This window comes from Trichomycterus rosablanca, chromosome 19, assembly GCF_030014385.1.
Source record: "Trichomycterus rosablanca isolate fTriRos1 chromosome 19, fTriRos1.hap1, whole genome shotgun sequence".
Lineage (NCBI taxonomy): Eukaryota > Metazoa > Chordata > Actinopteri > Siluriformes > Trichomycteridae > Trichomycterus > Trichomycterus rosablanca.
Genome location: NC_086006.1, coordinates 3,174,755 through 3,318,933, shown reverse-complemented (window position 1 = coordinate 3,318,933; position 144,179 = coordinate 3,174,755). Strand labels below are relative to the sequence as shown.

The 144,179-nt window shown below is 40.1% G+C and overlaps 3 protein-coding genes and 2 long non-coding RNA genes across 6 annotated transcripts in view; 3 read left to right on the top strand and 2 right to left on the bottom strand.

The window, feature by feature from the left end:
* Window positions 1-8,115, bottom strand: part of rnd1b (Rho family GTPase 1b) — a 13,650-nt gene extending 5,535 nt beyond the window's left edge. Inside the window, exons 1-2 of the mRNA XM_063015311.1 lie at window positions 7,996-8,115; window positions 7,055-7,142 (exon numbers count right to left, since the gene is read on the bottom strand). Of these exons, the coding sequence (XP_062871381.1) occupies window positions 7,055-7,142; window positions 7,996-8,115 (208 nt within the window). The remainder of the gene's footprint in view (window positions 1-7,054; window positions 7,143-7,995) is intronic.
* A 12,038-nt stretch (window positions 8,116-20,153) lies between these two features.
* LOC134333972 (uncharacterized) lies at window positions 20,154-22,319 on the top strand. 2 transcript variants are annotated; one of them, XR_010015434.1, is made up of 3 exons: window positions 20,154-20,448; window positions 20,609-20,740; window positions 22,092-22,319. It is a non-coding gene; the product is annotated as an uncharacterized LOC134333972 (long non-coding RNA). The 2 variants fall into 2 exon arrangements; XR_010015435.1 differs by having other exon boundaries at window positions 20,539-20,740.
* A 7,521-nt stretch (window positions 22,320-29,840) lies between these two features.
* Window positions 29,841-40,712, bottom strand: cacnb3b (calcium channel, voltage-dependent, beta 3b). The gene is made up of 14 exons (XM_063016009.1): window positions 40,560-40,712; window positions 35,510-35,629; window positions 35,244-35,366; window positions 34,199-34,320; window positions 34,012-34,064; window positions 33,839-33,858; window positions 32,645-32,725; window positions 31,864-31,922; window positions 31,670-31,770; window positions 31,420-31,571; window positions 31,242-31,337; window positions 30,992-31,162; window positions 30,505-30,551; window positions 29,841-30,357 (listed from the first exon to the last, which is right to left on the bottom strand). Exons 1-13 carry the CDS (start codon window positions 40,710-40,712, stop codon window positions 30,522-30,524), a joined length of 1,281 nt encoding a protein of 426 aa, XP_062872079.1. The 3' UTR covers window positions 29,841-30,357; window positions 30,505-30,521.
* Window positions 40,713-41,482: 770 nt separating this feature from the next.
* On the top strand, window positions 41,483-47,881 carry LOC134333798 (uncharacterized). The gene is made up of 3 exons (XR_010015415.1): window positions 41,483-41,700; window positions 47,474-47,574; window positions 47,688-47,881. It is a non-coding gene; the product is annotated as an uncharacterized LOC134333798 (long non-coding RNA).
* Window positions 47,882-73,864: 25,983 nt separating this feature from the next.
* On the top strand, window positions 73,865-137,045 carry adcy6b (adenylate cyclase 6b). Its single transcript, XM_063015929.1, has 23 exons — window positions 73,865-73,990; window positions 78,082-78,297; window positions 80,974-81,826; window positions 117,916-118,065; window positions 120,422-120,543; window positions 122,726-122,837; window positions 124,044-124,171; window positions 124,650-124,808; window positions 124,959-125,100; window positions 125,178-125,306; window positions 125,978-126,006; window positions 126,688-126,835; window positions 126,950-127,047; window positions 127,409-127,496; window positions 127,635-127,751; window positions 128,980-129,138; window positions 131,203-131,378; window positions 131,461-131,487; window positions 132,146-132,278; window positions 133,215-133,478; window positions 135,114-135,318; window positions 135,498-135,622; window positions 136,081-137,045. Exons 3-23 carry the CDS (start codon window positions 80,975-80,977, stop codon window positions 136,207-136,209), a joined length of 3,492 nt encoding a protein of 1,163 aa, XP_062871999.1. The 5' UTR covers window positions 73,865-73,990; window positions 78,082-78,297; window position 80,974; the 3' UTR covers window positions 136,210-137,045.
* The last annotated feature ends 7,134 nt before the right edge of the window (window positions 137,046-144,179 follow it).

Below are 144,179 nucleotides of genomic sequence, written 5' to 3'. Positions count from 1 at the left end.
TAATACACGTTTTTAAAAGCACCACAAATCAGCTGATGAGTTTAATTAAGGAAATTAAAAGCAATGCTTGTGCAGAATAAGGGTTGAGAGCTACTGGACTAGTAAAACAGTTAAAGTATTTTAGTATTCCGTAATCAAACAGGCTGTTTATATGTCAAGAAATCTGCATCACACCTGTGAAGCTCTTATATAGCGATCCGTTTCTCATAGTTAAGTCACAACATTGCTGCTCCTGGTGTGAGGATGCATTCAATCGCCCTGATGCTGAAGCACCAATCAATAGACATGCAGACCTGTGATACAGAGGATTTATTTTTAATTAAAGTTGACAAATTACACATCAGGACAGCTGGCAAAGGACACGTCTGACCCACGTGCACTGGAATAATAATGAACTAGAAGCACAGACAATGCTATAAAAGACAATGAGGAAAACAAAGACAGGGGGCGCTATGATGGGACGAAGAGGTAAATGTTCTTTAAATGTTAACACATCATGTAGTTTGAGATCTTGAAGAATGGGTAATAACTGCTTCACCACCAACGATTTCTGGTGTGTTTCTTAGATTAAAAAATATGAAAAAAATAATAACCATGTCTGGACAGAATTTCTCTGCATATTCACCAGGTATTTGCCCGTTTTGGCCATGTGAGATCCAAAGGCAAACCTTTAGAGGACTGGCATGTTGTCGGCAAACCAGAGCTCCACTGCTATTCAGCAACAATGCATTTATTAGATATTAAATAACTGAATTCCTTAATCCTTGCTACATTATATTACGGTTGCATGGTGTGGTGGAAATACCTCAGAGACTGAGAGTTTTATTCTTGTCTGCAGAGAAGGATCACACTGAGAACGTCTTACATAGAAACTCAGTGAATGTGATAAGAAAGAAAAGAAAATAATCAGCCTTTATACTCCCATCAGTGACTTTGTAGGACAGTGGAAGATTCGACCAGTAGAGATTTCTTAACTAGTACACAGAGGTTTCTTAGCTTGTACATAGGAACTGGTCTAAATCATGCACACCACTTTCCAGTAACATTCCATTGTAGCAGTATTCTTGGAATATTGGAATATCACTACTGGCAAACATGCCCTAAGCAGATTAAGTATTAATACTTCCAATGTAAATGGACATTTTCTCCATTGGGTGGAGTGGTCCACAGATCTGTAAAGGTCAGCTCATGTGATGGGTATGTAAAGGCCTTCAACCGTTCCCAGGAAGAACCTTGTGAGGAACAGATGGACAGAGTGGGCCGCGTTCTCTTTTTGTGTGATGCTTAGCCAATTGCCAAGCCTTATCACAGCACACTCCATCTGCTTAACCCTTTCAGTCACTGCTGCCGTTCTTCTGGTTAATGAGGTCAGACTGGATCCGGGACCTTGTACTTCAACCGAGTTGCTTGTAATGCTGATGTAAGATGGACTGGATTTGTAAAAGAAAATGCAATGGCGATTGGATTCAATTGGGAATTTGTAATTGAACGATTATGGTCCCCATTGGCTATTTGATGTTATCTGCTCATATTTCCAGTAAGCATTTAACCTTACTTTAGGTCCAAGTACTCCCTTGATCGACTACTAGAAGCTACAGCAAACACTATACTTCCACTATACCACACTCCCTTTACCTCACTGATAATCAGTAGTCTGTGCTGCCAGTAACAAACCAGCCATTGACTCCTGACTCTTGATTTTCACCAGATTATGCACTGTTCTAAATAAACCACACTAAGGTGTAAAATATTGGTGTAAAAGCACCTGTAAGTTCCTGTTCATTAATGTGAGGTGATTTGACTTTCTAGCTCTGAATTCATTCCTCCACGGATGCAGATAGGAATATTACAGATTAATCAGTTAACCAATAACTGTCATAAAAGTCATTGTTGGGTAAATTCTGTGTGTTAAAAAGGTCAGTCATTATACTTTTATTCAAAGTGACTTACAGTTGTGGCAGTATACAGTGCAAGCAATTGAGGATTAAGTGCCTTGCTCAAGGGCCCAACAGTGGTGAGGCTTGAACCGGCAACCTTCTGATTACTGGACCAGTACCTTAACCTTAACAGGCTACAGCTGCCTGTTACAGGTGATAAAGTGTTTCATGTTAGGATTAGTTCCAACAGTGTCCAGTCTAGTCCAGCTGGTCTGTGTGATTGAGTAAAATGGTTTGTTTTTTTTTAAGAAAGGAAGTTTGGAAGCCTGGTCTTGGTCTATCTAATCAGGAGTCATTGTTTGGTAAATTCTGTGTGTTAAAAAGGTTGTTTAAATTCAGTTGAGACTTACTATAAATGTGCACACGCCAGTTTACTGTTTCTTAAGTACGCTGCCATTCTAATCCAAGGTAAAAAGTGTTTGGCATTCATATTATGTTTTGTTATATTATTAAATTGTGCCAGGTTTAGGGGTAAAACTGTTTATAAGCTTATAATAACTGCACTTGTCAGGAAAAGCTTTAATACATCGACTGCATGTTTATTAGAGTTTGTAATGAACATTTATCCAAAACAACTTAAGAGTTTCTCCAAAGCACAAAGAGTTAAGAGCCTTGCTCAGGGGTAGGGCTTGAACCAGCGACCTTCTTATTACTGCAACTACCAACTAATGAACTGTTGGAACTGACTACCATTTAAAATCTACATTCTGAATGATGAACTGGTTCTGCTCTCTGTTTATGTTCGTCTTACTGTTCTACATCACGTCTTGTTCACGATGTTAGACTGTTTATCATTAAATAAACTTGTTGATATGAAAATGTGTTTATATTTAAGTAAGATAGGCTACTGCTGCATCCCTATTCAAAACTAACAATTAAAAATATGTAAACTCACATAAAATTACTGGTTGGCAACAGTTCAGATTTCACATCAAGTTGGAAATGCTGGTCAGGAGTCAAACTTAAACACCATTAAGGTCTAAAAAAATCTCTGAATTAATCGACACTGCAGAGGTCAATGCGAGGAAGACAAGGCTGGGAGAGGTCAATGACTATAAAGGATCTGTGTATAAGGGTGAACAGAACAAAATAGTGAGCACATCCCACCCCCCGCATTCCCATTAAAGATAGATGGGAACGAGTCCTGGCGCATTCCTACACGCAACCCCCGCCAGCATGTTCTCTGTCCTCACCAAGATACAGAGTGGCCAGGAATCCTTCAGGGTCCCCATTGAGAATTATACAAAGAAGGCCCCCTCTTGCTAGGACGCAGCTATCCATGACCTGTAGGGCGTTCCTCATTCACGGGGTCGACCGGGAGCCGTTCCTGCTCCTGAGTCAAGCTATCGATGCTTCTATCAGGAAAGAACTCATTAATCTAGTCAAAGCTCCAATGTGCTTATAGGCCGCTCTGCTTGGTCATCGTATGTAATCTTCACCTGCTGCAGCTACCAAGTTCAGATTTGCAGAAATAAGTGGCAATTAACATAATAAATACCTTGTTACAGGTGATAAACTGCTCTATGTTAAAATTAGTTCCAAAAGAGTGTCCAGTCTAGTCCAGTTGGTCTGTGTGATCAGTGTCAAGAGGTCGAATAAGATGTCTGAGATAACCCAGTGAACAGAGCTATCGAGCACCATGAAACGCCAACACAACACAATCACAGCCATCCCAGTGTGGAATGAACTAGTGGTTTAAACCATATTTTGCTAAACAAGGCCAGAAGAGTCATGCCTTTTTCTTAATACATGAGGCAAAATATCCATGTAATGTAAGGAAAATTTTTTAATTCTGCCCTCATCTGTCTGATTTCCTGTTGTGCCCTTTCGCCTCCATGCTCATCCTTTAAAGCTCGCTCTGCCCCTGCACTGGCTCGTCTCCAAACACACCAATCAGTTCAAACAGCGGCTGCCAAGATGATACAGGACACAACCCTGTGGCCACAATTTTATTGACCTTTTTGTTCTAGTGTCTATAAACAAGAAGAAATACCCCCTGCCCCACGTCTGCCTGGTTTCTTCCAGGTACATCAGTTTTCTTCAACGTCCCAAACACTCCAGTAGGTGTGAATTGGTGTGACTAAGCAATGCTTTAGCACTCTGTCCAAAGTGTATGTCTGCCCTGTAGTCAGGGTTTTTTGCACTGGAATAGGACCTGGAACCACTGCAGGCCTGATCAGGATACAGTGGTCACTAAAGGAATGCAACAGTATGAAATGAATCCAAATCAAACCTAATTTCTCAATCAAAGCCACAGTGAAGCTCTGTTATTTTGGATACATGATGGACACATGGACAAGATTATTATTCTTGGAGGAATACAAGAGGAAGAGGATGGGCAGCAACAGAAGACAGAATGTTCTGGATAAACACTGTATACAATAAAGCAACATCTAAATTCCCCCTCACCACATGTAAGCAGCCGGAGCCACTCAGTGCTGATGATGCTAACGCTACGGGTGGAGGATGTTCTACGTAAACATGAGTAACGGGTGCGAGATGCATCACATGCCGGCTCTGAGTATTCAGCCATGATTTCAGCATCACTGACTAACACACACACTCACACAGTTCAGTGTAAATCAGGTCAACAAGCTACAACAAAAAGCCTTTGTGAAGAGACTGACTCAGCAGCCATGCGCTCTTCATGACTATACATAAACACACACTGCAGTGTTACACATGTTTATAATAAAGTTAGGGTTTTATTCCATTCTAATAAAGCATTATTAACCAATGGGATGACAGAAAAAGCAATATGCATTATAAGACTTGACCATAAGTTTGTTGGACATCCCATTTTAAAACCATTGGCATTAATATACAGTTGCTGCCTCTTTGAGGCTATAACAGCATTCCCCTTTCTGGAAAGACTGTACACTATATTTTTAGAGTGTACATGTGGAAATTTGTGTCTATCCATTACAAAAACATGTTTAAGGTTCTTTATTCAAGGTTTACTGGGGTTGAGGCCAGGGCTAAGGGGTTCCTCCAAACAAAACTTTGTGTGTATTGGCATTGTTAGGCTTAAGCAGGAACGAGCCTCCCCCAAAGTTAGAACATAACTGACTTTATATTGTATAATTCTCTGTATACACTGACCAGGCATAACATTATGAGTTGAAGTGAATAACACTGATTATCTCTTCATCACATCTCTTCATATATTAGGCAGCAAGTGAACATTTTATCCTCAAAGTTGATGTTAGAAGCAGGAAAAATGGGCGAGCGTGAGGATCTGAGTGAGTTTGAAGGCCAAAATGTGATGGCTAGATGACTGGGTCAGAGCATCTCCAAAACTGCAGCTCTCGTGGGGTGTTCCCGGTCTGTAGTAGTCAGTATCTATCAAAAGTGCTCCAAGGAAGGAACAGTGGTAAACCGGCGACAGGGTCATGGGCTGCCAAGGCTCATTGATGCACGTGGGGAGCGAAGGCTGGCCCGTGTGGTCCGATCCAGCAGACGAGCTACTGTAGCTCAGATTGCTGAAGAAGTTAATGCTGGTTCTGATAGAAAGGTGTCAGAATACACAGTGCAGCACAGTTACAGGGCTGTTTTGGCAGAAAAAAGGGGACCAACACAATATTAGTAAGGTGGTCATAATGTTATGCCTAATTGGTGTATATTACCTTTAAGTAATGGATGTGTCAAAAACACTAACTTAACAATAAGAAGCAAGTCTACATACTTCTGTCTATATGGTATGCTCAGGGCAGTAATCTTATAATTTAGATCTCTTTAACATTACGTATTAGTTTTTTCTTATTTATTTGTATTATTTTTGTCTTGACTGCAATCTTGTAATTGGATGCGAGTTACCAGCATTCTTTGCTTCAAATATACAGAACACTGAACTGGCTAAAATCTTGCACCACGGTAAATCTAAAAGCAAAATAATGATATAGTTCTTCAGACATTAGCTGAGTCATGGCTAGGACAGATAAATTATTGTCAAGAAACTAGTTTAATTAACTACAATTATCATATCAGTAGACAAAATTGTGATCACGAAAACGCTACACCACTGTATTTTCAGTCCCGATTTAGCAGCAGAACAGATAAAGAAACTGTAACCACCCTTGTCAGCGCACATCAGCATGATATACAGGCAAGGTGCCAACTCGACTGTGAAAAGGAGACCACGGTCCTCAGTAGCTATAGTCTCACATTAACATAGATAACATTGGCATTGTTAAATTCTGTGAAGCAAAACCAGATCATCTGGTTTGCCTAATCAAATTACCATAACTGGTCAGGACTCGTCTCATTTAAATACAGAACGACTGTGTTGCTGTGGGTCTGAAATAGCTGTGATGGTTTAGATGGTTCACCCAGGCTCTAATTAGCCTCTAATAATCAACAAACAAATAAATACATTTATTTGCATGAATGTACATGAATGTAAAGCCGTATTGTGTTGAAATGAGCATTTATACAACAGCAGACTTTAGTGGCCATGTAATCTGACGCTTAAACTCAAAAGACTTAAACTCAAGATGGGCAGTAGCCAAAATGTTGTATTTAGAAAGTACACATATACTGTACATATATATGTCCCTTAAGTATTTTTTAATGATTAAAAATGAGGATAGCTGATGACTTCTACATGTCCATATAAAAAAGCTTGTATACACATCATCATTTAGGCTAAGCCACCAGTATTACAAAAAGTCTAGGACGCTTTGTACAGATCTCAGTAGCACATTATAGATTTTCACAAGTCATTTTGGGACATTTAAACAATTTAAGCAACTTTAAGTCCAATGTTTATTTGCATTAGCACTAATGTGTCTGGATGGTCACATGTCATCCAAGACCCACTAAAACCAGGTTTGTCCTAAATTAGAAGCTGCTGGAACGAGGGTGATACTGTCTGAAAGCTTCTACTTCATAACTGTTATCTTCACTCTCAGAAGAAGATTGTTACTCATCACATGAACCAAATTTTAGAGTAGAGTGATCAAAGATACGATAACAAAAGCTTTGAGCCTTGATTCTCTAACCAGATACCTGAATATAAAATCAAGCAACATCAGCGTATCACCAAATACTGAAGCAACAGCAGAAAACATTTTCTGCTATTTACCACTGCCCTAAAAAGCCAGACTGGCAGATCGTACCTGATGTGTCCCACAAACTCAGCTCCACACGCTGGTCTTCCAGCTCCAGGCATGCTGTGTAGTTCTCAAACACAGTAGGAACATATGTCTGTCGAGACACACATCACACAACCTTATTAGCACTCTATTAATCTCACACAGATGAATACACAGCCATTTCAATCAGGTCTGATTATTATAACAGTTATAGCAATAGCTGCTCATATTGAATAGTACAGCAACACCTACTCACATTGATTAATATTAGCATCTTTATATTGCATGTATTACTATATACAGTGAATGCATTCTTGCACTGATTACTGTTTTAGTGCATTCTCAGTGCTTTTCTTACATTGCTTACTACATCAGCTGCATTCTGTATTGATTACTGCATCGATGCATTGGTTTAGTTTCTGCTGTCTTGTATTGATTACTGTATCAGAATTCCTATACAGTATCAGTGCTTTCTGATAGTACCTCAGTGCATTATCACATTGATTATTATATCAGTATGATCTTATATTAATTGTTGTAGTAATTGCATTTTGTATTGCAATTACAAATTCAATGTTTTTTCATATTATTTGCATAATTTGAAAGTATTCATACTGACTATTATATCAGCTGTCATATTAACAACTAAATCGATGCATTATCATGCTGATTATTAGATTCGAACTTATTGATTATGCATGCATGCTGATCTTAATGTAATGCTAATGAATGAACAAATATATATATATATATATATATATATATATATATATATATATATATATATATATATATATATATATATATATATTCTTGCTGCAAACATAAATTACCTCTTCTGACAGCCACAACTTCTTAAGTCGTAATTTAAAACTGAAATACTTAATAGGACTTTTAATCATTGTTTTAAGTCATTTAAAAGCAGGACTTTATTATAGTAATGAATGAATTAAATGTCACATTACCTCTGGGTAGCAGTCCTTGGCCAGAACCTGCAGCATTGCAGTTTTCCCGCATTGCACATCTCCAACCAGAACCAGTTTACATCTGATCACCAGCGGCTGTGTGTTTCTTCTTTCCTTCATGATTTCAGCTTTTAAGATAAAAATCCGCTGCGTTATGAACTGCACACTGACTTTGATATAAACTGCGCACACGAGTCCTGAACTGCGCTTAACTAATGTGACTGGGTGACGAACTGTGGAGTTTTTATAGTTCACCGCAACAGCCAATCAGATCGCAGGATTCCGTTTCTGTTCGGCAGCAGCCAATAGGATCTCTGCATTCGATTCCCAAGCGCCTTGTGCTTGCCTTGCCTCACTAGCCCAAAATCTGTGGCGACGTCCAAAACCAAAACCGCATTGAGTGAACCGACACATATAAAGTATAAATCTTACATACAGTAAAGAAGGAAAATAGTATATTAAGGATCCTGGAGTGTCCAATGTCCACCGTCAAGCCAGCTTTAATCAGGCTATACTGATAATAATTTTAATAATAATAATAATACATTTTATTTATATAGCGCTTTTCAAGATACTCAAAGACGCTTTACATAAGACAAATAATCAAAACAAATACGTACATACACCATACAAATCATAGTACAAAATCAAAATAGTACATCAACATCAAGAATAATTAAGATAAAAACAAAGAGAGCAGCATAAGACAGTTCATTAAAAATTAGCTAAATTATGAGAGAGAACAACAAATATAGAACAATTTCTTAAAATTAGACAGAAACAGGACAGATTTACATGCAATCAGGAAACTGAAAACTTACAAGTTTTAGGATCTAGGACTTCACATTTCTGTCGTGATCTAAGTATAAAAACTATTAAAAAGAATAGCAAAAATAAAAGCATTTATTTCGTGTTGTTACAAGTTAAATGCCATATTGAATAGATGAGTTTTGAGAAGTGACTTGAATTTGGACAGGTCAGGACAATCTCGTAGGTGTTTGGGGAGAGCATTCCATAAAGATGGAGCAGCTATGGAAAAGGCCCTGTCACCCCAGGTCCGGTGCTTGGTCCTAGAGGGTATGGACAGTAGGTTAGCCTCAGAAGAGCGAAGGCTACGGGAGGGAATGTGCTGATGGAGCAGGTCGGTGAGGTAGGATGGGGCCTGATTATGGAGAGCTTTGTGAGTGAATAGAAGAATTTTGAATTGAATGCGTTGAGCAACGGGAAGCCAATGAAGTTTTTGTAGAACAGGTGTAATATGATCACGGGAGCGAGTATGAGTAAGGAGGCGAGCAGCTGAATTCTGGATATACTGAAGTTTTTTTAGGATTTTGTTAGATGTACCATAAAGGATGCTATTGCAATAATCAATTCTGGATGTAATAAAAGCATGAATCAAGGTTTCGGCGGCAGAAAAGGAGAGTGATGGACGTAGACGTGCTATGTTTTTTAGATGAAAGAAAGCAGTTTTGGTGATGTGATTTACATGGCGGTCAAAAGAGAGGTTGCTATCAAAAATTACACCAAGATTTCGGATGTTAGAAGACGGAGACAAAGTGTCATTATCAATGGTAATTTGAAAATTTTTTGTGGTTTTTGCCAGGGTTGTAGGACCTACGATGATCATATCTGATTTTTCACAGTTTAATTTGAGGAAATTAGCTTTCATCCACAATTTCATTTCAGTGATGCAATTTGTCAGAGTGGAGTGAAGTTCAGTATTAATGGATTTGGAGGAGATGTAAAGCTGAATATCATCAGCATAGCAGTGGAAATGTAAACCATGCCGACGTATGATGTCACCAAGGGGGAGCATATAAAGAATAAACAAAAGGGGACCTAACACTGAGCCTTGGGGAACGCCTTGGGACAGTGGAGCAATGGCAGAACTACAATTGTTGATATTAACAAACTGTTGTCTGTTTACGAGATATGACCTTAACCACAAAAGGGCAGTACCAGTGATGTTGACAGAGGATTCAAGGCGGGACAGAAGAATGGAGTGATTAATGGTGTCAAAAGCTGCAGTAACATCAAGGAGGACGAGAATATTAATTTGTCCAGAGTCTGAGGAAAGAAGAAGGTCATTTGTGACTTTGAGGAGGGCTGACTCAGTGCTGTGCTGGGGGCGGAAACCAGACTGAAATGATTCAAATAGATTATTGGAATTTAGGTGATCTTTGAGCTGTGAGGCAACAACACGTTCCAGTATTTTCGACAGAAATGGAAGATTGGAAATGGGCCGAAAGTTACTCATAATGTTAGAGTCAAGTCCAGGTTTTTTAAGTATGGGAGTAACAGCAGCCAATTTGAGTGATTGAGGGACTGAGCCAGAACTAAGAGAGGAATTGATTATCTCTGTGATAAGTGATGAGATAACTGGAAAACAACCCTTAACAAGTTTTGATGGAGCAGGATCCAAAACACAAGTGGAGCTTCGCATCCCTGTTAAGATCTCAGATAGGTCCAAATGAGACACAGGTGAGAACTGAGACAGAGGCTGGGTAATAAATTGAGATGAGATAGGCGGAGAAACAGAGATGACAGGGGAAACTGTCAGAAAATTGTGGATATTCTCAACTTTTGTTTGAAAAAATGAGAGGTAAGAGTTACACTTGTCAACTGTAAAGGAATTGGTAGTATTGTCAACTGGTTTGAGAAGTTTATTTATTGTGGAAAAGAGAGTCTTAGGATTTGTTGATCCAGCATGTATGAGTTCGGAATAGTAAGTGGATCGGGCTGCCGTAAGAGCGTCTTTGTAATGTTGAAGATAATCAGAATAAATCTGATAATGTACTGTTAGACCGGTTTTCTTATAAAGTCTTTCAAGCTGGCGTTTACGGGATTTCATTTGGTGAAGCTCAATTGTGTACCATGGTGCAGAATGACTAAATGAAACAAATTTGGTTCTCAAAGGAGCCAGCTCATCAAGACATGAGGCGAGTATGTCATTATAGTAATCGACAAGGTCAGATGAAGTACTAGACAGTACAGGACAGACAGACATCTTTTTAACAAGAGAATCTGAGAAAGCAGAGGGAGAGATATATTGAAGATTCCTGAAGGATATTTTACGTTTAGCTCTAGTGATGGGCCTAGTGACCTCAATGTCCATGATGATTGTCAAATGATCAGAGACAGTAAGGTCATGGCTGGACGGCTGATGAACTAGGACACCAGTAGAGCAGACAAGGTCAAGAGTATGACCTTTTTTATGAGTTGGAAAATGTATATGTTGTGTGAAATTAAAACACTGTAACAATTCCAAAAATTCCCTGGCAAATTTACAGTTGTTGTCATCAATATGGATGTTAAAATCACCCATAAGCAGTACAGAGGATGAGAGGGCACTAAGCTGGGTTAAAAAATCTGAAAAGTCAGAGAGAAAGGAAGCGTTTGGCTTTGGCGGACGATAAACTACAGCAGTGACCAGAGGAGTAGGCCCTGACAACTTGAAAGCCAGGTGTTCAAAAGAAAGAGCAGCAGGAAAAGACAAAGTGGTTATTTTAATATCATCCCTATAGACTGCAGCAACACCACCACCTCGCCCTTCCATACGAGGTTCATCAATATACGAGTATCCCATTGGCGTGGTCTGATTTAACGTAAAATAATCCAAGGGTTTATGCCAAGTTTCAGTGAGACAGAAAAAGTCTAGTTCACTGTCAGATATAAATTCACTAAGTACAGTACTTTTTGTGTTGAGTGAACGAACATTAAGCAATGCCATTTTCAAGTGGTATTGTTGTGTAGTTGGCTGTGAGGAACGAGGAAGAGAACGGAGATTTGCTAAGTCCACTCCGCGTTTCCCATCCCACTCCGTGGACAGCGTTGTCATGGAGACTACACCGCTACTGGTGTGCAAGGCAGCAGCGCTCTGATGACGTGTTTGCGGAGCGACAGTGCGCACGGCTGACCAGAAGGATGGAATAGCGTTACCGTTTCGAAGATAAACAAGCTTTCTCCGGGAGCCCCTGTGAATATAACGAGGCCGGCGAAGGAGTCCAAGCTGTTTGATGACTGAAATACACGATGGAGTAGTGCAGTTGTTGAACTTCCTCAGCTGGTCAACGGAATAGTTCAACATCGTGCCGATCCCAGGAAAACTCATCCACCGTTCACCACCGGCCGCAGACGCGATGTACAGTAGAAAGAACAAAAAGTATCAAAAGCACAAATAAAAGTATCAAAAGTAACATAAAAGAAATAGATCCACAAGGTGTGTAAAAAGATGAAAACGAAAAACGATAAAAATACAATAAAATACGGTAAAATACGGTAACGGTAGCGGCAGCCAAATGCGCCAGCGTCCACCATCACCATGGCAACACGCATGAAAACATACTACTATTTTGGGCTTACAAGCTACTCTGTGCAGCATTTAGCTGATCTATCCAAAGAATACTTTAATGACTGAATACAAATTGAGCAGTTCAGCCATGCACCATGGTGGTGATGATTCTTGAACCAGCAACCTTCTGATGACTATTCCAATACCTGTATCACCGAGGTACCACTGCCCAATACTGTCCATTACAATATCCATATAGATAGTCGAGCTTGGGGGCAATGGGTAGCTCAGTGGTTAAGGTACTGGACTAGTACCTAAAATAGGGTTGCCAACTTTCAGAACTGGAAATAAGGAACACCCTGGGCTGGCGGGTTCGGCGTAAGGCATAGGGTTGGGGGTGGGATGGCGGGTGTTTACCTAAACGGGAGCCGGGGGGTAGGTGGTTAGGGTTGCACCTATAAAATGTCTGCAGCATTTCTCTCACATTGATAAAAATACGGAACAAAGCGCGTCCCGTATCAGTTCAATACGGAACACGACGTTTAGTTTCCAAATAAGGAACGATTCCGTATTTTACGGGACGGTTGGCAACCCTTACTTAAAAGGTTGCCAGTTCAAGCCCCACACTTTCCAAGTTGCCACTGTTGGGCCCCTGAGCAAGGCCCTAAACCCTTACTCAAGTTGTATTTAGTTATAATTGTAAGTCACTTTGAATAAAAGTGTCTGCTAAATGCAGAAAATGTAAAGTGCACATTTTAGAGCAGAGGCTTCTTCCTGACAATACAGCCTTTGTGGCCATGGTAAAGTAAAGCTTGCTTAACTGTGGACAGTGTTACCCAAGTTTAGACAGCTTCTAATTCAAGGCAGACCTGGTTTAAGTAAATTAGGCTTCTATCTAATTCAGGAAAAATACACTCTTAGCTTAAGGTTAATGTTGCTGTTTTTAATTGTGCTAGACCAAGGTGAGCAAGATGTTTTTCTGCCAACCAGCACTACCATGACTAAATTTGCCCCAGAACTAGCCCCAGATCTTCATATTGTCAACAATTTAACCATAACAAGTGATCAAAACACCTGTAGACATACAGTGGCTCCGTATTCACCTCTTAAAGAGTGAGGTTAAACAAGCTGTTCTAATTCTCCACCCACTACTTCATGTATTACAGTAAACTGTCTGCACTGGCTACACCTTACATTACAGTAATAACGGTAGTTCTGAAAGTCCGTTGACTCAGTGTGTTATGAAAGATGTTTAGTTACATATCTTACTGTTAAATGTTTTGGCATTAGAAGCACACAATACAGTTTGATAGGTCATAAGTGCAATGAGCCCCCACTGAGCTGTCTAGACTTTCCTGTAAGTGGCCCAACCGCCCACACCCCCACCCCCATGACAGCTTTTGAATGAAGCTAAATTCAATTAATGTTGCAGCAGTGTTTATTTCAGTCCAATACATAAATTTCATTTCCAGTCAATGTGGGACACTGTGTAAAAATCTAATGAAAACTAAAAACTGTAATTTGTTAACTGATAACAGGTGAGGCCATCAAGATTGAGTATAAAAGGGCATCCACCAAAGGCTGAGTCTTTGCAATCAAGCATGGGTCGTGGTTCACCACTTTGTGCCAGACTTCATGAGGGAAAAGATTGCACATAATCTATATCATTTACTACCTACAGTACTCAATATCATGAAAAGATTTGGTGAGTAAAGGGTGAACACTGCTGCTGAGAGTGTGTGACCACTGAGCCCTCAGGCGGTATCATTTGAGAAACCACCATGCTACTGTGACGGACATGATTCAGGAGTACTTTGAAAAATCGTTGTCATTTAACACAGTCCACCGCTGCATCAACAAATGTAACCTGAAACTGTATTATGCAAAGACAAAGCCATATATTAATTTTGAGCATAAACACAGACGAGTTCTCTGGGTCCGTCATCAAGTCATCTAAGAACGGACTAAAAGACAGTGAAAACGTGTTCTGAATCAGACAAAGGCAAACACAGGCTGTCGAGCAGCTGAAGCTTTATACCAAACAAAAACTGAGATGAATTCCATTTTCAAAGCTGCAACAATTAGCGTCCCCAGTTCCCAAACCATTAAAAGAAAATATTCCAACATTTTTAAGTGTGTTGCAGGCATTCATTTCTAACTTTGTTTAACAAATAGAATTTGAAGTTTGTCATTAAAAACATTGGTTGTTTTCTCTTGTCCATTTGTCTGTAAGTTTTTATTGCATCTTTAAAAAGTGTCCAAACCTTTCTGGAAATAGGGTTTGTACATTTAGGGAAACTTTCAGTTAATAGACTGACTAAAAATCCCAAGTGTTTGACCAGCTGAGACTTGTTTTCTGACTAAGTAAAACTTTACGGTAAATACGTGCCCACACACTCAGCTCAAACCACATTCATTTCCTTGTGGTTACAGATATAATTGGACCGACTGTGTTCTATAAACATGAAAAAGTCACTGTGTAGCCTGGACAACAGAATCCATTCTTAATTTCCTTGATTTAATATTATTCTGCACTTATCGGTTAAGACAGACTAATCCAGCAATTTAACAGTTTTGTGGATGGGGTTAAATTTCTCATCATAACATAAATATGGGCTTCCCAAAACAGCATGACTAGCTTTAAATCCTAGGGCATCATCGTATTTATTCATTTATTTATCCATTTATTCATCCATTTATTCAAGCATTTTATTTTAATTAGTTTCTAACCTTTTTATTCTTTTATTTAAATTATTATTAAAGTATTTGTGCCTTTCTGTCCTGTAACTCCTTTATAAAAGATGCTATATAAATAAAGATTATTATTATATTATAACAAACTGCCTGGTCTATAAATCCCTACATAGCCTGGCTTCATGGTACAGTTGCAGTGGAATATTTACACACACTAGTCAAGGACTATTTTTTGGCAGTCTTAAGATTTCAATGGTTTCTGTTATTGTTCTTTGTAATTGAATGACTGGAACACAGTTCCTTGTCAAAATAAAGGCGTTTAGCTCTTTTTACATTTACTGTGGGTTTTCTAAAAATATCCTTTATCCAGAAACGTACACTATATGAACAAAAATATGTGGACACCTGGCATTGTTAAACATCTCTTTCCATAACAATTCACATAAAAATAAGAAAGGCTTTTTACAAGATTTTGGAGTATCTGCTGACATTTGTAACATTTAAACATGTAAAAGAGCATTTTTATAATGATGTTGCTCCAGAGTTGGGCTGGCTTGCAATCAAAATTTTAGTTCATTTTGATGGTGTTTAATGGGGCTAAGAGCTCTGTACAGGTGATTGGATTTCTCTTTACACAAAACTTGTCAATCCATGTCTTAATATATCTCATTTTGCAAGCAAATACATGAGCACAGTTATGCTAGAACCAGAAAGGCCCTTTCCTAATTGTTACCACAGAGTTGGATGCATATAACTGATTTTATGTAATTGCTTTTTAGCACTGAGGCTGAGGCACTTGATCTCTCAAAGTTGTAGGGGTTTTCTAACAATTTTAGTGATAAAATGAATGTTATTATTTTGGTGGTGTAGAGAATAGTTTTGTTGATAGCCCAACATTCTAACCACTAGGCTGTTACTGGTAGTGTTCCTGTCCTGTACCCAGTGTTCAGCTGTGACCCTGAATGGGATACAGCAGTTTCTAAAAATGATGCACCCACTACCAACACTGCTCAGTTTCCTGAGCTCAAACATTTAAATGGCCCAGATCATGATCAACAGTTCTACTCTCTGATGACACTTCAAGGTTACATTTGTATCTTAAACACCCTGGAGAGCCTCTGTGGAGAATTAAGGAGCTCCCTCTTGAGCCGTTCTCTTATTCAATTACTCTCTTAACTGCTATTAGTTGGCCATGTCTACAAACATTACGGGGGACAGTTTGATACCCTGCTGTGTTCAGGACAAAAGACAATGGTGAGGCTATTGGTAGGCAATCCACCATCCAAATTGGCTTCATTTAGCTACAGCTGAACTTGTGAATACACATGAACACAAGCTAGAAAGGGTAAGTAAGAGTGTGATGCCTTTCAACAGATTAGGGTGTCTGAAACGTGTTCTAGCCTTCACACAGGATAAGTTCTGGAGTCACTGTGACCTTGATTAAGATGAATAAATTACCTATAAATCATCAGTCCATGAATAAAACAGTTTGCTCTTGGCTACTGCACTATGCTCCCTGCACTATGCTTCACAGGTGGGATAAGGTTGTCTGGTGGTCTATAATATGTATGAATTTGATGGATAAGAATTTAAGATGCCAAAATATAGTCTTAAATCCAGTACAAATGTTTTTGGTCTTCCATAGTTAGTAACACATTGAGCACTGGTTTTGTCAGAATGTGTTTATGTTACTGTTTAGCTCCTAACCAGTCGAATAATGGATCAGTTATTTAAAACCACTTTTTAAAAAATAAATACATGGGCACAGCTTCAGTGGAATTTTGGTAACATTGATATTTGCTTTGTACAAGCTAATTTCCTGTTAATTTTACTTTCAGTCTTCCATTGTACTTCCTCTAACAGGAGAATGAAGAGATCAGATTTTCCCTTTTCAGGTCTTTTAATGTTTCCTCCTGTCTTTTAGGGTGTTTCCCGTCTATCGTTGCCTTAAGCTTGCCCATTTTAGGTCGTTGCTTTGTGACAACAATTGTTGTTAACAGTGATACATAATTACATTGAAATTAAAATCGGAAGGACAAAAGTTGGCTCAGACATGGACTGTTTGCACCTCAGGTACAGAGCTTACAAAAGGACACATGATATGAGAATTCCCCTGTTCCCTGCATTACAGCATCCAATGCCATCCAGGCCAGGTGGAGTTGAATACTTAACAGCCTCAAGAGACACACACACAATCTGCCACTACAAGGGGGAGGTAGAGGTTGGAATCTACTAGGTGTTTTCCCCATAGCATATACAAAAAATCAGAAATTGCCTTAAATAAGAGCCAACAAAATGTGAGGTACACAATAACAACAAAATAACACTGCTGCTAATCTTACCTGGCAAGTTACATTAGGTACAATACAATTAAATATGTGGTATCTGATATTTAACCAATAGAAAATGCAGTTGTGTTTCTATTGTCAGATGTTCAAGTATTTTTTGTGTGTACAATATTATACATCAATACTACCTACCATGCCACCTTCCTACTTACCTATGTACACTATATGTCCAAAAGTATGTGGACACCCCAGTGTGAGCTAATTTAACATTCTATTTCAAAACATGGCTATGAATAAGGGCTTGGAACCCTTATACTGTGTTTTTGGCAAGAGTCTGTAGAACTTTGTGCACATTCTGTCAAATTGATTCATTTTTATATTGATTTTATACATGTTTGCGTAGCTTAAATAGCTGACCTCAATAATTAGAAGGTATGTCCACATACTTTTGGCCCTATAATATACCTTTTGACATGTAAGCAGTTGCTATAAGACAAAAGCATACAGTGACACCATTGCTACAGCAGATATTTAGATACAAGAACATTGTGGATAAGGGTCACACATGATTATGACCGTCCTTTCCTTTTCCATCTCTTCCTGTTTCCTTGTGAGGGCCAAATCAGACCATTGTATCACATGCCCAGCCGTGCACTGGATGGGGAAGGCAATTGGTAAACAGCTACTGGCATAGTGCATGAAGAATGAGAATGAAAATGAGTAAAAGAGATCCCACTAGTACTCCCTGACCTGGCTTTGACCTCTCACCTGCTCCAGCAGAGTCACAGTAGGGAGTTAATTAGCATGTGCTAATGAGAGTCTGTGCCAGGGTGACATACCGCACAGGGGAAGGGAGGCACATTGGTACATTTGCTTCAGAACAACAAACAAACATGCAAACTCCACACAGAAAGGACTCGGACCGCCCCGCCTGGGGATCGAACCCAAGACCTTCTTGCTGTGTGGCGACAGTGCTACCCACTTACATTTTCAGCATTTAGCAGACGCTTTTATCCAAAGCAACTTACAGTACTTTGACAGTAGACTGTCTAAGCAATTGAGGGTTAAGGGCCTTGCTCAAGGGCCCAACAGTGGCAACCTGGCAGTGGTGGGGCTTGAACCAGTGAGTTTTTGATTACTAGTCCAGTACCTTAACCGCTAGACTACAATTGCCCAATTAGCCATCGTGCCACCCAACATGCTTCAGAATAGATTCACATTTGATTTCATTTATTGGTGAATGATTTGGTTCACAGAATCCTGCAAGACATTGTAGCACCAGTTAGGTTGCTAGTCTGCTAGCTTTCGAACTGTTTGCTAAGTGTGTTTACCTGCCATGAATAAACTGACATTCTGATTAATCTAAATCAAACTTCTTAATGATTTTCAGCAAATTGTGTTGCTAAACGTTCCTCAAATAATCTGTAATCACGTCAGTACACTTCAATAGTATGGCTACACTGCTCTGGCCAACTTCCATTTACCACAGTTATGCTAAAAATGAGTTTAAATGTGTAGTTTGTTAGTTACTTTAAAGGTTAATTGTATTTGAATGTACTTTTAACCTTTTGAATTCATTTTTTGTATATTTAATTTCACTCATTCCTTTATTGTTGTAGTTTTGATTTAGTTAACTAGAATGATCGTTCTTTCCCAAAGTCAGTCATGAAAGTCAACCTAAGATAGACTGCCCCCTGTCTGAGGAATAAGGTATTACAACCTTAACTTAATCTATTGTTTTTTCATAGCACACAATGCAAACAACATCCCAGCTAACAGGGAACGTTCCCACAACTTTCACTAACGTTACGTGAAAGTCCTTCTAATGTTATGAGCAAACGTTCTCACAATAACGTTAATAGAACGTTCTATAAACGTTACGTGACCTTGATAAATATTATGTTCAATGTGTAATGTTATATGAACGTTCTTTTAACGTTTTTTTTTTTTAAACAAAATTTTAAAGGAGTATGTGTGTGATATTCTTTAGACGCATATTAGGAAAAATTATATATATATATATTTACACAGCACATCAGTCTCCATCTACGGACGGTCGGACCGCTCGTTCTGCACATGCGCACATCCACACTTGACTTGAGACCGTTATTTTAACCCACCGTCTCTGCCTCCACACAGAACTTTAAGCGAAATACAAATGTCGTGTTTTCAGTTCTTTTACTCTGAAACATGAGTCTGCCAAAGTACGTGCTTGTGTACTTCTTTGAAGATGAAATTCTTCCACATGTGTTATTGAGTCAGTGCTTATTGAAGGTCAAAAGAATCTGACAAGATCTCACTGACGGCTAAACTGTTGTCGTCAACTTACAGTGAGAAATGAAAAAAAGACGTTCGTCATGCCCTGCTAAGCTTAAACAGTTTATAATAATAATAAACATGAAAAACTATATTATCTCTGAAATGTTATTAAAAATAAGTGGTCATTGTAGAAAGTCGAAAACAATCCAGGTATCAGCATGAAATGTTTTCAAATGAGTAACTGGGGACGTTAGCTAACCGTTAACATTAGCCTTCTCACTGTGCATTTTAAATACTTAGTAATGCTTGTTAAGACTGGTGCAATAGCTTAGTTTATAGTGATGTTATTGTGCTGAACTGCACTATAATAAACTTATGACTTTTAATGATTTTAGGTTAACAGATGATATTACTTAGAAATGAACATAGAGAAGTTTGTAAATGCTTTTAACATCTCTTACAAGACAATTCACCTTTGATGTCATATCTATACACATATCTGTACACATGAATTAAATGTAAATGTTAACCTGCATGTTACACTTAAAATACTGGAGGTCCAAAATTTTCTTTTAAATAATAGGTTATATGTGTGCTTTAAACCACCTAAGCCCACCAACAACCCAGGTAAAACCCTGCATTTGTGCCATTGTGTTTAGTTATTGTAGCATTCTGTTAACTACAGATTTAAAATATGAAATTAAAAACAGTTTTTTTTATTCCAGGAAAATGGCCACATGTCAAGGAGGGCTGCTGAGGTAGAGAGAGTCTCAGTGTATTTGCCTTCATTCACAGCAGCACAAAAGGATGGGTCGCCCATATTCAAGATAGTGGCAACAAGTTTGACATTTAGTACACTGCTCCACAACCAGATTCACAGAACATCAATGTTTTTGTAGCCCATATCCTAAATCAATTGAAGTAAGTGCTAGTTAACTTTTTTATTAAAATATATTGTGTTGAAAATATATTTGTGTAAAAATATATTGTGGAACAACTCGCTTTTTTCAGTTCTGGTGTTGACAATATCTATTCATTCATCCACCTTTGTGCCCACTCGCCCATTTCTGTATGCTTAAAGCCCTGACTGTCAACAAATTTTGTTGGGTGTGTTCACCTGAGCTACTTTGCAAAATAGATGTACTGCAGCCTAAAATAAAGAAGTTAAAGAGAGAGAACATCTGTCTGAGGCAGTGCATTAGTGCAGGTGAAGGTAAGTCATGTTTTTCAGCAATAAATATTTTGTGCACCATAAAAATTAATGCTGAGATCACAAAATATATATTTTGCAATATACTGACTACCCAATGGGCTCAATCAATGCTGTGACCATAAAAGTATTTCTTTTCTTTTTAAAGATCGTTTTTCAGTTGCTGCTACTATTAATAGAGTTTAATTAATAGAGTTTAATACCATACTGCAGCCAGGAGAGTTGTACCAAGAGACTGTAAGAAAAGTGCTCTTCCCAAGTGAAAGATTTAATCTGACCAGTCAAACCAGCTGCTGACTCACAATCAGAGCCATAACAGGCTATAAACAAGTTTATAGTGCCAAGTAAGAGTGGTGATACATTCTTAATAATAAGCAAGAACAACATCTGGTTATATGGACTGTACTCTGCTAGATGTGAACATTTAAATGGAACAGTATTTGGGCTGTGAATGATGACGTTTCTCAAGTCCATAAGATTGAGGAAGCAACCAATAGCTGATCTGTTGCTGCACAGTTTGTGTTAGTCATCCTCTAGTCCTTCATCAGTGCAAAAACAGATTTTTATTCATAACTTCAATAGCATTTAAAGTATTCAGCATATTAATAACTTCAATAGCTTTTAAAATATGTATCAAATTGCTCCAAAACAAGTTGTATTTTATCAAGTGTAACCCACATTACATACTACAATTACAAACTCTTATACTGACACTTTTACCCTTTATTACATAATAAAAACAGATTTTTATTCATAATTTAACAGCATTTCAAGTATTTATCATATTAATAACTTCAATAGCTTTTAAAATATTTATTTGTATTTTGTACAAACTTGTAAATACAAGTTGTATTTTATCAAGTGTAACCCACATACTACAATTAATTGCTTAGTTGGATTATTTAAAATACAAAAACAGAAACAATATTTAAAAACAAAAAGAATATTTAAATAAATATTAAAACACTAGTGTTTTAATATTTATTTAAATATTAAAACACTAGTGTTTTAATATTTAAATAAATATTAAAACACTAGTATGATTTCCCTTCTTAATTTTGTTTAATCCAGCTGGCTGTTTAAATATTTTATGGCATATTAAATACCGCCATGTACCTCATGAAATAATGCTATTTCATGATTTTCACTGTAAAATCACACGAGTAATTCAACCATTAAAAAAGAGCCACAGACACCTCTTGCACATTGAAGACTTAAATTAAATTAAAGACTGCAACATAACTTCTAGGAAGCTGTGTATTTTAGCTGAATGACTTGGTTACAGTGTAAAATGTTTTACATGTACTGATAAATATGCAGAAATACTTAAAAAACCTCTTTGTTTACTTTGCAGGTGGAGAATGCAGAGACGCCCTGAATTACTACCTAACTTTATTTGTTTTTTTCCCCATTTTCCATTTATTTCATTTACATTAGAATTTATATATATATTTTTTTCCATTTTCCATTGATTAATTTAAATCAATTGCTTGATAATAATAATAATAACATATAATAAATACAATATATTCCAACTGATTTTACCTCATATTTACCTCCATTACCTATAATGGATAGAAAAATTGAGGGATTGTTCTTTTTTCATTTCTCGTTGATGCAATTGAATTTGATTGATGATGATAAAACATTTTTTTAAAATAAATATGTTTGCATTGATTTTGCCTCCGTTTATGTCAGTATTATCACATTAATTGTTTGAATTAGACCATCATAGCAAATGTTAGCAGATAGTTTTTTAATGAATGGTAATGTCTGAGGGGGTTGGGGGGTTCAAGACTGTAGTATATTACATTTGTATTTGGTGATATATAACTGTAAGTTAGTTAACGGTTAGAAGGTGGCAGTAAATACTTAATGACTATATAAGATAATGAGGGTAGAATTACTAAGCAAATGCACATGTAACGGGTTGGAAGCTGCTAGTGTGTGTGTGTGCGTGTGTGTGTGTGTGTGTGTGTGTGTGTGTGTGTGTGTGTGTGTGTGTGTGTGTGTGTGTTGCAAATAAATGTGCAGAGTTAAACGGATTCTCTCTGTGCCTGCAATCTCCTTCATCCAATATATCACAGAGGGATTAACATTGTCTTGGATTAACATTATCTGTAGTTATGTTAAAAGTATGTCAAAGTAACATTTCAAACATTTAAAAATGTTCTTTAACTTGTATTAAATGTCTTGAGAATATTAAGAAAACTGACAAAAAACTGACAAAATAACGTTGAAGGAACGTTCTAATAAAACATTCATACAACCAAAATGGAACATTAAGGGAATGTTCAGAGGACCTTATTTAAAATGTTCTTAGAACATTCCAAGACAACGTTCCCAGAACGTTAAATTATGGTTGCAAATAAGGTTTAGGTAACGCTCTATGAACGTTTTCATAACTTTAAAAAAAACCGTTCTGAGAACATCAAGAAAACTGGGCAAAAATAACATTCCAATGCAACGTTCCCACAACCAAAATGGAACGTTTGGGGAACGTTCTCAGAACGTAATTTTGTTAGCTGGGATCAACATGGTGAAGAAAACCAGTAAAACCACAATATACTGTAACTATTTATTGTTTTATTTTACTTTCGAGAGCAGAAAACTGTTCTATACAGTGCTATGTTTGGGTAGTTTTGGTTGAAAGTGTGTTCCAGTGAATATCAATTCAAGTGAATGCATTTTCAGTCAAACATCTTATAAACTATTTTAGAAGAATATACATACATAAATACATACAGTACATACATACATACAAAGTGCATTTCTTGCATTATAAAGCATACATACAAAATAAAAATAAACAAAACAGTGCATTTGTGTAGATTTTCGCCATCTAATTTTCCATCAATGTAATGGTGCGATAGTATCACTATTTCTGCTTGTATTTATATTGCATAATGAATTTAGATCGACAAATAAGTAAAATAAAACTTTCGTTACAAATTCATTTAGTGTCTCAAGACATCAGTTTTACTGTAATTACTAGAAGCCATCTAGCAGGAAGAACAGATTTATTCTGTGCTCTTAGTCACTTGCTTGCAATTGTTGCTTTGCAGACCTCATCTAGTGCTTTATATTATTTCATAACAAGAACAAGCTAGTACAATCAACTTGCATGGTCCCAAACAACATTAGTGCCAGAGATATAAGATATAATAATACATGTGTACTTCTTGCAATAGGAAGAAGTGGATTAATTTCCATTTCTGGTGTGCTTATTTTTATATGGATACATGTGCTTAGATAAATAAAGTATTTGGACTTTAAATGTTAATGCTGCTTAATATACAATGCTGCTAAACATATAAATGAAGAAATGGATGTTGGATAGTGAAATGACTCGAGTATCTTAATGCTGAGTTATCATTAGCCAATATACATTCTGCGTGCAATGTACATTTAAAGCTGCAGTATGTCTTTTCTAATTTAAAGATTAGGAGACAGCTTTGTAAAAATGTGTCATCACTTTTATGTACAGATTACTGAATAGAAGTGTCAAATAAACAGATATTTTAGCAACAATAATCATGCTGTTTGAGTATTTTTACATAAAAAAAAATTAAAAATAAAATTAATTTTATTAAAACAATCTACATACAATCATGTATTAATCCAAGGTATATATAAATGACTTTAATAACCTAAAATAAACAGTACCTTTAATGAACCGAGGTATTAATAGGCCTCATTAAGCAGCTACATTTTAAATCTAGGTGTGAAGATGGTTGTAAATCTTGCACTTGTAACATCCACTGGGAAACTATTCCTAATTTAATAATAATATATATATAAAACACCTTCCACCAACTGAGCTGGGAGTGATCATAGGGATCAACAGAATACCTGCATTGGCTAAACAAAGTGACAGGATGGGCTATTCTGCTTTACAGGATCAGCTAGTCAAAGTTTTTTTTTTTTTTTTTTTTTTTTTTTTTCAAAACAAATAGTGTTACATCTAGCTAACGTTGCAACTGGTCAATCTAGGGTTTATAAAAGCAAATGACAGATTTTAGCATTATGTGGGGTAAGCATATGTACAGTGTATCACAAAAGTGAGTACACCCCTCACATTTCTGCAAATATTTCATTATATCTTTTCATGGGATAACACTATAGACATGAAACTTGGATATAACTTAGAGTAGTCAGTGTACAACTTGTGTAGCAGTGTAGATTTACTGTCTTCTGAAAATAACTCAACACACAGCCATTAATGTCTAAATAGCTGGCAACATAAGTGAGTACACCCCACAGTGAACATGTCCAAATTGTGCCCAAATGTGTCGTTGTCCCTCCCTGGTGTCATGTGTCAAGGTCCCAGGTGTAAATGGGGAGCAGGGCTGTTAAATTTGGTGTTTTGGGTACAATTCTCTCATACTGGCCACTGGATATTCAACATGGCACCTCATGGCAAAGAACTCTCTGAGGATGTGAGAAATAGAATTGTTGCTCTCCACAAAGATGGCCTGGGCTATAAGAAGATTGCTAACACCCTGAAACTGAGCTACAGCATGGTGGCCAAGGTCATACAGCGGTTTTCCAGGACAGGTTCCACTCGGAACAGGCTTCGCCAGGGTCGACCAAAGAAGTTGAGTCCACGTGTTCGGCGTCATATCCAGAGGTTGGCTTTAAAAAATAGACACATGAGTGCTGCCAGCATAGCTGCAGAGGTTGAAGACGTGGGAGGTCAGCCTGTCAGTGCTCAGACCATACGCCGCACACTGCATCAACTCGGTCTGCATGGTCGTCATCCCAGAAGGAAGCTGACGCACAAGAAAGCCCGCAAACAGTTTGCTGAAGACAAGCAGTCCAAGAACATGGATTACTGGAATGCCCTGTGGTCTGACGAGACCAAGATAAACTTGTTTGGCTCAGATGGTGTCCAGCATGTGTGGCGGCGCCCTGGTGAGAAGTACCAAGACACCTGTATCTTGCCTACAGTCAAGCATGGTGGTGGTAGCATCATGGTCTTGGGCTGCATGAGTGTTGCTGGCATTGGGAAGCTGCAGTTCATTGAGGGAAACATGAATTCCAACATGTACTGTGACATTCTGAAACAGAGCATGATCCCCTCCCTTCGAAAACTGGGCCTCATGGCAGTTTTCCAACAGGATAGCGACCCCAAACACAACCTCCAAGATGACAACTGCCTTGCTGAGGAAGCTGAAGGTAAAGGTGATGGACTAAACCCAATTGAGCACCTGTGGCGCATCCTCAAGTGGAAGGTGGAGGAGTTCAAGGTGTCTAACATCCACCAGCTCCGTGATGTCATCATGGAGGAGTGGAAGAGGATTCCAGTAGCAACCTGTGCAGCTCTGGTGAATTCCATGCCCAGGAGGGTTAAGGCAGTGCTGGATAATAATGGTGGTCACACAAAATATTGACACTTTGGGCACAATTTGGACATGTTCACTGTGGGGTGTACTCACTTATGTTGCCAGCCATTTAGACATTAATGGCTGTGTGTTGAGTTATTTTCAGAAGACAGTAAATCTACACTGCTATACAAGTTGTACACTGACTACTCTAAGTTATATCCAAGTTTCATGTCTATAGTGTTGTCCCATGAAAAGATATAATGAAATATTTGCAGAAATGTGAGGGGTGTACTCACTTTTGTGATACACTGTATATGCAGCAAAACAAAACCCCCTTTTCAGAGTTTTCCCCCTCTCTGGCCCGGATATTCAAATTATTTATTTAAACAAATGTAAAAAGTTACACACTGCAGCTTCAATGTCAAATATTTAATGTATTTACACAAGCAGTTTGTACTAATTGGTTCTGGCAGGCGTATTCTATTCATTCTGGGCATCCTGCAAAACCCCTCTAGTGAGTGCAAATACAGCTGCTGTGCATGCTTTACATAAACTATACTACACTATACAGAGTCATCTCATTAACATGTATACTGTGGAATAAATTAGTGTTCGATTTGCAAAATGATTGTCTAGCAAGAAAGATATCCTTCTCAATTATTTCACATATGTTTTGTGTGCATTGTAAATGATTCTTGACATTCTGTACAGAAACAGCAGGCAAGAATGAATAAAACAAGAGAAAACATTGGATGTAAAAGCTGAACTTGGATTCAATACATAAAACAATGGGATTTAGAGAACCCAGTGTAGAAAGTACCTACAGATCCTGTGTATGAACAGTAATGAGAAAAAAAGAAGTGTGAGTTTAACAAATAGATCTGTGGTGTTGGTAATAAACTGGACCTTAGTGGCCAGTGCTTTCTGTGTATCAGTTAAGGTTGGGTGATACATTAAGTATTTAGTCCTGAAAACTGCTTAACTGTCTATTGTTTCCATTTCGTTCCATATTCTTAATAAACATGCAGGATGATGTGTGACATACACCAAAAGAACAGAACAGGACAGAATGCTTAACTCTTAGAGTTGGGGGCTGGAAGTGCTGTTGGTAGTATTTTAGTGGTATGTTTAGGGTCCAGTTGTCTCTTTAGAAAGAAAGCCTAAATGAAAATACTCCACTAACGTTCTCAGCCGGCTGCAACCATACAGGCAAAGTAAATAGAAGATAAGATTAAATTAGATTACACTGAAAAAAAAGTATACACATTTTTCATGTACTGAGGAAATTTGCATCTTTGGTAATCAGATATGTGTTACAGATGTGGTGGCTAGAGGAAAAATACTATAGTATTCTTCTGAACTAGAAATTAGTGTTTATACTATGCTTTCATATTATATTATATTTCATTTGCACTGATACGTTTTAGGTTAAGCAGAGGTTCACAGTAAAGGCTATACATGCTTTTGTAACAGTAAATGGAGATCGTCTGGCCTCAATGTAATATTTACTAGGCTTACCACAAGGTGTCAGTGCACTGTTAGAATCCATGACATACAGTACAGTATCACTATAAAGTTGCTTTAGCATCTATTAGCTCAATCCTGAGTCCTAAATCAATGAAGAAAAACAAAACAAAAACATTACAATCCAAATGAGTAGTATAAGAGAAAACTGAATAGAAGGCAATAAAAGAATATTTATGAATTGTTATAATTACATTTTGACTTTGGTAGAAACGGTAGTAATTCATTACACAAGGTTCATCAGTTCACAAGGTTATATCGAACACAGTCCTGGACAATTTTGTATCTTCAATTCACCTCACTTGCACGTCTTTGGACTGTGGGAGGAAACCGGTGCACCCAGAGGAAACCCACGCAGACACGGGGAGAACATGCAAACTCCACACAGAAAGGACCCGGACCGCCCCACCTGGGGATCGAACCCAGGACCTTCTTGCTGTTGTGCCATTTAAACATCCCAACTGCAGTTTAGCATGTTGAACCTCTTCATATGTAATGTGTTTTGTATTGATTTTACAATTTGAATATAAGTTTAAAATACTTCAGAGGATCAGGTACACAATTATTCTGCTCACTGGCTCATTATTAAAGTTATTCACTCTTAATTCACCTATTAACTATTACTAGTTATGAAGTCTTACTGGGCTACCAACAGCACTTTTATTTTAATTTTATATGACAAGGTGCAGTAATCAGATTTTTTTTAGTTTAAATACGGCACAATCTTGTTTCTGAAAGGCTTTACCTTTTGTGAAGCAAGCTATAAATGTAATATTAGGTTAAGTTGTATTGAAACAGATTGAATTGTAGTGCTAAATGAGCAGATAAAAAGTTCCTAGATGGTTTAGTCCAGAACTAGGTGACAAGAACAGCCATTATTACTGGGCATTTCTTTGGCAAGTCGTGATGGCTAAAAAGAAACACAGGTGCTTAATTATATTCATACTTATAAATAACTGTAGCTATAATTATTATATAAATGCATTACAGCTATAATTAATATACCTTTAAATATGAAAATGCAATAGCTAAATAAATACCTGTATGGGTGTGTATAATAATGATGTGTTAGTGATTATTTGGATTAACCAATCGTGCTGTGCCATTTAAACACATGAATAAATTATACTGAGATAGAAGAGTGGCAATGTTAAGCCAAGTTAGCAATAGGGCAGTAACTGGGAAGTGTGTGTGTGTATGTGTTTACAATGGCAGTGGGTTAAGAGGATGTGAGAGGTGCTCCTCTCTGTGGGAAAGTATGGTGACCCTCTGATGCCAGTGCCAACTTCACCACAGAGAGCAGTGACCGGCTGGCAGAGCTCAACTGACATAAGGCTTCACCCAGGAGCTGGGAAAATCCCTGCGGATCTCATTCCAACTGTCGTTGCAACTACTCACACAAGTGTGTGTTTGTGTTTGTGTACATTTGTGTTTGGTTGTCTTTGAGTAAGTGATGCCAGGGATGGGCAAAATTTTACATTGGAAACTGATCAAAATAAACTAGGAAAAACCGAGATGGAAAAACTAATACAGTGCTTTGTATTTTGAAAATACAGAAATACATTTTGTATGAAATGATTAGTACAGCTGTTGTTGATTGAGGGTTTTGTTAGCACTCTGCTGGATAATAGCTGACACAAGCACAAGCTTTGCCTGTTAGCCCTAATCCAGCACAATGAATACCAAGAAAAAATAGGTTTTCTAATCTATGTTAACTTGACCAGAGTTGTACAAAACTTTGCATGACATTGTGCTGCATAAAATACTGATTTAGATTTCATAGAGCTTAATAATTTAGTAAAGCTTGTTAAATAAAAATGAGGCACATTTTGTACCCAAGATTGGCATGAGCAAATGATGAAAATCATGTGAGTTTAAGACTGTATAGGTTCAGTGTACCCGTTATGCCAGATAATTAAAAAGTTGCGAGAGGCGCAATTTTAGATTAAGAACATTGTGAAATTAAAAACGTGTCAGTCATTGTACATTGTATTGGAGCCAAGAGGGTTAAGATCCAGGATTTAAACCCACAACCTTCCATTCAATAGCCCAAGTCTGACCTTGGGCCGACTAGACTACCACTGTCCCAACTAGGAACGGTAAAGTTACAGTGAATAAAATATCACTTTTAAAATAAAGCAGGTTACTGCATATTGAACAACTAATTACAGAGATGACAGTGGGACATGGGACCCCCTCCCTCAACGTTAAGGTGTTATTACATGATCCTAAATGCACTAGAATCGCATACAAATTATATTACATTTTCACCAGACAAAATATTTTCTGTATTTTAAAAATACAAAAATATAGCACACAAAAGCATTTTAATACAAACTACATTTCAAAATTACAAAATAGTATTGCGCATTTTTAATATTTCGTACGCATGCATTAGAAATACTGCCCATCCCTGTGTGCTTGTATCTCTGATTCTGAGCAGCCAGATGTTGGTTGTGCTGCCAACTACAGTGTTTGTTGAGTGTGTGTGTGTGTCTTGTGCGAGTGCATTGTGCTGCAGCAGAGCGATCCTGAGACGGGCACACGTGGCCGTGCTGGGCGCGGCTCAAGCTGGCGTCCCTCGTGTGCCTGGGATGGTGGAGTTGTTCCTCATCTTCAGAAACCCTCGATTCTCTCTCCTCTTCCCGTCCTCCTCATCGTCAGGGGGCAGCTGCTCCAGTCTGGAACAGAGAGGGGCTGAACCCTGAGAGATGAACTGAGGGAGGATCCAGAACTTTCCACTTCACTCTCACCACCCATAACTGTAACCTGAGAAGAGACTGCAGTCAGTACAGCACAGCGTGGTGGGATGATGATGATGATGCTGCTGCAGTGCTCTGCTCGGTACTCGGTTCCCACCCAGCAACGCTACAGAAATGACTGAAACAAGTAAATGAAATGAAATCCAGGACCTACCCTGATCTTTACAGTGCTCATTCGATTAATTCCTGCGTCTCAGAGAACTGAGAAAGAAAGAACAAGAGATTCTAAGACATCCTGCTAGAATCAGAATCAGCTTTAGCATGTTTACACGTTTCTGGCTGTTGTTAGCTCTCTACTATATACAGAGAATACATTATACAAAACGCTATGCAAACAATGTACAAATATAAAAAAGCTAGTAAAAAAAGCTAGAATTTAACTACAATGCGTTTTTAATATGCACACTTGAAGAGCAAATTCTACAATACATATCTTCAAAAACCACAAATGAGATGAATAAAGATGGTTAATATGCTAAACTATAATAGCTAACCATGAATATCAAATACTTATGTAAAAGGACTCACACACTTTTTACTGTGTTGGTAAGTTTGTGGTTCAGATTGAAACCAGTGCCCATGTAAATGTAGAGTTAGTAATTAGACACAGACACCGTGTGATATTAATTTGAAACACTCACCTGTTGGCTAGAGTTAGCTGAGGGTGGCGTCGCCACCTTTTGCTCCGATGAGGGGTTTGCAGGGGCGGAGCCTGGCAGGTGAGTAGCACGCCAGTAGATGTCCAGGTATTCGGCTAGATGCTCACATGCATCCTCCAGCTGATTCTCATCCAGGATGACATCAAACATTTCCTGATGCGGTACACAGAGCCACAGAGTAAGCTGAAAGTCTAGTGTGTGATAGACGTGTTGCTGACCGTATGAGACTCACCGGCGGGCACTGGACGAGTTTGTCTCCTGCCATCATTTGGACATTTAAGTGTTTGCTTTGAGACTTTCCCCTCGACTTAATGAGTCTTTGGAGAACCTAAAAATAAACATGATTGTTGGGTAACATTAATGAAACATGTTAGCTCATCTCTTATTAACCAATCTCATTTATTTTCTACCTTTGGTGATGACACCTTGACATAGACGATGATTGGAGCGAGGGAAGTCTTTGTTAGCTGTGCAGGGTGGTTAATGGTGTCTGCGTCCAGTACCACCAACTGCAGACTCTTTGCAAGCTCAAATATCCTCTCTATTTCACTTTGGACCTCAGCTAAAATGACAAAAATCAAGCTACTAACATTAGCAACGGTCATGATATATAAATGGATTCACGAGTTGCTAAACTCTCGGTGACAATGCTCCTCTTACCTAAACTCGAGCGCGTGTTGGACCTTTCCATGATGGCCTTCTTATTGAGCACAGATCTTTTAGCTAGAGACAGATCCGCGGTCACTCGTGTGATGGAGATTCTACCAAGCGAAAGGCACAACATTCCAATATATTGGTGTTTGGAGACTTCAGAACAACCAATGAGAGTAAGAAGTGCATGACTTTGTTCTTACCTCCCATCAAACCTGTGTTTCAGGAAGTCGAACAGTGCTTTCTGCATCATATCTGTCACCTACGTGAGGGGCAGGGGGTAGTCATTATATTCCACTCTTAACATTCATTAATTCATTCATTCATTAAACTGGAGAACACGGAAAAGACCCACACAAATATGGGGAGAACATGCAAACTCCACACAGAAATAACCCAGACTGCTCCATCTGGGAATCAAACCCAGGACCTTTTTGCTGTGAGGAGACACAGCGCCACCCCACCCTTAAAATAAGCAAGAAAATTCCTGATGACTAAAATAAACAGGGGCAATTTTATACCCTGTATGCCCCTCTCTGTCCCGAGTATGTTCTTGTCATGTGTCTATTGGTTTTGTGAGGCACCGGACCCACCTTGACCCTGACCTGGGTGAATTAATTAGTAAAATGACTTCTGCAGCTCTTTTATTCATGTATCGTCTGCTTTACCACCACTTTGTCCTGGTCAGGGTCGCAGTAGGTCTGATTTAGTGACAAGTTGCCAGTCCATCACAGGACACACACACACACTGCAATATGTAGTAGCTCAAACGGGCCTGACTGAATGTGTTCTGTCTGTGTAAGGAAACCCACACAGACACAGGGAGAACATGCAAACTCCACATGCAAAGAAAGGACCCCCAAATTGGGGAATCAAACCCAGGACACTGCACCACTGTGCCACCCATGTTACATGTATAGGTGTAAATTTTAAAAAACATTTGTTGTATCCTGATCCTACCCATCAGCAAACGATCCACTGTACCTCATAGCCTTTCAGTGAGGGTCCAACCAGCACCACTGGCCTCATGGAGGGTACCACGTCATAGGGTGGAACATGCTCTGTCTGAAATGATCAAGAACAGATGAAACGTTCTCCTCAGTGCTTTATACATAAATGTGACCTGGATGTGTCTGTTGCATAGATAAAAATCTGCAGACACGCAGAAGGAGGCTGAAATAACCATGAACTGATGCACAAGCATACCATTACACACGTTGGCTGTTACCTATTCACCTGTTTACTTGTGTTACTTGTGCCATAGACAACAAATTAGGAATTATCACCTTAAAAGCGGACTATAAGGTGCTGGGAGGGTAAGGGTTTGAATCTCAGCTCTGCTACTGGCCGGCCAGGCGCCTATACAGGCAATGATTGTCTCGTCCAAGAGTGGGATTTGCCATAGGGGATTCCTTATGACTGCTGCAATTACGACCCCTGCTGGCTGATCGATGAGCACTTGCACAGAGACAGAGAATAATTGGGATCGGTGATTGACTCTCTGTGCGCTATACAGATCTCCATATAAACCTGTCTCATACACATCAAGAGAAGCAGTCGGCTACTGCACACAGGTCGGATGGGGTGTGTGATAGTCTCGGCGCTTCTCGGTCAGTACTGGAGGTCTGCAGCAGCACATTTACATTACATTTTTGTACATTTGGCAGACGCCTCTATACAAAGCGATTTACAGGACTGTGACAGTATATAGTCTAAGCAATTGAGGGTTAAGGGCCTTGCTCAAGGGCCCAACAGCACCAACCTGACAGTGGTGCTGCTTGAACCAGTGACCCTTCTGATTACGAGTCCAGTGCCTTAACCACTAGGCTACAACGTCCCTAGAGGAGCAGTAGAGGAGGTGAGATGCAATCGGGTACTTGGATATGACTTGCGAGGGAAACTGGGAGGGGAAATGAATACAAAAACTGTCAGCCTCTAATCTTACGCCAACGTAAATTTAACTTGACTCTGGACGGCACCACATATGTGCCCACAGCTTCTAATTATTTTTTTGATGTATTGAGGTTATTTTGCTGTTTCTAACACAGGTTTGGTGTCCCTTAAGCGTTCCTCTTATAGACCACGCATTCTTTACTGTCAAGAACAAGTGTGTTAGAGTGTGTGTGTCAGCTGCATTGTGGGGTAGTGCGGTATTACTGCATGTGTTTAAAAACCTACCTGTTTCTGCTTCTGTTTAGCTTTTAGAGGGCAAGAGAAAATATTTTAGAACAATGTGGGCAAAAAAAACAATCGTTACAGGTAATACACAGCTGTTCCACCTCTAAACATGTTATAAAGCATGATGCTTACACACCGCTGTAATATTACACAACTGGTTGAGAAACGGTTACCTGAAGACGGAGGAGTCGATCTCCAGCCTCCTGACTGCGCATTCCCTGCTTTCCTACGCCAGCGTTAGAATGAGAGCACAGACGTGAGTAAATAACGCATCTATACAGCTTACAGTATGATTAAAGCGTACTGGGAGTGGTCATGCTGTATCTTTCAGTCAGTATTGTATAACATGCTAATTCAGACCTCTGTGCAGCTTTCTGCTCCTGTTTGATACGCATAGCCTCCAGTTTAGCCGGGCTCGGGATGAAGCTGATGTCAGCCCCCTCCTTCACCAGCCGCCCGATCCACCAGTCATTATTGTACTTCTGCAAAAACAAACAAACACCAATTATTAAAAAAATTCTATTTATGCATTTCCCTAATTTTTCTCCCAATTTAGTCATATCCAATTACCCAATTTGTAATAACACCTCTACTGCTGCAGACCTCCACTCCTGACCGAGAAGAGCCATGACTAACACACACCTCCGACATGTGTGCAGCATCGACCTTCTTGTTTATACGGGGAGCTGTATCATGAACGGGGAGTCACGCATCGTTCCCTGTACAGCCGCCATTGACCAGCCAGCAAAGGTCATAACAGCAGCAGTTATGAGGAATCCCTACAGCCCCCCTCCCTTTCTCGGATACGCCCGGATGTAGGTGCCTGTCCGGCAGTCAGCAGAGCTGAGATTTGAACTCGCAAGCTCAAGTGCTTTACTGCTGCACCACAGAGCGCCCCAAAAACATCAGTAAAATTGAATTAAATAATAATAAGAAATAACAACAGTAAAATTAATCATGTTTTTAACTTTACTGAATAGCAGTAATTATTAATTTTTTTTATATTGAATTAGTATATATTGATAATTAACTAATAATAATACATATTGTTTATACATAATGAATAATTATTATATATATTTAACTTGTATTCATGGCAATTAATTACAATAATTCTAACATTTACATTTTTCTGCATTTAGCAGACCAAAGCGACTTACATTACTGTGACAGTATATTGTCTAAGCAACTGAAGGTTAGGGGCCTTGCTCAAGGGTCCAACAGTGGCAACCTGCCAGTGGTTGGGCTTGAACCAGCAACCTTTCAATTACTAGTCCAGTAACTTAACCACTAGGCTACAACTGCCTACAAACAAATAATAACGATAACAAATAATATACATTTAAAAAATGGTAATAATTTTAACATTATTATTATTATTATTATTATTATTATTATTAATCACCTCTTTGATATGGAGAAAGTCTTTGGCTTCAAAGTTAATGGCAGCACCCTGGACTGGACAGTCTTCGTCCAGAGCACCACAGTAGCTCACATTGGTTCTGACCGCGAAAGCTACCGGCTTGCTCTGAAACGGAGAACATACAAAAGCTCTGAAAGTGCAACAGTCCTGTATAATGAGTCACCGTTGTGCTGAAGAGAACATCAGGAATCAAATAAGTAGGAAGGAACAGAAGACATAAGAAGCATGAGAAGAAAGTGACGACTCACTTTGGCTCTTTCGAGCTGCAGCACGGCCTGGCGCTCGGCTTCTCGCCGAGACGCCTCCTTATCCTCCTCCAGGGACAGGTCGGAGTCCGAGGGTCTACTCGTGTAGGAATCAGCTGAACCCTGCTCGAGAAAATGAGAAGCAGTGCGAGAGGGGAGAGAATGGAGAGAAGGATTGCAGGGGATATCAAAACAAGAGAAAGAGAGACAGAGAGAATGAAGATTTTTAGATTATCTCATCTTATTTACTTAATTGTTTTTGAACTGCTGTGGTCATGGCACATCAGTCATACTATTTTATTGGCAAAGGCGGGAAACTCCCAGAACAGGTCACCAGTCCACCACAAAGGACACACACACACACACACACACACACGTAGGGCAGTTTCTGGTAGCTCCAATTGGCCTGACCGCATGTCTTTGGTCTTGTAAGAGGAAACCAGAGCATTAAAAAAAAAAACACACAGACTCAGGGAGAACATGCTAACTTTACACAGAAAGGACCCTGGCCACCAAGTCAGGGAATCCAACCATTTATGAGCCAAACTAACAGACTGACTGAAAATACAAAATCAGCGAAACTCGGCGTTGCCACCGGTCGGCTGGGTGCCATCTAGCGGGCAAAATTGGCAGTGCCTGCAGGGAGGGATAACCGGAATATGTGGGCGGGGTCTTCAAACGCTGTGTAAGGACCCTGATTAGCAGATTGAGGTGCCTGTGCAGAGTGCATGGGTGGAAAAGGGTTCCGTTAAGGGCTGCACGCAGGTCGAAGGAGGCGGGAGCAGCAATATACCCACCTCAACTGCAAAATATCGGGGATCCCCAGCAGTGGAAGAAAAATTTACTACACTAAATTGGGAGAAAATGGGAGAAAAATGCATAATTTCATTTTATATATAAAATTAAATCAGAAGAGGCTACAGGCTGATTAGCTCTTAACTGTGCTTCAGTCTCTGTCTTACAGCTTCTCTTCACACATTTATGGAAGGTTTATGGGGGTTTCTGTTTATGATGAATATGAATTCCTTGTGGGTTGTCTTCTCAACCTTGGCAAGAGACCACTGTTCCATATGAAGTCACCAGCTAGAGGCAGTCATGCCCACTAACAAGAAATGCCACAGAAACATGCTACAAAACTAAACTAAATGACATTTGACACCTTTTTACAGCACAAAAAGGCCAAAAATACTTGTAATCTCAAAACGTTCGATAGTAAATGGTTTACCTGATGGACCAATGTGTTAAAGAAAATGAGCTTAAATGTGTGGGTGTGTTTTTAGCCCCTTATTTGTTTCTCTGATGTATACTGGTATAAAAGCTCTAGTGATTTGTGAACCAGAACAGCATCACTCATCAGTCAGGGAGGGTATAAGCACTCTAATGTAATGTATTATTGATGATATACGGTAGTGGGAATGATAATCTGGCGGGATGCTCTCTTTCTCTCTCTCTCTCTCTCTCTCTCTCTCTCTTTAAAAGCTGCAATGACTTGGCACATTCCTTCCAGCTCTTGAGTATTTTCAGTAGAAGTGTTAATTGAGCCTTTACAGAATAATAAAGGTGGGAAATCCTTGCTGTGGTCTTGAGGACAAAAACATGTTGAGTAACCAAATACACAGAAATCTGTAGTTATGTATAAAATCTTTGGGTGTGGCTTAAACCAGTGCCTTTTTGATTACTAGTCCAGTACCTTAACCGATAGGCTACAACTGCCTGTCATGAATTGAACCAAAGTGGAAAACAATAATATACAAAATGACATTGGAGCTGGATGATGTGGCTAAAAAGTCCATATTTAAATACATAATCTTATAATATTTTTAAAGATCAGTTTAATATATTAAATATTGTATATTATTGTCTAAATAATCACACTGCATCCACTATTTCATAAACAATTACCGTGAACAGTCTGTTACAGTATATACATAGTATCAAACAGTAGGAGCTTATACATTCATTCATTTTCTTATCTGTTTATCCAATTAGGGTTGCTGGGGGGGTGCGGTTGGTGCTGGAGCCTATCCCAGCTTTTTCAATGGCCGCAAGTCCATCACGGAGCAGACACACATACACACACATGCACACACACACACACACACACACACACACATACTTATACACACACCCATTCACCTATAGGGCAATTCAGTGTCTCCAATTAACCTGACTGCATGTTTTTGGACTGTGGGAGGAAACCCACGCAGACACGGGGAGAACATGCAAACTCCACACAGAAAGGACCCGGACCGCACCGCCAGGGGATCGAACCCAGGACCTTCTTGCTGTGAGGCGACAGTGCTACCCACCGAGCCACCGTTCCGCCCGGAGCTTATACAGAGTTCACTTTTGTTTTAAAGTTTAAAACATCCTAGCCGGGTGGCTCGTATGTGCTCATATTATTTGATTATTTGTCTAACCTGTCATTTTTCTCACTATAAACACTGATATACTGTATTTTAGAAAAGATGCGGCCAGTTTTCTTTCTGTGTGGAGTTTGCATGTTCTCGCAATGTTGCATGTCGAGTTTCCTACGGGTGCTCCAGTTTCCTCCCACAAGTACAAAGACATACAGTCAGGTTAATTGAAGCAACTAAAATTGTGTGAGTGTGTGTGTGTACCCTGTGATGGACTGGCAATCTGTCTGTTTCCAACCTTTCACCAAGTGAATCAGACCCACTGCAACCCTGACCAGAATAAAGAGGCAGTAAAACAGACGATAATATTTATATGATAAATAAAATACTGAATTAGGCCAGTCTACAGCTGACTTTAGGCTTCGTCTCTTCCACCCCTGGGCAACAAACTCACCCAGATAGGATTGGAATACCTGTATGTGTCTCATGGGCTCAGATAATGCATTACGTTTCATTAAGAGAACATGAATACTCCAGAGCAGCTTGTCACAAGTCAGCGTATCCCGGTTTACCTGTGTGTACTCAGCACTTCCTCTAAACAGACACTCCCGGAAGACCGTGCAGTCTCAGCAGGGCACAAAGGTGCAAGACTCCTCACAAAGCAGCCAGCAGCACCCACATAGCGTTCCTAAATATAGTTCCCTATCTGCTGCAGCTATCTGTGCTCACTTACTGGTGTTCCCTACTCCTCCTTACTGTTCCACTCCTCTTCCTCTTTCTCTCTATGTCTCGTTCTCATCTCGCTTCCTCCTTCCACTGTTTTTATGTCTCTAGACTTCCAAAAATCACCTCATTACTTAATTTGGATGGCGGATATCATTAAAATATCAAAGATAGCTCAGGGCTGCAGGCTCATGGTGTTTCCACTGGTGAAAGAAACAAAGCATAATTAACCACACACACACACACTTTCCAAGATGGCAGATTCTTATGTATGATTAAATAGATCTTCCCCTTAATAAAGATTTTAATTTAAAAGACATTAATCCTCCTCGAGGGGTTCCTTATGTTACACTGATCTTTTACTAGGCAAAATAATGATTAAAATAATAAGTAAATAATAAAAATGTTCTGATCTTAATATGATTCAATGTTCACATCATACACTTTGGGAACATAAACACAAAATCAACCATGACATTAAAACCACCGCCTAACAGGCTGCCAAATTACTCCGAGCCACTGAGACATGGACTCTACAGGACACCTGAGAGATCCTGTGGTATCTCAAGCAGGTCCATCAACTTAGCCTTCAATGAGTTTTAGCCACCTAACAACCTGTCATCTGGCCATAATAATTTGGCCTTTATTTAAGTCACTCAGGTCTTTATGCTGATCATATCTGCTGCATTTAATGATCTGTGCACTACAATTAACTACTGTACCATCAGTCCAACATTTAATACATTCCTGACCGTGACGTGAACAACAACAGTGCCATGCACATGGTGGCCACATCAACGGTGGTCCTAATGTTTTGGCTCTTCGTGTCTTGGAATTCTCAATCATTTTTGTAACTGTTTTCTTTGTAACTAAATGATTGGCTAACTCACAAATCTTTTATTTATTCTTTTCATAAATACGTTTTATACATTATTTATTATGAATTGGTCAAAAAAGGTACACACAGCAGATTATCAGTTTGTAATAATTGTGTGATAAGTTCTATAATGTCTATAATCTGTATTTAGTAGTATGACCTCCTATTCAGGGAAAGGGAGCATAAATGGCTACAACTTCAATGGCTGGGTCAATATAAATAGGGCTAGTTTGACCCTTCCTTTTTAAAAGAGTACAATAAGCAGTTGTATGATAACACAGTCGGGCAGAAAATCCAGATAATTACCTTATGCAGAGAGAAAATTAATGTTAGTGTGGTTTTTGTCCGGGGTGAAAACCTTTAAGCCCATGATGATGTAAAGCTTGCTTAACTGGGGACGTCACTTGTTTCTCAGTGGCTTCTAAATGATGCAGAGCAAAACGTGATTCCACTGTCGGTGTCACGGTGGCTCAGGGGGTAGCACTGTTGCCTGAAAGCAAGAGGGTCCTGGGTTCGATCCCCAGGCGGGGTGGTTCGGGTCCTTTTCTTTGTTTCCTCTGGGAGCTCCAGTTTCCTTCCACAGTCCAAAAACATGCAGTCAGGTTAATTGGAGGTACTGAATTGTCCTATATGTAAATGTGTGTGTGTGCCTTGTGCCCAGTGAAAAACTGAGAGGCTCCAGCACCCCCCCGCGACCCTGATTGGATAAGCAGTTAAGAAAGTGAGTGAGTGAGTGAGTAATTCCTCTGCTTTATCTACTCTGTAAGAGATTCAGAAAATCAAGGTCTATTCCATTATATGGGAACAGAAAAGTCAACAGATTTAGTCAGTCACAACCACTAAGGAGTATTCAGGAGGCCATGCCACAAAGAAAAACAGCATTTTAGACTTGTTGCACACGACCAGATTAATAGGTAGTTTAATAGGTAGATTAACTGTTTATTAATCCAGATGAAATGTATACGCCCTATTAACACATTCAGAATCAGAGTAGAAGTGGGCGAGGTTTGTTTACGAGAATGCCTTTACCTTATAATAGAGACGTGTAATCCTGTTAAGCTCCCTTTAAATTGAAGTCGGGGCTGAGACCACACACCCACGCATTCCGTTTTCCATACGCGTACAGTTTACCGCGCATCAGCCACGACCTTTTTTCGGATGGAACGACGGGCTCAGCAGTTAGCAGTGCAAGAGCGCAATCGATAGTGTAACGTAATCCCTTAAAAGACACACGGCGCAGCAACTTCATCCGCTAAAAGTGCTTCCATAAGTCCTCCATCTCACCCATAATACCATAATACTTCTGCACATCGTGCACATCAGTCAGGCTCATTACAGGCTCGTTACAGCATCATAACTCACGCAGGGAGGAAATGTTCGGCAAACCTCGTTGTAAACCAGTTTTAATAATAACAGGGAACCACCGAGCCATGATTGTTGTTTTGCTAATCCCTCTCTCTCTCTATGACTGAGATGCCATGATAAGAACAAGTTTCCAGTTCAGGACAGAAAGCAGTACACAACACCAGTCGCAAACACTTTCCAGTATGAACACCACTTCTTACATAATGTGTACTTATTTTCCAGAATGTGTGCCCTATTTTTCATTCAGAACGCCTGGATCTTGTGTGTGTTTTTGTTGTTGAACGTTTTTGGCTCATCATAATGTGAAGGCTGAAGAATGAATATTCGCCCACATGCAGCTATAATGGAGCAAAAACTACACACTGTTTAAAGGTGGGGGGTGATATGGCACAATTCAAATATTATAAACATAAGTTCTTGCACACTCATTTTGCACAATTGCACTTTTTTTTTTTACTTTAAATTGCTTTTTGTCTAAGTATTCTACACTTTTTACATTTAAAACACATTTCTGTTCTGTAGTAATATTTTTTGTCCAATTTTGTGTAATTACTAATGTGGCTAAGCAGTCACAAAAGCATTTCCTTGCCAGTTGTACTGTGTTTGGCAATATGTAAGACATTTGTAATAACTCGACACTGCCAGTCGCTGGAGTCTGAGACAGGGGCGGAGCCAGGGGGTGGCCAGTGGTGGCCATGGCCACCATAAATAAATCTTCGGCCACCCCTCCGGCCCCCCCATCACCGCTTTGCCGGTGTTACGGAGAATTCAGTTCCCCCTGTTTCCCCTTTAACGCGCATGTGCAAAAATCATGACGTTTTTTTCAGTCGCTTCGTTGAGCGTCGGTTTATTTGGAATATGTATTTATAGCGGTATGTTCTTTTCACATTTCATGTTGTATGTTAGGTAGTTTGTGATTAAATACATACTTTAAAGTACTGAGTGAACTACTGTCAGAGGTTTTATTGCTCCACCGCAAGTCAGAGGTTTTCACACTGCTGTCTTCAGCCTTGCTGTCAATCAACTAGAATTAACGTGTCAGATTTATTTGTAAATAAATCCTAATACAGGACATGCTCTTATTCACACACTAGTTTAAGGTTATTCATCTCAGCTGCACTACCATTTACTTTCAAGAATAGTTTCATTCATGGTGATCTCTCTCGTTCATTTAAACTTCACAAACTGCATCCATGTGATTTTAAAATTAACAAACAGTATGTAGAACAAGTTTAACCTATAGATCAGTCCATTATACTAACAACACAGGGGGGAACACATTTACCTGGAGACCTGGGGAATATGGTTCCCCACATGTATATCACTGTGTGTGTAATTATAAAACACTACAGTGATGCTGGTGATGTTAACTGTTGTTATTATGTAGAACAAGTTTAACCTATAGATCAATCCATTACACTAACAACACAGGGGGGAACACATTTACCTGGAGACCTGGGGAATATGGTTCCCCACATGTATATCACTGTGTGTGTAATTATAAAACACTACAGTGATGCTGGTGATGTTAACTGTTGTTATTATGTAGAACAAGTTTAACCTATAGATCAATCCATTACACTAACAACACAGGGGGGAACACATTTACCTGGAGAATATGGTTCCCCACATGTATATCACTGTGTGTGTAATTATAAAACACTACAGTGATGCTGGTGATGTATTTAACTGTTGTTATTATGTAGAACAAGTTTAACCCATAGACCAGTCCATTATACTAACAACACAGGGGGGAACACATTTACCTGGAGAATATGGTTCCCCACATGTATATCACTGTGTGTGTAATTATAAAACACTACAGTGATGCTGGTGATGTATTTAACTGTTGTTATTATGTAGAACAAGTTTAACCTATAGACCAGTCCATTATACTAACAACACAGGGGGGAACACATTTACCTGGAGACCTGGAAAAAATGGTTCCCCACATGTATATCACTGTGTGTGTAATTATAAAACACTACAGTGATGCTGGTGATGTATTTAACTGTTGTTATTATGTAGAACAAGTTTAACCTATAGATCAGTCCATTATACTAACAACACAGGGGGGAACAGATTTACCTGGAGACCTGGGGAATATGGTTCCCCACATGTATATCACTGTGTGTGTAATTATAAAACACTACAGTGATGCTGGTGATGTATTTAACTGTTGTTATTATGTAGAACAAGTTTAACCTATAGACCAGTCCATTATACTAACAACACAGGGGGGAACACATTTACCTGGAGACCTGGAAAAAATGGTTCCCCACATGTATATCACTGTGTGTGTAATTATAAAACACTACAGTGATGCTGGTGATGTATTTAACTGTTGTTATTATGTAGAACAAGTTTAACCTATAGATCAGTCCATTATACTAACAACACAGGGGGGGAACACATTTACCTGGAGACCTGGAAAAAATGGTTCCCCACATGTATATCACTGTGTGTGTAATTATAAAACACTACAGTGATGCTGGTGATGTATTTAACTGTTGTTATTATGTAGAACAAGTTTAACCTATAGATCAGTCCATTATACTAACAACACAGGGGGGAACACATTTACCTGGAGACCTGGAAAAAATGGTTCCCCACATGTATATCACTGTGTGTGTAATTATAAAACACTACAGTGATGCTGGTGATGTATTTAACTGTTGTTATTATGTAGAACAAGTTTAACCTATAGATCAGTCCATTACACTAACAACACAGGGGGGAACACATTTACCTGGAGACCTGGGGAATATGGTTCCCCACATGTATATCACTGTGTGTGTAATTATAAAACACTACAGTGATGCTGGTGATGTATTTAACTGTTGTTATTATGTAGAACAAGTTTAACCTATAGATCAGTCCATTACACTAACAACACAGGGGGGAACACATTTACCTGAAGACCTGGAGAATATGGTTCCCCACATGTATATCACTGTGATGATTCTTTTTTTTTTTAATGCAAACTACAGGCACACACACATTTTAAGAACAAAATATCTGTATTAGAAATTAGTGTTAAACTAAATTATGCATATATTACAATTATGCAAATATATAATAAAGAAATCCACCTCAATGCAAATTAAAACTTAAATACATATTTATAGCTTAATAGAAATATATATATTTTTAAACGAAATAAAATAAAATCTGGGATGGTGCCCTGGGATTGACTAGCATCACATCCATAGTGCACTCCTGCCGTACGTCCAGTTTCCCCAGGAACAGTTCTGGATCCTCCACGGCCATGACCAGGATAAAGCAGTTACTAAACAGAAATGAATGATTAATTTACTATCTACTTTATAAATAAACTAAAAGAGCAACATAAAATAAAATACAGCAACAAGCAAACTTTTTAGAAATAACATCCCAGTTAACCTTGGTCTAATCTTCAGTACATGCCGGACAATGAAGGTCTTCCTCTACTGGTGGGTTGCCAACACATGACTGGTGGTACCAAAGAAATAGTAATAATGCCTTAATTTTATTGGCTTTTTCATTGCACCATGCTATTATATACAGTGTATCACAAAAGTGAGTACACCCCTCACATTTCTGCAAATATTTCATTATATCTTTTCATGGGACAACACTATAGACATGAAACTTGGATATAACTTAGAGTAGTCAGTGTACAACTTGTATAGCAGTGTAGATTTACTGTCTTCTGAAAATAACTCAACACACAGCCATTAATGTCTAAATGGCTGGCAACATAAGTGAGTACACCCCACAGTGAACATGTCCAAATTGTGCCCAAAGTGTCAATATTTTATGTGACCACCATTATTATCCAGCACTGCCTTAACCCTCCTGGGCATGGAATTCACCAGAGCTGCACAGGTTGCTACTGGAATCCTCTTCCACTCCTCCATGATGACATCATGGAGCTGGTGGATGTTAGACACCTTGAACTCCTCCACCTTCCACTTGAGGATGCGCCACAGGTGCTCAATTGGGTTTAGTCCATCACCTTTACCTTCAGCTTCCTCAGCAAGGCAGTTGTCATCTTGGAGGTTGTGTTTGGGGTCGTTATCCTGTTGGAAAACTGCCATGAGGCCCAGTTTTCGAAGGGAGGGGATCATGCTCTGTTTCAGAATGTCACAGTACATGTTGGAATTCATGTTTCCCTCAATGAACTGCAGCTCCCCAGTGCCAGCAGCACTCATGCAGCCCAAGACCATGATGCTACCACCACCATGCTTGACTGTAGGCAAGATACAGTTGTCTTAGTACTTCTCACCAGGGCGCCGCCACACATGCTGGACACCATCTGAGCCAAACAAGTTTATCTTGGTCTCATCAGACCACAGGGCATTCCAGTAATCCATGTTCTTGGACTGCTTGTTTTCAGCAAACTGTTTGCGGGCTTTCTTGTGCGTCAGCTTCCTTCTGGGATGACGACCATGCAGACCGAGTTGATGCAGTGTGCGGCGTATGGTCTGAGCACTGACAGGCTGACCTCCCACGTCTTCAACCTCTGCAGCAATGCTGGCAGCACTCATGTGTCTATTTTTTAAAGCCAACCTCTGGATATGACGCCGAACACGTGGACTCAACTTCTTTGGTCGACCCTGGCGAAGCCTGTTCCGAGTGGAACCTGTCCTGGAAAACCGCTGTATGACCTTGGCCACCATGCTGTAGCTCAGTTTCAGGGCTTCTTATAGCCCAGGCCATCTTTGTGAAGAGCAACAATTCTATTTCTCACATCCTCAGAGAGTTCTTTGCCATGAGGTGCCATGTTGAATATCCAGTGGCCAGTATGAGAGAATTGTACCCAAAACACCAAATTTAACAGCCCTGCTCCCCATTTACACCTGGGACCTTGACACATGACACCAGGGAGGGACAACGACACATTTGGGCACAATTTGGACACAATTTAGACATGTTCACTGTGGGGTGTACTCACTTATGTTGCCAGCTATTTAGACATTAATGGCTGTGTGTTGAGTTATTTTCAGAAGACAGTGTATGTACAGTGTATCACAAAAGTGAGTACACCCCTCACATTTCTGCAAATATTTCATTATATCTGTTCATGGGACAACACTATAGACATGAAACTTGGATATAACTTAGAGTAGTCAGTGTACAACTTGTATAGCAGTGTAGATTTACTGTCTTCTGAAAATAACTCAACACACAGCCATTAATGTCTAAATAGCTGGCAACATAAGTGAGTACACCCCACAGTGAACATGTCCAAATTGTGCCCAAATGTGTCGTTGTCCCTCCCTGGTGTCATGTGTCAAGGTCCCAGGTGTAAATGGGGAGCAGGGCTGTTAAATCTGGTGTTTTGGGTACAATTCTCTCATACTGGCCACTGGATATTCAACATGGCACCTCATGGCAAATAACTCTCTGAGGATGTGAGAAATAGAATTGTTGCTCTCCACAAAGATGGCCTGGGCTATAAAAAGATTGCTAACACCCTGAAACTGAGCTACAGCATGGTGGCCAAGGTCTTACAGCGGTTTTCCAGGACAGGTTCCACTCGGAACAGGCTTCGCCAGGGTCGACCAAAGAAGTTGAGTCCACGTGTTCGGCGTCATATCCAGAGGTTGGCTTTAAAAAATAGACACATGAGTGCTGCCAGCATTGCTGCAGAGGTTGAAGACGTGGGAGGTCAGCCTGTCAGTGCTCAGACCATACGCCGCACACTGCATCAACTCGGTCTGCATGGTCGTCATCCCAGAAGGAAGCTGACGCACAAGAAAGCCCGCAAACAGTTTGCTGAAGACAAGCAGTCCAAGAACATGGATTACTGGAATGCCCTGTGGTCTGACGAGACCAAGATAAACTTGTTTGGCTCAGATGGTGTCCAGCATGTGTGGCGGCGCCCTGGTGAGAAGTACCAAGACAACTGTATCTTGCCTACAGTCAAGCATGGTGGTGGTAGCATCATGGTCTTGGGCTGCATGAGTGTTGCTGGCACTGGGGAGCTGCAGTTCATTGAGGGAAACATGAATTCCAACATGTACTGTGACATTCTGAAACAGAGCATGATCCCCTCCCTTCGAAAACTGGGCCTCATGGTAGTTTTCCAACAGGATAACGACCCCAAACACAACCTCCAAGATGACAACTTCCTTGCTGAGGAAGCTGAAGGTAAAGGTGATGGACTAAACCCATTTAGCACCTGTGGCGCATCTTCAAGTGGAAGGTGGAGGAGTTCAAGGTGTCTAACATCCACCAGCTCCGTGATGTCATCATGGAGGAGTGGAAGAGGATTCCAGTAGCAACCTGTGCAGCTCTGGTGAATTCCATGCCCAGGAGGGTTAAGGCAGTGCTGGATAATAATGGTGGTCACACAAAATATTGACACTTTGGGCGCAATTTGGACATGTTCACTGTGGGGTGTACTCACTTATGTTGCCAGCCATTTAGACATTAATGGCTGTGTGTTGAGTTATTTTCAGAAGACAGTAAATCTACACTGCTATACAAGTTGTACACTGACTACTCTAAGTTATATCCAAGTTTTATGTCTATAGTGTTGTCCCATGAAAAGATATAATAAAATATTTGCAGAAATGTGAGGGGTGTACTCACTTTTGTGATACACTGTATGTCCTTGACTTTCCCTCTGGGATTAATAAAGTGATCTATCTATTATAGCCTGTGATGGATGTGACAGATGGTACCACCAGTCATGTGTTGGCAACCCACCAGTAGAGGAAGACCTTCATTGTCCGGCATGTACTGAAGATTAGACCAAGGTTAACTGGGATGTTATTTCTAAAAAGTTTGCTTGTTGCTGTATTTTATTTTATGTTGCTCTTTTAGTTTATTTATAAAGTAGATAGTAAATTAATCATTCATTTCTGTTTAGTAACTGCTTTATCCTGGTCATGGCCGTGGAGGATCCAGAACTGTTCCTGGGGAAACTGGACGTACGGCAGGAGTGCACTATGGATGTGATGCTAGTCAATCCCAGGGCACCATCCCAGATTTTATTTTATTTCGTTTAAAAATATATATATTTCTATTAAGCTATAAATATGTATTTAAGTTTTAATTTGCATTGAGGTGGATTTCTTTATTATATATTTGCATAATTGTAATATATGCATAATTTAGTTTAACACTAATTTCTAATACAGATATTTTGTTCTTAAAATGTGTGTGTGCCTGTAGTTTGCATTAAAAAAAAAAAGAATCATCACAGTGATATACATGTGGGGAACCATATTCTCCAGGTCTTCAGGTAAATGTGTTCCCCCCTGTGTTGTTAGTGTAATGGACTGATCTATAGGTTAAACTTGTTCTACATAATAACAACAGTTAAATACATCACCAGCATCACTGTAGTGTTTTATAATTACACACACAGTGATATACATGTGGGGAACCATATTCCCCAGGTCTCCAGGTAAATGTGTTCCCCCCTGTGTTGTTAGTGTAATGGATTGATCTATAGGTTAAACTTGTTCTACATAATAACAACAGTTAACATCACCAGCATCACTGTAGTGTTTTATAATTACACACACAGTGATATACATGTGGGGAACCATTTTTTCCAGGTCTCCAGGTAAATGTGTTCCCCCCTGTGTTGTTAGTATAATGGACTGATCTATAGGTTAAACTTGTTCTACATAATAACAACAGTTAAATACATCACCAGCATCACTGTAGTGTTTTATAATTACACACACAGTGATATACATGTGGGGAACCATTTTTTCCAGGTCTCCAGGTAAATGTGTTCCCCCCTGTGTTGTTAGTATAATGGACTGATCTATAGGTTAAACTTGTTCTACATAATAACAACAGTTAAATACATCACCAGCATCACTGTAGTGTTTTATAATTACACACACAGTGATATACATGTGGGGAACCATTTTTTCCAGGTCTCCAGGTAAATGTGTTCCCCCCTGTGTTTTTAGTATAATGGACTGATCTATAGGTTAAACTTGTTCTACATAATAACAACAGTTAAATACATCACCAGCATCACTGTAGTGTTTTATAATTACACACACAGTGATATACATGTGGGGAACCATTTTTTCCAGGTCTCCAGGTAAATGTGTTCCCCCCTGTGTTGTTAGTATAATGGACTGATCTATAGGTTAAACTTGTTCTACATAATAACAACAGTTAAATACATCACCAGCATCACTGTAGTGTTTTATAATTACACACACAGTGATATACATGTGGGGAACCATTTTTTCCAGGTCTCCAGGTAAATGTGTTCCCCCCTGTGTTGTTAGTATAATGGACTGATCTATAGGTTAAACTTGTTCTACATAATAACAACAGTTAACATCACCAGCATCACTGTAGTGTTTTATAATTACACACACAGTGATATACATGTGGGGAACCATTTTTTCCAGGTCTCCAGGTAAATGTGTTCCCCCCTGTGTTGTTAGTATAATGGACTGATCTATAGGTTAAACTTGTTCTACATAATAACAACAGTTAAATACATCACCAGCATCACTGTAGTGTTTTATAATTACACACACAGTGATATACATGTGGGGAACCATATTCCCCAGGTCTCCAGGTAAATGTGTTCCCCCCTGTGTTGTTAGTATAATGGACTGATCTATAGGTTAAACTTGTTCTACATAATAACAACAGTTAAATACATCACCAGCATCACTGTAGTGTTTTATAATTACACACACAGTGATATACATGTGGGGAACCATATTCCCCAGGTCTCCAGGTAAATGTGTTCCCCCCTGTGTTGTTAGTATAATGGACTGATCTATAGGTTAAACTTGTTCTACATACTGTTTGTTAATTTTAAAATCACATGGATGCAGTTTGTGAAGTTTAAATGAACGAGAGAGATCACCATGAATGAAACTATTCTTGAAAGTAAATGGTAGTGCAGCTGAGATGAATAACCTTAAACTAGTGTGTGAATAAGAGCATGTCCTGTATTAGGATTTATTTACAAATAAATCTGACACGTTAATTCTAGTTGATTGACAGCAAGGCTGAAGACAGCAGTGTGAAAACCTCTGACTTGCGGTGGAGCAATAAAACCTCTGACAGTAGTTCACTCAGTACTTTAAAGTATGTATTTAATCACAAACTACCTAACATACAACATGAAATGTGAAAAGAACATACCGCTATAAATACATATTCCAAATAAACCGACGCTCAACGAAGCGACTGAAAAAAACGTCATGATTTTTGCACATGCGCGTTAAAGGGGAAACAGGGGGAACTGAATTCTCCGTAACACCGGCAACCTTTTTTGCGGAAGCATTTCTGCACGCAGGTGTCCTCACAGGGACGCAATTCAACAGCGCACCTCAAAGAAGTAGTTCTCCCCCAAAACCGTGCAGTAATACACTCAACATAAATGTCAACCACCAACACAATTACAGAAGTAGTACTACATAGTGCTACTATTACTATTTAGTAGTATTTGTGGCGAGCTACGAATAAAGGCGCAACCGGGCTCTGCGCGTTCCAGTGTTGCCAGATTGGGCGGTTATCCGCCTAATTGGGCGGATTTTGTTGGAAAACAATTTAATAGCAGTTAAATAACACTTCTATTTAAAAGAATATATTCAGTTTTAAGAAGCTCCAGCATTGTAGAAGGCTATTAAAAGTAAAGTCTATTTTCAATGCTGATTTGGCCTAATAGTGTTGGTCAGTCTGTATCATATTGTTGAAAGAAAATTTAAATTTGTTTTCCATGCATTCACACTGGCATGTTCTGGGGTTCAATTGAGTCTCATCATTACACACAAGTTGGCAGCCAAATGATAAAGTATTGCAAAGGAATAGGTTTTGAAATTCTTCCTCATAATGTTAAGGTTATAGGCTATATTTTGGTTTTTCACTAGTCAGGGAAAATGAAGAGAGAAAAAAAGCTTATTATTCTTCGTGATGTAATTCTACATGGCACTCACTGCCTGTATAGGTAAATGAGTGAGTGACCACATACAAAAAGGTATCAGTTTCTGTGCCACCCCTGTGTGAGCAATGGTCTCAGTCTGGCCACCCCTATGAAAATTGTCTGGCTCCGCCACTGGTCTGGGATAGAACCTGGTTCCTTGAGTTGTGTGGGACCACCACTACTACCTGATGCACCACTCTGCAGAGGTGCCTCTCTATCTGCCAATCAGGGTCCTTACACAGCATTTTGAAGACCCCACCCACATACTCCGGCCATCCCGCCCTAACAGAACTGTGTCTGCTGCAGGCACTGTCAATTATGCCCACTAGATGGCGCCCAGTCGACCAGTGGCAATGCCGAGTTTCGAACCGAGGAGTTCAGAATCTCGGTGCTGGTGTGCTAGTGGAATATCCCGCTGGGCCACCTGGGTGCCCCCTTAGATTGTTTAAAAATTGATTACAGAAGAATCAGCAAAGGTGGATGTACATTAATTACTATCAACTTTGCTGTAGAAACCCTTCTAACCCTGTACAACAATTCACACAGATTCTCCAGAGAATTCACAGCCGTTTCTCACATCCCAATCTCCTTAGTAAGATAGATAGATAGATCACTTTATTAATCCCATAAGTCAGTCAAAGTTTGATCCCGACGTGATTTAAACACACAGCCTTCTGATCTGGAGTCAGAGACACTGCCGTTGTGCCATAAGGTCTTTTGTGGGCTATTCTAATAATTATAATTAAATAAATTAAATTAGTGGAATATGCTGCCACTCAACACTATGTATCAGTGGCTCTCCTTAAGCACTGTACACTTTGCATTATAGCGAATTCTAATTAATATGTCTAAGTAACATAATTTAGGGTAGATGGGACGCCTTTACTTGTCATATATCATAGAGAAATTAAATGCAGTTTATGTGTATTCATGTGTTTTTTGGAAGCTGGGGTCAGAATGCAGGGGCAGCCATTGTACAGTTTAAGGGCCCAACAGTGGCTGCATGGCAGAGCTGGGATTCGAACCCGCATTCGTCCAGTTGGAAACCCACAGTTCTACCCACTAAGCTACTACTGTACCCAAACATATAAAGACTGCCAAAATTATTTAAATATAACATCAGTGTGGACGGTTTCAACCTGCCAAACAGTTCCAGCCCTCTGTAACCAATCAGCAGCTTCTGTCATGCCACATTTTGTCCATGATTTTTTACGCAAACCAAGTCAACACAAACAATGCATCTTGCTCTCTCTGCTCTGCTCGGTACAATTTGGTCCCACTGTGGTTTACAAGATTTTTTTGGCTTGAGACACTTAGGTTTGAAAAACCCTGCCTAATACCACCAGAACTGCATCAGCACATTACACTACACCTTAAACTACAGATACTGAGCTTTCACACTAAAGGTAAACTCGGTTATATTCATATACTCATTATAGAAGCATTTTGGTTTTTAATTTAGTGCCACTTGAGGGAAAATGACAAGCATTCAATATTTGTGTTCGGGATTACCTCCGGCTTTTACATACCGCCAGATTCTTTAAAGCTTTTGACAATGTTTTGGACTGTAGACGGTGAAATTCTAATTCATTGATCTTAACCTGTTGGGATATTTGATTGAAGATTTCAAACATAGCAAACCTATACCTGTCTTTGATTGTTAACAACAGCATCACCAGTATTTTTTACATACTACCCCACCATTAAATTGGGGATGTAAATAATGTGCTCAATTAGTTGCAGCCAGTGTTGGGCCCTTGAGGAAAGAGGCACTGTACAATGGCTGACCCTGTGCTCTGAAGCCAGCTTCCAAAATGAGGTGGGATATGTGAAAAAAGAATTCCTGTATATGTATCTATGACAAAAAAAGGAATTCTATTCTATTATATTACTGTTTTAGCTGATGTTTACTAAATAAATATAGTTTTTATTTTGGATCATTGTGATAATTTATGCCTTGATAGTGCAGCCTTGATTCTACCCTGCATTAAACATCCATATTTTTTTCTCACTCTGTAAATCTCCCAAATCCATCTATTATTCATTTTTCATCCAGAATATTTTGTTTCTGCTCGATTTTCGAAGCTACATACAGAATTCTTATAGTTATTCTTTTATACACAGGTTGGCTTGGTAAGTCTGGAAGGTGCTCCTTGTTAAAGAGTGATAAATTGCATTGTGTGGGACTACTCGTGCAGGTAGATGCAAGTGATTTACTTACATGGTTTATAAGGGGTGTAGAGTTTACCAGGCTTATGGGTAGTAAACATGCCATACAAACATACTTAAGCACCTCAAAACACCTTACACACTGTTTCTTACACAACCCAAATATTTATGCTACATTCCTAAATTTCTATTAATAGAATGTATGGGCTCTTCTAACAGTTTCTAGACCCTGAAATCTCAAGTGCACACCTACTGTAATAACACATGGAACCATACAAGAAGCTCACACTCATAATCATACCAAACGTTCCCTACTAAAGAAGATACCCAGCGACAAGGAAAACTTGAATTAGAAGTTATAAAACATCTGCATATCCCAACACCCCACATTTAAGTAAAAAGAACTTGCAATAGCAATACTTAAAACAGATGTTCTTATAATACAACCCCACCAGAGTCCAAGCAACATTCCTCAAACGAACCTGATACATTTGTGAACGATAATGAAGGAGGAGGAAACAGACAGCGTGTAAGAAAGCAATCACAGACATGGAGATGTGAATTGTGAGAACAGAAAGGGCCGTACCTTGGCACTAAGGAGCGCTGCACTAGAATCGGATGCCGACATGCCTCTATAAACAGCCTCTGCCTCGCCTCCATGGCTGAGCGGCCGAGGAAGCTGCAAGCTGATATCTGCTCTCCATGACCGGCAGCGGGAAAAGTGGAGGATCGAAAACGTGAGAAGGTGAAGAGACAAAAGGAGCAGAATCTGTGCCGAGTGAGAGATCTACGCTCTGCGCTTATGGAGAAACTGATGCTGATGCCCGACTGCAGCGAGTTGATCTGAGCACACACACACACACACACACACACACCCTCCCACTGCCGCTGCTTCTGCTGCCTCTGCTCAGTTTCTTCTCACATACGGTCACAAAGCCTCCAACTCATCCCTCACCAAACCGGAGCCCGGTGCTGAAACTGCCCGAGACGTGCCTTTAATTGCTCAGGAAGGTTTGAAGGTTGGGTTTGAAGGTTGGTACAAGATGACGGGTGGGCTGATTAATGAGATGTCAGCTTGTACAGAAGCTAAGAGAGAACCTTTAAAAAGACTTCCTCAAGGGTTCTTTGTAGGACCGTTTCTGCTTGAAGGAACCAAGGAACCCTTCTCTACTGCACATGAATCGTTGCCTTAAAATCAAGATGGAATTCAAGAAGACAGAGGAACAAACAGCTTTTCTGTCAGTGATAGTGGGGGCTAACGCAAGCATCTTTTGAGACGCCTGAATCCTGCCAATGCCAATCCTTAACCCACTCAATTCAACGTCATTTGTTAGATCAACATTCTTAAAGAGAAGTCAAACTATTCTGCCCTGTTCACAACCACCAGACACTTTAATCTGGGCTCTCAACCATAGTGCAGGGATCATTATTCCTATTTGCAGTCTTAGGAGACCACTGTTAAGCTGCCAATGTTGGACCCCTGAGCAAAACCTATAACCCTCAATTTATGGCATAAATGTAAATGTCCTCTTTATATGAAGGATGGTGTTTTGTCTCCTTATCAGCTGTGAGACGTGGCATACACAGCACTTCTTAAACTCAGAAACACACACTAGTCACTGTCAAGCAAAATGTGAGATCTAAGTAGAAAAGAACTGCCAATGTCCAAAAGAAAATAATATATGGGATAAATAATGCTCAGATCTACCTTAATTAAGGATTTAATTTTGTACTTGGTGAGCAAAACTATTGGTGGGGATACCACAAGGTGTCCCTGAATTTATCCTACATACCAGTAGGTGGATCAGTTACTTCAAGTTATTTCTGGGTAGCTTTGAATGTAGATGAATGATCTTGTGACGCCATGTGACTAATGGGTGTCCAGTCCAGGATGAATTCTCCTCTCATGCCAAGTTCTACCGGGGTCGGCTCTGGATTCACCTCTACCCTGACAAACATAATTCACTTACTGAAGGTGAATAATTACGTTTCTGATGTCATATGATGTCAAACATTTGGATTTGATCCTCTTTTACCACATCAGTTGGGCGGCACGGAGGCTTGGTGGGTAGCCCTGTCGCCTCACAGCAAGGGTTTGATTTTCAGGTGGGGCGGTCCGGGTCCTTCCTGTGTGGAGTTTGCATGTTCTCCCTGTGTCTGTGTGGGTTTTCTCCGGGAGCTCTGGTTTCCTCCCACGGTACAAAGACGTGCAAGTGAGGTGAATTGGAGACACTAAATTGTCCATGACTATGTTTGATATTAAAAACTTAAACTGATGAACCTTGTGTAACAAATTACTACCTGTCCTGTCTTGAAAGTGTAAAACATGACGTTAAAATCCTAATAAATAAATAAATTACCACTTCAGTTGACTTACTTAAACACGTGACTGTTGTGACATCACATCATTGGTGAAATTATATTACCACAGGTCACTGATTTCACAGTTTTCGATTTGAGTTCTTCAGAGCGTTCAGCTTTTTTTTGGGTTTCATTTAATAGGGCCACAGCGTCTACAGTAGCCTCAGGACCAGTCCCAGTGAGAACTGTTTCCTCAGCTGAATCGGTCACTGAACAAAGCAGCAACACTCTCAAAAAGAATAATTATTTTAGCAACACCGTGTGCCATGATGCTCCACAAACTCAAGGTGAATCGGCAGCCAGGATCAGCTCAACCTCTCGGTGGGGACGCGTGAAATCCAACTGTGTATTCACATTAGGATCCTTGTTTTTGTGTGGCTCCCTCTGGCAGTACAGACCCTAGTTTAGAGTCCATTATCCTGGCAGCATGTGCTCCCGCTCATTGTGTTCAAGATGCTTGGAAATTTAGGTGCCCTATGCCACAGATTTTAATCCATGTCTCGAAGCCAAGTTTTAGTCATGCTTTTGTTTGTTATTTTCAATAAAACCAGCTTGCCTGAGGACTTTCCGGACCCTTTTAACTCAGAGTGACTGAGTATATTATAGTTAAGCATTTATTTAATAAAGAGGCTAAAATAGCATAAAAAATAAATGCAATAAGTAAAAGGTAAAAGCAAGCAGAGTGCTAGATAGCTACAGAATATTTTAATGGACTAAAAGGAAGGACATTGTGTGATTCCTGTTCTATAAATAACTGTTCCCACTGTCAAATAAAGCTGATTCAATTTGTACTAAGCCAAAATGCCACTCAATGCAAAATGGATATTGTTCAACCTAGTATAGTATATCATAACTGTATAATACATGTGACACCAGAGCCTGGGACGGTCAAAACTATGGTAAAACTTTAAACTGGGCACTAAAGTACCAATACAAACGTTTAATAGTTTGAATTTGTGCCACAATCCTGTCAAATTGCAAGTAAACTACTTAAAGATATGTAGATCTCTTCTATTTAAGTCTCCATGGAAAAGTTCGAAGTTAATTAAGCAAAATCTGCATTATTATGCAGCGAAAGTGGTTATCATGACAAAACTAACACTTGACGTAGACTTGGGTGTTGCCTTGTTTGATTTTCTGATGACTACCCACCTCAATTGAAAACAACGTCATAATCTGCTAGCACACCAGCGCTGAGATTCTGAACTCACGGGTTTGAATCTTGGCTTTGCTACCGGTCGGCTGGGCGCCCTTTAGCAGGCGTAATTGGCTGATGCCTGCAGCAGATAACATTGGCTTCCAGTCTGCTGGGTGGGAAAAACCGGACTAAAGGGTGGGGTTAGCAACCCTGTGGTTGCCCAAGGTGCCTGTACAGAAAGTGGAGGAGCACAGAGATCAGGGTGTGGCTCTCTGTACGCGAAGCCAACCTCACCAAAGTATGGGAGAATAAGAATAACCACTAGCGATGTTGTAGCCTAGTGGTTAAGGTACTAGACAAGTTATCAGAAGGTTGCTGGTTTAAGCCCTACACTGCACGGTTGTTGCTGTTGGGCCCTTAAGCAAGGCTCTTAACTTGCTTAGACTGTATAATGTCACGGAACTGTAAGTCGCTTTGGATAAAGGCGTCTGTTAAATGCCGAAAATGTAATGTTATGTAATGTAACTTATTAGTTTGTAGTTGCATTACCCCACCTTTAGCTTCTTAAAATTAGCATTAAGATGGTTAGCACGATGGCTGGTAGTGTGGCTAACGTAGAGTTTCAGGGTTTGATCCTCACCACTATCTGTGAGGAGCTTTCTTCCCGTAACGTGCCGGTAAATGGATCAGTCAGTCTAAATTGCTTATAGATGAAATTACGTAAAAGACAGAGCGAGTGTGTGTTGCATTGGAATGGTGTTTTTCTGGCCTGGCTCTAGTAATCCAGGCGTGGCACCAGACACACCACAACGATGATCAGGATAAAGTGATTACTTCATTAAGATAAACGAATACATGAACCAGCCATAGTAATGCCACATGATGCTTATTTCCATACCACAACACATTGAATGGTCAAGAAAAGAGGCTGGAAAATGAAGAGAAAATAGCTAGAAATTGGGATCAATCCTGGGCCACAAGCACTTTATTAGGTACACCCATCTGGTACGTACGTTAATTGATTATTATATTAGCTGTTATATTATTATATTAACTGTAGCAGATCCTTTAAGTCCTGTGAGTTGTGTCTCCACGAATCAGACATGGCTGTCCAACAAATCGTACACTTTCAACACTTTCACTGTGGCAGAGATGAAGCTCTAAATGCTCAGTTTCTATTGGTAATCAGCATTGGTAAACTGCATAAAGTTGCTTGGCACAAATCGCCAGCTCTACATCTCTACATTCAATGATTTTATTGGCTACAACCACCATACTGATGAATTCAGTAGGTATACAATTACAAACTGTAGCAGATCATTTAACTCCTGTAAGTTAAGACGTTGTGTCTCCATTCATCAGACATGCGTGTACACTTTCACAGTGGCGGAGCTAAAGCTTCTATCTATCTCTCTATTTCCTCGGCTGCTCCCGTTAGGGGTCGCCGGTGGATCGTGATCCGCATTATTGATTTTGGTTTTTATGCCGGATGTCCTTCCTGACACAACCCTCCCTATTTGTCCGGGCTTGGGACCGGCACTACAATGCACTGGTTTATGCATCCTAGCGGCCAGGTACCTATAGGACAATTCAGTGTCTCCAATTAGCCTGGCTGCATGTTTTGGACTATTTTGGACTGTGAAACTGGAGCACCTGGAGGAAACCCACGCAGACACAGGGAGAACATGCAAACTCCGCACAGAAAGGACCCGGACTGCCCTACCTGGGGATCGAACACAGGACCTTCTTGCTGTGAGGCGACATGGTGGAGATACAGCTTAATTTGCTTATATTTTGTTTTATTGAATTTGTTTTATTAAATTGATTATTTTTTATGTTAATTATTTCCATGCTGTTTAAGGCCTGTAGTTGTACAGTGCCCTTGGATTTCCTGAAAGGCGCTTATAAACAAACTATTATTATTATTATTATAAAGCTCTCAAATCTCAGTTTTTATTGGTAATTGCCATTGGCAATTTGCATAAAGCTCAACTTTACTCAACTTCATTGTCTCGCAGACTCCGCCCACTTTGCATCAGGTAAGGTAAGTCTTTTACCTGCTGGTTGCTGACATTGAACAATAACATGAACAGCATTCAATCTACTTTCTGAATGCTTTTGGAAGGGGGGTAAAACAAAATGGGAAACTAGGAGAAGAGAATTCAGACTCAGGGTGAACACATCTTCTGATCAGTACACAAAGCTGATCCGCATATGAACTCGCCTCGTGCAGGTGAAAAGATGCAGCCGGTACTGCACACGTGTCGGAGGGGAAGCTCCTCAGGTAATTGGTAATTGGATACGACTAGATTAGGGAGAAAAATGCAAAAAATTGCAAAAAAAAGAATGCCATTCGGTCGCTTTGTCGTGTCGCTGTATTCGTCTTACCTATTGAGGGATTTGAACCACTACACAGATGTTTTAGTCGGTTGTTTTACTTCAGGTTCTTCACACAAGAAAAAACGGTGTTTAAATAATCGTTCGAGGTCGTCACACTTATGCTACTGTTAAGGTTGCAAAAAGAGAAGTATTTCTTTAACAAGCCTCATCTCAGATGCAGAAGAGGTTTTGCTAACCCCAGCGCTCCCCTGGTAGGACAGGTTAGAATGAATCAATAGTAGTAAGACAGAGACAGATTGCTCGTACCGTCCTGAGGGGGGACTTTTTCTCCTCACTTCTCTGAAGTTACTCACAGGTCGTTTCCCATAAGCAGCTACTGTTACACGGTCATTCTAAAATAAGCCCTGGTGCACCTTGCATAGATTTGTCACTGTACCCTATAAATCAGCTTCCACCGAGGGATCTCTGCTAATTTTACTTCTATACGGCAGAATAAAGAGAAACAGCATCTTACATTACAGATATATAAAAAAAATCAGAATTAGCACTAATGGTTAATTCTAGAGCGATATCAGACTCTGATTACTGTAAATTATAAAGCCTTTCAGTCTATAGGGGTTTTTAGCTTACAGTTCAACTTGATGGTATAATAATATGCCATAATTTTTAAAAATACTGATAAGTAGCCTCCTGTCTTTAAACTCACTCACTTTCTTAATCGCTTATCCAATCAGGATCGCGGGGTGGTGCTGGAGCCTATCCCAGCTTTTCAATGGGCGCAAGGCACACAGTAACACCCTGGACAGGGCACCAGTCCATCGCAGGGCAGACACACACACACACTCATCCATTCACCTATAGGACAATTCAGTGTCTCCAATTAACCTGGCTGCATGTTTTTGGACTGTGGGAGGAAACCAGAGCTCCCGGAGAAAACCCACGCAGACACGGGGAGAACATGCAAACTCCACACGGAAAGGACCCGGACCGCCCCGTCTGGGGATGAAACCCAGGATCTTCTTGCTGTGAGGCGACAGTGCTACCCACCGAGCCACCGTGCCGCCCTGTCTTTAAACTACTTATTTAAATAAGTACAAAAATTTGTAACTTGTGTTGGACTTCAAAAAAATTCTATAAAAAAGTATATTAATTATTATTATTAATTATAAATGCATAAACACATTATACTGGGAACCTTGTTTCCATGCCCACCTTTGGTTATTGATTAAAAGGCGTGTTCACCTCGAGTCCGAATGGTCTTCTCCTGGTTTCCCGTTTTTTTTAACCCCTTCCAAAAGCATTCAGAAGGTGGATTGGATGCTGTTCATTTTATTGTTCAATGTCAGCAACCAGCAGGTAAAAGACTTAATATATCCTCACCTGATCAGTAAAACTGATTCTGACAAAATGAAAACTAAGCTTCATCTTTGGAAACTTTAATTTGATGCATCAAATTTAATCAAAATAAATTTAATCTGCTCTGATTCTCTTGCACACACACACACACACAGAGGAATAAAGCACTTCACTCAGGCTTTTAGTGCTGTCTTATGCAGTATTTAATTGACCCCATGCAGGAAGTCCAGCTCTTACAAATGCACTCGGCAAATGAGAGGCGCTGGGAGAGTGATCCTACCGCTGCTGCTGCTGTATACACACTGATTTACAGTAACCAACACATTCAAGATTACACACACACACACATACACACACACACACACACACACACACACTCATCTCTCTATATAAACACTAATCTACATAAACACACTGATTTACAGTAACCAACACATTCAAGATCACACACACACACTCATCTATATATCACTGATCTACACAAACACACTGATCTACACAGACACACTGATCTACACAGACACACTGATCTACACAAACACACTGATCTACACAAACACACTGATCTACACAAACACACTGATCTACACAAACTGATTACACACACACACTGATCTACACAAACTGATTACACACACACACACACTGATCTACACAGACACACTAATCTACACAAACACACACTGATCTACACACACTGACTTACGGTAATCAACACATTCAAGATCACACACACACACACATCTCTATATAAAACACTGATCTACACTGTGCTACACAAGCACATGTATCTTTTCAAACACACAACAATCTCAACAGCGTTCACTCAAATATCAGGTTTTTATGCCAGTGTTCGTCTCTGCTCTTCTCAGACCAAAAAAATTTTAAAAAACAAGTCAGTTTTATTACTGTAGGTAGGACATGAAATAACTCCATCTACACTGTTAACGTAACAAAACGTTGAGTCTGTAAATTGTCCTGCAAGTGGTGGTAGCTTAATGTTAGGTTACTGTGAGGCTCAAGCCCCACCACAAACAAGCTGGCACTGTTGGGTCCCTGAGCAAGTCCCTTAAACCTCAGTTGCTCAGACTGTATTTGGTCACAACTGTATGTCTGTTTGGATAAAAGAGTAAATGTAAAAGTCCTGGACATTTCAGTAGTCAGTAATTAGCCTTGGACTTTGTGTCGAATACAAAATCCTTAGGTCTTTAAAGCTAAAATGATCAAAAATTGTTGTTTTCCATAAGACATTAATACAGATCATGTTAGAAACTGCTAATGTAATGTTTTAACCAAACACAGGTGCTAAATAGTGTTGTGAGTTTACAGCAGATCATTTATTCAGGATAAAAATATTAAACCCAAATATTAAAACCAAACCAGCTCTCAAAAATAATTTTGCTTTTTTCAAGTAGCCCAAATAGTTCTTTACCATATCTGTCAAATTCCCAGCAACGCTTATTATAAAATAAATGGTTTTGAACATCCCAGTTTTTTATTCTTGCTCTTTTCATGCTTTTCTGTGGTGAGGTCCATTCAAAATTTATTGTGATGAATATTTAATGAAGTGAGTTTGTTTCAAAACAGCTGTAAAGCAGCAGTGCTGAGTTTAGTAACGTTAGACATCAGGTCATATGGATGTCGATCCTGTAGGAGTAAAGTCAGACTGACCGAGAGACGAAGACGAATGTTTACTTACTCAGTTGGAGGTGAAGAGAAGGTTTTGTCTCTCACTGCTCATCAGTCAGTCATGGTGTGTCTCTCTCCTGTCCTGAGTAGAACTGAAACGCACTGTACCGTACATGCAGGATATATTTGCCTCCCTGCTGCGCTCTCTCTCTCTCTCTCTCTCTGTGTCTCTCTCTCTTATAACATGTGCCATGTCATCAGCAGTCTATTTCTATGCATATTCTCTCCGTCTTGAACATTTTCTCTTCCTCTCTTAAATACAATTATGCCATGGACCTGTGATGGACTGGCAACCTGTCCAAGGGTGTTTCCTACCTTTCAGTCAATGGACCCTCAATAATACCATTTTCAAAATCCCAAACCATTACAAAGACACTTTTAACTAAAATCCTTTGCACACATGTTTCAACAGGATGACTGTGCCTCTGTGCACCAAGCAAAGTCCATTACAACATAGTTTAACAAGTTTAATGTGAAGGAACTCCAGTGGTTGAAAAGAAAATCTACTGTATTCAGATGGTCAGCTGTAACTCAAGGACCTCAGTGGGTAGCACTGCCGCCTCACAGCAAGAAGGTCCTGGGTTTGATCCCCAGGTGGGGCGGTCCGGGTCCTTTCTGTGTGGAGTTTGCATGTTCTCCCCGTGTCCGTGTGGCTCTCCTCCGGGAGCTTCGGTTTCCTCCCACAGACCAAAGACATGCAAGTGAGGTGAAAAATTGTCCATGACTGTGTTTGGGATTAAAACTTGTGAACTGATGAACCTTGTGTAATGAGTAACTACTGTTCCTGTCATGAATGTAACCAAAGTGTAAAACATGACGTTAAAATCCTAATAAACAAACACTGGTCATTAAATGGAAGCTACTTCTGACAGGTGACTGACCACAGTTAAGCAATCTTCACATTGATATGGGACATTAACGCTGCTATGCAGGAAATAAACACCTTAAACTGCCATGTGATCTGCAACAAACCAGCCAGCTGTGTGGATGGTTAAAAGATGTCTGGGCATTACCTAATTAAATCATGTATATTTATAGATCCTGGTATTGTAATAATAGCATGATTGTAAGAATACTCCTATTTTAATATTTAAAACCTATGAATACATTAATTCATGGTTCACATTATATTTAATAAGCACTTTCCAAAATAATAGTTCACTGATACTGCAAACATCAGTTTAATTTTTTCAGATGCACATTAGAAACCAACAGCCCAGCTATCGTCTACATACTGCATACTCAGTATTCACTCTCATTTCAGTTCCTCAGGTACTGGCAGAGCAGGTTTATGTCAGCTGTATTGTACAGATGTATTGGCAGTGTTGTTTGGGAGCAGCTTCTGGGTTGCCAGGTGTCAGATATGCGGAGGATCCCGAGTGCAGCATTTAGTGTTTGGAGGACAACCTGTCCATGCTGAAATCGGACAGAGAAACAGCCTGGGTGCTCTATTACAAGCCAAACTTTTTACTGTCCCTACCAGTATATAAAAATAGACATGATAAAAAGACAGAAGAAGGAAGACATTGTGCTTGAAATATTTAAATTATTGTAATATTTTTTGGGGTGTTACAGTGGCACAGTGGGTAGCACTGTCACCTCACAGCAAGAAGGGACTGGGTTTGAGTCCCCGGTCAGGAGGCCAGGGTCTTTTCTGTGTGGATTTAGCATGTTCTTAGCATGTGTCTGTGTGGGTTTCCTCTGGGTGCTCTGGTTTCCTTCCACAAGCCCAAAGACATGCAATCAGGTTTATTTGAGCTGCTAAATTGACCCTAGGTATGAGTCAATGATACATATATAATTGACTAATTAAAAAATAACCATTTGATGAATCCCTTATTAAACTCGTTCTACACTAGAACAGCATTCAAGTTTTTGAAAGTAAAAAGAGAAAAGAGAGCAAAGATGATTTCTGACTCTGTATAAGTGCATGTGAATTAAACATGAAGAGTTTGAAAGGGAAAAAACCAAACGTTATCAGAGCAGAGAAAAGCTCAGAGGAAGAAAGGATGGATTGTTTGTCTCCTCTGAAGCGTTCAGTGCCAGTGTGTTCCCGGGTCTGTTCACTGGACCAAACTCTACAACATGCATTATACACAAGACCACAGAAAAGACAGAAAGCAAGTCATTTATACAATAAGTTGACTGGGTGGTCAACTCAACACTGGTTGAGTTTAGTTTAAATAAAAATCAAAAACTGAAATCGCACAAAAGTACTTAGCCCATTTATTAATACTTTATTAATACTTTATAGAAGCCTCTTTGGCAGATATAACAGCTGTAAGAATTCTCTGATATGCCTCTACAAGCTTTGCACACCTGGATTTGGGCAGGTTATCCCATTCTTCATGACAGATCCTCTAAAGCTCCACCCAACTAAGTGGCAAGCAATTTTGTCACTGCCATCTTTAGTTATTTAGACTTTAGATGTGGTTTAAGTCTGGGCTTTGACTGGGCCACTCAGGGAAATTCAGAGACATTTTGGGTGTTGAAGGGTGAACCTTGAGGTTTTCCTAAAAGGACGTTCCTGTATTTGGTTGCATTCACCCATCCCTTCTGTTCCAGCACCAAAGAGGTCTCGTCTGACCAGAAAATCCTCATGTTTTCCTCACGTTGCCAGTCCTTTATTTGCCATTTAACAGGCATTACAACTCCAAGTAGGCTCTTATATGTCTTTTAATATCTTGACACTTGCCGTAAAGACCTTATTCTATGATCTCTACCTTTGGAGTTCTTTCAGAGTGACCATTGGGTTCCTTCTTAGCTCCCTGACCAAATCATTTCTTGTATTAAAGCTACTTCCTTAGAAGGGTTTAAAGTTGTGCCAAGCTTCTTCTTAAATTTTAAAATGATTGAGACCAACGTGGTCCTGGGAACACTCCTAGACTTTGATGTTGCTATATATCCCTGTCCTGATCTATGCCTTGTTACAGATTAATCACAGAGATCCAATCGACCAAATCGCAAAAGATGGACTCTAATTCTGGACACATCTGTAGGTGTGCTTGAGTGTTTTGAAAGGCGCCATCAATAAAATAGATTATTATTATTATTATTATTATTTACATCTCAGGGATAAATAAAGCCGTATTAGAATCAGATTCACTTTATTTCACAGAGTATGTTACACATGCAAGAATTTGTCTTGGTGAGTAGACATGACATACTGTATGTACGACATGTAACATACTAAACAGACCAGACAAAAAGACAGACGGTTAACATGTATGCATGCACCTGACCAAAGCAAAGGGCCTGAATACTTTTGTGAATACAAAATAAAAACTTTTATTTTTAATAAATGACTGAGAGATTCTAAAACCTTTATCATTATGGGTGATTAAGTAAAGATAGAACAGTAAAATCTGTTAAAAATCAAATCCACAACACAATAAAATGTGCATAAAGTCAAGGGGTCTGAATACTTTCTGAATCATCTTTACTTTCAGCATTTAGCAGATTCTCTTATCATACAAATGCCTTATATAGTGCTTTAAATAAAACTTTATTTAAAAGAAGTATAGATATGAAAAGAGAGTCTTTATCCTTGTCCTAAATGACCACCTTGTGCCCAGTGTTTCCAGGTGGCGCTCCACCCACCCCAACACTCATCAAAATGAATTAATTATTGACATTTAATAATGAAATAAATATGTTTTAATTGTACAATTGTGTATTTTGTAAAAACAGCAGAGTTGCCTTGACTAATGACCGTCTGAGCTGTGCGTCCTGCTGCAGTACCGTGGTGCTGCTAGGAAAGTGCGGTCAGGTGCAGTGTAATGTGTGTTTCTTTTGTTCTGGCGTATCCCAGGAGAATAAACACCGGGGAGAAAGCACACAGCACAGCAGAAACAGCTGACTCCACACACATGCCAAGCAGCTAGAAACACCTGTAGGTTCACTAATTGTGCTGAGGGCACAGATGGGTTTGCCTGGAAAGTATGACGACGGGTTGATCGAACAAAATAAAAGGTGTAAATACATGGTTTATACATAAAGTTTGCAAGTTTTGTCTGAAGTTACAGTTTAGCTAACTAACGACCCCCAGACTGTTGTTTTTACCAAGTCCATGTATTAATTAGGAGGGTCAGACATCCCCCCCACCCCCGTGTTATTCAGACTATGATAAAAGGCATAAGGAAAAATATTCAAAGGGATGATTGTGTGTTTTGTAAATTAATCTACAGCAGTATTACACCAAATGCTGAACCAGTGTTTCTCAGCTCTGCACTGCAAGTGAGTGAATCAAAATACACATCCAGAATCTCTAATCACTGCATCTGATCTGTATGGATGATTATCGTCAGGTTAACAGATGTATAAAAAATTATGTTAATGAAATTCTATGCTTGCGACTTAGCACCAACAGTTTAGGGAAGGCCCTTTTCTCTTCCACATGACTGCGCCTCTGTGCACAAAGCAAACTCTATAGAGACATGAGGAAAAGCTCGATTTAAAGAAACTCCAGTGTCCTGCACAGAGCCCTGACCTCAGCCCAACTCAACAGCTGTGGAATGAATTAGAACATCAACTGAGACTTTCTTGAGCAACATCAGTGCCCAGCCATACAAACGCTTCCCACAGACACACAGACAAAAGATGACATTGAGATCACTCTATTTTAACACCATTTGTTTTTTAAAAGAGATCGGATCTCCTATTAACCTGACTGCATGTCTTTGGGCTGTGGGAAGAAACCAAAGCTCCCGGAGGAAACCCACGTAGACACGGGGAGAACATGTAAACTTCACACATAAAGGACCCATACCGCTCCACCTGGGAATCATCAGGTCAGCTAAAGTGGGTTAATAAATTTTTACAACAGTGGACACATGAACATCAAGCTCATTAAGTCCATGATTTTGCACAATTTTGGTTTTCACATCCACATCACATACAAACACAAGAATTAAGCCACTTTCCTCCATTTAAACTGGTTAAAGGTGTGACTTCTATATTGCCAGCACATTTTACTTTCCACATGTGAGTTTAATTACAAATTAAAAGATTGAAATCCAGTTTGTTTTTTTCCTTTTAATACCCTGTGATGGACTGGCGACCTGTTTGGGGTGTTTACTACCTTTCGCCCAAGCAATCAGACCCACCTCAAGCCTGAACAGGATAAAGTGGTGGTAAAACAGAATATGAATGAACGAATGAAAAAAGTGGTATATTTTCTGAAAGAAGTGAAGTGGTGCCAATATTTTTCCACGATTGAAGCCTATAATGAAATCAACCAAACCAATCTACCATCATTAATAACAACATATAATATAAACATTTATTCATTTATACACCAACATTTCCACAAATGAATCTGAATAGAACTTAGGGGTGGCACTGTGGCTCAGTGGGTAGCACTGTCGCCTCAAAGCAAGAAGGTCCTGGGTTCGATTCCCATGTAGAGCAGTCTGGGTCCTTTCTGTGTGGAGTTTGCATGTTTTCCCCGTTTCTGTGTGAGTTTCCATCGGGAGCTCCGGTTTCCTCCCACAGTACACAGGCTTGCAAGTGAGGTGAACTGGAGACACTAAATTGTCCATGACTGTGTTTGACATTAAAAACTTAAACTGATGAATCTTGTGTAAGCAGTAACTACCTGTCCTGTCATGAATGTGACCAAAGAGTGTAAAACACGATGTTTAAATCGTAATAAATAAATAAATAAATAAATACTGGTTTTAATACCACGCTGATCTCCAGCACTCGGTCTTTCTATTCCAACCTGTTTCACATCCAACCATCAACATGCGCTTTAATTTGAACGCAACAAGAAACAGAAACATCCGCACTGACCTCCTTCAGCAGAAAGACGCTCGAATTGGAGAAGGACATCCGCACATGAATCCTCTCATCGGTCACTCTTCCGGAATAAAAGCTCCAGGACTGAAGCTCTTTTGTTCACCACTAACATGAAGCCTGAATGCATGAAGGAGCTCAGTTTACCTCCAGCAGCTTCAGTTCATTCAGCATCACTTACTCTCCTATACAACATCACTCATTCAGTCATACACACAGATCTGTGATTCATATTCAGTCTATCCACATTTACTGACTGTTCTTTTTCTATGCTTATACATGCGTGTCATAAATAAATAAATAAATAAATAAATAGCACTCAGAATGTGTGTTACATGTGATACACCTCTTGGACAAAAAACGTGGGGCTTATTTTAAACTAGCGAACACCTCAGAATCTAATAGCTTGTTAGTCGAGAGTCGGTATGAGTCGGTTCTTAAATGCGAGCTCCAAAGAGCCGTTTTAAATGTGCCATTTGTTACTATTCTTACTAGTACTAGAATTGCAATCCAATTTAATCGTCAAAACAATTTATTTTAGCTGGTTCATAAAACAGCATATAAATTATCATAGGGTCAAAAAGTTAATAAATCATCCAGCTGAAATTCATTCAGAGATAGAACCGCTTTGCTTTAAGAGTCAACTAGGTGACTCGATTCGTTTGAACTACAGGTTTAACAGCAATACAAGCTTCGACTCATTTGATTCACCACTCTGTGCGGCAGGTGGAACCCTGTGAGTTTGTGTTGCCAGGTGCGTTTTAAGTCCGAAATATTCAGCAAGTGCTTTGTGTTGTTTGCTTTTTCTGTTTGTTATACATATTATACATATATATATATATATTAATTATTCTGTAATTAAACAGTTAACATGATATTTTCTGATCATCAAATTATCTGATTAATAATAAATAAAATGCATATTATGGATATTTTAGTTGTTTTTGTTAAGTTTTAATTCAGTATTTATTATTACTATGCACTAATTAGGTGTTTTCATATGTAAAAAGTATTAATCACTTGTGATATAGCCTATGGGCCACTAGTGAACTGTTTCTGTAATGGAACAAAATATAAATATTTACTGTTATGGGCTCAGCAAAAAACACTTAAATACAGACTCAGTTATAGACTCACCCTGTTTTCTGCTCCCTTAGGCTGTAATACAGATACAGATACAAAATACAGAGATAAACACAAAATAAATCTGTCTGGGTTTTTTGTTGTTACATTTTATTATTTTATTTTGATCAACTGTTTGATCCTGGACAGGGTCCGGTTCCACAGTGTAAAAGCAGGACTGGAGTTGTGCTGTGTTGTTTTGATGATTTAATTATGTATACCTGGCAACACTAAAAAGTCATTCCAATGTCGACCACTCTCATTCGAGGATTATAAATATTACACTTTAATATTACTTTAATAATATTACTGTTTCAAAAACAATTGACTAGACACTTTTACATCATATATTGAACAAGCAACAACATTGACGTAGCGAACGGAGAGCAGAGTGGCGCAGCGGAAGCGTGCTGGGCCCATAACCCAGAGGTCGATGGATCGAAACCATCCTCTGCTACAAACATTATGTATTTTGGAAAATATAAGTGGTTCATATGTAAAATGTGTTAGATTACTGCATTTAACACATGAAGATACTGGACCTATAAACTGACCCATCTGAAAAATTTTAAGTATTTCTTTAAAGTTTTGTATGTGACACTGTATGACTGCCACACAGTCACTGTTGGATTATTAACTACTGTAGTTTAACTGGTGAGACGCTTACTGGTTTGAATCTGCATCTGGTTTTACAGTATTTCACCATGTGAGTGTAAAAATGGTATTTGTGTACTTCACATTCTTACCACTAGATGGCAGAAAAACCTCATAAACCGTTCTGTAAACGTAGTGCTTTAATGTTAATGCGTTAATAATGCGTTTCATTCATTCATTCATTTATTCACTTCATTTACAGTAAGAATTTTATCCTAGTAAGATAGAATAGAATAAATAGAAACACAGTAATCCTGAGTATTATAACTGGATAACTCAGTGCAAGACAATACATTAATAGGTAGATAGGTAGATAGATAGATAGATAGATAGATAGATAGATAGATAGATAGATAGATAGATAGATAGATAGATAGATAGATAGATAGATAGATAGATAGATAGATAGATAGATAGATAGATAGATAGATAGATAGATAGATAGATAGATAGATAGATAGATAATACTGGTGTGTTTTGAATGTTGAGTGCAACATGGACCCAGGAAAAAGGTAAACTTTACACAATTAGTAAATGAAGGTGAAATTCAAGCCCCTCGTGTTTGGTTGCACATTGCTTGCTGTGCAGTCGAATCACTCATATTATTATTTTTATATAGTTACGGTCAGGATCCAGATATTCAGTCCACCTTGTTCTTGCCATGTAGGTTTTCCAACCTTCCAAAACATGCAGGAGACGTGGAAACTCAAAATGTCCTCTGGACATGAGTGAGTTCTAATTAATGATTAAATATATACTGTTCTGACCATTAATTATTTATTTGGTTACTCATTCATTTGTTTGAGTGGCTTTATGCTGATCAGGGTTGTGGTAGCTCGGGAGAATATCCTGAGGCATTGGGTACAGGGTGTAAATACACCACGGACAAAATGCCAATCCATCAGGGCAGCCCACAGTCGTACATTCACTTAATGTACCTACACTTTCCTGGAAGTGATTTGCATGTCTTTTTCCAATGAAAGGAAACCAGAGTTCTGATTGGCTTCTAATCATTAGATGTGTTTCAGAGAGCACTAACATTTCTGTGTATGTAATATTTGACTAATCTGGAGTCCTATTTTAGGTCTGTTCAGTGTTCACAGTATCTTATCACTGTTCCAGAGACAAACACAAACACAAGTTCAGCATCTCTTTCAGGAGGCAAATAACACAAAAGGTCGAGCTCTGACACTGGTAACAAAACAGTGATTTATTATTTTCTGCAAATGAGAATTTAATTAAAACTATTAAACACCTGATAAGGTGGAGTGTGGTTCAGTAAATTTGTAAACATCAGCCTGAGGCAGGGAAAAACGGCATCAGAACTCAGACAGAAACTTGGAAGTGTGTTCAGAGGTTACACTGTAAGCAAAGCAAACAGACTCGTATTTGCATGGCGAGGCCTTCAGCATCGTTTACATTAGTGCAAATTGGTGGAATCCCTAAAACAGCCCACATCACAGAAACAGACGAAACACGCAGTACCTTTAAACAGCTTGAGAATTTGTTCAGTGGAAGCACAATCTCTGTTTTTATTACAACCCCAAATCAGAAAAAGTTGGGACAGTATGGAAAAAAAGTATAAATGCAGTGTTCCTTGACTTTGACTTTTGATTGCAGACAGTTTGAACCTGAGATATTTCATGTTTTATCTGCTCAACTTCATCTTTGATGAGCAAAGATGATCAGAGGATCTCCAGTTTGTCAACAAATGCGTGAGAAAATGATTGAAATGTTTAAAAACAATGAACCTCAAAGATAGATTGGAAGGGATTTGCATATTTCTCCCTCTACAGAGCATGATATCATTAAACCATTCAAGGAATTGGGAGGAAATTCAGTGTGCAAAGGCCAAGGACGATCTTTGATCCCTCAGCGTCGCTGCATCAAGGACCGCCACTCAACAATAGCTGATATAACCACATGGGCAAGGAATACTTTGGCAAACCTTTAACAAGTTCTACAATACGAAGTTACATGCACAAATGATACTTCAATCTTTACTGTGCAAAAAAGAAGCCTCATGTTACCTTGTCCAGTAGTGACTTCGAGTTCTCTGGGCTCTGAGGCATCTAGGCTGGACCATCATACAGTGGAAACGTGTATTGTGGTCAGATGAATCGGCATTCCAGGTATTTTTTGGAAAAAATGGACGCCGTGTGCTCCGGACCAAAGAGGAATAGGACCATCCAGACTGTTATCAGCAACAAGTCCAAAAGCCAGGATCTGTCATGGTATGGGGCGTTTCAGTGCCCTTGGCAAATGTAATTTTAAAGGCAGAAAACACCCCAGCCATTCCATCACAGGTCAAACAAACACACACACAGAGACACAATTTTAGTAGCTCCAACTGTCCTGACTGCATGTCTTTGGACTTGTGGAGGAAACTTGAACACCCAGAGGAAACCCACACACAGGGAGAACATGCAAACTCCACATAGAAAGACCCTAGCCGCCTGTCCGGGAAATCAAACCCAGGCCCGTTTTGCTGTGAGGTAACAGCACTACCACTACCGTGCCACCCCTTGGTTTTTATTATCTCATTATTTATTCCTAGGAAAGTAAAAATTTCCTGGTAATATGAAATTTCACTTTATTTTGATGTTTTGCCTCCGGCTTATGCTGGTCAGAATCACAGAGGATCTAATTTCCGTGGAATCAGTGGGCGCAATGCAGTGACACACCCTGGACAGTACGCCAGTACATCATGGGACCGGATAATAGCACAGCTGGGAAATAGAACCCTGGATTTCAGTGGTAGTGGGCTAGCATAATTTACCACTGTGCCACTAAAGCACTTAAGTGCTAAAAACTATACTTAAAAAACTATAACATATCACATAATGTTAAATTATGATATTGTCAAATGGACAAGGTGATATGTAGCATGAGAACAGAACAGAACAGACCTGAATGCTGGAAATGCACAGTTAATAGGCTTTCTGTCTCTGTTATGTTGAGTGAAAATAATGCTGCCATAGTTTGTGCCCAGTTGTCTGCCCCCTTGGGGGACAGGGTCACTGCAAATGAATACAAAGTGACTCTGACAAATTATCTAATCAATATAAAGTAATATATCTATATTTATATTGTAGTAGTTACTTTAAATGCTGACATTGTTCACTCAGGAAACCCCAGTGATTTGCTCAGATTTGCATCCACACCCTCAGCATCCCTTTTTGCAGCGCACTGGGTGTGGACAGTATAAACAGCATATCAGAACAAAGGAGAAGTAACTATCGCAATGTATATTATGTAAAAATGTTTTGAATACAGGGTTTCCACAGTTTCAGTACAAGCAGTTTTTAATTTAGCCTTGCAGAAAGTTTTCTACAGTAGATAGATCAGTGGGTAAGGTTCACCAGTAATCAGAAGGTTGCTGGTTCAAGCCTCACCACTGCCAAGTTGCCACTGTTGGGTCCCTGACCAAGGCCTGTAACCCACACTTGCTCAAATTGTATTCAGTCATAATCGTAAGTCAAATGTAAACGTAATGTAAATGTACACTAGTCCTATAATTCAACTCTCATCTTCTATGGAAAGGTTGTTTGTCTAGATATTCAAATGCAATAAAAACCACAACAAAACCCAGAATGAAACTTTAGAAGCAGATAAACATGGGTGACACAGTGACCAGTCAGGAAAGCTTTACATCACTAAACCTGAGGAGAAAAGGGCCTTCCTTAAACTGTTAGCACAAGGCTAAAAGCAGATATTTTTAATGTAGTGGCAGTGGTAGCACAGTGGTTAAGGTACAGGACTAGTAATCAGAAGGTTGCCACGGTTGGGCCCTTGAGCAAGGCCCTTAACCCTCAAATGCTTGTGACGTATACTGTCTCAATTGTAAGTCGCTTTGGATAAAGGTGTCTGCTAAATGCTTAAAATGTAATAGTACATTTTATGTATCTGTTAGCAGTGGGTGTGACTAAATGTACCTGAATTCAACAATTAGGAAGGGTGTCCACATATTTGGGTGGGTAGCACTGTAGCGCTGTGGAGTTTGCATGTTCTCCCCGTGTCTGTGTGGTTTTCCTTCCAGACTGTAATTGAGGTGAATTGAAGACACACAATTGGTCGTGACGGTGTTTGATATTGAACTTGAACTGATGAATCACGGGTAACCCTGTAACTACCTGTGCTGTCACGAATGGACAGGGGAAAAGGAGAACATGCAAACTCCACCTGGGGATCGAACCCAGGACTTTCTTGCTGCGTGGGTTTCCTTTAACAGTCCCACGACATGCAGTCAGGTATGAGTGTGTGTGCGTGAGCGTGTGATGGACTGGCGACCTGTCCGGCGTGTTTCCTACCTCTCGCCCAGTGGATCGGACCCACCGCAACCCTGAACAGGATACCTTGTGCTTTGGATGTCCCGATGCTGACCACCAGGTGGCGCGCGGCAAATGTGCCAAGCTGCGCGAGCGCGGAACACTGACGGGACTGTGCGGTGTAGGGCAGTGCGCGAGCTCCACTGGCACACACACACTACACAGAGAGCCGAGTGTACGGAGCACAGCACCAGCACAGCACCAGCACAGCGTGTGTGTGTGTAGATACACCGCAGGGTTATATGCGGGTACACAGCAGGAGTGTGTGCGGGACACGGAGGGCTGCTGGATCCGAGCTCCCGGTGAGTGATCGCGTTTGCTGTGTCCTTTAAGAAGCCTGCTGTAGTAATGTTAGTGTGTGTGTGTGTGTGTGTGTGTGTGTGTGTGTGTTTGTGTTTGTGTTTGCTTGTTTTGTCCTGCGGTGTTTGAAAGCAGCAGCAGCAGCAGCAGCAGCAGCAGTAGAACCGCTGGACGTGACATTCACTGAATATTGACACACACGCACTAACATACCGACATAGTGCACAGGACGCATGTTTTGCACATGATGTCCAAGGTCGCAGCTCCAGTCTTCATTTACATTTTCGTCATTTAGCAGACGCTTTTATCCAAAGCGACTTACAGTTGTGACAGTATACAGTCTAAGCAATTGTGGGTTAAGGGCCTTGCTCAAGGGCCCAGCAGTGACAACCTGGCAGTGGTGGGGCTTGAACCGGCAACCTTCCGATTACTGGACCAGTACCTTAACCGCTTGACATTTTCTTTATCTTGTTTGTTTGTTTATTAGGATTTTAACGTCATGTTTTACACTTTGGTTACATTCATGACAGGACATTACACAAGTTTAATATCAAACACAGTCATGGACAATTTAGTAAATCCAGTTCACCTCTTGCATGTCTTGGGACTGTGGCAGGAAATCGGAGCACCCGGAGAAAACCCACGCAGACACGGGGAGAACATGCAAATTCCACACAGAAAGGACCCAGGTTCTTCTTGCTGTGAGGCGACAGTGCCACCCACTTAGCCACTGTGCCGCCTCTTCTTTATCCTTAATTAGCCTGTTGGTGTGTGTGGATTTTAAGGGGCTGTATTGGAACATCTACAGTTGATGTCTAAAGTCAATAGTTTACATCCACTCCTGGGTAGCACTCTTGCCTCACAGCAAGTAGGTCCTGGGTTCAAGCCGCAGATGGAGTGGTCCGGGTCCATTCCGTGTGAAGTTTGCATGTTCTCCCCGTGTCTGTGTGGGTTTCCTCCGGGTCTCCGGTTTCCTCTGGTTGTTTTATACACCAAAGCGTGTAAAACATGACATTAAAATCCCAATAAATAAATAATCATCAGCTCATAATGGATCTGTCATGTCTTGGTAAGAGGTTTAATCATTCATGCAACTGTTTTTTGCCTATTTATGTCTTTGTCCTTCAAAAATATATACGAATTAAATCTTTTATACATTTATTGTTGGATTGCTTCTATTGTATCGGTTATAACATACACATACATGAACTTTAATTCTAAATTTAGTGGTATGGATGGTCCTGTAATCAGTCCTGTAATCTCAGTGGCATGGCTTCATAATTTATGCTCTGTGATTATGACTGACTGATTGTAGCTGGTTGTCACTGTGATCAGCAGCAAACTTACGTCACACTTTCTCAGATGTAGATATTAAAGTAGGTTTTGCATTTATTGATTAAGTAAAAAATGTATGCAAATATAAGGTCTTACATGAGTATATTGTGGGTTTTATGATCATCTGCTGGGTCTAAAATATCCACATATTATTAATATGATGGCATGGAAAATATTGTGATGTCATTATACTGCACTTATTATTCATGATGACCTTTTATGCCCTTGTTATTGAGTATGACTGATTATAGATGGTTGCCAGTGTGACCAGCAACGATTTTGATCCAGAGTAAGTTTACTGAGACAGACAGACAGACAGACAGACAGACCAATAGATATACAGATAGATAGATAGATAGATAGACAGACAGACAGACAGACAGACAGACAGACAGACAGACAGACAGATAATGTCAATAAACTGTCTGGCATGGTTTCATAATTTATTCTCTGTGATTATGACTGACTGACTGTAGCTGGTTGTCACTGTGATCAGCAGCAAACTTACGTCACACTTTTTAAAATGCAGATTTTAAAGTAGGTTTTGCACTTCCTGAATATGTATTTGTCCCAAAAAATATATATGCAAATTTAAGGTGTTTTATAAGTTTATTGTGGGTTTTCTGGTAATCTGATGGGTCTGAAATATTCACACGTCAGATTAAATTATTAATATGATATCGTGGAAAATATTGTGATGTCATTATCCTGCACGTCATGACCTTTTAAGCTTTTGTTATTGAGTATGACTGGTTATAACTGGTTGCCAGTGTGACCAGCAACAAACAAAAACTTCGTAATATGACGATTTCGGAAGAATATTTTTCATCCCAAGAGATAAAAGTTCAACAACGTAAGCTTCATAAGTTTACTGAGACAGACAGACAGATAGATAGATAGACAGATAGATAGATAATGCCAGTTAACTGTCTGCCATGGTTTCATAATTTATGCTCTGTGATTATGACTGACTGACTGTAGCTGGTTGTCACTGTGAGCAGCAGTCATATTGAGTATGACTGGTTATAGCTGGTTGCCAGTGTGAATTAAATAAACTTTCTAATACGACCATTTCTGAAGAATATTTTTCATCCAAAGAAATAAAAGTACGCCAACATAAGCTTCATAAGTTTACTGAGACAGATAGAAATAGATAGATATTTTATTCATCCCGACGGAAATTACTGACATTACTGTGGTCTTTTGTAAAATCTGGGTCTAAATATGAATAAACGTACATATTTAGTGTGGTCTATATTTATTCTTTATTCTTTATTCTATTTCGGAGAGTTTATGTAACGGAGAGTCATATGAGCGTTTCGCTGCCTGGTGTACTGTGTACGGCTGTATGTGTGACAAACATTGAACTAATTCGATGGTGTGGAAAGATCTGTAATGTCACTGAACTCAGCAGCACGATTTCCTAATTCCTTGTTAGTGATTATGGTTGACTGTTGCTGTTTATCAACGGGATCAGCAGGAACAGGAACAGAAGCAGGAACTTCTTTCTTGCATTGCAACCTTTAGTTAAACCCATGACACAAAGCTTGTTCGACTGTGGGCAGTGCCTTCTGTGTTCCAGAAGCTTCTGTTTTAAGGCAGGCCTGTTTTTGGAAATTTCCTCTCATTATGAAGCGGCTGGCAGTTGTAGCCTAGCGGTTAAGGTACTGGACTAGTAAGCCAAAGGTTGCCGGTTCAAACCTCACCACTGCCAGCTTGCCACTGTTGGGCCCTTGAGCAAGGCTCTTAACACTGAATTGCTGAGACAAAAGTGTATGCTAAATGCCAAAAATGTAAATGACTGTTTGGGGTTTTCATCTGGACCTTTGCAAACCACAATACCATGTACTGTTGGTACAATTGGTAATTGGTGTGGTCAAACTAACCTGGTCAGTCATAATCACTAATAAGGAATTAAGGGGACATGCCACAAATAAATGTTTGAAAGTGAGTGATGAAAACGAAGACTAAAAACAGAAAAATTGGAGTAAACATTACCAATGCAACCATGATTACCCGATTTAACCATGGTAAAATACGCCTTCCAAAACATATTCTTTAAAATGTTTTGATAACGGTGGTGAGAGCGCTGTCTAACACATCAGTCCAAAGTTTACCACTAGTGTTTACTCAGGGTGACATAATCTGTACACTCATCAAACCTTTCGGGACCCCTTGTGCCCTGTGGATGGTGGCGTAGTCATCCTGGATGCAAATGTTGGTTTAGGAAACCTCTCTGCGTAAATGGCAAGGCAAAAAAACACAAATAACTAAATACCAGTGACCTTTGATTCCTCAGACACCACTGAATTAAAATCTGTGATGCTTCTGTGACGGATACCTCCACATGGGCTCAGGATCAAACGCTTATCAGTGACCACTGACTGGCACGGAATCTACAAACACAGATGTTAACGATAGCTAATATGCTGCCACTTTTTTTTAGCATGGCTACATAATCCAGGGAATTCAAGAGTGATGTGGCTAGACAGCTTTGAGGATAAAATGTTCACTCGCTGCCTAATATATCCCCCCCACTAACAGGTGCCGTGATGAAGAAATAATCAGTATTATTCACTTCACCTGTCAGTGTTCATGATGTTATGCCTGGTCGCTGTGTGAATGCAAAATGCGATTAATAATTAGGATTCAAGTGTATGTCTATACTTTTATTTGAAGTGCCACGACTGCTTGTAACACAGTATTTGCTCAGATCTAACATTGTGTCTGTGCTGTTTTTGTTGTGTTTTTATTGTAGAAACAGATCCAGGAGGTCTGGAGATGCAGAGCTCTTGGTTCTCGTCACTCTCGTCTCATTTGTGTTTTTCGACTGCGTGCTTAAGCGGGTGTCCTGGACCTCTCAGTCACACGCTGTGTGCCGTCAGCCCAGACTGCTCTCATTAGCTCTGTACGCCAGGGTAAATGCTGGACCTGGCCGAAGGGAGCACTGCTACACCGACAGGAAGCCACACAGGTAACGTGAGCTCTCCGAGAACACCTGCTCTAATGAATGGTTTATTTCCACGTTTGTCAGAATAGGGTAAATCCACCGTGGTAAACATTTAGGAGAACCTGGATCAATCTGATCCGATTTAATTTAGTGTTATTTAGGTCACGACTGGGTCAAGTTGTAAATTACATTTATTGAAATGGGATCCACAAAATCTGGTGTATAATAACATTTCCCAGAGCAGCCAGAAGGCTAAACTAATGAGGTCAAATTTAATTTAACCTCATTAGTTAAATCTTTTATCGTTTACATGTGCCAAGTTAGCTTGCTATGAGCAACTCAGCAGGTTATTAAACCCATTAAAACCAGTATGGATTTCAAATTTGAAAGTATGGAAGAGCTGAAACGCCATTTGTTTTGCTTTGCAAAGTGCTCAAAACAAAAGATGCTCAACAACAACAATCCTCTACTACAGCTATAGTGGGGATTGGGTCATCTTCTGTACAATTATCCAGTTTACTCCATACTCACCTTGGGTTTTGACAAAAAGATCTAGTTCATCTCATATGACCTTAGAAACTAGTTAATTTGGCCACTCATGTCGAAAACATCATGCAACGATTGGCCTGTTGTTCAGATAGGGGTGGGGTATTAAGCCGAGTAGGGACTCCTCGTAACTGATGCATTACGACCTCGGCTGGCTGATTGATGGCGCCTGCACAGAGGCGGGGGAAGAGTGCGGATCAGGGTGTGTCTCTCCATACACAAGGCTGATTTGCATATATGCACTCGCCTAGTGTGGGTGACAAAATGCATATGGCTGCTGCCCACGTGTCGGAGGGGGCGTGGGTTAGCTTTGTTCTCCTCAATCAGAGCGGGGGTCGGCATTAGTGGAGAGGAAGCATGACGCAATCGGACAATTGGACATGCAGAAAAGTCGAGAGAAGAAGCATAAACAAATTCCAAGTTCCTCACAGTGATTGGTGTGGGCAGTGATTGCTCAGCGGTCAGGGTACTGGACTATTGATTAGAAGGTTGCTGGTTTAAGCCTTACTCCTGCTGGGCCCCTGAGCAAGGCCCTTAACCCTTGATTAACCAACTGCATCTTTTCACGTGAACGAGTCGAGTTCATATGCCGATCAGCTTTGCGCATAGAGAGCCACACCCTGATCAGCATTATTCCTCAACTCTGTGCGGGCGCCATCAAGCAGCCAGCAGAGGTTGTGAGGAACCCTGGTCCGACTCATCCTACCCTATGAACAACAGCCAATCGATTCGATACGATCTATTCGAAATCCCAGCTCTGGTGTTCTGGCTTGTTTTACCGCTGCGCCACCTGAGCGGTCATTTTTAAACTTTTCATGGTGGTTTCATGATGGTTGACTATATAAATTCAACTTTGCTCATACCTGGAAGGTGAGATCTTTGAAACTGAAACAAAAAACAATGGATGATCACTTAAGTGTTTATAACCATCTCAGGTAGACGTGAGTGTCCCAATAATTCTGGTACTTACTATGCTACATCTGATCTGATACCTGTCTAGCCATGAAGTTCAGTATCAGCACTATTTCTTGTCAGCACACTCGCGTTGAAGCCACTGTTAATCAGTTTCAAGATTTCTCACATGCCAGAAATTCATCTAACCATCTGACAGCTCTGTGGGGGGGTCATCTGAGCTGTTAATCCTGTTACAGACCAGGCAAAGCTAGTCTGTACTAAACTTTACTGTGTTAAAAATGTAAAACTGTCACTTTTCAGCATTTATGCAGTAGATGTGAAGCTGTGAGCTACATTAAAGTGTACGTGGCTTCAGGCTAGTTTGGGTTCATCTCTTTTCAGTTCATTGTGAGCACACCAGTGATGCGTTCGATTCAGGCATGCAAAGAGATTTTTCTGATGCAACTCCCTGATATCAGCTCCCAGCTCTTCCTCAACATACAGGTCTCTAGGCAGGGTGTTGATCTACTTGCTCATAATCTGATCCAGTCTGCAGCCTGTTTTTTTAGTTTGATTGGGGTAAAATAAGTGTCACAGTCTTTCACAATATATAAATACAGAGCAGGATTAATGAAGCCCTCACCAGGCTAATCCGTGAAGCTTTGGTGTTGCATTAAAAACCGCCACAGCTTCCGGGAGGCTGGGCACCTACACGAACAACGATTTTTGAGGAATGATGAGGATCAGGGATTGACTTTCTGTACACAAAGCTGATCGACACATGAACTCGCCTCATGAAGGTGAAAAGATGCCATCGGCTACTGCACACATGTCGGAGGGGTCGTGAATCAGTCACGGCTCTCCTCAGTCAGAGTGGAGGTCAACATCAGTAGAGAGGAAGCATAATATAATCGGGTAAGTGGATACGACTACATTGGGCCACAGCTTAAATGTGTAGCTATACACAGCAAGAAATTCACTACTTGAGGATCATTTTAATGGCTGCTTTTGTAGCATCAGTAAGAAATGCCCCCTACTGGCTTTAACCTGTAAAACAAATAATGTAGATCACCGTCTTCCACCCAATCAGGACAAGGGTGTTGCCTCTTTATACAGAGGGCTTTTTTATCTTCACTTGTGTTTCTAGCTGTGTACATATTTTGTGATGGCACATTTCTTTGGATTTGAACTGTATCTGACCTCCTTCCCACACAATATGTACTTCTTAGTTACGATGTCTGTGGCCTCTGTTTTGTTTAGGATGTCTTGGGTCAGTGGCTTTTTAGTCGCTCGATCTGATGAGCACAAGACGACGTGGGGCGAGCGCAATGGCCGCAAGCGATGGCGTAAGAGGGATTGGCGCCAGCGGTACATGAGCTGCCTTGCTGATCCTGACGCCTCCGAAGCGCCGTCCCAGTCAGGAGCGGGCACCGCACCGAGCACCTTTAGCACCCGCTGCGTCTGGCAAGAGGACCACTACGGTAGAAAGGGAGATCTGGCTATTGAGGATGGCGAGGCTAAGAGAATAAAGGAAGAAGAGGAGGACGAGAAGGTGGAAGACAGGAGGAGGGGAGCTGGAACCTTTGTTTTAGGATGCCTACGACAACTAGCACATGTTTTTCAGTCCAAGCAGTTCGAGTCTGCCAAGCTGGAGCATCTCTACCAGCGCTATTTCTTTCGGCTCAACCAGAGCTCCTTGACCATGCTCATGGGGGTGCTGGTGCTGGTATGCGGGCTCATGTTGGCATTTCACTGCGTGGTCAGGACAACAGACGTTAATGTAGCTTACATATCTGTGCTCAGTGTGGCCATGGCACTTTTCGTGACCATGATGGTGGTGTGTAACCGCACAGGATTTCACCAGGACTGCATGTGGATGGTGAGCTACCTGGTGGTGGTGGTGCTGATTGTGGTGCAGGCGTTGAGTGTGTTCATGGTTGTGCCGCGCAGCGCCTCAGACGGCGTCTGGACCTCTGTGTTTTTCGTCTACATCATCTACACGCTGCTGCCGGTGCGCATGACGGCAGGGGTGCTGAGCGGGCTAACGCTGTCCGCCATCCACCTGATCACCGCCTGGAGACTCAACCTGGAGGACGACTTCCTCTGGAGACAGGTAACATCCCACTTCATTTTATAGCTCCAGTATTCTGATGAAACACCTACTCCTGGATATTCGTCTTTCTGTTTTCATTACTGGTGTGTTTTGTCTTATTTTATGCATGTTTGTAAGCACTGGGCTGCTGCGGCTGGTCGTGTAGATTAACAGCTGCACAAACCAACTAGAAATCTCAAACATTTTTGTACTTTGTTGCCAGTGTTTGTTGTACTGAGATGAACTGGTACCACAGTATCATTGGGAACAATCAACAGCACACTTGAGATGCAACTTGAGTTTGTAGTTTCCTTTTCTTTTAGTCTCTGTGAATAAGCCCCAAGTATAGAAATGCTTAATTAAAATAATAAGATGAGTAGATTTAGGCTTTCATTCTTTCTTTATGCTACTCAGAAACTCTAAATCAGGGAAATACACTGATCAGCCATAACATTAAAACCACCTCCTTGTTTCTACACTCACTGTCCATTTTATCAGCTCCGCTCCACTTACCATATAGAAGCACTTTGTAGATCTACAATTACTGACTGTAGTCCATCTGTTTCTCTACATGCTTTGTCATGCTGTACCACCACAGAGCAGGTATTATTTAGGTGGTGGATCATTCTCAGCACTGCAGTGACACTGACATGGTGGTGGTGTGTTAGTGTGTGTTGTGCTGGTATGAGTGGATCAGACACAGCAGTGCTGCTGGAGTTTTTAAACACCTCACTGTCACTGCTGGACTGAGAATATTCCATAAACCAAAAACATCCAGCCAACAGCGCCATGTGGGCAGCGTCCTGTGACCACTGATGAAGGTGTAGAAGATGACCAATTCAATCAGCAGCAATATATGAGCGATCGTCTCTGACTTTACATCTACAAAGTGGACCAACTAGGTAGGAGTGTCTAATAGAGTGGACAGTGAGTGGACACGGTATTTAAAAACTCCAGCAGCGCTGCTGTGTCTGATCCACTCATACCAGCACGACACACACTAACACACCACCACCATGTCAGTGTCACTGCAGGGCTGAGAATGATCCACCACCTAAATAATACCTGCTCTGTGGGGGTCCTGTGGGGGTCCTGACCATTGAAGAACAGCATGAAAGCAGGTTAAAAAGGTATGTAGAGAAACAGATGGACTACAGTCAGTAGTTGTAGAACTACAAAGCGCTTCTATATGGTAAGTGGAGCTGATAAAATGGACAGTGAGTGTAGCAACAAGGAGGTTGTTTGAAATGTTATGGCTGATCAGTGTATATTCATATATTAATAATAAAAACATGGAGCACTTGGGTACCACTGCGGTCTGATATGCTAGCCCACCATTTCTCTGACCTGGTTTGATTCTAGGAGGTGCTATCGGCCCGGCCGAGTGCCTACACAGACATGATTGGGTATTTCTAAGGGGTGGGGGATGGATGAGGCTCTGCGATGGATCGGCCAGGAAAAATTATGCTAGGTGGTCTTAACTTATTACTTGTTTTGGTTTTTGTAAACTGGCCACCACTGTGAAGTATCCGGTGTGTATTGCAAAAATGTGCTGATGTATTCCGCTTGGCTATTTTTGTCGTATTCCTCACCCTCACTACAGCTAATTTATGATTTGTTGTTATTGTAATAGAGCTATTCGTGGTTACTAGTAAACAGTAATGGGCGTGTTGCTGCAGCGTAGCAGGAAAGTCAAAGCAATGGAATGTTAAACGTGTGAAGTTATTTATCGGCATTCCTGGTACGGTCTTATCACACAGTTCAACTCAAATACTCCGACATGTTATGAAAGTCTGTATAAAGTAAATATAGCAAAATGAAAAATAATCGTTACTCTGAGCCACTGAGACGTGGATTCCTGAGGACGTAATATCTGTAATATTTAAATTCTACAGTGCATTCTGGTGCCATGTCTTATGTGGGTAAACGATGCACACGTGCCAGGCCATTTACATGATCTTTAGACCAGTCAACCTTATTTTATTGTTTGGATGTCCAGTTCTGATGCTTGATTGCTGTTGTGGGTGTTTTTAACGGTGGACAGAAGTTAGGACGGGCAGTTTGATGGACCTCTGACTGTGCAGCATCATAGTGTTTGTTTATTAGGATTTTAACGTCATGTTTTACACTTTGGTTACATTCATGACAGGAACGGTAGTTACTCATCACACAAGATTCATCAGTTCACAAGTTTATATCAAACACAGTCATGGACAATTTTGTATCTCCAATTCACCTCACTTGCACGTCTTTGGACTGTGGGAGGAAACCGGAGCGCCCGGAGGAAACCCACGCAGACACGGGGAGAACATGCAAACTCCACACAGAAAGGACCTGGACTGTCCCGTCTGTGGATCGAACCCAGGACCTTCTTGCTGTGAGGCAACAGTGCTACTCACTTAGCCATTGTGCTGCCCCCTGCAGCATCATATAAAGGATGTATTAAAATTATCTGGAGTTAAACCTCATGTCCTCTGGCATTGTTGAGTCTTGGCCGCCCAACAACTTGTTGGCGGTTTTTGGCTTTTCCATTGACAGTAACTCAGGTTTTTATGTGGCCCATATCTGCTGTATTCTACATAAATACTACGAGTAACTAAAGTCCAACAGCCCTAGGACTGCCCGTTCCTAAAATAATATTGGTGTTATACCATTCACTCACTGATTAGGGTTTGTACCTCCACTCCTGACCCACGGGGCCTGTGACTAAGCTTCTTATTTCTGGGAGGTCATCAAATTTAAAAGATCATTTTATTTGTGTTTATTTCTTTCTTATATCCTGATTAGGGTTTGCGATGAGCTCAGACCCTGCCTGGAACATTTTCTTCTCCAATTATTGGCAGTTTTTGACTTGTCCACTGTCAGTTTGTACTCACTATGGCTGTCTGTGAGCACCCCTTGCTGTTTCAGAGATACTTCGACTCATTATATTCAGCCATAATTATTTATTATTAATGATTAAAGTCACTCAGGTCTTTACGAGGCCCAAATCTGCTGCATTCAATATAAATACGATGAGTAACTACCGTCAGTAAAACGTTTAATAGATCCCTGACTGTGACATGCACTGTTGTTATAAAATAGGGATTATAACATTTTTGGGAGTGGTCCTCATGTTTTAGTTCATTAGTATAAAATACCTTAGAAATGGGAGAAAATAGAAAATATGTCTCTAACCCTGCCAAACAACACAAATACTTTCCTCATCGCTTATCAAAATACTTTGCTTGGCATTATCTTTTATTTTTAGTAACCTCAAATTTTATATCTTTGGTTCATGGACACATTTTTACAGGCCAGTGTTTATCTCAGAAGCTAAAGGTACTGGACTTTAAGTTCAAGCTCCAATGTTGGGCCCCTTAGGGCCGCCAAGAGTAAAAGCGTCTGCTAAATGCCGTACATGTAAATGTTTACACTGTGATCAGAGCGATATAGAAAGCTTTTAAATCTTTACCTGCCTCCACTAAACAAACAATATGTGGAAAGAAATCACACACAGAGAGCAAATGTGTACTGAAAGTGCTGCTGATATTTTTTATAAGAAAAAGCCTTTTGGCACCACATCAAACTTCAAAGTTTGCCGCTTGGGCTCGACATGTACGTCATTCCAACCAAAGCTTACTTCCTGTCCTGATTAGGATCGTGGTGAGTCCGTGAACTCTCCCTGAAACACTGGGGTCAAGGCTTAAGTACATGATGGACATGGTGCCAGTCTTATTCAGAACATTATTTACGGGAGCCAAACCACCTGATTGCATTTTGGGAGGTGCGAACCCACATCCACAGGAACCTGGAGCTGGTGCACCACCAACATTAATCTCTGCACCAATCTTCAATCATGTGATTGCAAAAAATGCTTTGAAATGTTCCACAATTGCTACAATTGCTACATACCAGTGAGTAATAAGGTTCCAGAAACTCTGAATACTGTCCCACGAGCACCAATTAACTCGCACCAATTAATGATTCGTTTTATTTGTGTTTTTTTCTTGATTTTTACTGTTACGTAGCTTAATTTTGCTTTGAGAGGTACTAGGAGAACATGAGGAAAACTTGTCACACGCACACAGTGAATGAAGGTGAGGTTTAAACCTAAGTTTCCAAGATCCTGGAGCTGTACATCACCCACACTAACCTTTAAAGACCAGTGTGGCTTGCTTCTGTACCCTTTTTAGGGTACATAACGTTGTAGTAGGGCGGCACAGTGGTGCAGTGGGTATAATATATTCTATATTCTTGTATCTACAATAACCAGATACAAGTATCAAACCCATATCTCCAGGAACCTGGAGTTGCTGCACCACCAACATTAATCTCTGCACCAATCTCCAATCATGTGATTGCAAAAAATGCTTTGAAATGTTCCACAATAGCTGTAGGTTATGTAACTCGAACATACAGGGGAGTAATAAGGTTCCAGAAATTCTGAATATTGTCCCACGAGCACCAATTAACTTGCAAATTCAGATCTGGTATGCACACCAGAGACCCGAGAACACTTTCACTGGAATCTTATTCTGCTCACATTTTTTGGTTCATTTTTCTATATGACAGGGAACATCTGTGCAGTCAGGACCACGAGGAACGAAGCTGAACGCCGACTCCAGATCAGTCCCGGTTTGGTTTAAGCTCACGCCTCAGAAAGCTGATCTGTGGAGTTTCTGACAGAAGACTGAAATTGATCAGGGTAACGGCCACCGGTCGACCGTCCCCACGTCAGATTGTATGTACTGGTAGAGTTTCAGCAGGGATATTTGGGATCAAGTTCAGACCTTGCAGGCGCTCGATACAGAGATGAAAGTCCACCAGCCCTGGAACTGCTCACTGCCCGTTTCTAAAATAATCCAGCACACATGGTACTTGATTAAGAAACTAATACTGAAAAGCATTACAAATTTCATCCATCTGTAGTGACCATCCTGATTAGGGTTTTCTCCAAATTTTCTCCCAATCTAGTTGTATTCAATTACCTGATCGCATTTCACTTCCTCTACTGCTGCTGACCTCCACTCCTGACCGAGGGGGGACACGCCCTTTCAAGCTTATTATTTCTGGGCAGGTCATTAAATTAATAATTTGTCATTTGTATTTATTTCTTGATTTATACTTTTATGTAAGTTCATTTTGCTTTGAGAGGTAGGAGAACATTAGGGGAACTTGTCACACACACAGTGAATAAAGGTGAGGTTCAAATCTAAATTTCTAAGATCCTGGAGCTGTGTGACACCCACACTAATCATTAAAGACCAGTGTGGCCTGCTTCTAGACCTTATTTAGGGTACATAACATTGTCGTAGGGTGGCACGGTGGTGTAGTGGGTAGCACTGTTGCGTCACATTAAGAGGGGGCTGGATTTGATTTACCGGTCATGTGACCAGTGTCCTTGCTATGTGGAGTTTGCATGTTTTCCCTGTGTCCTTGTGGGTTTCCCCTGGGTGCTCCAGTTTCCTCCCACAAGTCCAAAAACATGCAGTCAGGTCAATTGGAGCTACTAAAATTGCCCTAGGTGTGTGTGTGTGTGTGTGTTTGCCCTGTAATGAACTAGTGACCTGTCCAGGGTGTTTCCTAACCTACTTTTCGTCCAATGAATCAGACCCACCGAGACCCGGACCAGGGTAAAGAGGTGGTAAAACGAACAATAAATGAATGAATGAATGAATAACATAGTAGTGTGTGTGTGTTGTAGTGAGTGCAGCAGGTGCAACAGTGTTGTTGGGATTTTTTAATATCTCACATTTTAAAAACAGTCCTGTTACTTTATGGGACAAAGTTATCTAACACCTAAATCACTCCGGTAAAAAGTATTTATTTACCACACAAACTGATAATTGGTTGCTCATTAACTAAATGCTTTGTTATATTATATTATTACAAATATACATCGACCAGGCATACCACATTCCTAATATTGTGTTGGTCCCCCTTTTGCTGCCCCATACACAACAAACTGTGATGCTCTGTGTATTCTGACACCTTTCTATCAGAACCAGCAGTAACTTCTTCAGCAATTTGAGCTACAGTAGCTCGTCTGTTGGATCGGACCACACGGGCCAGCCTTCGCTCCCCACGTGCATCAATGAGCCTTGGCCGCCCATGACCCTGTCGCCGGTTTACCACTGTTCCTTCCTTGGACCTCTTTTGATAGATACTGACCACTGCAGACCGGGAACACCCCACAAGAGCTGCAGGTTTGGAGATGCTCTGACCCAGTCGTCTAGCCGTCACAATTTGGTCCTCGTCAAACTCGCTCAGATCCTCACGCTCGTCCATTTTTCCTGCTTCTAACATCAACTTTGAGGATAAAATGTTCACTTGCTGCCTGATATATCCCACCGACTAACAGGTGCCGTGATGAAGAGATAATCAGTGTTATTCACTTCACCTGTCAGTGCTCATAATGTTATGCCTGGTCAGTGTATTCACAGAATGTGTTTACTTTGTGTAATATGTTTTGTTTAATGATGTTAAGTGAAGCCACAGCATGTAATCCAAACCCCCACAAAAGGCGTTTTTGTGCATGTTAAGAAATAACATTCTGAAGTAATATGTGACCTTTTTCTTACTAATATTAGGTCACTGTAGTAAATTATTGCATTGTATTATTTTACTATTTTTTGTAGTAAAAATAAACAGTCCCGGGCTGTTTCGAATTAAACAAACCGAGTCGGCTGAATAGATCAGATGGATCGAACTTTTTGTTTTTGTTAGAGGAGCAGAGGATGAGCTGGGCGTGCTGTATCAATACGCCAGTCTGCTTTTGGCCTTCAAGCCACACAGAAATATTCTCTCAGGTCACTAAATCACAGCTTTTTAAAACATATTTTAGGGTGAAGATCTTTAAAACTCTGTTTTTCTTGGGTTTGTACAAAAGGGTCAAATGCAGGTTTTTTGAAAACGTTGACGCCACGTTCGAGTTGATGTTTTGTGAGTATGAGAATTTCCAGCAAGCTTACAGCCAGGTGTCCACATACTTTTGACCATATTGTGTATTTATTTTGGCCCTGCACCCTGGATTTTTGGGTGGCGGTTGATAAAAATGAATTGAAGGAATTACGTGGCTTCTTTACGAGATGGTATCTGGCTCTCACAGAATGTTTACCGTGGTGCTGATGTATACGCTTTTGTCTTTCAGAGCATGTCGTCTGTTCTTAACACACACAGCAGAACAGCCCGAGGACACGGTTCGGTCTAATCAGTTCAGTGTGACTCTCCAGTCCATGAGGAACGTGAGGAACGCAGCCAAAATCTGGAGCGCCTGTACTTGGGGCCTCCTCAGCGGGTCGTCGGTTTAGCATGTTCTTTGCGTTTAAGCGTTGCATCATTATTGTACAATGGAGCAGTTTGGAGGAAAAAAGAAAGTACTGTTTTATTTAATACAAAAGCTATTCATGCTCTCGTTCTGTTCTCTCACTGATGAATGCCAGGCTCTGTTCGGGCCGTCCCGGGGAACATCAGCGTGGGTTGGCGTTTGCGTGTCTGCATGTATGCGGTCGCGCACCATACAGCCGTCGTATAGCCACATGGGCTGGACCGCTATCTTATCTCCTTATCGGTCAGTCTCTCGCCCTCTCTGTCTCTCTCTACTGTAGGATATGAGCAGTTTAGCTGTGATGTCTTTTGAGACAATAGCGGCCTTTGTGAGGACGTCCTGCATTCGGGGTCGAACATGGCGGAACGCCGTGACCCTGTGAAACCGCATTGTACTGACACGCAAGAAAAACGGGGACAGCGAGTCTGGCCTGAAAAAAAGGCCCAATTTCAAGGCTTTGCTTCTCTCCGTTTGGCTTGTTTTCTTCTCTGTATAACAGTTTAAGATTTACACAATACAGAACTCGGGTGGTGTGTACTTGTAGTAGAACCTTTTATGGACTTAAAACCAGCATCAATGACCTTTTTTCCGTTGCATGTGTGTCTGTAACCCAATTCCCGTTTTGTTCGGGGACCTGTTGCGGACCTGTGCTGTCCATTTTATCCTGCAGTGTTCCCACACACAGGTTATACTAGGGAGCCCCTTCCAAAATATATACACAGGCCCCATTTGATTTCATAAGCTGCTGCATTCTTATCTCTCTGCTGTAGAAATTGCATAAAGTCGTGTTCCTCCCCTGTTATTTTGACATGCGAAGCACCGTACGAATACCGTGGGGCCATAACGTGTCTGATAACGTCCGTACAGATGTGTACCTCAAGTAAACACAGTAAAGCTAACTCCACTAGCACTGCTCCACCCCTGCCACCCCGGGCCTCGTCCAGGTTTATCGTCCCCGAGCTCAGGCCTGTGGGAAACACGGTTGTGTGTGTACTGCGTCATAAATCTGCTCTAGCGTGTGTGTTTATTGTCTTCTGCATTTTCGCTTTTCAGATACGAACATCTTTTAAATGTGTCCTGTAAGTTATTGACTCATGAACTCACTCACATACTCGTACACTCATGTTTAGCAGATCAAGTCATGAACATTGTGTTCTCGTTTGTACTGGAACTTTACATAGTAGTGGGTGATAACGGCAATTCATCATCACAAAAGTTTGAGTCCATATACACCGATCAGCCATAACATTTAAACCACCTTCTTGTTTCTACCCTCACTGTCCACTTACCATATAGAAGCACTTTGTAGTTCTACAATTACTGACTGTAGTCCTTCTGTTTCTCTGCAAGCTTTTTTTAACCTGCTTTTACTCTGTTTTTCAATGGTCAGGACCCCCCACAGGACCACTACAGAGCAGGTATTATTTAGGTGATGGATGATTCTCAGCACTGCAGTGACCCTAACATGGTGGTGGTGTGTTAGTGTGTGATGTGCTGGTATGAGTGGATCAGACACAGCAATGCTGATGGAGTTTTTAAACATCTCACCGTCGCTGCTGGACTAAGAATAGTCCACCAACCAAATATATCCAGCCAACAGCGTCCTGTGGGCAGCGTCCTGTGACCACTGATGAAGGTCTAGAAGATGACCGACTCAAACAGCAGCAATAGATGAGCGATCGTCTCTGACTTTACATCTACAAGGTGGACCAACTAGGTAGGAGTGTCTAATAGAGTGGACAGTGAGTGGACATGGTATTTAAAAACTCCAGCAGCACTGCTGTGTCTGATCCACTTATACCAGCACAACACACACTAACACACCACCACCATGTCATTGACACCGCAGTGCTTAGAATGATCCATCACCCAAGTAATACCTGCTCTGTTATGCTTGTTCAGCAGTATATATATATATGGCTGTTGTTATAGCTGAATAGTGGATCACAGGAAATGTGATGTCTAACAAGCTCAGATTGACGTGCGCAGACGTTGGCTCCTTTTATGAATGTATCCTAATGATTCACTCCTGAATAGCATTACATGGTTGGAACATGTGATATTAACGAAAGCCACAGACATTCCACTCAATATGGAATGTAAATCTAATTACTCTTCTGTATAAAGCATTAGAGCAGAAGTGGGTGTTTTAGATTGTTTGTTTTGGTAAATGTGCTGATCTGACAGCGTGAATATATTTTCCAGAATTTTCCCCTCATCTCCTCATCAAGCACATCAGTCTGGGTCAGCGTCTCGCACCGTGATTGGCTGTCGGCAGATCTTGTTTGGAAAATCCATTGCAATTTGCAGCTAAACAAACAACACTGAATGTGTTTCATCACTGTAATTGTGTTTGGAATGATTGCAGAGTCTGAGCTGCTTGTAGGATTGAATTTTCACCGAGCGTTCAGATGCCAGAAACCTTTGCAGGAGAGAACGACACGTTTACATACTGCACTGCCCCAGAGCCTACATCGTGTATAAGCAGCTCTCGGGAACCTAATCCGTATAAAAGTTTTTAATTCATGTATGTAAGCTTTGTTGTTTGCCAAACTTGATCTAAGTATTCTTTATTTTTCCACAACAGCTTTACTTTCCTGGCATTTTACTTACGTTACGTTTTGAATTCTTTGAAAATGTCTCCATCTGGACAACAAGCCTGGATTGTGGTTTGGTGAAACTATGGATTATGAAAATGTCATTTTAGTCATTTCCTGTCTGCCAGCATTACCGACTTACAAAAGGTCTTTTACTTTTTCTACCCCCAGAAAAACTGTGCCGTCGGCCTCACTCCTGAGATATGAAGTTCAGAGTTATTAAATGACGTCTGTATGAAGCATCTGTGTGTAATTATTGCTGGAACTGCTTGATGACTAGAAATAGCAGGTTTTTTTTTTAGTTATGTTGTTTGTCCTTCCATACAGGTTAACATTGTAGGTAAACAGTTACTGATAGTACCTCTTCTGTTTTGGTTTACCCATTCTTTAATGCAGGGTTGTCAAACTCATTTTCACAGAGGGCCACATCTGCATTATGGTGGCCCTCAAAGGGCCGACTGTAACGTATCCTGCTGTGATTGAAGTCTTGGACAATTTGTTGGTTTTCTTGGAGGCTAAATTCTGTGTTTGGTGTCAAAATGGCGAATTTATACTGTATATTTATAATGTATATCTACATTTATGTTGTACTCCTTTACCACAGACACGGCCTTACAACACAAGAGACGTACCGTTTTCTCTTCTTAAAGCACAAACTTGTTTTCACTTCCACATCTGTCATTAAATTTCCTTCTTCTGCTTCAATCTTGGACATATTGGGATTATTTGTAAATATTTCTCAACATCACTTGTTGGAAAAGCGCCTCAGTTAAACGCTGATGTAGAAACACCGCCATCTAGTGGTGGGATGCGGTCACTTTGTAGGTCACAAAATCGGCATGCATTGTCGGATATGCAGTTTATGTACGATTTTACAGTGTATTTTAAGACAATCATACGTCTTTTAAGCTCTCGCAGGGCCACATAAAATGACGTGGAGGGCCTTGAGTTTGACACATGTGCTTTAATGGAAACGGACCATTGGAGTGGTGGAGCGGTTACATTACAGCAGGGACACTGACAGGGTTGAAGCCTGCTGGTGGCTAGATGAATAGATGTTATTTGCATACATTTAAATCATTTTATACATATATTCAAACTTATAGGCTGGACATGTGATCTGGTCTCCGGTCACATGTCCTGGTTCAGTGTTTTCACCAACCTGCTAGTTGTATTTTGTCATTTAGAATCTGATGCCTGCAACACACTTAGAAAACGAGACAGCAGACATATTAGCATACGTGTTCCATCACGTTTCCTATTAATTATACTTTTTAATTAGAACACAATTAGTTGCACTTTTGCAAGTGGAATTTTGCTCACTCTTGCTTGATACGAGACTTTAGCCCCTGTCTGATTCTCCTTTGTATGATGCACTATGTTTTTAAAAAGAGACATCTGGACTGCAGGCAAGCCAGTCAAGCACACACACTTTGTGTATCATGTGCAGAATGCTGAATAACCATGGACTTCCTGGGAAAAGACGCTGCCTAGATATCAGCATATTTCTCATTGCAGAATGTAGGTCTTTTACTATCTTCCACTCATAATATTGTGAAAAGATCCATGAAATCTAAAGACATTTAGGTTTGTGTAGGGCAAGGCCAGACCCCACTGTTGAATGTGTGTGACCTTTGTGCCCCTAAACGTCACTGTATGAGAAACCATCATGTTATTGTGATTATATATACAGCCACATGCATCCTCCATTGGATAGGGATAATCTAGGATTATCAATGTGTGTACAGTACAATGAAATGCTTTATTCACATATTACAACTTGTTTGTAAGCTGAGGTCAGAGCACGGGCCAGCCATTGTAAGTCGTCCCTGAAGCCGAGAGGATTTGGAGCCTTGCTCAAGGGCCCAACGATGGCTGCATGCCAGAGGTGAGATCCACACCCACATCCTTCTAGTGGGTAACCCACAGTTCTACCCACTAGGCTACCACTGGATCGAGAAATCATATTTAAAATTCTGTTACACAAAGTGAAAGCCGTATATCAGTTCTATACTTAATGACAGGTGATAAGTTGTCTGAGCCCAGTCTAATCCCAGATGAACCACAAGCAGTGGAAATGTGAGCTGTGGGGGTTTCAGTTGGTTTTCTGGAAAAACAAACATCAGGTTCTCTGTGCTAAATACAAAAAACCTTCCCTGACTGTTATCAACTAAATAACAGTGCAAAAGCTGTATTGTCATGGTACGTGGGTGCATCAATGGATGGCTGACTTGCACAGTGGTGAAGGTACCATTGCGAAGGTGTAAGTTTGGATTTGCACTCATTACAGCAGTAGGGCATTGTAGACACAGGGTGTGTGTGTGTGTGTGCTTGACTGGTTTGCCTGCAGTCCAGATGTGTCTTTTTTTGAAAATGATCCATATGGTCCACCATGAAGAAGAAAATCACACCAGCGACCACAATCTACTGAGCAGCAAAACAATTAGTGTGCAACACTTAGGGTGTGTTCGAAAAGCTAGGGAGCTGTCTACATAGACAGCATTTTACGTCATCCTGTGCGCGCTCCCGAGAAGGAGGCTGTTCGAAATCCTAGATGCCTTAAAATCCTCACTTCTGAGGCATCTTCATATTTCAATGTTATTTTGGCTCAAGAACGAGTGAGCATCCGACGCTGCCTTAGTGATCAAGGCAATCCCAGAATTCATTGCGGGTCGGGTGCTCTTCTTTCTTCTCTCTGACGGGGCGGAGAAACGAATGGAGTTATTTTCAAACGTAAATAAAATATTACTGAATTTTAACTTGTATAAACTTGTACTGAGTGTTTTTATTTGCAAGTTCGGGCTTGTCAGGAAATGTAACCGTTATCGGTACATGAAGGAAGATGTTATATTGACGTTAGCGTGCTGTGCTACCTCATCCATTGGTTTTAATGGCAAGATGCTAAACGCGAAATGCAAAACCCGATGGAATCGCTATCTAAGTAGTGCGTTCGAATAACCTGCCTTATAAGTCATTGACTTATTAGAATCCTCTCTACTATGGCAGCTGCCTATGTAGACAGTAAGACAGCAAGGCAGCTCCCTAGGTTTTCGAACACACCCTTAGTGTCCTCAGTTCCCAAACAATTAAAACGTATAATTAAGGTGATGCAACTCAGTGGTAAAAATGTGTTTATATTTACAAATACATTTGGGTCACTAAAATTTGTGCTTTTGTCAGTTACAGACTTAGAAGAATAAAGCTGTTAGCTGTGTGTGTGGGAGGGACGGGTGTTCCACTGTGTGGCCACATTTTTTGCCTATATAGTGTACATACCAAATGACAAATGTGCTTTTAACTTCATTGAAAGTCACTGAAAATATTTCATGTATTGTTCCTACAGCTTAAATTGTCACGGTATTGCGAGATTTGTTCTAATTTTGTAAGAAATGCGAACATTTCTGTATTGTGGAAACTCTGCTATCGGGTTTTGCATCTGTAACGTGACTGTCAGGTGTCATGTGACAGTCATACACATCTCCATACCATGCATATTTCTGTATATATGAAAATACCAGTAGTGACTGATGAGGAATTTTCTATGTGGGGCTGTTTGAACCATATTTGGTCAGTTTCAGCCACCGTCCTAATATGATTGAACACAAACTGCAGGCCACCAGTGCTCTGAAGTGGTCAGTAATGACTTAATTGCCAATAAAATGATCAGGAGACTAATAGAATTCATGAGGGCCATACGGCGCCTCTGTGGGAAGCGCCTCTAGGGGGTGCCACGGTGGTTGCACAGCAAGAAGGTCCTGGGTTTCCTCCCACAGTCCAAAAACATGCAGTCAGGTTAATTGGAGACACTGAATTGCCCTATAGGTGAATGGTTGTGTGTATGAATGTGTGTCTGCCCTGCGATGGACCCAGGGTGTTACTGTGTGCCTTGTGCCCATTGAAAAGCTAGGATAGGCTCCAGTTCACCTCACTTGCATGTCTTTGGACTGTGGGAGGAAACCGGAACACCCGGAGGAACCCCCGCAGACACAGGGAGAACATGCAAACTAAACACAGAAAGGACCCGGACCGCGCCACCTGGGGATCGAACCCAGGATCTTCTCGCTGTGAGACGACAGTGCTGCCCACTTAGCCACCATGCCGCAGATTGGATAAGTGGTTAAGAAAGTGAGTGAGTGTATTATATGGTATTTTAATATCCTTTAGTAGTAGATGGGGCAGCGCCCTAGCGCCCTCTATTGCCCAGCAGCGGCTTCTAAACACATAAATCATCCTGCTGTGTACCATAGTTGTACCAGGTACAGTGGACAATCTCACATACCCATCTCATACCACAGCAGACAACATCACAGATACGTGGAAGTGATGTCTTAGTCAGGGGATTACGGTGCACGTGGTGTAATTAGAACATCGACATTCTTCACATGCTGTGCACGCAGCTCCTCACCACGCTGGTGTCAAACAGAGTTGAACTTCCAGGTGTGTTCAAGGTGCGAGTCGCAGTTTGAGCTTCAGAGTGATGAAGATTTGTGGATGTGCTGCTGCGGAATGGAGCACAGCATGTCTGATCACTTACATTCCTCACGCCGCAGAGTAATCGAGGAAACACCGGTGTGAAACTGAAAGAGGGGAACAGTGAAATCTGGAACTGATTAGTCTGATTGTTTGTGGGGTGTAAAGTGTAAGTGATGGATTAAAGACTCGGCTCACTTGGTTGACAGTGTTTTATTAAAGGAATCCATACAGAGTGTGCTGTACAAAGGATTAGATTCAACAAAATACATGATTCTGATTGGCCAGGTGGTGTAGTTAATTTTTAATAACAGCACGACTCTGACGTGAACAGTTCTGACGAACAGTACTGGCTGCAGGGAAAAATATTAATTAAAGTGCTGACTTTAATATGTTCTTCATTTCAATCATTTCCAAAGCGCCGGAGACTTGTTTGGTAGACGTGCCGAGCTTAGGCGCTAAATTTCCCAGGCACAATAATTTTATCAGCTCACCTGTTCTGTGTTTAGTAGTCTGTGGCATACTGGGGGTTTTATTATTATTATTATTATTATTACAGTTGTTGTGAGTCTGCAGCCACATAAAAACACTGGATACAAAGCTCGTAAACCTTTTCAATTTAAAAACAATGAATATTTGACTTTGCTCAGTTCCGCCTGGCAGTAGACGCAGTTGGACTGAAACTGTTCTCTCTGGACTAGACTTTAAAGCAGTCTCTGCACCTCATCAAACGGTACTTCCTACACCCGAGGGCAATGCTTTAAAAGCCTGGCTGGACATCAGCTCGGGGCTGAGTCCTCTGACTCCCAGACACACTCTCTGGCGCTTTGGCTAGCTTTCATTTCAAGCTTTTACATCTGGGAACTGTGGCTTGATTGCACCAAAAATGTCCCACAGACTGGACTGAACAATGAAGAACTCATCCTGTAATTCTTCCTGTAATTTTATGGGAGTTTTTTCTTGCCACTGTCGCCCTCGGCTTGCTCAATAGGGTTTTTTTATGTCTGTTGGTCCTGGATTCGGTAAAGTTGCTTTGACCCTGAACACATGTGGCTCCAGGGGCGCCGTACAATGGGTGACTTTGTGCTCTAACCATGTACTATACATGTGTAGATGTATATATGACGAATAAGACGTTCTATTTTATCAATGGATTTACAAACCAACGCAATTCATTCACATTTTACATGCTGTCCTAACTTTTCTGGTTTTAATACTTTACTTCAATTACTGCAGTGTGTTAACCCAACCTTAAAATAATTATTATAAATAATTATATAATATATAATTATATAAAAAATAATTATAAATAATTATTTATATATTATCATACTCTCAGTGCATTGATCTACTTTAGAATCACACACAGCATCTTTCAACTTCTCAATAATATAAACATAACATTTATGTTCTTGTGCAAATTGCTTCTGGTTTTATTGGTTCATTGATTGTTGCTCTTGGTTGAGAAAAATCCATCATATAAGCTGAACTAAAAAACTAAAACAGAAAAGTTTGAATACTTTTTCTTATTGTAATTGGCTAGTCAAGGCAAATTTGGCGTAAAATAAGTCGATTATTCGTAGTATAAATAAGCACACACACAGAAGAGCTTAAGCAAACAGCTTCTTCATCAAATCAAAGACGTGAAAGCCCTGCGTGACCTCCGTTAAAGTCAACACTTTTCTCTATTAATAGAGCTGGAAGCGGTTGGCAATAACCCGTTGTGCTGTGAGCTAGATAAAGCACCGGTCATTAACACGCCGTGTGCTATCTGCTATTAGACATAAATGTGATCGTCCTTTCAGCAGCTATTGTTAGATGTGCTATTACTGCTCTTATCAGCCCAGTTATTTTAAGTGAAGTATTTCACTGATCGTTAACCCTAATTTATGTCGTCCGGCATAAATACTTTTTATAAGAGACGACAGGGCAAGCATCATGCGATTAAAATTACTCGGTCTGTAGATCGGCTCAGTCATCTGAGGTTCCGGCCTGTTTGTTTTTCAGATTTGTTAGTTGTATTGGGAATAGTTGACTTTTATTGTGGCAGTCAATCAAACCATTTGATTAAAATAATACACTGGTGTGAGAATTCGTGCATTGCGAAATGTTTGGGCTCATCTGGGTGCTCCAGCAGAACAGTGAACCAAAACAAACGTCAGAACTGGACTGGGGATGGTTGAATAGGGCTTTTGAGATGGCTTTACCAAAGTCTGACCTCAACTCTGCACAGAACATGTGGTCTGTCTGTGCCTTCAGTTCTGCGTTTGTCATTTTCCTTGTTTTGTTTGTGACACTGTGAGCGAAGGACGCTAATAGATGCCTCAGTCGATGAGACGCCCAGCTCGTAAGTGAGATGTAAAAGCTGCTGCCAAATAATTATGATAAAGTCGACCAAAGTAAAACCGCTATTTAATAAAATCAGAAATTAATCTGAGACGAGATGCGTGACTGCTCGTATTCAGTGGCAGTTTATTCAGACACAGACAAAAGTGCTTTATATGCAGGGTCTGAGGTAATCGAATTGATTAGCTTAATTATATGTCAGGTATTATGTCATGCCTGTTTTAATTACACAGTAATTCATGGTTACGCTACACTGGTAGAAATGTCCGAGTTCTGGACTGCAATTAGATTTTTGGATCTAGTTTCAGACACGGGAACATTGAATCATCTGAATAAGATGTTTAGAAAATTCCTGTAATCTGTGGACACGGTAAAGTGTGGATCTGTCTTGTTCCTTTACCGGCAGTTTACTTAGTCACTGTGTCCAAGTATGAACCAGTAATGAGGCAGAATCTCAGTCTGGTGTCCAGAATGGAGATCATGATGATTTCCTCAGTAACTGATATACACACTGATCAGACAAGCCACCTCCTTGTTTCTACACTCACTGTCCATTTTATCAGCTCCACTTACCATATAGAAGCACCTTGTAGACCATCTGTAGTCCATCTGTTTCTTTACATACTTTTTTAGCCTGATTTCACCCTGTTCTTGAATGATCGGGACCCCCACAGAGCAGGTATTATTTAGGTGGTGGATCATTCTCAGCACTGCAGTGACACTGACATGGTGGTGGTGTGTTAGTGTGTGTTGTGCTGGTATGAGTGGAGTTTTTAAATACCGTGTCCACTCACTGTCCACTCTATTAGACTCCTACCTAGTTGGTCCACCTTGTAGATGTAAAGTCAGAGACGATCGCCCATCTATTGCTGCTGTTTGAGTCGGTCATCTTCTAGACCTTCATCAGTGGTCACAGGACGCTGCCCACGGGGCGCTGTTGGCTGGATATTTTTGGTTGGTGGACTATTCTCAGTCCAGCAATGACAGTGAGGTGTTTAAAAACTCCAGCAGCACTGCTTTGTCTGATCCACTCATACCAGCACAACACACACTAACACACCACCACCATGTCAGTGTCACTGCAGTGCTGAGAATGATCCACCACCTAAATAATACCTGCTCTGTGGGGGTCCTGTGGGGGTCCTGACCATTGAAGAACAGCATGAAAGTGGGGTAACAAAGCATGCAGAGAAACAGATGGACTACAGTCAGTAATTGTAGAACTACAAAGTGCTTCTATATGGTAAGTGGAGCTGATAAAATAGATAGTGAGTGTAGAAACAAGGAGGCGGTTTTAATGTTATGGCTGATAGGTGTTGACAGCAGCTAACAGGGTTACAGCAGATGCAATATATTGCTGTTGATGATTCAGTGAGGGTAAAAAAGGCATTAATTATATGCAGCAAACAAAACTTGTTGTGCTTCGTCTTGTTTACGGCCTTTTATATCATCCTAAACTGGTTTGCTTAGTCTCAGAATGAGTGCATGGGTATCTGCCCAGTCATGTTAACAGATCAGAGAGGTTTGCTTTCAGCTACCCTGTGGCAACGAGTAAGTGGTGGTTATAAAATCCTATAGATTTTGGCTAGAGTGAAAGTTATAATGATGTAGAAAGGAGGACTTTTGTGGTGAAAGGCTGCCCAATATGAACCAAAAGTTCAGGTTAGAATGTCAAGGGTTGACTTGATATTAACCACTAATGATCAATTAAAGAAAGCTTAACTCCATATATCTGGGGGAAGCTAAACAGAGTGTTAGCACTGTGCTTTGGAAAAGTTAGCATTAGTACGGCAAGTCAGGGTTGAGTCAGGAAGTTCAGTCTAGTGGTCATCACCCAGGTGGCAGACAGGTCAGGCAAACATCAGTCCTTCTCTGACTCTTCTGTGCTTACTGGCTCGGTCTGCCTGCAAAGCTAAACGGACAGTTCAAATATCTGGAGATTGTAAAGCATTGTATTTATGTGAAGAAAAGAAAAATGAGAAGATCCTTGGCATTTTGTTTCGGACACAATGCCGTGCGTCTTGAGAACGCAGCCAGCCTTGAGGCGCTGAAACCTTTGCGGTGGATGTCACGTTATCCAGCCTCTTTGTACCTTAATGTAAACAATACATCATGTTCGGAGCGGAGCGGCACGGCTCGCCACTTGTGTTTTGCTCAGCTGGACTGACCTTGTGTGACAGACAGCCGCAGTACCGTCCGAGAACACTTTTACATCCTCTCTGCCCAGAATACCAATGAGAGACGGAGATGAAATGGCTTGTGGAAGTAAAGGAACAGCATTGATGGAGCCATTAGATTCCATTTAGCTGTATCATCAGATGTTGTTTTAACAGATAAGATAGATTCGAGGACACTATTAGCCGTTAACTTTACCCACGATAAACCTCATTCTAATCCCAGCATCCTCTGCTTGTTCTCCGATTGCCAATTTGCCAATGTTCTCCTCGCCAATTTGCTCCTGTCCTCATTCGGCCTCCGAGCTTAAGGCAGTACCAGAAGATTGTCTTGTAACAAGTAGCTTGTTTTGGTATTCTTAAGAGTAGGATAATAGTGCTATAAAAAGGAAATGCACCTCTCACAAGGCTCTTAAAAATGTTTTATAGTGTGTAATTGCATGACTGACTCCATGGTCTATTTGTACATTTGCTCTGTTCCTGTAGAAGACATGATCATTTATCAGCAGCACCATGCCTCAAACCGCTATAAATAATGAAGAAATATGCCGTTTTGGAGTGCAGAGAGAGAGAGAGAGAGAGAGAGAGAGAGAGATAGGTAGAGATGAATGAAGAGAAGTCTGATATTAAATGAGGCGGCAAAGTAACTTCCTGTCTGTGCAGAATAACGTGTTAGAATGAGGTCAGCTTTTCCCCCCTGTGTTTTTATCCATAAATTACTAACATATCACTGCTTTATGGCTAATTTGGGAATAAGCAGGGCTGCACGGTTAACCATATTTAACAGTGATTGGATGGTAGTCAAATGTCATACAGAAACATGGGTTTGATTCTTGCCTCGCCTCGCCTTACCTTGCATGGTCACTCTCTCTGAGGGGTTTTCACTTACTGTTTGGGTTTTGTCCAGACACTTTCAATCATATACGGAAGGTGGAATATCTACTCTAAATTGCATTTAGATGTACAGTAAGTGATTAAGACCCAATAACGCACACCGGCCTGCTGTTTTATCAGAAACAGATCAGTGTAAATGCTGTAAGGAAAACCTACCGTGTTTCAGTTTTAAATGCACCACAGTGACACGCCACAGCACTTTCGGTTTTGAAGAGAATGTACAGTAGTTGTATGCAAATTTGGCCGCCCACATATTTTGTTAATTGCTATTCTTGTGTGAAGTAAAGGAAGTAAACACAACCCCTTATTTAAACTACAGTGCATGAATGTTTATTGAGACAAAATCTCCATCCAGAAGACGTGGTCAAGAACAAAGCAAGGTCGGTCCATCTGCACACAGATTATCGAAGCAGTAGAACATGGAACAATGCCCAGTACAGGCTCGTACAAATGTTTCGGCTCCCTTCAAATGTAGGTCTAAATTTACCAAGCCTTTTACACAACACTATATGCTAATAATTTAAACATTGGGGATAACAGGGGCCTTATTATGTGAAGCAAAACACAAATTATGCACTAAAAATGGACGCAGAGAAAAACACCTTTAGAACAATGTGCTCGACCTCTTTTTAAACATTCATGTATATTTATGTGACCTAATTTAGATTCTCTTCACTGAAACGGAGCCTTTAATCAAACATGTTTCACCCTTATAGCCAATGCACAAAAGAAATAAAACAACTCATGCTGAGATTGTTACTGTGATTATTGATTAGATTATTCATTAGATTATTCATTAGATTATTCATTAGATTATTGTTGACTGTTGCTGAGATTATTGATTAGATTATTGATTAGATTATTGATTAGATTATTCTTGATTGTTGCTGAGATTATTGATTAGATTATTGATTAGATTATTTCTGATTGTTGCTGATTGTTGCTGTGATTGATTAGATTATTGATTAGATTATTCATTAGATTATTCATTAGATTATTGTTGACTGTTGCTGAGATTATTGATTAGATTATTGATTAGATTATTGATTAGATTATTGTTGATTGCTGCTGAGATTGTTGATTAGATTATTGATTAGATTATTGTTGATTGTTGCTGAGATTATTGATTAGATTATTGTTGATTGTTGCTGAGATTATTGATTAGATTATTGATTAGATTATTGTTGACTGTTGCTGTGATTATTGATTAGATTATTGTTGATTGTTGCTGAGATTATTGATTAGATTATTGATTAGATTATTGTTGATTGTTGCTGAGATTATTGATTAGATTATTTCTGATTGTTGCTGATTGTTGCTGTGATTGTTGATTAGTTTTTTTGCTGATTGTTGCTGATTGTTGCTGATTGTTGCTGTGATTAATATTGATTGTTGCTGATTGTTGCTGTGATTAATATTGATTGTTGCTGATTGTTGCTGTGATTGTTGATTAGATTATTCATGATTGTTGCTGATTGTTGCTGTGATTGTTTATTAGATTATTGATTAGATTATTGTTGACTGTTGCTGTGATTATTGATTAGATTATTGTTGACTTGCTGAGATTATTGATTAGATTATTGATTAGATTATTGATTAGATTATTGTTGATTGTTGCTGAGATTATTGATTAGATTATTGATTAGATTATTTCTGATTGTTGCTGATTGTTGCTGTGATTGTTGATTAGATTATTCTTGATTGTTGCTGATTGTTGCTGTGATTGTTGATTAGTTTTTTTGCTGATTGTTGTTGATTGTTGCTGGAAAGATTTTAAGCAAGAAGTAATAATTGAAGTTTTTTGAAGATTTTGAAGTTTCCTGAGTGTTAACAGGGTAAGAATGCAAACCGAGCTGTTTACACCCACAACCTTCTCATCAGTTTAATTACTTTAATAATCTGTTGGTGAAAGGATTACACACCAGGTTCTCAGACTTTTAAGGAAGGGATGAAACTAGTTATACCAGAACAGTTGGTTTTCTAGTCTAAATATAGTCACGGTGTTATTGGACTAGATTTTAGAGTTTAGATCTGAACTTGATTATTCTGTCAGTCAGTGTTTGATAAGCCGTGACAGGCTGTACAGGTATGTGCTGATGCAGCTGAGAGATTATTTTTCAGAACTAATAACGCCAGTCAACAAAGCTTTTGTTTATTCATTCATTGTTTGTTTTACCACCGTTTTATCCTGGTCAGGGTCACAGTGAGTCATTTGGCAAAAGGTAAGAAACACCCCCAAAAGGCAAATGCACACTCTCACACACTTACTTGCATATGTTTGGACTGTGAGAGGAAACTGGAGCATCTGGAGGAAACCCACATAGACACAGGGAGAACATGCAAACTCCACACAGAAAGGACCCTATCTGTCAAGTCAGGGAGTGGAACACAGACCCTTCTTGCTGTAAGGCGACAGCGGTACCCACTGTGCCACTGTGCCACCCTGAGCTCTTAAATTAATAACAATAATAATAATTATTACTATAGTTTGGGTGTAGTTTTTCAAACTTTCTAAAGAGCTGATGTTAGTTTATTCCTGGTAGTAAATTTGTGTCTGTGGGAATTTGTGCCCATTTAGTCAGAAAAGACAGCATTTGTGTGACTGGGCACTGATGTTGGTCAAGAAAGCCTGAATTGATGTTCCAGTTCATGCCAGAACTGTTCAGTGGGGGGCACGGTACACAGAGCTCTGACCAATCGAGATTTTCTTCTCGTCTTTATAGAGCTTGCTTTGTGCACAGGGACACAGTCATGCTGGAATGGGACAGAGCCCTCCCTAAACTGTTGCTGCAAAGTTGGAAGCATATAATTTTCTTTGTATAATTGATTTATTACACCTGTTAGTGATTGTTGTATGACTTTTGTCCATATAGTGTATTTTACTTGGGCAGATGTGTTTGTTATAGGACAGATTGTAGCCTAGCGGTTAAGGTACTGGACTAATAAGCAGGAGGTCGCTGGGTCAGTCCCCTCCACTGCCAGGTTGCCACCGTTAGGCCCTTGAGCAAGACCCAAAACACTCAATTGCTTAGGCTGTAAGTCACTTTGGGTAAAAGCATCTGCTAAATGCAGAAAATGTAAATGTTATTTTGATTTAGGAGCTTCAGTCAAACTATTTTATGTGGTGAGAGACCGAGAGAGAGAGAGAGAGCGAGAGAGAGAGAGAGAGAGAGAGATTAGACAGAAGGAACAGACTAAATACTCTCAGACAGTTGACATGAAGCAGGTGTGAATCTTTCTCCTCGGTCCAATCCAAAAAGGGTAAATTTTTAATCAGGCTTAACTTTGAGTGATCCAAATAAAGTAAAGGAAGAGGGGAGGATAATCGCTGTCAGCTTCAAGCGGAACAGTAGGCGCTTGACCCCCTGCTGGAGAATGAAAGCAGGGCTGTTCGGGTTCGGCTGCGTGGTAGATGTCCACGCCATGTGTTGACATTTCGCAGCGGCCGATTTAGCATTTCTGAGAATCTTTCGAGAGATTGGAGAGTTGGTTTGTGTGTCCAGAGGCCTTGTTAGGGGCTGGATGGATGGGGAAGGGGGGGGGGGGGGGGGGGGGGGCTGTCGGTATGCCTTAATTTGGAGCAGAAAAGACAAAAGTCATGTTCCTCCCAGTGGGATCTTCAGTTTCTCTCGCAGGAATTTCCGGATGCCTGTGACGGATTATTGAGTCGACTGAAGTGAAATTATGATTGACTGATTCTGTGTTTCCCAGGATGTCGTCAAAAAGTCAGAAAGACTGTTGGATGGTTTGCCACTCGATTAATAAACAATGATAATAATAAAAACATTCATATTCATTCTGCAGTTTTTTCTCTGCATTAGACGCACATATTGTGCAGAATTTAGTCTGAATGTGCTGAGGCCGGAGTTAGGTAAAGCTCTGTATTTCCTCAGGGATCGCTCTTGTCATACTGCTCAGCTGAGACTAATTTAGGTTTGGGCCAAAGCATGACTTAAACTCGGCCTGTTTTGCACATGGCCTACATCCAGGACACCCTTGTCCCCACTCCCACTCCCACACCCACCCACTTTAAACAGTAACATGTGCATCCTAGCATAGCGGAGTTACAGCAGGATCATACAGTATAGTTATGAAATGCTTCGAAATGTATTTGATGCCATGTTCACTTACTGGTCACTTTATTAGGAATGCCATACTAATATTGGGTCAGATCTCTCGTCGTTACTCTCCACTCTTACTCACTCACTGTCTTAACCGCTTATCCAATTAGGGGTCACGGGGGGGATGGGGCTTTGTGCGCTGGAGCCTATCCCAGCTTTTCAATGGGTGCAAGACACACAGTAACACCCTGGACGGGGCGCCAGTCCATTGCAGGGCAGACACACACACACACCTATAGGGCAATTCAGTGTCTCCAATTAACTTGACTGCATGTTTTTGGACTGTGGGAGAAAACCAGAGCTCCCGGGGGAAACCCACGTAGACACAGGGAGAACATGCAAACTTGATCGAACCCAGGACCTTCTTGCTGTGAGGCGACAGTGCTACCCACTGAGCCACCGTGCCACCCTCATTGCTCTTCAAACATATAAATTTTTTTCATGATACAGGTCCATGTTGACATCATTGCAGATGTGTTGGCTAAACATTCATGCAGTTTTGTTTACTGCATCCCAAAGGTGCTTAATTAGATTTAAATCTGGCGACTGTGGAGGCGATTAGTACATCCAACTCATTTTGATGTAACACAAGTCTAAACTGTTGACTCAAGGCAGGTTGGATTCGGGGATCCATGATGTTCATACACAATTTTGATCTTATCATCTGCATGACACAGCAGAAATCGAGAAATAATTTGAATGACGGGACTGGAACCCGATGATTTTTTGCTGTTGTAGCTCATCTGCCTCATGTTTTAGATTATCACATGTTCTTCATTCCCAGAGGCTTTTCCACTCATGATGGTTGTAAAGAGCGGTTATTTGATCTACCTTAACACTCCTGTTAGCTCAAACCGGTCAGGTCATTCCCCCCTGACCTCTCTTATCAACAAAACAAGCTGTAGAACTGTCGCTTGCTGGATGTTTTTGGTTAAGTGCATGAAAAAATCCTATGAGACCAGCGATTTTTGGCACTGTATTGCACCAAAAACAGTGTCATGACCAGAGTCCCTGGGGTCACATTGAGATCACTTGAGTGTCTGTATTATTTTATGGACTGCACTGCTGCCACTACTGGACCATTATATAATAAGCATATATAGGCAGCCATCTGTAATCTTTAAACCCTGCAGTTTTTAATAGTTAATAAAGCTTTTAAATGTCAGAAGTTGGATTCACATCTTTAAAAATACATATTGTCCCTAGTTTGATTAGTTTTTTTTATGCTTACTATCTTATATTTCAATAAGTAGTCCAATTTTATGACTGCTGAACCTGCTGAATAGAAGAATTACACAGCTCGATTATAAATATTTACTTTCTATTCAAAGCCGGTCCTCTTGGCTTCTTTTTTTCCCTTTTTTATTTATATCTCTTTTGTTTTTAACTGATAGTAGTTGAAAGTTCATGTCGTTGCCTTATAAGTCGATGTTTGGACTCTCTTCAAGGTCCTGCCACTGATGCTGTGCTAAAAGTAAATACTGATTCAACATCAGATGGAAAAGTAGAAAATCTGGCCCGGATACAGTAAGAGTATAAACAAAGATTTAGACCGTTATACCCCATCGTCCTCCCAGCTAATGCGTTACACACACGCACACACACACACACACACACACACAGACTTTATCCACTTCTGTTCTTTACAGCATTAGATTTGCTACAGCTAATAAACACCACGCCGGTCACCAAGATGGTTTTGTATTTATATACTAGAATTTTAAAATAAAAATCCCCAACATTAATAATTTAATTTTGTCAAGTGACCAATTATGTAACATGAGTTCATTGTGTACCGACCTAGACATGAACAATTCTAGCTTAAATAAATGACAACAACAACAATATGAAGGAGGAAATATGAGTGAGGTTGCATATACATGTATACAATTCAAAAAATGAAGTAAAACAGTGAATTGTTTTGACTATTTTTAATTATTTGCACTATTTGCATTATTCGTTTAATTAATAAACAATAACCCGATCTTGTTCATTTATGGCCACTTTGTGTTCGGGGCCAATATGACCTCTTATTAAATATTTAATCAATCTGGTTGATTAATATGAGGGTTTTATTTTACCTGTATTTTACCTTAACGTATAAGTATTAAGAATAAGTATTATTTAGTTTGCTATGGTAAATATAAATACATTTAATAAATGAAAACAAAATTATTTGTGTTCTGTTATATACAGCCTACAGTGTGCTGCACTTATAAAATAATAGTCAATATAAGAGCAATATATATCTACACACAGATGTATGCAAAAGTGCAGACACCCTGACCATGATATATTTTGTAAATTTTTTGTACAAATGCATAAATAAATCAATAAACTATTAGGTACTTACATGTAGAATTAAACACTTGGTCTATATTATATTTACATTTTCTGCCTTTTCAGACGCTTTTATTCAAAGCAATTTACAGTCTAAGCAATTGAGGGTTAAGGGCCTCACTTAAGTGGTGGGGTTTGAACCAGTGGTGGGGTTGGGGTGGGGTTTGAACCAGTGACCTTCTGCTTACTAGTCCAGTACCTTAACCACTAGGCTACAACTCTTATATGCCCAGTTTTACCCTCCAGATCAAAAATACGTGAGATTTACAGAAGCTCATCCGAGCTGCAAATTATCGTCCTAGCACATTAAAAAGTTCTATAAATGGAACGTACATACGATAGAGGAAAGGAAGACGGAAAAAGTGAGGTGTCACCAGCAGTAAATGTCATCAGCCTTCAAAATATGAGCGCAGTGATACAAGACTCGTTTCTTTAACGTCATGCTCAGATATACAGTATATGGCATTTATATTTGCTTTGTTAATTAAACATATTTAAATTTGATACCACGATGACCAATATTTGGATTCTTTAAGTACTGTTTTTTCCTGAATGTCTTATTGAGGTTGAATCAACTACGAATGATATTTAGCAAAATCTAATTTGAACAAAATAATTATTCATTTCTTACAGTCATGTTCTCACTGAAGCATAATTCCTGTGTTATCACATCTGCGTGTTTGATATTAAAGTGCAGCGTTTCAAATCACATCTGTTTTCTTTACCAATTACACGTTTGCTTTCCTCAAGGTCCCTTGATAGTGTGTTTTTTTGGAAAGGCACAGACTCCCCGCAGTCTCGATGGCATTATATGAGACAAATGCGTCATCTCAGCTAAATGGATGCTTGATGAGCTTTGCTCTTCTGCCTGGCTGAAACTCTTTACTCAAAAGATCTTCTTTTTTTCCAAAACAAGCCCTTTTTTCCAAAGCTTTGCTGTGTCATTAGTTGTCAAGAGGGATAAATTGAAGCCATGCTTTTTCTTGCTGTGTAAGTCGTGCTTTTTTTGCTGAGCTCTTACACTTAGCATTGCTGCTCTGCAGCGTTACGAAGCTTATTATTCCTTTAAATAAACACTACAGGGCCAGAACTATGTAGACACCACTCCATATAAATAATAATGATAATAATAACGATAATAACAACAACAATAGTAATAATAATATTAATAATAATAATAATGATAATAATAATAATAATAATAATAATGACAATAACAACAACAATAATAATAATATTAATAATGATAATAATAATAACAATAATGATAGTAATAATAATAATGATAATAATAATAACAACAACAACAACAATAATAATAATAATGATAATAATAATAACAATAATAATAGTAATAATAATAATGATAAAAAATAACAATAATAACAACAGCAACAATAATAATAATAATAATAACAGTAATAATAGTAATAATAATAATGATAAAAATAATTACAATAATAAAAACAATAATAACAACAACAATAATAATAACAATAATAATAACAATAATAATAACAACAATAATAATAATAATGATAAAAATAATAATAATAATGATAATATGACTCAAGTCCTCATGCTGTTGATAGTAGGTGCTTCATGGCCATGTTGATTGACAAACATTAACAAACCTTACAGCACCAATAAGTAAGTCTTGCAAAACTATAATATTACTATTAGAGTGACATGGTGGCTCAGTGGGTAGCAAGAAGGTCCTAGGTTCAGTTCCCAGGTGGAGCGGTCTGGGTCCCCTCTGTGTGGAGTTTGCATGGTTTCCCCGTGTCTGTGTGAGTTCCCTCCGGCAGTTCATTCGTTGTCTGTTTTACCACCGATTTATCCTAATCAGGGTCGTGGTGGGTACAATTCTATGGGTATAAGGCAGGAAGCACACCAGACAGGTTGCCAATCCACCACAGGGCAGACACACACACACAGACTCATACCTAAGGCAACTTTAGTGTCTCCAGTTAACTAAGCTTCATCCTCGGGAGTGAGAGATTCACTTTAAAATGTAAGAATTCTGACCGCTCTCCTGTAGGGTCAGTTGGGTCATTTTCTGCTCTGATAATAATTCATAAAATTCAAGATTCGTCCTAGTGAGATTTAATTCAACAGATCCCCTTTAATCACGACCTCTCTACGATTTTATTCAGACTATCTTGTTAAAGACTTTGGTCCCCCCGGTCCATTAATTCACCATTAAACTGCATCATATTACCACAAACACAACACCAGTAACCACCGGCCTCCTCTTAAATACTATTAAAAAACCATCACTGCCTGTTGAATAACACACAGCTCGCCGTCGTACGGACCGTTTCAATTTACAAACCAAGTGTTACTAATTATTATAAACCATTTCAAACCCAGCAAGAACCAGAGGAAACATTTAATCATCACCATCACTGTTTCATCAGTGAATTTAAACCTTAATGAATGACTTTTATTAAACTAAAACTCCAAGAAATTATTATTTTAATAAGAAATTTTAACATCTCTTCAGTGTAGTCAGTTAGATAATTCCCTGGTATGATGATGGTTCTGTAATCGTACTCTCGCTCCTTCATGATTAACATTATCTGTCTGACGTCAGTAAAACATTTAAAGGCCGTTAGTGTTTTTCTTTTGTAATGAAATATCAACAGCTTTTTGTATTTAATTTTATTTAAACAATGATCTCAGCTTTCTGCTATGCTTTCTTCTTGTGTGTGTGTGTGTGTGTGTGTGTGAGAAACCCCGCTCTCAGCTGCCAGGGTCTCAGTGGGCGTGTTGCGCTGAGTTTGAAGTTAGCATGAAGTGCTAATTCCAGCAGCCTGGACACTGACATGCTGAATAATGAATGGCACTGCAGAGGAAATGGAAATAAGGCAGCTCAGCCTGCTCTGCTTCCCGAAGCTCCGCCGCTTCTTTTCTCTCGTAGAAGTAAAAATAGTAAAGCATGAAGAGATAAATCCACCCAGTAACATTAGTGCGTTTGATTTCTTTATGATCTTAGAGATTAAGATTACTTAGCATTGTTGGGATTGTTTTCACCCGTGTCTTGCTGATAGGTGTGTTTATTTAGGCTGATCTGCTGTCTCGTGGTCATTTCCTCGTATCTGTTACATCTTGCTGACTTTTGGCACACCTGAAAACTCCATCAGCTCTGCTGTGTCTGATCCACTCATACCAGCACAACACACACTAACACACCACCACCATGTCAGTGTCACTGCAGTGCTGAGAATGATCCACCACCTAAATAATACCTGCTCTGTGGTGGTCCTGTGGGGGTCCTGACCATTGAAGAAGAGGGTGAAAGCAGGCTAAAAAGTATGTAGAGAAACAGATGGACTACAGTTAGTAATTGTAGAACTACAAAGTGCTTCTATATGGTGAGTGGAGCTGATAAAATGGACAGTGAGTGTAGAAACAAGGAGGTGGTTTTAATGTTATGGCTGATCAGTGTATATATGTATGTATATATATATATATATATATATATATATATATACAGTGTATCACAAAAGTGAGTACACCCCTCACATTTCTGCAAATATTTCTTTATATCTTTTCATGGGACAACACTATAGACATGAAACTTGGATATAACTTAGAGTAGTCAGTGTACAGCTTGTTTAGCAGTGTAGATTTACTGTCTTCTGAAAATAACTCAACACACAGCCATTAATGTCTAAATAGCTGGCAACATAAGTGAGTACACCCCACAATGAACATGTCCAAATTGTGCCCAAATGTGTCGTTGTCCCTCCCTGGTGTCATGTGTCAAGGTCCCAGGTGTAAATGGGGAGCAGGGCTGTTAAATTTGGTGTTTTGGGTACAATTCTCTCATACTGGCCACTGGATATTCAACATGGCACCTAATGGCAAAGAACTCTCTGAGGATGTGAGAAATAGAATTGTTGCTCTCCACAAAGATGGCCTGGGCTATAAGAAGATTGCTAACACCCTGAAACTGAGCTACAGCATGGTGGCCAAGGTCATACAGCGGTTTTCCAGGACAGGTTCCACTCGGAACAGGCTTCGCCAGGGTCGACCAAAGAAGTTGAGTCCACGTGTTCGGCGTCATATCCAGAGGTTGGCTTTAAAAAATAGACACATGAGTGCTGCCAGCATTGCTGCAGAGGTTGAAGACGTGGGAGGTCAGCCTGTCAGTGCTCAGACCATACGCCGCTCACTGCATCAACTCGGTCTGCATGGTCGTCATCCCAGAAGGAAGCTGACGCACAAGAAAGCCCGCAAACAGTTTGCTGAAGACAAGCAGTCCAAGAACATGGATTACGGGAATGCCCTGTGGTCTGACGAGACCAAGATAAACTTGTTTGGCTCAGATGGTGTCCAGCATGTGTGGCGGCGCCCTGGTGAGAAGTACCAAGACAACTGTATCTTGCCTACAGTCAAGCATGGTGGTGGTAGCATCATGGTCTTGGGCTGCATGAGTGTTGCTGGCACTGGGGAACTGCGGTTCATTGAGGGAAACATGAATTCCAACATGTACTGTGACATTCTGAAACAGAGCATGATCCCCTCCCTTCGAAAACTGGGCCTCATGGCAGTTTTCCAACAGGATAATGACCCCAAACACAACCTCCAAGATGACAACTGCCTTGCTGAGGAAGCTGAAGGTAAAGGTGATGGACTAAACCCAATTGAGCACCTGTGGCGCATCCTCAAGTGGAAGGTGGAGGAGTTCATCCACCAGGTGTCTAACATCCACCAGCTCCGTGATGTCATCATGGAGGAGTGTAAGAGGATTCCAGTAGCAACCTGTGCAGCTCTGGTGAATTCCATGCCCAGGAGGGTTAAGGCAGTGCTGGATAATAATGATGGTCACACAAAATATTGACACTTTGGGCACAATTTGGACATGTTCACTGTGGGGTGTACTCACTTATGTTGCCAGCCATTTAGACATTAATGGCTGTGTGTTGAGTTATTTTCAGAAGACAGTAAATCTACACTGCCATACAAGCTGTACACTGACTACTCTAAGTTATATCCAAGTTTCATGTCTATAGTGTTGTCCCATGAAAAGATATAATAAAATATTTGCATAAATGTGAGGGGTGTACTCACTTTTGTGATACACTGTATATATATATATATATATATAAAAAGAGGTCAGTATAAAATGGCAACTGTGAATAAATGAATTAATTAATAACAATAGCAGACGAATCCAGCTTCAGAACTTTGCAGTCCTTTGCACTGATGAGTTGTAGGACTTGTCCTAATAAAGGGTGTGTTTATTTATTTACTGTCGCGCTGTTACATGCTGTTAACATCGAGTGAAGCACCACTGAGTTCTGTGATGTAGTAATGCTAAAAACAATCGCGTGTGACGTTTGAGAATCCAGCTGTGTGTTCTAGATTCTCACGTTCCAAACACACTTCTCGAGAAATATTTTAACTCATATTTTATGTGAATAAATACATTATGATGCTGGTACTAACACATTTTTATTAGATTATACTAGAGCAAACAGGGTGCCTAATATGTTTTAGGTTGAGGTTTTGTGTGTAACATGATGACATTTTAAAACCCAGATGAGAGTTCTAGACAGAAAAACTTTAGTGTGTTAATATTTGCAACAAAACCCCGATTTTCTTAAGTTTGTGAATGTTTTTATTCATCCACGTCATTTTTTATATTTATAGTTCTCACTCAAGGCTGCTCGGCTTTTACTGACATGTTAAAAATAAAAAAAATCAAGAATATAAATGTGCATATAAATAAATCCACTAGCCTTGACTCTCTGTTACTAGCCACGGTCCGAGAGCGGTTCATGCGCTGCGTGACGGATGACAGAAGGATGTGGTGCGAGGGAGGCCCCTCTCTGTCACTGTATAGTTAATCATGTGAATGCTTTTGCTCCTCACTTGCACTCCTAAATTAAACTAACAGTGCACTCAGTCTTCATAGGAAGTGGTCCGTTCTGCACTCGGAGGAAATATTTTGTTCCCACGCTGCAGGGTCAGAGAGAGAACACGAGCGTGCTAATCACACGAACGCTGAAGATGCTGAAACCCAGTAATACACGACGTTCGCTGTCAACCGTGATGGAAGCAAGCTGTAAAAATCTCTGCATGTGTTCTGTAAACACCACCGCGGAGCTGGACGGCCAAAAGCCGCCATTTGCAGCTGTAATAGCGTCCGTGCTTCTGGAAAGGTTTTCACAAGATTTTTAAGTGTGTCTGTGAGACTTCGTGCCCTATCAGCTGTGGTAGCTCAGTGATATTAAGGTACTGGACTAGTAATCAGAAGGTCCCTGGTTCAAGCTCTACTACCGCCAGGTTGCCACTTTTGAGGCCTTGAGCAAGACCCTTAATTCTCAATTGCTTGAATTGTACATGGTCACAGTTGGATGGTTAAAAGTGTCTGCTGAATACCAAAAGTGTAAATGGTTTCGGATTTTTGCAGGGTAGTTTTAGCTTAGGGGTTAACGTACTGGACTAGCAATCAAAAGGTCGCTAGTTCAAGCCCCACCACTGCCAGACTTCCACTGTTGGGTCCTTAACCTTCAACTGCTTAGACAATATAGTGTCACACTACTGTTAGTCACTTTGGATATAAGTGTCTGCTAAATCAAGAGTGTTTATGAGGTCAGACACTGATGTTGGGTGTAAAGGATTGGCACAGCAAGCATTTGCATTATTCAACATACATCACTTACTTTTTATTTACATTTCATTAGTCCTGACTATTTTGTAAAGGTGTAGCTCTTCACCTGTGGTTTTAAGGAGTGAACACAGACCCAGGACGACACAAATATACACAAATGCACTGACATTTTCACCTTTTCAGCATTTAATTATTATAAGTGGTATCATTTAAATAATGTAATAAATACCATCACACTACACTTTAAATCTCTTATTAAATGCGGAACCTTTATTATTTTAATTGCTTTTTTAATGTGGCACCACTTATTTAGCAAAATGTAATATTAACAGACTGGCATTTTCACCTTTCTGCCATTTCAATATAATAAGTGGCATAGTAGGGTAGCAGCTGATGCTGGTCAGGCACAGCTTCAGGGTCCCTGGTTTGATCCGCAGCTCTGAATTTCCATTATAATGTATATGTGCTTTCTTATGTGTTTACAAACTCTGTTTGTCATTTTCATGTAGTGTATTAGGGCACCACAGCTCCAGAATAGTTCAAGTTCAATCCCTGAGAACCTGGCTCTGTCTCAAATCCTAACTCACATCAACCTTTAGAAGGCAGATTATTTTTACTGTTTGTGGTATTTGTAGTTTGGCATGTTCTCTGTCTGTATTGTCTTCTTACCTTAGGTACCTGAGTACCTTCCTCTGAATACTTTGGTTACAACTTGCTCTAATAAAACACAGGAAAATAATAATGACAGGAATGAATGCACAAATGAGTAAAACTTCAGAAATAAATGAAACAAAATGAAAGGTGCAGCCCAGAGTGGGATTCCAGAGCAGAAAAGACAAACCACCGCATTACTGGAGCAGAAAGACAGTACAGTACGCCACATGCTCACCAGGACACACATAAAACACAGATCAAAGACTTGAGAAAGGGGTAAAGAGCACTTGAGTGCAGCTCTGCCAGCTACTCAGTCCACTGACAAGTCAAATTCAAGTCAAGTCAAGGCAAAACAACACAGTAACTCAAGACTAGGAGGGATGCCCATGGCACTTACAATACAGAAACACCACCACTGTTTGGCACCCAAGAACAGAATAATGACAGCAAATAAAACTGGTGTGGGAAGCCAGGCAGGTGGTCAAGTCCAGTCATCAGACAGACATGTCAGACAGACAAACAAACAGAGGACTTGCTCCCAAGCTGAGTCTCAACTGTTGTTGGCAGTTACAGCTTTGGTTAGTCTGTGGTAAGAAACCATCAGCTTTTTGCAGCATTATGGTTCAATTTTGCTTCTAGTTCAACTGTGAGCTTTGACTAATGTGGTGAAACGCTAACCCTGTGTTAGGTAAGGTTTGTACTACACAACTCTGGAGACAATCTGCCATCAGGAAACTTATCTAAAAATAAATTTAATACATAGGAGGCCACACGAAGCCACACAGGACCCAAAGCCGACATGGCCCTGTGTTTAAAATGTTAGGGGCTTGAGAGCTTCATATTTGATGTAATTACGGTTAAACGCTTATCTGTTACAGTTCCAAATCCTTTAGTATTTATAGTAAGAGAGCTGGATTTGTTTCCAAAATGATCATTTGTAATTATATTTAAAGACTTAGGAATATTGGACTTTGTAATCTTAAAAGATTAATGATTTTAAGATTATAAACCATACGTCCAGTTCTCTTGTATTACTGCTATGAGACTCTGCTATGGAGTCTGATAGATGACAAACAGATGTGGTCTAGGGGGAACCCTCTCTGTTTAAGTCTTTTTTTATTTGGTTTTTTTTTCCCTTTGTGGCCACTGCGGGAACCTTTTTTAGAAACCAAGAACCTTCTTTAGGAACACAGACAGAAGTACGTGATCAAACTGGAGAAACTTACACTGAAGTTACAGGAGTTACAGAGTTGGTTCCCATGCTTTACGTGGTCTTTTACAGACTCTCAGCTGTGCGACCTGAAGCCAGAAGACCGATTGCTTCTGGGGTTCGGCAACAGAAATCTTATCTAACATGTGGGAATGAACGTTTTCACTACATTCGTCAATGCTCACAGTTCGTCTAGCTGCACTTTGTCAGCCTTGCGTTCCTCAGGCTCTCGGCCCCGCCTTTACGCCGAGCCTTCCGGTGCTGATAAGTATCAGAAGAATCAGATGTTGATCCAGGTCGTAGAACCAGTTTAACACGTTTTATTCCTTCTGACTGCATTTCTAGACTCGCTCACTCAGACAAAGAGGTTCAGTGAATCACCAGATCAGCACATTAGGTTCTAACAGCAGGAATAAAACTGATAGTGTGAGGTGGGAGGTACATTTCAGCCACAGCCACATACAAGTGTATGACAGTTTATTTATTTATTAGGATTTTATCATCATGTTTTACACACTTTGGTTACATTCATGACAGGACAGGTAGTTACTGGTTACCCATGATTCATCAGTTCAAGTTTTTATTATCAAACACAGTCATTGACAGTTTTGTATGTCCAGTTCACCTCACTTGCACGTCTTTGGACAGTGGGTGGAAACCCACACAGACACAGGGAGAACATGCAAACTCCACACAGAAAGGACCGCTCTACCTGGGAATTGAACCCAGGACCTTCTTGCTGTGAGGTGACAGTGCTACCCAGCGAGCCTGTTCTAGCATGACAAGGTTTGACAGTCTGGTGTTGAGGAACTCCAGAAGCCTGCACAGATCCCAGACGTCATCCCTGCTTAATTTCTCTGGGATGAATCGGAATCTTGATAGCTAGCCAGGCCCCCATGTCTACCATCAGGGTTTTCCTGACCTTCCCATTTATATAAACAGGCACAAATTCCTACAGACTCAGTACAAAATATTGTGGAAAGACGTCCTACATGAGTATAGACACTAGCTCTGAGTTAATTGTCCTTAATATTGGAAAGAGACGTCCGAAAAGCTCCTGGTCATTTAGAAGTTTATAGATGAGACTGTGCTGCTACTGCTTTCAAAGCCTAAAGCAAACAAAACAGGGATCAAGAAACAACGTGATATCTGGTCCAAACTCAGACAGGAGAGGTTCTGAGAATAAAAACTCTACTACATAAAGCTACACAAAAATCAAACGACATTATTTTTCTGGCTAAGCCTAATTTCTTTGTATGAAACCTGCTCATACAAGTGAGATTTCTGTACATACTAACGTTTCCTTTTAATGATTAATTCATTTTTTCTCTCTCTCTCTCTCTCTCTCTCTCTCGCTCTTTTAAATGCAGTTAAGTGCAAACGCGCTGATTTTTCTGTCCACTAACGTCATCGGGATCTGCACGCACTACCCAGCAGAGGTGTCTCAGAGGCAGGCCTTCAAAGAGACCAGAGGCTACATCCAGGCCAGAATCCACCTCCAGAGAGAGAACCAGCAGCAGGTATAATCACACCTAAACACACTTTTGCAATGAGTCCGAGTTACGTTTTAAATAGACATAACTGACCACTGACAGGTGAAGTGAATAACACTGATTATCTCTTCATCACGGCACCTGTTAGTAGCAGGAAAAATGGTCAAGCGTGAGGATTTGAGCGTGTTTGACAAGGACCAAATTGTGATGGCTAGACGACTGGGTCAGAGCATCTCCAAAACTGCAGCTCTTGTGGGGTGTGTCCCGGTCTGCAGTGGTCAGTGTCTATCAAAAGTGGTCCAAGGAAGGAACAGTGGTAAACTGGCGAAAGGGTCATGGGCGACCAAGGCTCATCGATGCTGGTTCTGATAGAAAGGTGTTAGACTCCATGCCTCGACAGGTCAGGGCTGTTTTGGCAGCAAAAGGTGGACCAACACAATATTAGGAAGGTGGTCATAATGTTATGACTGATCTGTGTATATAGACAGGTATTGGGACGCTCCTTCTAATTAGTTAATTCATATCTTTCAGCCACAACAGTTGCTAAGAGCTGTAATAAATCACTTATATAACAGAAACTATTTGCTTCCAACTATGCAGCAACAGTTTAGGGAAGGCCCTTTCATGTTCCAGCATGACTGTACAAAGCAAACTCTATAAAGACATGAAGAAAAGCTTGATTTAAACTCCAGTGTCCTGCACAGAGCCCTGACCTTTACGTTTCAGTAATTCTCTTTCACTACCAATTTATCCTGGTCAGGGTCACAGTGGATCTGATTCTTTAGGTGAAAGGTAGGAAACACCTCAGACAGGTCACCAAAACATTACAGGGCAAACACACACACACACACACGCTTGTGAGAAAACTGAAACACATACACAGCGAGAACATGCAAACTCTACACAGAAAGGACCCTGGCTGCCTAGCTTGGGAATCAAACCCAGGACCTTTTTGCTGTGAGACCACAGCACTACCCATTGTGCCACTCTGCCAGGATATTCCTTAAACATTGATTTAAAATATAATAGACAAAGTTTGAGTTGCTTTTCTTGTATGGATTATAATCTACTGGATCAAAAATGTACAAACTACAGTAAACTAAACAGTGCATTAAAATGGTCTGCTACTATGGGCCCATAGTATTCTCCCAGTACTGATACTGGTAGGTACACTATTTTAACATATTATGTAGTGCAGTCAGCACCAGTCGTTTGTTAAAAAAGAGTTTAGTTAAAAAAGAGTTAAAAGCTCCTGTGATAGTATTGTATTATACTGTAGAATATATTGTATTATTGGTATATATTGTGGTTGTATTTTATTATATTGTAGATAATATTGCATTATCCTGGTTTTGGTTGGTTATAGTTACCCGTTTGGCTTAGTGGTTCAGGGCCGTAAATCTTGATGCTAGTAACTCTTAAGTTTAGATAAACTTCCAGTAAAGGTTAAAAGCTCCTGTGATAGTGTTGTATTGTACTCTAGATTATATTGTATTATATTGAGATAATATTGTATTATTCTATAGATTATATTGTATTATTAGTATATATCATGATTGTAATGTATTATATTGTAGATAATATTGCATTATTAATATATGTTGTGATCGTATTGTATTATAAGACAAATAAACCCTCAGTAACCCTTGGTAAATCAGTAACAATAACCCACACACACAGCTATAGGTGCATTATTATAATCTATAAATATCATTATTATCTGTCACACTACATAAATTATTGTATTGTTCCGTGACTCTACAGTTTTCCACAAAATACTTTGTTTTGTTTTCTTACAGGGCGGTAAGTCCCACATCTTTTGTTTTCATTTGTTTGCGTGTCAGTGTATAATCTCAGATATTCATGACTGACTGCTGGCAGATAGCTAATTATTTACCAGGGCAGGGCTCTGTGCTTATATTTATCAGGGACAGGACCAATTTCTTTTTTTGTTCTATTTTATTTATACATTCCATGTGCCATGACTGTGTCCATGTGTACAAACCAAGCTTTATAGAGACATGAAGAAAAGCTTGATTTAAAGTAACTCCAGTGTCCTGCACAGAGCCCTGACCTCAGCACCACTCATCAGCTTCAGAGTGAGCCGGACCAACATCAGTGTACAGACAGATTTAGCATAAAATCCCAAGAAACCCTAAAATAAAAGTCCTCCCAGCATATTGAACCGTATCTGCAGAACATTCCCTCATTCCCTCATCGCTCTGCTGCTGGTCCCCAGATTTCCTAACATTCCATGTTCTGACACAGATGATTAAAATCCACTAAAAAACGTTTGTTTTCAGTCTATGATACTTATTAACATTCACCAAAACACTTCCATGTGCACAAACTCACCGTGGTTCCTTCATACATTCCTTCTCAGGAGCGCCTGCTGCTTTCGGTACTGCCCAGGCACGTTGCCATAGAAATGAAGGCAGACATCAACGCCAAGAAGGAGGATATGATGTTTCACAAGATCTACATCCAGAAACACGACAACGTCAGGTAATATGTAAGTGTAAATATGGTGGTTTCCAGTGGCAGGACCAGTCAGGGCCTCAGACTCTGGTATAGACTCATGATTTAAGAAAGTAGTGCCTTTAGTTTAGGGTGCACTACTTGCAAACCACATGGAAAAGAATTGGATAATTAAATCCCACTGAAGGTTACATTCATTCTGGCATTCATGTTATAAACTGCTTTTTGGGCCTGTCAGGCCTTACCCTCTATTTTTTCTGCTCACAAATAAAAACAAGACAGACTCCCGTATTAAATGGCTGGAGTTCTTGGATAACACACAGCCGAAATTACAATTCAGAAATGCTGCTTTTCCAAGAATTGAGAAACCTTGGGTTGGCAATTGGATGACAGAGAAGTCTTAATTAAAATTTTACTGTTTTAATATTATGTTTAAATTTAATATTTTTAATATTATTTTAATAATGTAATATATTACTGTGTTTAAATTTAATATTTTATATTTTAATAATGTTTTTATAATTTAATATTTTACTGTTTAAATTAAATATTTTAATAATATTTTAATAATTTAATAATATTTTAATAATGTAATATTTTACTATGTACCAATTTAATATTTAAATGATATTTAATATTTTAATAATTTTATACTTTACTGTATACATTTAATTTTTTAATAATTTAATATTTTACTGTTTAAATGTAATATTTTATTAATATTTTAATAATGTAATATTTTACTATGTTTAAATGTAATATTTAAATAATATTTAAATAATATTTAAATATTTAAATAATATTCAAATATTTAAATAATATTTAAATATTTAAATAATATTTTAATAATTTAATAATATTTTAATCATTTAGAATTTCAATCATATTTCAATAATTTAATATTTTACTATGTTTACATTTAAATTAATTTAATTTAAATTAATTACATTTTTTAATTTAATGTTTTTTATAAAATATTATTATATTTTATTGCATGTTTTTCTGACATAAACACCAGTTAGGTCCCAATCCACGTTTTATTGTATGGTTAGGGTGGCTTGGTGGGTAGCACTGTCACCTCACAGTAAGAAGGTCCTGGGTTCGATTCCCAGTTGAAGCAGTCTGGGTTCTTTCTGTGTGGAGTTTGCATGTTCTCTCTGTGTCTGTGTGGGTTTCCTGCGGGAGCGCCGGTTTCCTCCCACAGTCCAAAGACATGCAAGTCAGGTGAGTTGAAGATACAAAGATTGAACTTGAACTGATGAATCATGGGTTGTAGCCCATGACAGTTGGTTAAGGTAGTGGACTAGTAATCAAAAGGTTGCTGGTTCAAGCCTCACCACTGCCAGGTTGCCACTGCTGGGCCCTTGAGCAGGGCCCTTAACCCTCAATTGCTGTATACTGTCAGAGTACTGTAAGTCGGTTTGGATAAATGCTGAAAATGTTAATGTAATGTAAATGCGTAACCTGTAACTACCAGTTCTGCCATGGATGGAACCAAAGTGTAAAACATGACGTTAAAATCTGAATAAAAAAACAGGACATATATTCTGACCAAATCTAATATATGCTCTCCAGTTACAGTGCAATAAAAACTAAAGCATCCTCTCATCATCATGCCCTCTCTCTCAGTTCCTCTAGTTTGTCCTCTCTCACTAAGTTACACTTCCACCATGGTTAAACGGATAATTAACCAGCAGATTAAAGTGAGCGAAGTAAAAACAGGTTTGTGTTTGTTGCAGGCCTGAAGCATGCACAGCTGTAGGATCCGGGACTTGTTTGCGATCCCACATAATTTGTTCCAGCGTGAAGCATCTGTGTCACATTTGCACAGGAAGAGTTTAATGCGTGAAATTGCTCAATTTTCTTTCGTAGGGTGGAGAAAGTTCTCTGTGGATGGTTCAGATTTTCCCCTGTGGCGTAGTGGAAGAAACAGCGCCATCTGTTGCCCCTAAACGAGGCTTCGCTCTCGGTCACTGGCATCATTCTGTCGCCTCGAAATTGTTGTTGATGAGGCCAATTCTCAGTTCTCATGAGCTCCTAAAGTGGCTGAGCCAGAACCGCTTCTGTTTTTAGCTGTGGAATGGACTCGGCCTATCGATTGTGACCCGTCTCCAATCTAACCAAACTAATGATCCACAAATGCTGCCCATCGCACCGTCCACCACCGTCCACACCTGCTTAATTATTGATCTTTTTGTTTTTCTCGCAGCATCCTCTTTGCAGACATCGAGGGCTTCACCAGTCTGGCATCCCAGTGTACAGCGCAGGAGCTCGTGATGACCCTTAATGAACTGTTTGCTCGTTTTGACAAATTAGCCTCGGTAAGCAAACGACATTAATGACATATTAAAGCTGAGCTGAGCTTTAAACCCTTTCATACTTTTGTCCTGAAGCTTTACTTTATTAAATCTGATTTATTATGTATTTAGGATTTCTCATTATTGAAGATCTTTCTCAGTAGTTATCATGGCTGTTAAAGTACACAGTGTCTGTGCTTTTAACTGGAGATAAAATAATAAGTGGATGAATATCGGATAAAGCTAATGTAGATATATGGAGGTATTGACAGATCAATGAATAATTAAAATCACAGACAGACTGATAATTTGAAAAAAAAAATCCATACATTTATTAAATAGCGTATACTGGTTGGATAAAGCCTACATTGATGGATGAAGTGGATGGATGGATGGATAGATAGATGAATTTATGGATTTGTGGATGGATCAGTAGATGGATTAACCAACAGATCAATTCATAGTTGAATTCACAGATGGACTGACAGACTGATACTGGTTTGATAAAGCCTACATTAAGGGATGAAGAGATTAATGGATTGATGGATGAATTTATTTTTGGATTCATGGATGGATGGATAGATTAATGGATGGATAAATGGATGGATTTATAGATGGATGGATGCCTGGATTAATGGATGGATGAATTTATTTTTGGATTTATAGATGGATTAATGGATGGATGGATTTATTGTGGGTTAATGGTTGGATGGATGGATTTATTGTGGGTTTACAGATGGATGGATGGATTGACAGACTGACAGAGTTAGTAGTTAAATTCACAGATGGACTGACAGATTGATACTGGTCTGAAAATAACACACACATTTATCAATTAATATATACTGGTATATGCCTACACTGATGGATGAAGTGATTAATGAATGGGTGGATGGATAGATGAAAGGATGAGTAGATAGAAAGATACAAGATGGAAAGAGCATACATAGATGTATAGGTACTGACTGGTTATAATATACAGTAAATTAAAGATATATGGATACTGATTAGATGAATCATACAATAATGGGTGGATGGATGGATACTGATTGGATAAAATATACATAGCTAGATGAATACATGAATATTGGTCATTAAATATGTGGATGAATGGATAAACTCATATGCCATTAATTGGTTATTAAATTTATGTTCCTGAACTTTTGGGTAAACGAGAGGATGCACTAACATTCCCATAAAATGTGTGTGTGTGTGTGTGTGTGTTTGCAGGAGAACCACTGTCTGAGGATAAAGATCCTGGGCGACTGTTATTACTGTGTTTCGGGTTTGCCCGAGGCCAGGGCTGACCACGCTCACTGCTGTGTAGAGATGGGAGTGGACATGATTGAGGCCATATCGTGAGTGTGCTGCTTTATCTCTGTAACGCGTCCACAATCACTGCCTGTGACAAAATTAAATACGATTACTACAAAATTAAATACGCATTGATTTGTTCAAGAATTTTATCCTTGGTATAATCAACTGCTACTTTATTATTAATTCACTTTAATTACCAAATTCTCTTTTTTCTCCTTTAATATTTTTAGTTGAATTTAAGTTCTTCTCCTGTCGCCGCTTTACTGTACTTTTATTTTAAAAGCATCAGCAATAATTCTCGTCCTGTTTTAGCTTTTAGTTTTAGGTCTTGACCCAGTAAATAGCACCATTATTTCACTTTCTGGTGTGTACATGCTAAACCCGTTTCTACTGCTTCTCCTGTTTTATCAGCCGAGTGAGAAACCCTTGACTTTTAAGGAAGTTTAGTGGTTGGTTTGCTCAACCCGATCATCGGGATGATTGTTCTTTCTTAATGTATTGAAAATAACCTGTGTGCAGCTTGGTGAGAGAGATCACCGGGGTAAACGTGAACATGCGGGTGGGAATCCACAGCGGCCGGGTGCACTGTGGGGTTCTCGGCTTGCGCAAGTGGCAGTTCGATGTCTGGTCCAACGATGTCACGCTGGCTAACCAAATGGAGGCTGGAGGCAAAGCGGGGTGAGAGCGAACGCCCATATTACACACCCAGAATACTAAACAAATCACACACACACTACCCTTATTGGTAGGGCCCTAGCAAATTAGGTAGGGCCTTAGGTATAGGACACTCACACATCAACATTTCTACTCACGACTGAACATCCACAGGCGCATCCACATCACCAAAGCTACACTGCAGTATTTAAATGAAGACTACGAGGTGGAGCCCGGCTTCGGAGGAGAAAGGAACGCCTACCTCAAAGACAACAACATCGAGACCTACCTGGTGCTCGGCTGCAGCCAGAAAAGGGTTGGTTATGTCTAAAACACAACAGACATACAGACATACAGTAGCAGTGTTGTCTAATCTGATTGTGCATCCTGCAGAAAGAAGAAAAAGCCATGATGGCTAAGATGCAGCGTGCCCGGGCGAACTCTTCAGATGCATTAATGCCACGCTGGGTGCCTGACAGAGCCTTCTCCAGGACCAAAGACTCCAAAGTGTTCAGGCAGATGGTGAGTAACAGTAAACTAAACCATAGCGCACACATACATTGACGAGGCATAACATTATGACCACTGACAGGTGAAGAGAATAATACTGATTATCTCTTCATCACGGCACCTGTTAGTGGGGGGGATATATTAGGCAGCAAGTGAACATTTTATCCTCAAAGTTGATGTTAGAAGCAGGAAAAATGGATGAGTGTGAGGATCTGAGCGAGTCTGACGAGGGCCAAATTGTGATGGCTAGACGACTGGGTCAGAGCATCTCCAAAACTGCAGCTCTTGTGGGGTGTTCCCGGTCTGCAGTGGTCAGTATCAGGATGGAACAGTGGTAAACCGGCGACAGGGTCATGGTTGGCCAAGGCTCATTGATGCACGTGTGGTCCGATCCAACAGACGAGCTGCTGTAGCTCAGATTGCTGAAGAAGTTCATGCTGGTTCTGATAGAAAGGTGTCAGAATACACAGAGCATCACAGTTTGTTGCGTATGGGGCAGCAAAGCGGGACCAACACAATATTAGGTCATAATGTTATGCCTGATCGGTGTATGTAGCATCATCTTTCTACATTTTGTATTCATTGAAAATAAAGTTGAAACAGCAATAAGCTGTACAAAACCTTATTAAAAACAGACCTTTGCACTGACCTCTGTAACTAATCTGTATTGTTTTTGTTTTTAGGGCATTGATGAAGCCTCCAGTAAAGACAAGTGAGTACAGTACTGCTACTTTCTGCTACACATCCTGGCTTTTTCAGTACTGTTATTGTCCCACAGCACTAAACCAGCATGACATGAACTTACATGTGAGGGCTTATAACATGTAAAACCATCGTCTTTGTGTTGCAGAGCCAAGCGGCTGTTATAAGAAGTTTATAATTGTCCTAAAGAGCTTTAGGACCAGCGACTGGGATCATTATTTATTATCTCCTGTGTTGAACCTGCATCCATTTTTTTTGCTATTTTATTTATGCATTTTCTCTCAATTTGTCTCCGTCTGCTGGAGACCCAGTTAGCGTCCGAGGAGGGTACATTAGCTGACACAAGCTCCCTCCACTGACCGTTCTTATTCACCCATACCTTGATGCATTTGCGCATGGGGAATCATGCACTGATTTTCCTTCTTCCACTTCTGTACAGAAGCCTCGGGCTACTAACCAGGGTCCTTACACAGCATTAAAGACCCCGTCCCCTTTCCAGTCCCTTCTGTTCCCACCCAGCAGACTTCAGTGGCCAATTTTGTCTGCTGCAGGCCCTGCCGATTGTGCCCACTAGGGGAGATGAGATTCGAACTCGGGGAGGGCATCCCTTGTACCATTTTTAAAAATCTAGGTGTAAACCCCAGAGCATGATGGCGTGAACACTGTGTGCTGTTTGTATTCTGGTTTGTAGTCGGAGTGCTCAAGAGGCTCTGAACCCAGAGGACGAGGTGGACGAGTTCCTGGGACGCGCGATCGATGCTCGTAGCATCGATCAGCTCCGCAAGGACCACGTCAAGAAGTTCCTGCTCACGTTTCAGAAGCCGTTTCTGGAGAAAAAGGTTCATATGGTTAATAACTGACTATAAAATGTTAAAACTTACAGAGCGAGAGAAATGATTCGCCTTTGAGTGAAGGTCCGTCTGTTATGTGACATGTTGTCTTGATGTCTTTAGTATTCAAAGAAGGTGGATGATCGTTTTGGGGGTTACGTGGCCTGCACGCTGGTGGTCTTCTGCTTCATCTGCTTCATTCAGATCACCGTATTTCCACAGTATGTAGCTGCCAACGTTTGTCATTTTTAGCCATCAGTCAACATCTAATCACCTATATTGACAAAGCAAGAACATTTATTCATTCATTGTCTGTTTTACTACCGCTTTATCTTGATCACCAGTCCACCACAGGGAAAATACACACACACACACACACATCCCATTTAGAGAAGGCCCAGTGTCATGCACAGAGCCCTGACCTCAGCCGACTGCAAATGCAGAAATGCAATTTAAAAGGTTCATCAGCTCCTGTATCTAAAAGTTATCAGTTCCTGTAACTGTGGGCTACATATTTACTACAAATAAAAAAGCATAATAATCACACAGTTAACAAAATGTGTTTTTCCTTTCGTTCTGCAGCACAGCTTTAATGCTCGGCGTCTTTATTAGCATCTTCATAATCCTTGCCAACATCCTCTTCGTCTGTGCCATCTATTCGTGTGTGAAGGTAAGAACCATGTGGTTTCAGACGGTTTTCTTTCTCAGCTTTTATTACGAGCTTTAAAACCGATTTATTCTCACGTGTAAATTATTGATGAACGTTTCTCTGTCGCTTTCTCATTATTGTTCATCTCTTTGTTATTAGCTTTTCCCAGTGGTCTTGCAGAGCTTGTCGAAGAAGATAGTCGAGTCTCGAGCTAACAGCACATTAGTGGGCGTCTTCACCGTCCTGCTGCTCTACGTCTCGGCCTTTATTAACATGGTGAGCATCCGCAGCCGTGCGGTCCCGGAATATGTAATTAAGTGCACGGTTAGACTGAGGTAGTGATCAGAACAAACAAAACGTGAGGCTTAGGAAGCAAATGATATTCAAATAATAAATGCCAATCATATTTTAGTATTAAAAAGTGAAGAGGAGACACTCAGTGAGGGACTGGTTCTGGTAAACTGAGGTAGTGCTTGAGGATTGAGGGTCGAGTTTTAAGATTCCTGTTCAATATTATTATTATTATTATTATTATTATTATTTTAAAAAATAGCACATCTGGAAAATGACTCAGAATTATTTTATTATTATTTTTTAGCATTATTATTTTATTATTCTGTGAACAATGTCAAAGAGTTGTAGAAGGGAGTAGAGCAAGGAGTATTCTTGTTTAATATTATTATTATTATTTTATAAAATAGCATATCTGGACAATGACCGTACCAGACTAGCACTCATGTATTAATGTTTTAGATTTTTAACATTATTATTTTATTATTAATATTTTTTAGCATTATTATTTTATTATTTTTTAACATTGTTATTTTATTATTATTTTTAGCATTATTATTTTATTATTAATATTTTATAGCATGATTATTTTATTATAATTAATATTTTTATCATTATTATTTTTTTATTTTTTTATTATTATTTTGAACGAGCTCCACACTCTGTATTTACTGTATGTAAATTTCACATACAGTGTTGGATTTCTCTCTGCGCCTTCTTAATTTTTGTACTGGCATGAATGAAAGGTGTTTTATAAACTAAAGTGTTGTGGGCTGTGCAGCAGTGGCTGCTTGGCAGAGCTGGGATTCGAACCCACAACCCACAATTTATTATCTCCTGTGTTGCACCTGCATCCATTTTTTTGTTATTTTATTTATGCATTTTCTCTCAATTTGTCTCCGTCTGCTGGAGACCCAGTTAGCTTCCTAGGAGGGTACATTTGCTGACACAAGCTCCCTCCACTGATCGTTCTTATTCACCCATACCTGATGGATTCGCGCATGGAGAATCATGCACTGATTTTCCTTCTTCCACTTCTGCACAGAAGCCTCAGAGCTGGGATTCGAACCCACAACCTTTCGATCGATAAGCCGAAGCACTATTCACTGAGCAACGACTGTTCCAGTCATAATGAAAACATCAGGTTGATCAGACGCGCTGTACTGTACGGTTTGTAATGCAGGCTGATGTGTGATTGCTTGTGTGTTGGTAGTTGACGTGTGGAACCGAGGGTCTGATCGAGTGTGTAGCTCAGGAGCAGAACATCTCTGAGAGTGCGGTGACACTGTGTCTCCTGCACAACCTGACTCACACAGCGGGGGACTCGCTCACACTCTGTTCCGGTCAGAAATCACCATGTTCCTTCCCTGAGGTCAGTGTTGACGTCTGAGCGGTCGCGTGTCTGTTCTTATGTTTATTATAACGTGTTTTTATCTGGATGAACTATTAAAGTCAGGAGATACAGAGGAGAAGAGAAGATGTGTCTGATAATACTTAATTCATTGTAAACATAATTCATTGTTCAGGAAAAATAAAATCAGTTCTTTTAAAGGTTCACTGTTGAGAATGTTCAGTGCTAGAAATAGACATACAGCAACCGAGATCATGAAATTGCTGGTGACAACTGTTCCATAATGTCATTTTTCTTTACTAGAAATGAGCTTGGCCTTCTAAGAAGTCAGTAATCATGATTCACTATAGCTGCTCACATTATTGTGCACCCATGTTTATTACTAGAACCTTTATTTAAAAGTCCACAGAAAAACGTTTTTCTTGACCAGCTTTATTGTATTTCATGATATCAACACAGTGAGAATTTGATGCCTGCAACAGACTCACAAAAGTTGGGACAGACGTGTGTTCATCACTGTTACATCATCTTTCCTGTTAGTTACATTGCTTTATTGTTTGCCGCACTTGTGCAAGTGACATTTCGGCCATTTCATGCTTGATACGAGACTTCAGTTATCTGAGGCCACTGTTGTCTGATTTTACAATAAGAGACAGATCTGGGCTGCAGGCAGGCCAGTAAATCACACACACTTCTGGTCAGCGAAGCATCACTCTTATAAAGTGTGCTGATCGAGGTCTGGCATTGTCTTGCTCAAATAACCAGGAACTTCTCAATGTCAATATACGCCTCCATGTTAATGGTACGTTTATTGCCGTTGGCACTGATGCACTTCCATACGATGACAGATTTTGGCTTTTGCACCTTTCGCTGAAATCAATTCTCACACAAAGTTTGGCACAAAATAGTAAGAGTCCATTCACTCAAAAAGACTAAATCCTTCTTTTATACCCAAAAATTATTCCCTCACCTGTTTATAGTTGAACTCTACTAAATGGTTTACCTTGAATATTCTAAAAACTCACTGTAATTTTGTCCCGTCCCAATTTTTGTTTGCATGTGTTGCAGACATCATAATACAAATTTTTATATTTCGTTGCTGTCTGATGAAAAACCCAACTTTTTAGGAAAAAGCAAAAACTTTTGACAGTAATGGTACAAACAAACCACAGATGGCGCCATTTAGATACAATTCAGCACAGAAATAAACATATATCAGGTTTATCAGGTTGTCACTTAGTCGGTTTCATATGTAAAATGGACTTACGTGTACAAATATACATCATGTTTACAACCATGCAACTGAATAACTTGAATAAACTGTATAGATCAAACCTTACGCATCTCTCAAACAGTACCGGAGAGGAAGCACGAGGACATACAGAGTTTTGATGGACAGGTCTGGCAGCCAATGGAGATACTCGTTAAAGAGATTGCGTGATTTTTCATCTTTTCACTGGTCATTTTGATATTAGCTGCTATGGACAGACAGAGATTTATACCCACAATCAACACATGTACAAAAGTGAAAACCGCTAAAAGTGGTGATACGTGCCAATACTTCAGTAAAAAGTCATTTCTTTGTTCTATTATCCGTTAAATAAAGGTTTAAGAGAATTAACAAATCACAAATACTTCACTTTATTGCATTATACAAAATGTCCCAACTATTCCAGAAACAGGTTTGTAAATCGGAGTGGTTTGACTGGACTGTAAACAGTGTCACTTGTGTTCCTGTGGCTTCTAATTTAAAGCAGAACCTCATTTTGTGTGTCCTGGATTACATCTGACTAGTCAAATCAATTTCCTGTTGTACGAGTTGACCGTGACGAGAAACCACTTCTCTGTTTTATATTTATATACACAGAGAAATCTTCACCAAGGAGCTGGGTCATCGGGTCACTGGGTCATTAATCATGCCACAAACCTTAATGAGAAAGAACTTTATATACTAGTAATTTAATCATATAGGTTGCTTTATGTTTACTTATAATTCTATACTGATCTATATGCTGAAACTAGTGTATATAAACTTTTGACCCAGGCTGTACGTGTGTGAATAAATCCGCTGTGTGTTTTTTTCAGTACTTTACGTACAGCGTGCTGCTGACCTTGCTGGCCTGCTCCGTCTTTCTGCACATCAGCAGTATAGGCAAGCTGGCCTTAATGCTGCTCATTCAGATCAGCTTCCTGCTGCTGGTCGAGTGGCCCCTGGTGGTGCTGTTCGATAACGCCGACCTGCTCGTCTCCGCCAACGCGCTGTGAGTTCACACCATTGTGCAGCATGTTTTACTTTTTAATGTGCAAGTACACTAACGGATATCTTTGTATTTCTGCACACAGGTCTGGTTTTAATGAAACAGAGATCTGGTAAGTTCATAAGTTTATAACACAGTTTATAACAGTTTGTAAGTTTATAACACAGACTTTTATTGTGGTTTTTATTGTGTTTTATTGCAAACACATAATACTGACCAATTAAAGTTTAGTTAAAAGACAATGTTGTCCATGTAAAATAAATCGACCCCCAACTAACTGAAAGCACGTGATAAACCCCCTTCTGTAGTTTGTACACCTCTGGCTTTGGGATCATGGTTAGCATCAAGGTTCTCTCTGTTTTTGCCATCCATTGGAAGCCTGTCTTGACTCCGCCCATCCCTCAGGACTCAAGGAAGACAAGCGCCAAGGTTCTTTCTGTTTTGGCATCCATTGGAAGCCAATGAAATTGACTTTGACTGTTGACTTTGACCCACCCACACACTTTTTTACTTAATGAATTAAGCAGCATTGATCTTGTTCTCACTCTTTATTAATTCTAACAGAGATATAGCCAAAGTGTTCCTAGATAGTTTGCTGTTTATGCTAAAGAATGGACATGTTTGTGGAGTGATTGTGTGGAGAAGTACAATTGCTGCTAACATTTGTACACATAACAAATAAAACTTAAAACCTGAGATTCTCTTACATATTGTACGTTGGAACGTTTCACTTGATTAGCTGAGAAAATACCATGTTCTTTATCTTTCAGCCCTGAAAAGGTAAACAAGGTGCCGTTAAAGGTCATTACACCAGTCATCCTGACCGTGTTTGTGTTGGCGCTGTACCTGCACGCTCAGCAGGTGGAGTCCACGGCACGCCTCGACTTCCTGTGGAAGCTGCAGGTAGGTCTCTTACCGCTCCCAGCACTGAGTTTTACGTGCATGTGGTTTCACAAAGCTTTGAATTAGGGTCACAGTCAGAAAATGGGACGTTTTTTAAATTTTGCCAAATGAAACAGACCCACCGCGACCCTGACCAGGATTAAGCGATGGTAAAACAGACAGTGAATTAAAAGATGACTGTAGAAAGTTTTGTAATGTCTTTCAATTCCATGGAATTTTTAATAAGTGATTGAAATTTATATAATTAGGGCTAGGTTGACTGCATGGATTAAATGAAACAGCTGAAACTGTTCTATGTGTCGCCTTATTCTGAGAAGGGCGTAGCTCTTGTGCCTCACAGCTAGAAGGTCCTGGGTTAGATCCCCAGGTTGAGCGATCTGGGTCCTTTCTGTGTGGAGTTTGCATGTTCTCCCCCGTCTCCCCTGTGGGTTTTCTTCCGGGAGCTCCGGTTTCCTCCCACAAGTTCAAAGACAATGCCGTTAGGTCAACTGGAGATACAAAATTGCCCTAGGTGTGTGTGTGTGTGTGAGTGGGTTTGCCGTGTTACAGACTGGCGACCTGTCCAGGGTGTCTCCTACCTTTCGCCCTACCTGTTCACCCACCAATACCCTGACCAGGATGAAGCGGTGGTAAAACAGACAATGAATGAATGATTGAAATTCACTGCAGCAGGTGACTTCTCTGTGTCAATATAAATAGGGCTAGTTTGACTTCATAAATTAAATGGCTGAAACTGTTCTGTGTCGCCTTATACTAAGAGGGCATTGTTCAGATGGTCAGATGTGACCACACAGACCAACACAGTGAACGTTCTGATACGTCCAGTTATGTCCAGTCATCCTAAATAAATAAAGTGGCTGTGTCCTAATAGCATAGCACCCTATCTAGGTTAGGATGTCCTCTTGTATCATTTATGCTGTTATCTGCCCCCCGCAGGCGACCGAAGAGAAAGAGGAGATGGAGGAGCTTCAGGCGTACAACCGTCGTCTCCTTCACAACATCCTGCCCAAAGACGTGGCCGCCCACTTCCTGGCCCGAGAGCGCCGCAACGACGAGCTGTACTACCAATCGTGTGAGTGCGTGGCTGTGATGTTCGCCTCCATCAGCAACTTCTCTGAGTTCTACACGGAGCTTGAAGCGAATAACGAGGGCGTGGAGTGCCTGAGGTTGCTCAACGAGATCATCGCCGACTTCGATGAGGTAAGAAGGTGAAGCGAGGACACGGCGGATAGCCGCACGAACCGTAGTCATGGTGACAGTGTTATTAGAGATAAGACGTGTGTTAGTTTAAACTATTTGTTTTGAGATATATATTGTATTTAGTTTTTACAGTTTATTTGGGTTCTACAGCTTCAGGGTTGCTAAAAGTCTTTGTGAAAGGTCAGGATCAAATGTCTAAAAGAAATGTTATCACAGACGTTGTTGTTTGTGCTACCAAATGTATTTTTGACAGGTTCACTTTCTCCCTCCAGAACACTGATGCAACAACGTCAACATTTACATTTGCTGTATTTAGCAGAAGCTTTTATCAATTATGATTGAATACAATGCAAGCAACTGAGGGTTAAGGGTCTGAACTGGCAACCTTCTGATTGCTCGTCCAGTACCTTAACCACTGAGCTACTCCTACTGTAGTTTTATTTTTGTCATTATATAGTCTTTTTTTCTGTAAAAATGATTTAGGATTGGCAAAACAAATCCTGTTTTTATTAGATTATTGTATTACATTTATTTTTATTTATTTATTGTATTTTATTGTTATTTTATTAAATTATTACTCTTTTTATTGAATATAAACAACATCAGGTTTATTTTTGCACTATATAGATGTTGTTTGTTATGTTTGTGATGTACATGAATTGCTGCTGTAACACTGCAATTTCCTGTTGGGAACAATAATCAATCAACCAATCAATCAATTCGTCAGTCAACCAACCAATCAGTCAGTCAACCAACCAGCCAATAAATCAGTCAACCAACCAAACAACCGACCAACCAATCAATCAATCAGTCAGTCAACCAACCAATCAACCAACCAACCAATCAGTGAATCAATCAGTCAGTCAGTCAACCAACCAATCAGTCAGTCAATCAACCAATCAGTCGGTCAACCAACCAATCTACCGACCAACCAACCAGCCAATCAATAAATCAGTCAACCAACCAAACACCCGACCAGCCAATCAGTCAACCAACCAATCAATCAATCAATCAATCAGTCAGTCAGTCCACCAATCAACAAATAAATCAACCAATCAACCAACCAATCAGTCAACCAAACAACCAACCAATTAATCAACCAATCAACCAACCAATCAACCATCCAACCAATCAACAAATAAATCAACCAACCAACCAGTCAACCAATCAGTCAACCAATCAGTCAACCAACCAATCAACCAACCAATTAATCAACCAATCAACCAACCAGTCAACCAACCAATTAATCAACCAACCAGTTAATCAACCAATCAACCAGTTAATAAAGGGTAACAGTCTTTGGTTTGTTTTTGTTTTTTTATAAGAAAAAGGACTGTATAATGCCAAAAACCAAAAAGACCAAAGCCACAGAAAACTGGACTGATGACGTCATTGTGCTAACCTATCAAAAATACACTTGGTGTGTGATATGGAATCCTATATGAACCTGTCTCATGCGGGTGAAGAGGCGGCGTGAGATGGTTGTGGCTCTCTTGAGATATGGATATGTTGGATATGACTTGATTAGGAGAAAATCAGGGGAAAATATGTAACTAGATTAGAAAACAAAAAAAAAATAAGTATAAATAATTAGCTTTATAAAAACTTGTATAAATGTTCTTTAAATGCCCTCAGATCATCAGTGAGGATCAGTTCCGGCAGCTGGAAAAGATCAAAACGATAGGCAGCACTTACATGGCGGCGTCGGGCCTCAACGACTCCACGTATGACAAAGAGGGACGCTCGCACATCCTGGCGCTGGCCGACTTCGCCATGAGGCTACGAGAGCAGATGTCGTACATCAACGAGCACTCGTTCAACAACTTCCAGATGAAGATTGGTCAGTAGTTCATCTAATCTAAACTCTCCAAAACTCTGTGTGTAACATGAGCAGACTCATACTGATCACGTTATAAACCATGATAATTCATAGTCGCCATGGCTTGGTGATACCACACAGCTGTACGACTGCAGCTGTTAAGGGTATATCACATATTATATATTATATATTTTATGCAGGTCTGAATATCGGGCCCGTGGTAGCCGGAGTGATTGGCGCTAGAAAGCCGCAGTACGACATCTGGGGAAACACGGTGAACGTGGCGAGTCGCATGGACAGTACGGGAGTGCCCGATCGAATCCAGGTGCCAACTCAACCCACCTTTAAATACACACGTGATGGTCGTGCATACACACACGCAACATGCTAACAAGTCACTTCAGTGTCCGGCACACATCACAGTCCATTTATCATACGTATAAACCTGTCAGTATTATTCTGGTGAATATTATTCTCTCATTTTCAACAGGCACTGGACCCACTGCAATTCCGACCAGGATAAAAACTAAATAATGAAAATGAAGTGAATTGAATTGAGTTTGGTCCTGCCTTTAAAAAAAATGAGTTCTAGACCTTTTAAGCATAAATCTATTGCAAATTATTTTGTCAAATCATGCCAGCCCAGAATTATTAGCACAAATCATTAATATTACACTCAGCAGTAAGTGTAGATACACTGCCCTCTGTAGGACATCGTGGACAGTTGCAATCTGTACCGTTTCAATTCTACCCAACTGAGCTGATCGTTGTGTTTTGTTTCAGGTGACCACTGATCTGTACCATGTGCTGGACAGTAAAGGCTACCAGCTGGAGTTCCGTGGCCTGGTAAAGGTCAAGGGGAAAGGAGACATGACCACTTACTTTCTCAACAGTGGCCCTCCCAGCAGTTAACACTGACTGCAAACCCTCTGGTAGTGTTTACCACAAGTGTAGGACGAGTACACTCTGAACGGGACGGGATGCACGTCACGTACCCCCTTTTTTTGGAGTACGACCACTGTGAGGCTCACAGATGCGAGGCCCTGTATGATGAAGGCTGGATGGATGATATGCACATTGGGAGGATGTATTCCCACTCGTAGCTGCTCTCAGACTGTTAAAGTGTGAGCGGTGTTGCCTGTGATGGATCAGACTGCATTCTCATTCTTTATGTTGGAGAATTTTTATTGGATTTTTTTAAAGAAACACTTATGCACAAATAGATATGCAAGGATGAAGTATGCGGATGACCAAAGAACAAAACTGTTTGATATAGAAACACTATAAAAGACATATTTGATTTGCATGTGACTGATTTTTGTAATGATTTTTAACACCTACGACTTTAGTTCTTTAACGCGCACTTAAAACTCTATCCTGCCACGTACAATGAAGGCTTGAGCATCAGGCTGTGATTTGAAATAACCTTTACTCATGAAGAATTTCTGAAGTGTTTTAAGGACTCCATTCATGTAAAGGACCTTGTGTAGGACAGATATTAGCACTGGGCAGTGGGAGTTTCACATTGGGAAACGTATTTTATTGTTGATGTTATTAAGGCTGTAAATTAAGTGTGTGTGTGTATGAGTAAGCGAGCGAGCAAAAAATTCATTGTTATCTTTAAAGGGCATACATAATTTGTCACTGTGATTTACATAATCTATTGCCAAATCGACTGCTACCGGCATGTGGGTCTTTTAATATTGAATATTTATCTATTAATTTCTATAAACGTGTCATTTAATTTCCCTCTCAGAGAAGAAAACCTTTTTTTTCAGTTTCTTGTTTCATTGTTAAGAAAACACTGAGTCAAAGATATATATTTTAATCTTTTAACACACTTAATATTTAAAACTGTGTTTTAAAAAGTCTCTTAATAGCTGATGAAATGTTTTATACATTTATTGACCATTATTCTATTTAAATACACCAATCGGTGAGGGTGTTTGTTAAGCTAAACCTAGACTAGTCTGGAGAACAAGCTGGTGGTATCATCGACAACCACAGGCTACGCTACAGTAGACCATACACAGTCGAGTCACATTATTATGACCATCAGCTAATATCCAGAGGAACCGCCGTGTGCAGCATGAACAGCAGCTAGACGGACTGGGAGGGACTCAATAAGGTCCTGGTAGGTCATCACAGGTATCTGGACCCATGCTGACTGCAGTAAACCCCACAGGATCCATAGAGCCAACACGACCATCGAGGTGCTCCCACTGATGCTCAGTTGGGTTCAAGTCTGGGACCGGGGTGGTACTTGGTATCCAATCAATGTGGGACATTTCTAGCCATGTGGCATGTTTTATTGTCTTGCTAGAAGATCCCATACGCCCCAAAGAAGACAATCAGCATGTATGGGTGTACATGATCTGCAAGGATGGATTCGTACCAAAATCGGTTGAGAGTTTGGTTGAGAGGCCTTTCACACCTTATATACCTATCAAGCCAGTGACCCGACAGTGTATTTAAGCCGGCTATACTATAAAAGCTTGACTTGACATTTTCTTCAAGCCCTTCAGCCCTCACTTGATGACTGTACAGCAGATTATGAAGATCCTCAGCCAGCTCGTGCTTCCATCTCAGTTTAGGATTGTTAGGTTAAGTGATAAAGGGCAGAAAAATGCAACACAGATTTGGAACGAGGAAAACAGCATTTTGCTGTGTCTTCCTTTATCATTTAGCAACTTTATTATATCATTTCCATCATGAGCAGTGCAGCGTACTGGCATCCAAATGAACATCAGTTTTGTCATGCTTAGGTGAGACTGATGACTATTAAACACAAAACTCCTAAGCTTCTAGGTGAAATTGCCTTTGTTTTAGGACCTCTTTATACATACACCGCTCTAAATTATTTTCAATAGAAAGCTGAATAGAGGCATCCAGGTGGAGCAGCAGTATATTCCACTAGCACATCAGCACTCCTCGGTTCAAAACTCGGCATTGCCACTGGTCAGCTGGGCGCCAACTAGCGGGCATAATAGGGCGGGATGACCGGACTACGTGGGTGTGGTCTTCAAACGCTGTGTAAGGACCCTGATTAGCAGACAGAGGCGCCTCTGCAGAATGCATACGTAGGTGAAAAAGGGTTCCGCTAAGGGCTGCACGGTGGTCGGAGCAGGCGTGAGCGGCAATATACCCATCTCGACTGCAACCAGCAGCAGACAATTTGACTACACTAAAATGGGACAAAATGCATAAATAAAAAAAGGAAGCTGAATACAATACACACATATACAGTACAATACCCTGCAAATTAAATTACTGGACTAGACTTCATGTAATCATTCATCTAACCACCAAAAAGACCAGAAAGAAATTAGGCTAACTAGTACTATCATATTGTCTGTTATTTGACCTATTATATTTTAAATATGCAGTTGTACTACATCCTGTAGTACCTCAGAGTGCCTGAATAAAATGTGGCACCCAGATTTAAGACAAGCTGCTCCAAATAAAGTGTTACAGTGGTGAAGTATGGAAGCAATTGCAGGCTTTAAACCTAACATGTGGGTTAATAATAATAATAATAATGATAATAATAATAATAAGAAATTGCATTTGTCATTTATAGATTTACAGTATAAATAATGACATTATTGATAATATATAATAATGATGACAGAATGGTCAGTGTGGCTTAAATTGCAGAACATTTTGACAGAGATCCGGTCAGTATATTAAAGCTTTTCCTGACATTATTAGCCAGCACTTTATAAAACAGATCTTTATGGAGTGGCAAGAACGAAAGCCGCTGTTGAGTAAAAGCTGTTTGACAGCCCACTTGGAGTGCAAAACGGCATGGTATGGACTGGCGGCATGACGAAAAAAGTGATTCTCTGGTCTGATGAGATGAAAGTCAAAAAAGTCATTAGGCAAAACAGCAAACACAATGTTTAGAGAAAAACCAGCTCTGCATATCACCTGCTAAATTCCATCCCTACAGTGAAACATGTTGGTGGCAGCATCATACCATGGGGTTGCTTCTCAGTGATAGGGAGACTGAAGGGACAGAAAACCTCCTACTACACAGAACTGAGAGTCACATATAGAATATTACACAACGAATAATAATCATCAAGGGAAGTCAGGAAAGTTTCCATGTGTATCCTATATGCGCGTATCCTGAACAAAGAGGAAGTACGCTAACAAGAGACACAGAAATACACAAAAACTGGTCAATCATAGCATCCAGCGTCCAGTAAAACCTTCCTCACCAGAAGGATCAGGACTGGAGTGAAGCTGATCGAGTCCAGATGATGAAGGTTCTTCTAATTTTCACCTTCTACCTGATCTCAGGTCAGAAATTATCCTTTTATAAACACACAAACTTGATCATCCTGTAGGTGTATTGTTGTGGTTGGCTACTCAGGAGGAAGTGTCATTATTGCCACACAAATGACATGGAATATTAACTGGAATAGGAGTATCTGTAGGTCAGAACAATCAGGCTGTACAGATATCGTACGTTTGAACCCCTCGACCAGATACATTCAAGACGACAGATTCATTCTGTATGAAAGCTACAGCGGATTCCTGACAGTGTTGATCAGAAATCTAAAACCACAGGATGCTGGAATGTACAGAATTGAAAATTCAGTGTCTTACAAAGACATGGAACTGAAAATTTATACAGGTAAGAAAGTTACCAATTTGTTATGAAACATTTGACTGTATTGATATTAAAGTAGTATTTATGTTTTAGCATTTCTTTTTATGTGCTTCTGTCACATGATATCATTGCTGGTGTGGATACAATGGCTGTTTGTGGAAGAAATTATTATAAACTGTTATTAATGATGTGCCTGAGGTATGCTTGCCCCCTAACTCTGGCATCCAGGGTTCGAATCCCACCCACCATACCTTCCCCACTGTCCACACTGCTTGTGCAGGCGCCTCAGCAAAGGTGTGAAAAATAGCATGCAAAAAATCCCTGCTGGTGTCATTTGCTACAAATAGATTCAAGTTGAATTGGATTGTGGGTAACCGGAAGCCAGACAGACCACAAAGCTTGAATGCTGAATTAAATCGGGCCTTGTTTGGGGTCTTTTGTGACTTCCTGAGTTAGTCATAGATGCATTTTCGGAGGAATTTTAGCAGGCCGGACACTTCTAACAATATTTAGTTTCTATTATGAGTTTTCTCTATTTAGAAATAACAGCTCCTACTGTGGTGTAGTGGAGTCTTAGTAACAAAAACAATTCAGACGTTTGTCATGAAGTACACGTTTTTCTTCTTTTCTTAAAGGACACATTAACACATCACAAAGCTGCTAAGCTTATAAAATGTACATTATTTTATTTCTTGCTTGTACAATTAATAGATCCTTGTTGTGAGACATCAAAAACTATGGACGCCTACATTGGAGACAACATCACCCTCACCTGTAACTATCCAACAGAGTATAAGAGTAACTACAAGGACTTTAAGAAGCTGTATAAGAACAGCGTAACATCATTTCTAAATACTGGAACAGCGATTCATAGTGGCAGGTTCTCCATTTCTGATGATATAAATGCTAAAGTTCTCAGTGTGAACATCAGTGACATCAGTAAAACTGATACTGGACTTTGTTTATGTGGAGTTCGGAAAAGCGAGGGCTCAGTCGACTATTACTCCTTATTCACAGAGATTCAGCTACAGGTTTCAGGTAGGTCTACAACTTATATTCAAGTCACTTTGGACAAAACTGTCTGATAAATGCCGTAAATGTAAATGATTAGGGTGAGAATTACACACTACATGGCTAAAACTACACTAAAAGTATTGGGGCGCCTCTTCTAGTCAGTTCATTCATGTGTTTCAGTTTGACAACAGCTGCTAACAGGTGTAATAAATCAATTATATAAAGGAAATTATAAGTATATAATGATATGCTTACTGTGTACAAAGCAAACTCTATATAGACATGAAGAAAAGCTCAGTTTAAAGAAACTCTGGTGGCTGCTCAGAGCCCTGGAGCCTACAGAGGTTTAAAGCAGCTGTAATGGGACCCTTGTGCTCCAGCTCATGTTTTAAAGATACTTCAGTCCAGTCATCAGACTATAACGTTATCAAATGATATGCACAACGGTTATTAAAATGAGGTTATTTATAAAAACATTTATTTATCAAGCTACAGGCATCTACATGGTAACACCGGCAGCACCAGACGCCACACCGCCTGATACAGGATATTTCAGTAAGAAATCCTATTATTCATAACTCACACTGTCATTCAGTCCTCATGTTGACCATGTACATTCAGCAAACCAGTGTGTTCAGGTTCCAGTGCACCCCCCATCCTCAAAAAACCCAACCCACCACACCACACCACAATCACCACAGAGGCTTCAAAAGAGCAGCAACTGAGCCGCAGCGCTAGTTTTAACACTTCCACATTTCAATATAGCACTTTGTGATGATTTATGATGCTGTGTTTGGTTTGTTTATCTCCAGCTTCCTTTATCATCATCATCATCGTGAGCGTATGTGCAGCTCTGCTCCTGATTGGAGGATCTGTTCTGATCTACAGACTGAGATGCACACAGACACAAGGTAGAAATTACACCCCAGCCCCCCTACTTTACATATCAAGTCAAAAACTGATTTTAATGAAGTTCTGACTGTTTCTCCCACAGTCCAAAAACAGGCAGCCAGGCTAATTGGAGACACTGATTTGTCCTATAGGTACCTAGTCACTAGGATGCATAAACCAGTGCATTGTAGTGCTGGTCCCAAGCCCGGATAAATAGGGAGGGTCATGTCAGGAAGGGCATCCAGCGTAAAAACTGTGCCAAATCAATAATGCAGACCACGATCCGCCAGCGACCCCTATGGGAGCAGCTGGGGAAATAGAGTAGTGTTTGGACTGCGCCATCTAGTGGAATCAACTGAAATGTCGAGTATTGCACAAAAAATTGTCGTTAGGACCGGATTTACTGGTCCTAAAGTTTGCCCACCACTGAAACTGATGGAAAAAAAGAGGGCCGACCGAAAACAAGCATTAAGCATCAAGCAAGTAAAAGAAATCTACATTGACAATAAAACTCGTTTAAGAACGTTAACATTGAGAAATTTCACACAACATCATTGCTAAGTGGTTTAAAAGAAGCTTACACGTTTCTGAATTGCTTTCTCGTTTTCTATACCATTGTTTTCATTTATGTTAAAGAGTAAAGTTTAGACTACAATGGTGGCAAACAGTGAGTACATATTTAAAAGAGGTGACAGAAAGAAATAATCGCTGCATAAAAGCACAACCAATAAAAATGCTTAGCAATTACAGCACGACTGGAAAAATGGATTAGAGGAATCAGATTTGAATATGGGCTTGTTTGACTTTTTGGAAAGATAAAGGACACCCAAAGAGGTTTTGGTAAGAGCCTGAACGTCTTAATTTTAATTGTTTAAACATCTAAGACTATTAAGAATAATTACAAGCAATTATTAATAATAATAAACAATAATTATTATAATTATTATAATTAAATAAATAAATAAAACTAACAGCATATGGAACCCTGACCATGAGCTTGTTGGACGTCCCATTTCAAAAACGAATACTATTAAAACAGACTGATCTTTTCTGCGATAACAACAGCCACTCTTCCGAAAAGGCTTTCCACAAGACTGAAGCATGTCTGTAGGAATTTGTGCCTATGCAGTCAAAAGAGCATTTGTTTGGCTGGGCACTGATGTTGGTCAAGAAAACCTGAATTGATGTTCCAGTCCATTCCAAAGCTGTTCAGTTGGGCTGAGGACAGGGCTCTGTGCAGGACACTGGAGTTTCTTTATGTGTTCAGGGGCTCAGTCACGCTGGAACAGGAAATTGGAAGCACATAATTTCCTAATATAATTGATTTATTACACGTTAGTTGTTGTGGCTAAAACTTATTAATTCAATAAATAGAAGAAAAAAAAGCGGTGTCCCAATACTTTTGTCTATATAGTGTACTCATTAGACTACATTCTCACTTGAACCTGTTATTAAATTCATCTGCACAGTCAAGCTGTAAGTGAAGCAAAAGCAGAAAGTTCATCACTGACACCAGTGTAACCAGTTTATCAGATTGGAGCTTAGTGTCGTTTCTTCTGTGTACAGGTTTAACATCACCATCCGGGATGAGCCACGATGATGCACAAGTGAGTCATTTCTTTGTCTGTATATGTCAGAGATCGAGAAAGTAAAGCAATATACAGCCATATTCAAACGTTTACATACACTTGTATCCTGCTATGGATGCCATGACAGTCATAGGTGTTCAATTATTTCTGAAAATGAATGATTGAAACACACAGTTTACTTAAAAACAAAGTAGGCAGGTGGTTTTAAGGTTAAGGCTGGTCAAGTTAAAGTGTGTGTGTGTGAGGAGTGATCCATGTTCCAGAACACTACAAGTAACTCTGTTTTATTTCTCTTATTTTAGGCTTCTCATGACTATGAACATGTTCCACTTAATATACAACAGATTGAAAACCAGAACCTCAGCCAATCAGATTCAGGATCCAAAAGGCTGCGCCCAGACACCAACCAATCAGGTTCAGACTACCAAAGTCTGCATCAGTACACCAACCAATTAGATTTAGGATACCAAACCCTGCGTCAATACACCAATCAATACCAAACTCTGCATCAATACACCAACCAATCAGATTCAGGGTACCAAACTCTGCATCAATACACCAACCAATCAGATCCAGGATACCAAACTCTGCATCACCACCCCAAACAATCAGATTCAGGGTACCAATGTCTGGATCCTGGAACTCTGACTGACTCTGTTTACCACACCCTTCAGTCCTAATGTAAACTTCATCCTCCATCATGTGTCGTTTACAGTGAGCCGTTACAGCTGATGCTCGCTGTCTGATATGTTGGTTTATTCGTAGAAGCA

Excerpts from the sequence above, each read along its gene's own strand:
- cacnb3b (XM_063016009.1), bottom strand. The coding sequence starts at position 40,712 with ATGAAGTTGCTGCGCCGTGTGTCTTTTAAGGGATTACGTTACACTATC. Across the intron at positions 34,321-35,243 it reads ACTTTCTCCATATCAAAGAG|AAGTACAATAATGACTGGTG; the intron begins GTGATTAATAAT and ends TTGTTTTTGCAG. Across the intron at positions 30,552-30,991 it reads CAGCTAACTCTAGCCAACAG|TTCTCTGAGACGCAGGAATT; the intron begins GTGAGTGTTTCA and ends TTTCTTTCTCAG.
- adcy6b (XM_063015929.1), top strand. The coding sequence starts at position 80,975 with ATGTCTTGGGTCAGTGGCTTTTTAGTCGCTCGATCTGATGAGCACAAG. Across the intron at positions 118,066-120,421 it reads AGAGAGAGAACCAGCAGCAG|GAGCGCCTGCTGCTTTCGGT; the intron begins GTATAATCACAC and ends ATTCCTTCTCAG. Across the intron at positions 135,623-136,080 it reads GAGTGCCCGATCGAATCCAG|GTGACCACTGATCTGTACCA; the intron begins GTGCCAACTCAA and ends GTTTTGTTTCAG.